At 41.1% G+C, this 121896-nt stretch overlaps 1 protein-coding gene and 2 pseudogenes across 5 annotated transcripts; 1 reads left to right on the top strand and 2 right to left on the bottom strand.

Annotated features, from left to right (window-relative positions):
• Positions 1–776: 776 nt before the first annotated feature.
• On the bottom strand, positions 777–117521 carry LOC147054823 (unconventional myosin-XVIIIa-like). Of its 5 annotated transcripts, XM_085915550.1 has the most exons (44): positions 116650–117521; positions 115281–116420; positions 109669–109734; positions 108991–109078; positions 106788–106894; positions 106206–106382; positions 105221–105431; positions 103880–104022; positions 103679–103779; positions 94545–94608; positions 94287–94431; positions 92514–92681; positions 91377–91467; positions 87370–87562; positions 87050–87136; positions 81167–81308; positions 80072–80231; positions 79375–79561; positions 77983–78190; positions 76227–76336; positions 74935–75000; positions 64966–65094; positions 60730–60873; positions 60447–60536; positions 52673–52792; positions 52412–52523; positions 44790–44917; positions 41835–41989; positions 41556–41679; positions 37790–37897; positions 36789–36881; positions 33809–33919; positions 30860–30964; positions 30049–30195; positions 29852–29965; positions 28860–28976; positions 25133–25216; positions 20890–21027; positions 15874–16059; positions 15614–15753; positions 14196–14240; positions 7566–7691; positions 4716–6176; positions 1776–1875 (listed from the first exon to the last, which is right to left on the bottom strand). In XM_085915550.1, the coding sequence occupies exons 2-43, from the start codon at positions 116403–116405 to the stop codon at positions 4724–4726; spliced, it is 7608 nt and encodes a 2535-aa protein (XP_085771676.1). In that variant the 5' UTR covers positions 116406–116420; positions 116650–117521; the 3' UTR covers positions 1776–1875; positions 4716–4723. The 5 variants fall into 5 exon arrangements, with proteins under 5 accessions (XP_085771678.1, XP_085771679.1, XP_085771680.1 ...); XM_085915552.1 differs by lacking the exon at positions 4716–6176 and having other exon boundaries at positions 777–1875; positions 115281–117510; XM_085915553.1 differs by lacking the exon at positions 4716–6176 and having other exon boundaries at positions 777–1875; positions 7566–7688; positions 115281–117510.
• On the top strand, positions 46503–48289 carry LOC147054825 (general transcription factor II-I repeat domain-containing protein 2-like; annotated as a pseudogene).
• On the bottom strand, positions 65152–74928 carry LOC147054824 (general transcription factor II-I repeat domain-containing protein 2A-like; annotated as a pseudogene).
• Positions 117522–121896: the final 4375 nt, after the last annotated feature.

Genomic DNA, 121896 nt, shown 5'->3' with positions numbered 1-121896 from the left:
GTCTTATAGTCCGAAAATTACGGTACTTATGTATCAGTTTATTTTGTAGCCTATACTGTATATAATATGAGACGTTTATACATTTATTTGGGTTGAAAGTCACAATGGTCCTCCGAAGGAAACTGATAGGATGCGGCCCGAGACAAAGATTAGTTTGATACCCCTGGTCTACAAGAAGGACAATCTGTCATAAACACCAAAGTTGTAACTTGGGGAGTTTATCAACATTAAATTCACATTATTTTTTTAAATAAATTAAATCACTAACATTACTGACAAAAATAATTCGTTTTTGCATCAAATAGTCTAATGAAATCAGATTCGTGCAGCAGGTGGAACATTCTCACTAATTGATCGTGATGGGTCATTTAGCAACTCCCATGGTCATCAGCATCACAATGACAGCTTTAAGGTTAAGTATACTAGAAAGCACTTCAGAAACACCATAAACAATGAATACATATGGGTGCACATGCTTCATTGAGCATCGATAGCACAAACATATCTCCTAATTTTCTTGCCTGCTTTAACTGAAGCGATGTCAGCACGGCCTCTTGATCTTACATCCTTGCAGTATTGCCAAAATTATTAGCAGATATGTCATATGACAGGCACAAGAGTCAGAAGAATATATGGTTTTGGTATTACAAATACTAATACTCTTTTTAACAACTTTGACATTTTATCAAATGCATTTGCCTTAAAGAAAATGTCAAAATCTGTTAAAAAGAAATTATGTTAAAAATGTTAAACCCATCAATTTTAACTGTGTTGAATGACATTGGTTTCATATTTAATAATTACAATAATAATAATAAAATGATGAATGGATGAATAATAATAATAATAATAATAATAATAATGGGTTACAATAAGAAACCAACAACTAAATGCCCTTTGCTTAGGAAAACCAAATCATATTGAAAATGAAAAAAAAAAAACTGATGAAGCTATCATGGGTCTCCCACTCACAAGAAATTATGTGAGTTAAAAAGCATATAGGATGTAATTTTGTTTGTCCGCTTTGTGAAAAAACAAAAGATCATGAATTCAATTGCTTCCCCTTAAGAATTCATGATGCAATTACTTTCACTTTCAAAGACTAAATTAGCCAGCAAAATTCATACAAAGTAGGAAGGTGAAAGCGTCTTCAGTGTGCAATGTAACAACAGCCCATGAAAACGCACAACTGCACACATGCCAAGTGTAGAAAGAACCCACTTCTATCAAATGGCCCCAGCCCTGAAAAGAGTAAAGAAGAAAAAAGTATGTGGCAGGCATTTCAGGAATCAGTATCATTTGGCAACAACAGAACTGTCTACATGAAACGAAAGCTCTTAGGCAATACACAGAGCTATGGCAAAACATCTTACAAAAATACAAAGAGACAAAGAGATTAAGAAACAATATATTATCATGACAATCCTAAACGCTTTGGCTCAATTACATCCAAGATGGGAGCTGAACGACAATGACAAGAAGCCAGTCTGGTGATAACAAAGCCACTGTGTGGACAGAACATTAAGTTTAAAAACTAAGCAAATCCTGAGAGGATATGCCGCAAAGTTGTGACACCACAAACGTATTACAATGTTTTCACCTACGTTTGCTGCTGTTCTGTGTCTGTGTGCAATAGCAACAACAAATGAGGTCAACTTTGCATGCAAGACGAGTGGGTAAAGCTGTATTACATAAAGTGGTGCTTAACACAGCACAAACAAAGATGCTGGCTCTTAAAGTTCATCATCATCACCATCCTTTAGTTGATTGCTATATCTGTATCTAGAAGTGTACACAGAACCCTGGGCAGCGTCTTCTTTTTCATCTGCCTCCTCTTCGTCTGATCTGACACAGTACCGCCTTCTGCCGGGGGGGCTGGAGGGGGTCAAAATTATAGAAGTTAATTTAATGAAAGCAATATGACAAACAATATTGTATACACTGCTCAATTTAAAAGACAACAAAAAAAGTTAAGTTGGAGGATTCTTAGTTTCCAAAATAATAGTATATTCCTTGTCAGGGTATTGAATCGATCTCAACTGGAGTGTTCTGGCTGCTTTAAAAGACGTTGTTTCTCTCATTTGAGCAGGCCGGTGCAGTAACTTGCAAGAACTGACGATGAATGTTTTGTAAGACAGCCAGAGCAGTCCAGTTCCCATCGATTCAATGCCTTAAGAATGAATTGACCTGAATGATAAAGACTATTGACAGGCATATATCCACTTGGGTAGAGAAAAATGAATCAGTGCCTAAACCTTTTCGGAAAAAAGCTCCTTTCACATTAGTCGCTGAGGCTGGCTTTCTCTGTGCTGTTTTTGTTCTGGTTCACCGTCATGTAAAGCTTCCTATTTAAACGCAATCCTTGCTATTTCAGACACTTGATTTGGCATCCCCACGTATCTAATCATCTTAACGAACGAAGCCTTCACGGCTGCGCACTCTGCAAGATAGATGTAAATAAGTACAGTCTACGACTAGACATTTGAGGAGCCAATTTGTATGAGACGCAGTGTGAAAAGGGGGTTGTTGAGTATTCAAAATCACATTGGAGAAACTGAATCCTCCACCATACTGTAAAGGTCTAGGTCTTCAGGTTTCAAATCTGCACTCCAAGACGCCAAAAACCCATGCAATGTGTTAAACCTGGAAACACCACCATACCTTGTAGAATGGTTAAAAAAAAATTGATATACGGATAAACAATAACCCTTTTCATATACAGTAATCCCTCGCTACATCGCGGTTCGATTATCGCAGTTTCAGTATATTGCGGATTGAAATTTTTTTTTTTTTTAAATCACAATTTCAAAATAAACCATCTAAATTGAGGAATTATGGCTCCAAAGTTGCCCACACACCAGCAGAAGGCAGGGAGTGTCCACACAATTGCAGTATGTACACTTGTACCTTTTTATAAAAAAAAGTTGTTATAATAATAAGAGTTCTAAAAACATATTTAGAGTATTGTACCTTGTTATAAAAAATGGTAAAATAATAAGAGTTCTAAAAACATATTTACAGAATGTACACTTCTACCTTGTTATAAAAAAAGTTGTTATAATAAGAGTTCTAAAAACACATTTACAGTACCTATACTTGAGCTACATATTCATGTCACACACACACACACACACACACACACACACACACACACACACACACACACACACACACACACACACACACGCACACACACGCGCGCACACACGTGCACACACACACACACACGCGCACACACACCATATTTATATTATTTATACGCTATTTTTTGTATGTCATTTATACTACGTACTAATATAGTATTTACCGTATTTTCACGATTATAAGGCGCGGATAAAAGCCGCTCCTACTGCAGCAAACGCATTGCCGACAAACACATCCAGCCCAGCCACATCTGTGACTCTATGTGACTCTATCTCACAGCCGATGTGAAAAAACAAGTGAAGCAAATGAACTCTGAGCTTGCTGTCATTCCGGGAGGCACGACAAAGGAACTCCAACCGCTGGACATTGGTGTGATCCGGCCATTCAAAATAAAGCTGTGAGCAGTGTGAGAGCGATGGATGACCGATGGAGATCATAGTTTCACTAACAGTGGAAGGCGAGTTACGCCACAATTTGCGAATGGATTGTGGATGCTTGGGCTAACATGTCTGCTGGCACTGTTGTTTGAGCTTTTGTAAAATCATATAATCATATCCGGAAAGTGACTCTTGATAGTGAAGAAAGTGAACCTGGCATGTCTGCTGGAGATTTAGCACTGCTGTTCAATTCGGAAACAGAGGACGAGGACTTCGATGGGTTTAACTGATGACCATTACCGGTAATACAAACGTGAATACCAAACTCAGTTTTGCTCCCCCTTCATTTTTAAATTCGCACACTTGTATGCGTGCGTGTGTGTTGTTGCCATGAGAACGTTAAAGGGGGAAGTGTGGGCGTGGATTTGCAGTACGCCCCGCCCTGTGTGTGTGTTATTGTAAGGCGGATGTAGTTGAGAGCATCATGAGAACGTTAAAGGGGCAAGTGTGGGCGTGGATTGTATGGATTGTATATAAAAATTCCGCGCCCTTTGATGCGGTGCGCCCTATGTGTCTGTTAAACACAGTCATGGCACACATTAACAGACTGCGCCTTTTATTACGGTGCGCCTTTTAATCGTGAAAATACGGTACGTGATTAAAACAATTATTTAATGTTCTAATGATAACATATGCACTTACATGGTTTAATATACACTTATTGATACACAAACAATGTATGTATGTTAAAAAAAAGGGTGAAACTACTTCGCAGATTTTCACATATCGCGGATGGTCTTGGAAACAATTATTCGCGATAAATGAGAGATTACTGTATAACAGCTAAATTAGTACAAAGTGTGGTTTATTTTTGTCAGTTGTGCAGTCTCTGATTGTAGTGCTGGAAGAGTGAAAGCTGTTTTATTTGACCTTTTCTAGTGAGCATTAGCAAATTGCAGGAGGAATTAAATGCTGAGCATAATGAGCAGTAACTTGCTCTCAGACAACTTCTCAACTTCTATTCAGCAACTGAGAGGTAGATTTGGAAAAATAAATCGTGCAAACATGCTATGTGACTCTCAACTCAAACGAGAAGTGCAAAATGCAATGCCCTGCTTTATATGTGCCGACGTTTGGATCACACCATGCTGTCAATTGTTTTTTCAGAAGTGTTGATACCAGGCAAACACCTACTGCAGACTTCAATCGCTATCCGGCCGATACAAGTACTTCATCATCAGGCTGTCCACCTTCTTCTTCCTCTTTTTGTCATTCTTTTTGTTGAAGGTTTGGGACTCATTTTGAGGCCCACCATCTACTTCCTCTTCTGGGTTGACAGCCTTCTGAGATGGGGCTTTCTTCACACTGCTTGAGCTGCGGTAGGAGATGGTTGAAGCACTGGAGCTTGACTGAGATCCTGAGTCAGATTCTGATGATGATGGTGATTTTTCCTTCTTTCTAGACTTTTCCTTGGTCTTCTTGGACTTCCGCGAAGAGCTGCTTCTGTGACTACGATTGTCACTTGAACTTTCAGACTCCGAACTACGGCTTCGCTTCTTCTTCTTTTGGTCTTTACCCTTGCTCTTACTGCGGCGACTACTACAGCTGCTGGTGCTGCGAGATGGTCTTATGCAGCTCAGAGCTGATGCAGAGCGTTGAAGATTATTGCCAAGATGAGTAACTTTACTGTCTGCATTGTCTTTAGATTTCCCTTCCTTAGCCTCAGACTCTTCTAAGCTCCGACGCTTGAATTGAATTGGTTTGAAACGTAATACTTCATTGATGGCTTTTTCCAGGTCTGGGTCAAGGTAGTTCCGATGGCTTACAGGTTTGATATCCGCGTTATCTGTGAGATCATCACCTACAGCTGATCGAGCTTGTGGCGGCGGCATGGAAATGCTGCGTCCAGAGGAAGCGTGGCTGTAAGATGCCCTCTCAGTGAAGGCCACCACACTTCTGCTATTATCCATATCAAGGTCAAACTCACTCAGACGGCAGCTACGTGCAAGTGACATATGGGAATCGGCTTGACTGACACTACCAGGACTGCGACCGCCAGACCGTTTGCTTAAACAAGGGCTGCTAGGGTCACTGCCATAAAGTGATCGCCTTCCGCCACACTCATCTAAGCGTGACATGCTTTGATGACGTCCGAGTGTGTTTGAGAAACTCAATCTTAGGGTAGACTTTGCATCATCCTCTGGGCTTGACCCAAGGCAAGTCGAGGCCCGCCTTGGTGGAATAAATGAAATGATTGAGTCTTTGTCAATGTCACTCCAACGGCTTTCCATGCCTTTCCTGGACCAGTTGGCATCTGAATAGGCCTGGGAGATAACAGATTCTCTGTCAACCATGTCATTTGCTGCCAATGATTTCTTTCTGGAGCTGGTTGAGTGGGTATCATCTTGAAGAGCAGTGCTTTTAGATTCAGACTTTTGTAAAGTCAAATTATCCTCCAACTCAGCATTTTCCTTCAGGACACTAAGCAGCTTGTCCCCTTTAGAATTGAGGTTGGAACGTTTTCTGTAACTGAGGGAGCTCATACCGGATAATGGCCGGCTTGTCTCTACATCTTTGCACTTTTTATTTGCCTCTTTCCATTCCTTATCATCCGACCAGTCTTTGCCTTCTTTTGCATCTACGTTTACAGCAAATCTTGAGACCACAGTGATAAGTCCATAAGGAAAGACAATGGGAGAAAATGGAAAAAAAAATTTAGGTGAGTAGAAAATAGATATAGTTTTGTAGGGGTTTGTGCACAAACAAACAGGCAGACAGACAGACAGACAGCACACATTAAACCCCCTTCAAAAGTGTTGGAACAGTGAAGTCATTTTTATTTTTTTTTATTTTGCAGAGGACAAAACCACAGATAAAGCATACGGGATCATACAGTTTCACGTTGGTGCAATTCTTCTCGTATTTAACAAAATGAAACCCACAGTAAACACAACTTAACATTCATCCTACCATTTTACAGTGATGCTGTGTCGCAGGTGACATTTATGCATCTCTTTGTCAGTGTCATTGAGTTTTAATGGTTTAAATTCTGCTATTTGTTATCTGTTTGACCATGATGTTGAAATGCTGGTTTGGCTGGGCCACAGTTCAGTGCAGCAGCTGTTTATGTTCACTGAATAAGTAAGTAAAGTACTTTGCTTTTTCTAAACCTGTAAAAATACAACACTCCTTATGGGTGAAATCAATACAATACTATAAATTGTATTTTTCCATTTTTTTAAATATCAGGCTGCCACAACACTGTTTGGTTTCTGGATACGTATGTATGTGAATCTGATTCTGTCAGTGCCTCACTAGCTACGTATGAATTTCACTGCAAAAGACAGGCTACCCAATGGATTTGTCACACAAAAGACACGCATCACCTGATTAAATCCTTCCCATGTAAATTCACAGAAAGTTTGACGATTTATATTTGCATTAAAGTACAGTGTTTGCACATTATAGGCAATTTGCTTGATTACCCGCAGTCACTGAATGCTTGCGCTATACTGTACATACCCGCTCTGTGCATTTTGGCAATGGAGTGGGCGCTTATCCATTTCATCCACAGGAATTCTAAATAGTGTTTATTACAGTTGTGAAACAATACATTAGGGCAGTTGTTGTTTCGCTGTTGATTTAAAATTTTGCTGTGGTAGTGTTTCAAACGGGTATCGAGGAATTTTCTCCAGGTATAATATCAAAGTCAAAATTTGTGTATGGACAGTCGTCTGTTGATCTTTGCCCGGAGGAACCAATTATTTTCATGGAAAATACGTATGCTGAAAGATAAACTCACTTGAGTCTTTCTTCCATTTACTTTAGGCTGCTACAACGTAAGAGGTTTTTGAAGTTTACCTATTTATACAACGTGAAGTGAAAGTCACGGTTTGGTGACAAATTTAGAAAAAGGTGTCAGATGACAGACAGGCATTAATCCGATACTCTGGTGAACATCTCAAGTCCAAAGCAGTCTGTGTGGACTGCTAAGAAAGCGCTATTGCTCAGACAGTAATGCCGCATGTTTGTTTTTCCACTGACCTTGAGCTCTTCAGGCTGCCATCATCTGAAAAAATCTTGGTGGATCCTTTACTTTTGGACAACCAGGATTTCACCCCATCCACACGACCCTCCACCTCAGAGTCAGTGTCTGAATCCCCTTGACTACTAACAAGTCAGAGACAGGAAAAAAAAGTCAGAGACGGCAAAGGGGAGACGATTGCAAAGAGGGTTAGAATATCAGTTCAAAGAAATTGTTAGTGTGGAAGACAGTCAAAAGTGGTAGAAATCCGTTAAGCCCCTGCAGGCTTTTGCAGTTTGTTTTTCATCGGTAAACAAACAAGATGAAACACAAGGCTGGTTGCCAATGTCAGTGTAGCATTAAAAGCATTGTGTTATTTCTGCAGGATAAAAGACAACACAATCAGCTCAAAAAAGACCTTTTTTAACATAACACACAAGCCACAGACAAACGCGTCATTGCAGATTTTCACTTATGACATTACTGCAATATTTGTAAGGTGGCAGTGATGATACACAGTCTTCCTAAGCTTTCCAAAAGCCTGCTCTATATAATGGTGTAATAAACCTCCCCTGAAATTTGAATTTCAAGTTATTGAACATGATATAAAAACTGATATATTGACCACATTAATTTCAGATTTTTTCCCACTATCTCTAATACTCTACCAGCAATTAAGTATTAGTTGGGTCCCATTTTGAGATAATCTGTTTTAAACAAAACCAAACCAGGTCTTGTGGGAAAAAAAACATTCTAGCACAGCACATGTTCCACCTATATATTAAGCTCACTAGTAGGTTACTTGCTTCCTTCTTTCTTATGGAACATGATAACGTTGAACAATAAAGCTCTGTCTGCATTCATGCTAAAACAGATGGGGGCAGAAATATGTCGAAAGACCCCTAAGCTGTTAGTTATGAGCTTTACAGAGGCTATAAGGTAATGCTGCTACCTGATGCGGTCCTGCAGGATGTACAGTGATCCCTTGTCAATTCACGATTCACCTTTCGTGAATGCGCTACTTCGTGGTTTTATAAGCGCCGTTTGAATACACGCTGATACCGCGGGGCGTCCCTCTGAGGAATGTGCGTTACTGCGGACAGTGCGGCGGCCAACCTGTCACGAATGAGGGAGGACAACCGTGTGCAACAATGCGATAGAGGAAAAGGGGAAAAGGGAGGCTAGAACACCAGCAGAGCGGGTGCACAGCGGAGGCAGGATAACCATGTGCAACACGGACTCTTTGTTTAGGGAATGCAAAAAGAGGAAAAGGCGAAAAGGGAGGCTGGAATGCCAGCAGAGCAGGTACACGAGGTGACTGAGGAGCCGGTCAGCGAGCTCGCATCATGCGTGGAGGCATCTTGTTACACAGCGGATCAGGCAAACGGAGAATCAGGTGGAAGGCGTGCAAGTGTTAAGGCAGACAACCAGCCAGGTGTACAGCTACACAGCGCATCAGGCAAACGAGAATCAGGTGGCAGGCATGCACGTGTCAAACCATACAAAACGGCGACGTCTGACCGATGTACGGCGTCTATGCACACGCCCTAATCAGAGGGTAACACGGGACAGGTGGGAGCGATTAGCGCCAATTAGCATACGCAGTTCCGTATTGGCAACGTACGCCCGTGAGGTCTAGCGCAGAGAGCCTGTCAGACGGTCAAGCAGGGCGAGAGCTGAGACATGACAGCCGTGCACTAAGGAAAAATGCACCGCTGTGGAAAAAGAGTCGGACAGCGGCCGGCAATAAGCGCTCATAGCGTGGGGCGTGCCTCTGAACAATGTCCTTCATTGAGGATGAGCCCGGGGTGCGTGGCTGGCTGCCGCGCATGTAGTAAAAAAAGGACTGCCAACAAGAAATACTATGTGTTGGAAATTTCAAAACATAAAATTTCTAAATAATGCATATACTGTTTCTACTTCGCAGATTGGTGTTTTTCATAGGTGGTTCTGGAACACTTCTCCCGCAAAAAACGAGGGATCACTGTAATTGGAAAACTTTGTAAACAGTATATTACCACTTCTGCCCATTAGTCAGCTAATAATGGTATTTAGTATGGCACCTGTATTTCCCATTTATTTACATTTGAGAGTTTAGGAAGATGACACAGCCATATTCATTTGCTTTTGGCAAAGTATGAAAAGGGGTTTTATCTGGTATGAGCACAGACACTGAGCACAGACATTGATGTGCAAGGCTGGTGGCAGCGTCTTGTTCATACGCTTAAATCAATGAGAGTAATGAATTATTGATAGTCAAACTGCCAAACTGTTTTTTTATGAAATTTCAAGGTACCGCATTATAAAGCAAGGTCAGGTCAAAGACTGATGCAAAAGACACCCTCTTTCTCTCCTGGGGGAAAGTTGTCATAAGTAAAGTTAGAAAACAGTCAAATGTTATAACTTGAATTTATATATTAGTTGTGACGAGAAAATAAGTAAATATATTCCATTTGTATTTTTAAAATTCATCGGTCAAATAATCAGTAATCGTTTCTTTTGTATCGGCATTAACCTAAAAAAGTCACATTTGTCGGCCCTAGAACAAGCCTCACTACAACCTGCAGTTGATTCAAAAGAAATGACTGTCGAACGCGACTCACTGAAACCACAAGAGTGTCACAAAACCTTCTGCAACACATTCACTTCTGAAATGTGTTTTAAAAAATGTGCAGAATCTGAGGAGGAAAGTGTGTTGCATGCTGGGGATACAACACGTCGTCAATGGCATTCATGCATCTCAGCATGTGAGGGCATGCAATCAGTAGCGTTGTGCACCAGGGTTATGAGTCTTTTGAGCACTGTTGATGATGCATTATCCATTAAAGGAAACCCTCTTCAGATGTATTATTCATCTCATTCTAAAATTACTATAGGCCCCTTTCCGCCAGACGTTGCCAAAAGCTTGGCGCACATTACTGAAACACAAAGACTGCAGACTTACGTTGTGTGGATGGGACATTTTGTTGTTTTTAGTGTGGCGGTGTTACAATTTTGGAATAGTTTCAAACAATATCAACATTCTTATCTGGTGTGTGTGTACCTGTGTACAAATCTAACTGGTCAGGGATTGTGAAATAATAGCAAGGTGTTTGCGACTAGTGTTAGTGAGGGCACAGTAACTCAAATGTGGCCCTAAAGTGCGGTCCCACCGAGATTGCCATCACAACAATTTGACATGATTCTCAGTTCCCTTTGTTGTAACATAACAAGCAAGAAAACAAACAAGCAGTCAAGTTGGCTACGCTAATTCAAGTAGAGTTGCTGTGAGGACGTACTTTTTTGATTATTTTTGTCATCCTTTACAGTTAGTCGGGTGTGTACTGTATTATGAACAAACCCCGCTGTCCTGTCTGCATCGACAGACGAAATGATTCGTCATCATTTGTTGTGTACAAACATGGAAAGGGGTCTATAAGGCTTTTTCTTTTGTTTGAATTGGTTACTTTGCAATCAGCTGTCCAAACTTGTGGACATTGCTCCTTCCACCAAACAGTACAGTTCATTTTAGCTCATAACAATACGTTCGAACAGTAAATAAATTCCATCATAAGATGCTGCAAGACGGCCTCTGTTCCTCAATGGTCAAGACAGTTATGAACTTTAAACTGCAGTGTGTAACTTTCCTGACTTTTCATTTTCAGTTGTTCTGTTTTTTTGCTCCATGTCTTGTCTTAGGTTTATCTGTACTAAGCGGTGTGGAAAATAAAAACTAATTTATTACGACTACAGTACTTCAGGGGTGAGTTGGAGCCAGACCCGTCAACATATATATATATATATATATATATATATATATATATATATATATATATATATATATATATATATATATATATATATATATATCGTAATTTTCGGACTATAAGTCGCGTGTTTTTTCTTAGTTTGGGGCGGCGACTTATTCTGAGGAACGACTTATATGTGAATTTTTTTCACAAATTTTCAGAATTTAAAAAAGGGGGGGAACCCGCGAGAAACGAACCGCAATGTAGCAAGGAATTGCTGTAATTTGAATTTCAAGTGACGTCAGTGGCGCGGCAGTTGTTTACATAAAGGACAAAGATTCGATCACGGGATGACGAAGATGACAAAAGGCCCCACGTACTACCGGCATCATGAGCAGCTTTGTTTGTAAGTGACACGGAGGACGAAGAGTTTGAAGGATTTAATGATTTGGAGTGACACAGAAGGTTTGAAAAACTATTATGGCTTTGACGCACGCCCGGTCCTTCTCGACGGGAGCTCTCTTTTACCTCCGTGGATGGAAGTCAGGGGCCGGCGCTCGGCCAGGTGGCTGTCCGGGGACGGTGGATGGGAATTGGACATGGCTTTTACGCACGCCCGGTCATACTCTACGGAGCTTTCTTTCACCTCCGTGGATGAAAGTCGGGGGCCGGCGCTCGGCCGGGTGGCTGTCCGGGGACGGTGGATGACGCTCGGACATGGTTTTTACGCATGCCCGGTCCTATTCTATGGAGCTCTATTCCACCTCCGTGGCTGGAAGTTCAGTAGTTGTTGCCTCGTTGAACTCTTGTTTTGTTAAATAAACAGCCGTTTACCAAACCCACGCCTTTGCTTGTACTTTGTTAACGCTACAATATAGTTATATACTAGATCTGTGGAATAACGATGAGGCTGACGTCAGGGCGCACGCGCGGCTTTGTTGACAAAGGACGAGGAATTTGATCGATGGATTTAATGATTTGGAGTGGCACAGATGGTTTGATAATATTGTTGTAATATGATAGTTATTTGAAATATACTTTATATATCGTTATATGGGTCTGTGGAATAATTAGAAATGCAAATCACGACGTGTTTGACGGCACGCGTATGCGGCATTGTACGATCGATTGATTTAATGAATTGGAGTGACACAGATGGTTTTATAAACATGTTATTTTGTAATAGTTATTAGAATAACTCTGAATGTTACGTCAGGCTCGTTCTCAGCTCTTCGTTTGTGTTTATGTCACGTTAGCATACCTATCGTTTAGCCCGTTGTTGCTCGTTCATGTCTGTTCTTGGTGTTGGATTTTGACAAATAAATATGCCTCAAAAGTGCGACTTATACTCCGGTGCGACTTATGGGTTTTTTCACTTTATTGTGCATTTTATGGCTGGTGCGACTTATACTCCGGAGCGACTTATAGTCTGAAAATTACGGTATACACACATACCGTATTTTTCGGAGTATAAGTCGCGTTTTTTTTCATAGTTTGAGTGGGGGGGGGGGCAATACTCAGGAGCAACTTATGTGTGAAATTATTCACGAATTTTCAAAATTCGTTTTACTCACTAATTTGAACTGCAACTGATGACGTCAGTGGCGCGGCGCACACGTGACGTTATTTACATAAAGGACGAATAATTATATCGATGATTTAATGATTTGGAGTGACACAGATGATTTGATAAAATTGTTGTTATTATAACTATTTGATACATAGTTTAAATATATCGTTATATGGGCCTGTGAAATAATTTGAACTGCAACTGACGACGAGTCCGACGTCAGCGGTGCGGCGCACATGCGGCGTTCTTTACATAAAGGACGAAGAATTCGATCGATGGATTTAATGATTTGGAGTGACACCGATGGTTTGATAAAATTATTGTTTATATTATAGCTATTTGATATATAGTTTATATATTGTTATATAGGCCTGTGGAATAATTTGAACTGCAACTGACGACGAGTCCGACGTCAGCGGCGCAGCGCACACGCGGCGTTTACATAAAGGACGAAGAATTCGATGGATTTAATGATTTGGAGTGACACAGATGGTTTGATGAAGAAGTTATTCATGTTATAGTTTTTTGGATAACTGTTACATCAGGCCCATTCTCAGATCCTCGCTTGTGTTTATGTCACGTTAGCATACCTGTCTGTTCTTGGTGTTGGATTTTGTCAAGTAAATTTCCTCCAAAATGCGACTTGAACTCCGGTGCTACTTATATATGTTTTTTCCCCTTCATGGTGCATCTTATGGCTGATTTGGGGGGATTTTGTTTGAGGGGGCCAGGCTCCCTTTTGCCTCTGCCTAGGCTCTGGCTGGAGCCAATCTCAACTTGCAGGCGGGGTACACCATGGACTGCTCATTAGTCATTAATCATAAAATAAGACATCTAGACAGGACAGGGTTCACCAATTCCGGTCTCCAAGGGCACCTATCTGTAATGTTTTAGTTGTATTACTCATCCAAAATATAGCTGATTTAAATAATCAGCTCAACAGCAATCTTTGTACAAGCATGAACATTTCATTTATTTCAATCAGGTCTATTGTAGGATAGACATATCTAAACCATGGTGGATAGGTGCCCTGAAGTTGGTGATCCCCGAGATAGGACATTCTTCTGTTCTAGTGCAGAATGCCTCCAGTCACTAATTGTGTCCTAGATCAATGTAAACTGAACTATACTGCAAGGTGGAAATGTTGGTTGAAAAGTTAAAAACGTTTCAAATATTAAGACAAAAAAAGTTGCATTTAGAGACAAAATGGTTTTGAATCCAGGGGCATTTCTATATAGTTATCTTTTAAATGGGTATCCTTTAAGCACAGCTTCTCTGTGATCAAAGACTCTTGAATGCTACATCATTCCCAGTGGTAAAAAGAAAAAAAATGACAAGCTCAAGCTCCTCACGTTCTGTTCTTTCTTTTCTGATACTTTGTCACCATGTCTTGTAAACTGGTGGAAATGATGGGTGGACAAACAACAAAGAAGACATCAAAAACAAACAAAAAAACAAAGGAAAATATTCAATGGTAATGATGCTTAAAGTTCTTGATCGTGGTGGTTTGATGACCCTTTTAAGATTCAAGATTCGAGTTTTTATCCGTCATGTTTGAGCGTGCCAAACAAGGAATTTGACTTCGGTACATCACAGCCTCTGTTCAACATTTAGGCGACTAACAACACTCAGGACGTGAAAAATGACAAATATTCTCAAACATCCCCTGATCTTAAACAAACAATCTCAACTGGAAAGATGTGATTTTATGGAGATGGACCCATCATGGTACCTTATCTATGTTTTGTAACCTGAGTGAAGAAAAAGCCTTTCAGAGTGAGAAATGAGTGATTTTAACTGTCAGCAGGCTTCACAGTGGAAGTGCATTTTTAGGCATGTAATTAACCACACAGAATCAATGCAAGTCATTTATCATCCATCCATCCATTTTCTGTACCGCTTTGTCCCCACAGGGGTTGCGGGCATGCTGGAGCATATCCCAGCCGTCATCGGGCAGTAGGCGGGGGACACCCTGAACTGGTTGCCAACCAATCGCAGGGCATACAGAGACGAACAACCATCCGCATTCGCACTAACACCTAGGGGCAATTTGGAGTGCTCAATCAGCCTACCAAGCATGTTTTTGGCGATGTGGGAGGAAACCAGAGTGCCCAGAGAAAACCCACGCGGACACGGGGAGAACATGCAAACTCCACACAGGGAGAGCCGGAGGTGGAATCGAACTTGCACCCTCCTATATGTGAGGCGGACGTGCTAGCCAGTGCACCACCGAGCCGCCATCATTTAACATTGATGGTAAAATTAGCATATACTTCATTTGGATAACTGCTATATAAACGGCTTCACTAGATCCATGTAGCATGATGGAGCATGATTAGTCTAAAAACTTATAAATTTAAATACACTTTATAGTCCTGTCACACATTGGAGAATATCAAAATACATTTTTGACATCAAACTTAAACGCACACATCTTGCTAAAATATGAACTATATTTAAAATAAACAATAATTTCATAATTGTGTCAGAGCAGAGAGAAATCACAGGTAAAAACAAGAAGGCTGAATTGTTACAAATTAGAGTCTTGATGGCCTTTGAAAGAATAATGTGTGGACACTCATACAAAACTGCCGTATGGCCTTTTACGGTTTGGGATCTTAGCAACATAATGATTGAATAAAGATGGTTAGCGACCGATTCATTGGAAATATTTCTCATTTAAAAATATTTTACTCTCAACCCTAGTTCTTTTTTCATTTTGTTTGCAAACAACCGTGTGTCACTGTGCATCAATGTATTTGTTTTTTACCTATTAATAAGGTCTTCATTATCATCACTCTCCATCTCATCCTCAATGGCAGCTTGAAGGTCTCCTATCCTTTTGAAGGCTAATTTAAGGTCGGCCTGTAAGCTCTGGTTTGCAGCCTCCAAGCTCTCAATGTCCATTTCCTAGTAATGATGAAAGTAGTTTGTTAATTATTTGGATTTATAGTTGAACATGATTGATTTCAAGTTCCAAGTCTTTTCACTTGCTCATTGATGAGACGGTAATATCTATTGCATACTTACCAGCTCATGCTTTTTGCGGCTGGCCTCTCCTTCCTTTTTGGATAGCTCATTCATCTCTTCTTTCATGTCACGAATCTGTCTCTGTAATCGTTTGCTATGTTCTTTCTCCCGGATCTCACTGCTGCTGCGTTGGTCTCGCTCCTCTGTCAGCTTTTCTACATTTTCCTTGAGACGGATTACAAGACTCTGAAAAAGGAAATGAGATTAGACTCTACAACACTGTCAAATATAGCCTCAAATTCACACAGAGGTTATGATAGAATTTTGTTATTGTGTACAATTTGTACATTCAGTATGTACAGTAATGCAAGGGACTCACAGACTGTATGTAAACAGAAAGTTACTCATTAAATTTACCCATTTACATTACATTTCCTATTAATTTGGGTATGACTATAGTACCGTATTTTTTGGACTAAAAGTCGCTCCGGAGGATAAGTCGGACCAGCCATAAAATGCACAATAAAGTGAAAAAAAAAAACATATATAAGTCGCTCCGGAGTACAAGTCGCAGTTTTGGGGCAAATTTATTTGTCAAAATCTAACACCAAGAACAGACATGAACCAGCAACGACAGGCTAAACGATACGTTATGCTAACATGACATATACACAAACGAGGAGCTGAGAACGGGCCTCACGTAACATTCAGAGGTATTCAAATAACTATTACATAAATAACACGTTTATCAAACCATGTGTGTCACTCCAATTCATTAAATCCATCGATCATCTTTTATGTAAACAATGGCGCGTATGCGCCACACTGCTGACGTCGGATTCGTCGTGAGTTGCATTTCTAATTACAGTCATCCCTCCTACTTCGCGGCTTCAACTATCGCGGCTTCGCTGTATCGCGGGTTTTCAAAAATAAATTAATGATTTTATCGCAGAAATTTCATCATTTCACGAGGTTTCGCGGCCACTTGAGTTTCTTCATTTTCCTTTAATAATGATAGCTTATGTTTAAAAGTCGTTTTCTTGTTTTGAAATGAATAAATTAAAGAGTCAGTACAGTATACTTTATCGTCACATGTGACTTCAGGGCGTTCTCTCCACCGGCGGTGGCCTTCATCTGGACATAGCAATACACTGTTAGTCTCGTCGCTAAGGCATGAATGCGGAGCGCACAGTCCATTGATATGAAAGTCCCCTAGCAGCGAGCTGGTTGATGTCAGCGATAAAAATAGAATATCTTATGGCTAAATTATGGCTCATACTTCAAAAAAATCTAGTTTCTATTTCGCAGAAATTCCCATTTCGCGGGTGGGTCTGGAACGTAACCCCCGCGAAGTAGGAGGGATTACTGTATTCCACAGTCCCATATAATGATATATAAAGTATATATCAAATAACTATCATATTACAACAATATTATCAAACCATCTGTGTCACTCCAAATCATTAAATCCATCAATCAAATTCCTCGTCCTTTATGTCAACAACACCCCGAGTGCGCCACACAGATCTAGTATATAACTATATTGTAGCATTAACAAAGTACCAGGAAAGACGTGGGTTTATATAACAACAATATTATCAAACCATCTGTGTCACTCATAATCATTAAATCCATTGATCAAATTCCTCCTCCTTCATGTCAACAATGCCTATATTGTAGCGTTAACAAAGTACCAGGAAAGACGTGGGTTTGGTAAACGGCTCTTTATTTAACAAAACAAGAGTTCAATGAGCCAACAACTACTGAACTTCCAGCCACGGAGGTGGAAGAGAGCTCCATAAATAGGACCGGGCGTGCGTAAAAGCCATGTTCGAGCCCCATCCACCGTCCCAAGACAGCCACCCCGGCTGAGCGCCGGCCCCCGACTGCCATCCACGGAGGTGAAAGAATAAGCTCCGTAGAGTATGACCGGGCGTGCGTAAAAGCCATGTCCGAGCCCCATCCACTGTTATTTAACAAAACAAGAGTTCAACGAGCCAACGCCAACAACTACTGAACTGTAACGATAAAAACATATAGAAGTTGCTACACGAAATAAAATATATCAAATAACTATAACATAAATAAGTTTTTCAAACCTTGTGTCACTCCAAATCATTAAATCCTTCAAACGTGGGGCCCTTCGTCATCCCGTGATCGAATCCTTTGTCCTTTATGTAAGCGCCGCGCCGATGACGTCACTTGCGGTTCAAATGACAGTAATCCCTTGCTACATCGCGGTTCATTTATCGTGGTTTCACTACATCGCGGATTTTTGAATTTTGAAAATTTGTGAAAAAATTCACATGTAAGTCGCTCCTGAGTATAAGTCGACACCCCACCCAAACCATGAAAAAAAAAACGCGACTTGAAGTCCGAAAAATACGGTATGTTTTTTTGTAACTGGATTAGCTGAATCCTGCTTTTTACTATGGTTGTCAATATATGAAAGCAGGATTCTCTGATTGCATATTGTTTTTGGTAGTGAGTCATCAAAAATAAAATGAGACAGAACAATTATTTTCTTTAGAAATCATGTTGGTATGAAAAAAGGGTTGAATAAATCAAGTTCAGCCTCCAAACATATCTTTCTTCCCTTTGAACACTCAGCCTGTCAGCGTATAAAGAAAACAAGTGTGAGGATGATGACCGTTTCCCAATTATGCTTTTTGTGTCAGGCACAAAATAAAAGTAAGAGATTGTCGCAAACTAAAGGCAAAACAGGGAAAATAGCCAACAATGTGTTTAAATCAAATGGAAATATGTTGTATTGGTATTTACCAGGGCCGTGCGGTCAGAGGAGGCAAGGGAGGTTGTGCCTCCCCTGCCATCATGAAAAGGGGGAAAAAAAATTCAATTGCTTTTATTATAAAGTCATTTTCCCTTTAATCTCAATATTTTTTTATCATTTTGAACCAAAATCGCTGAATTTTTATACTTCTTTTAAAACCGAAGACGATTCGCTCGGAGGAGCCAACGTCCTGTCTAGCCTCCTCCGAGTATTGCGTAATCACACGGCTGCCTATGTTGACAGGCTATACAGTTAGAATGAACTGCTGTCTGTCTCTATGTTGCTGTTTAAGTGTTCAAACACTGTGGCTATATCAACTAATTTCCGTAGTTAAGCTGATGTATATAATATCTAGTATTAAAATCTTGGCGCTTTTCAGGGCACACAATCTCCACAGCCTTCAGCATGCATGTTTTCACAAATTCACCCTCACTAAATGGTTTTGAAACCATTGCAATTTCATTGGCAATAAGGTAGCTGGCTTTCACTGCAGCATCACTGATTTCTCTGCTATGAGTAAACAGACTGCTGTTTCTTCAGACCCGCCAATAATTCATTCACCTTCTCTCTTCTTTGTTGTCCTTGAAACTTGTTGTATTTGTCGGCATGAAGAGTCTCTTGGTGGCAACGAATGTGATATTCTTTCAGCAATGAAACATGCTGTGAGCACACCAAACACACAGCTTTGCCATTCACCTCCGTGAATAAGTAGGAGGATGACCATTTTACTTGGAATATTCTGCACTCTGCGTCCACTTTTCTTTTTTTTTTTGACAGAGACATTTTGCAGTAATAAGGGTGCCTAAGCAAGTAATGTTCAAAGTAGAAGATGTAATAACGCAGGGAGAACGACAAGGTAGCTCCGGAAGCTGTAGGCTACTTGCTTGGTCACTTGCTCAGCCCGGGAATAAACTGTTTGCTTGCTTAACAGAATTGCTATTGCGACATTCAGTGGACGCATTTAGAACAGCAGTTTCTTTCAATGATTTTTTTTTATATTTTGCAAAATCATCTCGTGGGCTGGACTAAACCCGTTCGCGGGCCTGATCCGGCCCGGAGGCCGTACGTTTGACACCACTGCCCTATAGAGTCCTCAGGCTCCCCAAAAATAGCGGTAGCAGTTTGCATTATTTTATTGCAATGTTTTTCCTTATTCAGATTTGTTTCAAGACTACAGTTAGACTTCACTTTGATGGTTAATGCAATTTTGTTGTTTTATCACAGTAGATTGGTTTATTTACATTTCAAAAACCAGCCAGAAGCCATTCATTTACAAATGTGATTGCACTTTAGTTTACATATTTAAATGTTCAGATGTCAAGATGTGATACACAGCTTTTGAATGATTTGAATGAGGCAAAATGGTTGGCGACCAGTTCAGGGTGTCCCCCGCCTACTGCCCGATGACGGCTGGGATAGGCTCCAGCACGCCCGCGACCCCCGTGGGGACTAAGCAGTGCAGAAAATGAATGAATGAATGAGGCAAAATGTCATGCTTTTTTGATCGAATATATTGTTATAATCATTTGTTTCAGATGTATTGTAATTATCTTCTGTATAAAAATTTAATTTGGTGTTTAAAAAGTCTTATTTCAAACTTGAGTCGAAAAGTCTTTTTTCAAACTTGAGTCTTGAAAAAGAGGGGGTCGTCTTGTAATGGGGGTCGTCTTATATTCGGGCCAATACGGTAAAATAGTTCAAATTAAATAATGAATAAGCTACTCTAGAGCAGTGTTCCCCAACTTTTTTTGTGACACGGTTAGGTGTCAGAAAAACATTACCGGGGGGGTGATGGGTGGGGCTGGGGTGACGGCAGTGCATCCCCAGTCATGAACCTCACCGCACGTCACTGGTATTTACAATATACTGTATGTCCATGACCAAATTTCGTAGGTCATGCTAGTAGGCCAATAGCACGTTTCACTTATCCAAATGAGTCTCTCCCATTCCAAGAAGATGGGGTCAAGTTAGGAACGTTCTCGTCGTGACCCTGTCATAAGGAGACCAATCCTAACATTACACGCCAAAAACAGTCCAACCAATTGCGATCTTGTGGGAGGTAAAAGGATAAACCCTCGGCCCACTGATATGAATATCTGTCGTGTGAGTGTGGGGAGGGCGCCCAGATATCATGCAGCCTGAACAACGCTGACTTGCAGAACACCCTAGAATGGTTGGCCATTTGGCGTGATAGCTATGATGATGATTCCAAGAAGATACTGTGTAACCTCTTCTCTACCTGCACCAGCAATGCAAACACAACTACACCTGTCTTTTGGGCTCACCTCTAAGCGTTTGACCTGGGTCTTCTCAAACTCCAGCTTAGTTTCAAGTTCACGGATCTTGGCCTCCTGTCGGCTCACGAGGGATTTCTCCACCATGGACTGCTCTTGGAAGTCCAGTTGACTCTGGAGGGCTTGCATCTACAGCAACATAGACATGTTTATTACAACTCTCACAACTTCTTTTCATTAACTCACTAATATGCACACTTTTTAATTAATGACTTAACAAGGGGTTCTCCATGAATCTCATTCTTTGGCCAAGCAAGACATTGTATGTAGAAATATTGCACGGTTGATGACTGGTCTACTCACAGGTTTGATAAACGCTAGTCACTGGATTTCCTAAATTTCAATGAAAAGAAAATAGAATTTATGGTTTTCTGTGTACATGCCAACCAACAGTCTCTAACTTGAGTTTTAAATTGGACAGTGAATTTAAATTGGGCCGCCAAATTTGAATGCACTGGAAAAACAATACACTGCTATGCTGTTGTAAGTAGAAGTCAAGAGGTCAATCGGTCCATTCACATCCTTGTACTGCATAACCTTGACTTGGGAGTGCATGAACTATCAAGTTTTCTCAGATTTACAATATATGTATACCGTATTATTCGGACTAAAAGTCTCTCCGGAGTACGTCGCATCAGCCGTAAAATGCACCATAAAGGGGGAAAAAAACATAGAGAAGTCGCACCAGAGTTTAAGTCGCATTTTAAGGGAAATTTATTTGACAAAATCCAACACCAAGAACAGACATGAACCAGCAACGATAGGCTAACGTGACATAAACAAACACAAACGAGGAGCTGAGAACGGGCTTGACGTAACATTAACAGTGATTTAAATACCTATAACATAAAGAACACGTTCATCAAACCATCACTGTCACTCCAAATCATTAAATCCATCGAATTCTTTGTCTTTTGTGTGCACAATGCCGCGTGTGCGGCGCGCCGCTGACGTCAGACTCGTTGTGAGTTGCAGTTCAAATTATTCCACAGGCCCATATAACGATATATTTAAACTATATATCAAATAGTTATAATATTAACAACAATTTTATCAAATCATCTGGGTCACTCCAAATCATTAAATCCATAGGAATCTTTGTCCTTTGTGACGGAAGTGTGTGCCATGCCTCCCCTGCAGTTCATGAAAAGGGAAATTCAATTGTTTTTATTATAAAGTCATTTTCCTTTTAATTTCAGTAGTTTTGTATCATTTTGAACCAAAATCGCTGAATTTTTATAGTTATTTTAAAACCGAAGACGATTTGCTCGGAGGAGCCAACTTCCTGCCTTGCCTCCTCTAAGGATTGTGTAATCACACGGCAGCCTTTGCTGACAGGCTATATGCAGTTAGACTGAACTGCTGTCTGTCTCTGTCGCTGTTTAAGTGTTCAAACACTGTGACTATATTAACTAATTTCTGTAGTTAAGATGATGAATATAATATGTAGTGTTTTTTGTCATCTGTCTGTAATGTCGTGTTTCTTTAGATGAACAAAAGGGCTTTGAAACGAGACCTTACGGAGGCAACGAAAAAAAGGTTCTCCAGCCTTATGGCAGGGGGTGCTAATGATCTCGGGATGCTTCATGCGCCCACCTGTAGGATAAGTGATCTCCAGTTCAAATTTGCAGTGAACAACTGAGGAGCAGTCGTCGATTTATTTCATTTTACATTTGTCTTTTTTTTTCGTTTTTACATTTCATTTTACAATGGAGGATTATATATCCAAATGATTTTCAACTATGGATTTTCGGTCGAACAAGGTCAGTAGTAAAGGAAGACCAATTCCGGAGTTATAAGGTTTGATTCGGACAACAGGACTTCGGAGCATGTCTTTTAAAGCGGAGTTGTACGCACGATCAAAAATGTGCTTTATTGAGTGTTTTTATGTGTGAAGACTGATGATATGGGATTTCACTTACAATAGTTCAAATTAAATAATGAATAAGCTACTCTAGAGCAGCGTTCCCCAACCTTTTTTGTGACACGGTTAGGTGTCGGACAAATTTTACCTGCGGGGGGAATGACGTCAGTGCCTGTCCAGTCATGAACCTCACCGCACATCACTGATATAAATTATATATCAAACTATAATATAAACAACAATTTTATTGAACCACCCGTGTCACTCCAAATCATTAAATCCATTGAAATCTTCGTCCTCTGTGTCACTTAAAAAAAAAAAAAAAACTGCAGTTGACTCCAAAACTCCATGCGCCGCTGACGTCAGCCTCGTCGTCAGCCTCTTCGTCAGCCTCGTCGTCAGCCTTGTCGTCAGCCTTGTCGTCAGTTGCGGTTCCAATTATTCCACAGATCTACGTATATTCTAAAGTCACTCCTCATATGCCGCCGATTGCGGCTGGGACTACCCGTATGCCGCCGATTGCGGCGGGGACTCCCCGAATGCCGCCGATTGCGGCTGGGACTCCACATATGCTGTCGATTGCGGTTGGGACTCCCCGTATGCTGCCGATTGTGGCGTGGACTCCCCGAATGCCGCCGATTGTGGCGCGGACTCCCCAAATGCCGCCGATTGCAGCTTGGACTCCCTGAATGCCGTCAATTGCAGTGCTGACTCCCTGTATGCTGCCGATTGCGGCTGGGAAACCCCGTATGCTGCCGATTGCGGTGGGGACTCTCCGAATGCTGCCGATTACGGCGCTGACTCCCGGAATTCCGCTGATTGCGGCGCAGACTCCCAGAATGCCGTCGATTGCGGCGCGGATTCCCCAAATGCCGCCGATTGCAGCGCAGACTCCCCGAATGCCACCAATTGCGGCTGGGACTTCCCGAATGCCGTTGATTGCGGTGCCGACCCCTTGTATGCTGCCAATTGGGGCTTGGAAACCCCTTATGCCACCAATTGCGGCGGGGACTCTCCGAATGCCACCGATTGCGGCCCGGAGTTCCGCCGATTGCGGCGCGGACTCCCAGAATGCCATCGATTGCGGCGCGGACTCCTCGAATGCCACCGATTGCGGTGCAAACTCCCTGAATGCCGCCAGTTGCAGCGCGGACTCCCCGAATGCTGTCAATTGCGGCGCGGACTCCCCTGTATATCAAATAACTATAACATAAATAAAAAGTTTATCAAACCATCTGTGTCACTCAAAATCATTAAATCTCCTGACTCCAGAAGTCAATGAATGGAACTCATTGTCAGTGAGGCTCCAATTATTCCACAGCCATAGTGCGCCCTCATCCGTTTTAAAGTGAAAATAACGTAAAGTGATCAAATATACTAGTAAGTAAGTAATGTGTGAATGATCAAGTAACAATTTGTGAATAATTACACATATATGTCGCTCCTGAGTATCCCGCACCACCAGACTCAGACACAGCTTCGTGCTCCAAGCTGTCCGGATCCTGAATTCCCTCCCCCCTCCACCCTCTGCTACATGACGTCCTGTTCTTTTGCGCTATGATCTGGCTGTCTGCTATTAGCGCGCTTGCTCCATTTTGCTGACTTATTTGTCTATTTATTTATTTATTGTTTATTTATTTGGGTTATTTGCTTATTACTTCGTTGCTCTTGTCTGTTCGTTTTTACTCTTTGTGCTATTTGATGTGAGGGTTGTGTACTGTGTCTAGTCACCGTGGGACGGTGGGAAACGTAATTTTGATCTCCTTGTGTGCCTGGCATGTGAAGAAATTGACAATAAAGCGGAATTTGACTTTGAAGTAACTCCCTCACCCAAACTATGAAAAAAAACGCGATTCATAGTCTGAAAAATACGATATATGCAATACATCTTTATTGATATCGGGCTTTCACAACCGCTGTAGCTGTAACAAAGCGCCTGAAGAAACACGTATAATAAAATAATACTACAGAAGGCACAACACGGGAATTCACTTCAGTGTGTGTGCAGACCTTTGACTTGTTTTTGTAACATTATCCTACATTTTATTATTTTTCAAAAACATTCTGGTACTTTTCTTCACTAAATAATAAAATGTTTTTCTTGTAATGGATTTTTATTCATTAAAACAGGCAGAGTTGATTCGAGATATAAAGCGTTATGGGCATAGTCAGGGAACAAATTAAATCAAGGCACCACTGTAATGTCCAGGATACAGTTTATCCGGAAAACATTTGTTTGATTTCTGTTCATTCACAATTAAGTAAGGCGTTCAGGAAGAAATATTTACAATGAATTTACGTTCTACGTATTCACTGGCAATCTCTTTGAAAGTCAATGCTATACCTGAAGCAGAAAAATACTGGACGTACCGTCTCGTGCACTTCCTGCTTCTCTTTGAGGGCCTCTTCCAACTGTGCTTGAAGGTCACTAATCTGAGCCAAGTTCTGGGCAGACTGAAACCACAAAAACAGAGTATGATTATAAAAGGGTTAACAAAACCATATAACAAATTATTGTAAGAACATGAGGACCCTACTACTAGTCTGGAGAAAATATTTTAAAATAAATATATTTCAACGTGACTGGGATGTGAAATATGCATCTCTGGGTGCTGGATTTGAGAAATCACATGATCTGATAACTTGCTGACTTGCATAAATGTGACACTGAATTTACTTTTTGATTGAGTTACATATTGAATTGCGGAATGGTCTTGCATCGGGAAATTCTATTTTTGGTCAATGCAGTGATTGGACGTTATCAAGAGAGTCAGAGTAAGAAGGCTATCATGGCTGTGCCCAACAGCAGCAAGCATGATGTCCATTTTAACAACACTTTGCAAAATCAACTTATTCCACTTACTGTCATTTAATGCATGATTAAAATTATTTATTAATTTATTCACTTTCTGAACCGTTTATCCTAATCAACCAAGAATATTACATTTCACCAGTGATGGTTCTACACTGAATTACTCCCTGGCCATGGAGGTGTAGGAGTTCTCTGAATTTTGAATTGCTGTATTGAGTCAGCTTTATATTTTATTTCAATGTTTTTGAATAAGCCATCTGGCCTAATTAGTTTGCTGATATGCTTGACCTTTTGAATTTCATTTACCAATAAAAATGCAGATATAAAATCTTGTCTTCTTAGTGTATTAAACTGATTACAATGTTGTATTGTCCTCGCATTTAAAATCTTTATTTGGAGAGCTTTATCAGATATGAGATTAAAATATGAATTTTTTTCATCGCCTGACAACACTAATGTCAATATTTGTCGTGGTAACGTGCTACTTCATGCAATTATAATATCGAGGTCAAATTGTGACAACAATAATACACTACAGTTTCAAAGAAACTTCCTGTTAACTGACGAGACGGAAGAGCGTGCAAGTTCGGAAAAGCGCAGCACATTCCTATTTGCAAACAATTTTTCCTCTCAAACAAGGTCCCAGTAGAACTTTGAACGTGGAGGAGTTCAAGAAGATCTTTTTTTGTCACTTTTTTTCTGCCACAGACGATCCATTCCTGTGCAGTTTGTTTGTTGTAACTTTGTTGCCACAGACTGTCCATTCCTGTGCAGTTTCTGTTGTTAATTTGTTGCCACAGACGAACCATCCCTGTGCTGTTTAGTGAAAGGAAATACAAGAAAACGTAACCGATCTAAGCAGATCGTGAACCCGCGAGTTTGTTAGCAGACTGCTAACAGCTGATTTACTCGGGAACAGCTGATTGAGCTGTCAAAGAGATAGCTGCGACTAACGTGACCAACATGGGGCGAAAAAAAACCCTAACCATGTCCACGAAGGAGGTCGAGGACATAAAAAGGTCACTTTGACTTCCTTTCGGAAGAAGTTTCTGCTGTAAGGATGCAGCATAAAAACATCTTGGCACTGGTGGAAGAGGTAAAGACGCTCCGTATGCTCAATGCTGAGAAGGACAAGCGGCTTGCCTACCTTGAAAGTCGGGTAGCGGACATTGAGCAATATACAAGAATAAGTGACATTGTCATCACGGGAATAGCAATTAAACCTATATCTTATGTGAGGGCAGTGATGGCAGGTAACGATGGCTGTGAGCAAGATGCAAGCTCAGCCGAGCAACAGGTAGCTGCGTTTCTGCAAACTAAAGGAATAACTATGGACTCCAACCAGGTTGAAGCATGTCATCCACTGCGCAGAAGAAACAGTAATGACAAGCCAGCAGTCATTCTGAAATTTGTCAACAGGAAGCACAAAGTTGCACTTCTCAAGCAGGGTAAGTTGCTTAAAGGCACAGACATCTACATTTGACAAAGACCAATGCGGATATTGCAAAGAAAGCACGTCACTTGAGAAGAATGGGAAAAACACAGAGTACATGGACCAGAAATTCCAAGATATACATCAAACTAAATGGATCACCAGAAGAGGCCAAGATACTGATGGTGAGGAGTATTGAAGAACTGGAAAAGCTTAAATAAGTATCCTCAATAGAAAATCAACTGGCGTGGACTTGGAACTGAATGGAGGTAACAACACAAAACACAAACATAATGCTCAGGGACACTACTCAACCTACATCAAGCAACAATGGACATGTAACACAGTGGATACAAGAACATGAACAACTCCAACTAATGTTTGATTACAGTGAAAGCAGCACTCTGGAAATAGATCAGGACATCAACCCAGACAATAATTTCTTCTCCACCACAAACAACACATTATTACAGCAATGATCAGTACAATACGGACATCTTAACAAAAGATAAGGTATCTATAATCCATTTCAATAGCCGGAGTCTAAAAATTTTTGGGGTAGCATTCAGGATTACTTAAACACATTCAAACAACCATTTAATATAATTACTATTTCTGAGACCTGGATTACGACTGAGAAGGGAATGCACTTTGAGATGGAAGGCTATGAACATGATTATCATTCACTTCGTACACTTTATTGTTCTCTTGTCTTGCCCTATTTGCATTACTGTGCTGAGGTTTGGGGGAATACTTATAAAACTTCACTACAGCCACTTATCATTCTGCAGATAAGAGCAATAAGGACCCTTCATAAAGTCAACTAACACACAAATCCACTTTTCATACAATCCAAACTATTGAAATTCACTGACATAGTATCTTATCAAACAGCAATCGTCATGTATAGGGCAAAAGCAAAACAACTACCAGAAAAGATCCAAAACTTATTTAGGAATCGGGAGGGAGGTTATAAGTTAAGGGGGAATCACAATTTCAAAATCTTAAACATAAGAACAACCATAAAATGTTTCTGTATAACTATAACCGGGGTCAAACTATGGAGCAATCTAAGTGAGGAACTCAAACAAAGTCCAAATATCCACCAGTTTAAAGGAATGTACAAAGATTTGTTGTTTAGCGGGTACAAAGGCTAAAAGTGCCAAAGGGCTACATACAAGTAAAAATTAAACAGAAAAAGAAGTGTGAAAAAGTGTCTCCTTATGTTCTGTTGTAGAATTACAGTGTATGTTGAATCATTCCTTTAATGGATAAAGTGACAAAGAAGTGTTGAATCATTGGTTTAATGGATAAAGTGAGAAAGGGGTAGGAATCTAAAAAGCTATGCTTCCTCCTACTCCTTTTCGAGCATTCTTTATTGATCTTTTTATTTCTGTATTATTATTATTATTTATTTATTCAATTATTTTTTTCTGATTGTTGGTTTATTTTTTGTTTGTTGTATTGACTTATATATGGCACTTTAAAGTGTTACATGTTTTGTTTATTTTTCTTTTTTGTTTTGGATGTTTGAAATAAAGATATCAATCAATCAATCAATCAATCAATCAATCAATCAATCAATCAATCAATCAATCAATCAATCATACATTTTCAAAGTAATTTGCCCAACGCTCCCCCTCCTTCCCACACGCAGGCAGGCAGGCAGGCGGGCGGGCCGGGCGGGTCGGGCGGGTCGGGCGGGTCGGTCGCTCGCTCGCTCGCTCGCTCGCTCGCTCGCTCGCTCGCTCGCTCGCTCACTCACTCACTCACTCACTCACTCACTCACTCACTCACTCTGACCCTTTCTATCCATCCATGGTAACTGTAATACAGGCAAAAATAAGACAGACCTGAGCCACAGCAGCCTTGTGCTTCTTCATTAGCTCATTCAAATCTTCTTGGTCTTCCTCCATTTTTGTCTGCAAGTCATTCTTCTCCCGTTGCAGACGACTCAGCTGTTCTTCCAGCTGGAGTACAAGAACAAAGAAAAATAATACACTTATCATAAGTACGTCAGAAAATAGTGAAAGCTTCATCTATGCCAGACGTCACCAACGTGGTATGCTTACATGTAGTTTTGCTGGAAAGCTGGGAAATTACATCATATATCTCGAAAGGTTCGTAAGTATAGGCATTCGTAAGTAGAGGTATCACTGCATGGTGTATTCCTGATTAGTTTAAAGTCCTCATTAAAAATAGCTATTTTATCTTAAAAACAAGGACATTTCTTAGTGACCCCAAACTTTTGAATGGTAGTGTATAATTTTTGGTTCTATTTCAAAATGCAGTACACATTTACAGTGATCGCGTGTTTTTTGCAGGAGATTCGTAAAGTCGTCTGACGTTAAAGTCAAAGTGGAGTTCTTATTCAGTCTAACAAGGAATTCAAAGAAGCATAAGAAGATTGAAGTTCCAACGAACCTCATGCAGGATAGCTACTTTGTATAGAATTTGCACTACCTTGCCCAGTCAAGTGATACAACATTTAAAAAAACGCAATCCCTGGAAATTTGAATAATTCCCAACATTTTAAGACAATCATATCTGCAGGCTCAGTGAGAACTTAAATCAGACAGATGTAAACACACAAAACAGAAATGATAAGAGTTTTTTAACCTCTTATTTCTAACTTAAAAAAGGGAATTATCTAATGCTGTCCAGATGGAGCAGCCATATAAAAGCCTTACTGCAACCTCCACGAGATCATTCATCTCAAATGCCGTGACAGCATTGCTTTTTCCAGTGATGAATGACATACCACGGTTCTGTCAAACTGTCAACTGTGGTGAGATTTAGTAAAGATACTTAAAAAGATGAGGGAACAAAAAAGAATAATACTGACTGCCTGTTTTGTTTTGGAGCTGTCTTCCATTTGGACATGTAGGTCTTCAATCTCCTCCTCCATGGATTTACGGGATTTAACTGCTGCAGCACAAGTGAATTCAGATTCCTCCAGCTAAACACAGAATAGAAGAGAATAAGAAGGTACAATTTAATAAACAAAGTCTTCAGTTCTACTGCAAATGAATAGCAGATCACCTGGTTCTTTAGTTGAGCGATCTCACGCTTGCTGGGTGCATTGTTCTTTATGTGGTCTAACATGATCTGAGCATCAGCCAGTAAAGTCTTGGTCCTCTTTAGGTCTTTCCTCAGACGTTTCTCAGTCTCACTGTCACCACTTCTCACCTGAGGGTGGAAATAAGACTGGACTTATAAAATTGAAGGTTATACGTAAATATGCAAAGGCTACCTTTGTATTGTATCACGAATTGTGGTGTGTTTTTAAATAGCATCAGTGCAAATTAATATAAAACTGGTATAATGTAAAAGTTCATTTCTGCTGTAGGCGAGCGAGCCTGTAGTATGTGTCTGTCAGATGGTATGTTTCCCTTGTCTTTACAGTAAATTTAATGGGACATATTTTGGACAAGTAGGATTTTAATTGCTTGTCTCCTAAGATTGCAGTCTCGTGAGAGGCTGTCCACCCATCAAGTTTAAAATTAGACAACTACAGGTACATCTTCTTCTGATCTCCCTGGTTCCAAACAGGTGTCAATGAACATATGATTAAGCTGGCCAAAGATCTTTTATTTTAAATTTTTAGGTACTATATGGTATTGATAAGGGATTCAGTAGATGAATGAATGGAAACAAGCTTGTCAAAGCCAATAACCAAACCAAGCTGCAGTTATAGTCCGATTTAGATGTTCAGTAGAGACAGACAGTCATATCTCTCCCAAATATAAACATTATTTTGTTTAAATGTTTAATTTCAGTATGCAATATCAAAAGACGGAGTTTTACCCACTGCACATTTAATGAGACCCAATAATCATACATCAACTCATACCTTGTCCTGGGCTGACAGAAACTTTGACTCCATCTCTCTTTTCTCTTTGAGAACCTTCTGCTTCTCGTCATACTCCTCTTCAAGCTGGACTTCCATTTGTTTTAACTAGCAAAACACAAAAACCACAAAAATATTTACAGTACACAAAAGTAAATCAAGTTTTGTGTCATCAATATGTAAGTTCAAATTGGAATTTTGCAATTTTATCAAGTTTCATAAAAAAACATGGTACAACTTTTCACGCAAGCGCACGCACACAACCACACAAAAGCAAAAAGGACCTGTAGCGATAATCGCCAGTTGCCATTGCACACAACCCATGATTCTTTAAGGAACTGACATGAGTTCCTATGTTAGTGACTTGAGGACCCCATCCTGGACACGAAGAGTCCAACGCGCAACCAGACATTGCAGTCAGATAGCAGGAATTCCTCAAGTCATACTGAACAATCATTAAGAAAACTGAAGAACCACATGTATATATAATTCCAAGAAGAACTTTGAGATAGTATTGCACATGTGTTACATATTGTGTTTAATTTCTGATTATGTTCTGCACAGCTCCTTACCTAGATTAATCTATTTGAAGTAGAGTTATAATTTAGAATTACAATGTGCTATGTCCTTCAGATTTACTCTGATATTACTTGAACACTGATTAGATTTCAAAGCTAGTATAGTTATTATATGCAAAGTATAATTGCAAATTACCAAAAATATGACGGAGTCATCTAAAATCCGTTCTGTTCAAATTACAGTTATTTGAATAAGGGCTGGTATTGGGTTACAAAGCCTCTCCCAGCCTTGACTTGAGCTGGAGGCGGGGTCTGGGGTCTGTATGAAGCTGATGCCACTTCCTGTCTCTCATGCTCTTCAACCGCTGTTCAAAATCTTTTCAACGCTCTGTGGGCGTACCACCCTTTTATGACCCTCCAGGAGCCTGGGGCCTTGTTCCTTTGTTTCACTGTTAGCAAGTGGGTGGCGGTGGCCTTACCCTGTGTCCCAGCTGCCACGTGTCCTTGCTATTTTTGCTATGAGAACTATACTATAACCACGTGCAGTGCAAAAGCAGCCTTTTCTCTGTTCTTCTATTTTTAATTTTTCCATCAACTGTTCCCACCAACTACTTATCTTCCACTCCAAAACCGCTTTCAGCTCATCCATCCAAGGCAATCAGTGAGGGCAACTTAGTAGGGTATTGGTGCCTAAATTGAGTTCCAGGAGTTAAATTGATTCATGGTCATCCTTTTGAACGTTAACACAGTTTATTTTGAGTTGTTTTTATTGTTTATCTCGTCTATCCGATGACATTCTCATTCTTTGCTATCCTTTCACTGGAGTTGGTTTCTCATCTGCATGCATGAGAATGAAATTAAAAAAGATTAGCTACCAAACAAATGAGAAGTCATTGACATTTTGCATAATAGTCCAAAATCCTAACTTTTAAGCTTTAAGTGACATACCACAGGTGCACTTTGTGCCATGTTTAACTGGAAAGTTAAACTCCAGCTGGTCAGGAAAGACGTGGGTTTGGTAAACGGCTCTTTATTTAACAAAACAAGAGTTAAACGAGCCAACAACTACTGAACTTCCAACTGCCGGAAATGCGGACCAAACTCTAGCATCGATGATACAGGGACTGAACCGCCCTTATCAGTTGGTTCGGCACCCTGTACTCCTGAAGCACCCTCCACCAAACTTCCCGAGGGACATGGTCGAACGCCTTCTCCACAAAACACATGTGGACTGGTTGAGGGAACTCCCATGCTCCCTTGAGGATCCCGCCGAAAGTATAGAGCTGGTCCACTGTTCCACGGTTAGGACAAAAACCACACTGCTCCTCCTGAATCCGAGGTGTGATTCCTCTGTAGTTGGAACACACCCTCTGGTCCCCCTTCTTAAAAAGGGGAACCACCACCCCAGTCTGCCAATACAGAGGCACCGTCCCCGATGTCCACGCATTGTTGCAGAGGCGTGTCAGCCAAGACAGCCCCACAACATCCAGAGCCTTTAAGAACTCCGGGCGGATCTCATCCACCCCTGGGGCCTTGCCTCCGAGGAGTTTTTCAACTGCCTCAGTGACTTCGACTTCAGAGATTGGAGAGTCCACCTCAGAGTCTCCAGGCCCTGCTTCCACAATGGAAGGGATGTCGGTGGAATTGAGGAGGTCTTCGAAGTATTCTCCCTACCGACTCACGACGTCCCGAGTCGAGGTCAGCAGCACGCCATCTCTACTGTAACAGTATTGACGGTGCACTGCTTCCCCCTCCTGAGATGCCGGATGGTGGACCAGAATTTCCTCGAAGCCGTCCGGAAGTCATTCTCCATGGCCTCGCCATACTCCTCCCACGCCCACGTTTTTGCCTCAGCAACCTCCGAAGCCGCGTTTCGCTTGGCCATCCGGTACCTGTTGGCTGCCTCCGGAGTCCCACAGGCCAAAACGGCCCGATAGGACTCCGTCTTCACCTTGACGGCATCCCTTACCGCCGGTATCCACCAGCGGGTTCAGGAATTTCCACCACGACAGGCACCAACCACCTTACGGCCACAGCTCTGGTCGACTGCCTCAACAATGGAGCAAGGAAAAACTAGGTTCATATATTTTTTTCATCATAAGAGGTCTTCTGAGCCGTGCTTTTTCTGGCCCCTTATGACTTCTATGACCCTTTTGCCATGGGTGACCCTACCAGGGGCATGAAACCCCAGACGTGGCTCCTAGGATCATAAGGGCACGCAAACCCCTCCACCACTCACGGAAGGGCATTTTTAACTTTTTTTCTTCTACACTGCGGTACACAAATGAAGTCCATAACGTTACAAAATATAAATTAATAGGCGTAAAAAAATAAACAATCAGCATTTAGACAACTTGTTTATAGTCATGATTCTCTCACTCGCTGACAAATGATGAAAATAATGTATTATGATTTATTTAATGAACCACTTTACCTTTTTGCTGCATGACTGTCTGATTTCTTCGACCTCATCATCTTTGCTCTCAATATCCTTGGAATGGGTTTGACGCAGACGCTCCATCTCCATCTCAAGACGTAATTTAGCCTAGAAAAAAAAAGATTTTAAAAAAAGATTTAACACATGCATACAGTATCTGCATTTACAAGAAAGCAGGAATCAGACGTTTGACAAGGAAGAATTGACATTTTCATTTGTATTTCAAGGTACTATTCATCTTGAATTTACAGAAGATACAAAAATCTGCACACTACTGGTCAAATGCCAGGTTTTTGTGGCATGAAAAAGGACTCAAGACAAAGAATGTAAAATCCTTTTTCATTATCCTGGTAAACTACAACATCTATCAACTCCAAATTGGTCACCCAGGCAGTCACAGGGCACATATGGAGATGAACAACCATTCACACACATTTTCACACTGTCACTGAGTGGGAACTGAACTCATGCTGTCTACACACGTCTGGCAAATGCTCCATTGCACCATCTGTGACCAACCTATAACATGAACAAATCAATTGAATTTTTTTTGAGAGAGAGCGATAATGTGATTAAAAAAGTTTAACTGGAAATGTGGATTTGAGGAGAATTAACCAATGCCATTCAAACCAAAGTTTGCCACCCTGACAGTTTTAGCTAAAGAAAACAGCCAATAAGCACTATACTAACAGCACCATGCTTTACAGTAGCTGTGGCGTTCTTTTGGTGATAAGCAGTGTTGCACCAAACATTTGGGAATCAGGGTTACGTTCCACCTCGGCTTCATTTCAGCATTACACAGTTTTCCACATACAGTTGAATGGATTGGAGATTTTAAGTGTTTGATTTTCTTTGTGTCGAAAAAAAGCTTGCCATCCTGAAACAATAGCCTAAACATATACGTAATTCAGGTGGGACATTGTTGTCACATGTAAATAACAGCCATGACAGTACATTTTGTCTCTACAAGCGGCACTTGTCTTTGTCCTTGTCTGTTATTTATGCTTTTTTGAAATTTTGGCACTTGTATTCTTGCACTCGTATGCGCTGCTGTGACAAGTAAATTTCCCCGTGAAGGGATGAATAAAGTTCTATCATCATCACATGGCATAATTTCCGACAGCTCATGTTGCCGTCAACCTCTCAGCAGTCTCCATGACCAGTTTACTCCTTGGCTTTCCATCAATTTTGCAGGAACATCTTGTTAAGAAGGCCACATTTTCTCTTTCTTTTTCTTTTTTCTGTGTCGCATTATATAATTAATGTCTTGGAAATTCTTTTAAGCCCTTCTTCCAAATGATACATATTTTTTTCTATTTCTCACCTTGGGAAAAAAATGTTATTAGTGGAATTTTTTCATCCGGGAATTCTTTTGTTTTAAACAATTTATCTTGGTCTCATTCTTTCACATACAAAATATGGGAGAGGGTGTGCAGATTTCTTCATGCCCACTGTTAGTCCAGAGGACTTGGTTCTTTGTGACATTACGATGAAAATAGTGGAAAAACAAATAGGATGGATGGCTAGACTGCTGATATGTCATTTTACTCGAAAGTATTGGAATGTGAGCTTAAATCAATGGCATTTTTGTGCAGAATTTGCTGGGTAGGTTCCCTTCTGGATACGCTAGCCCTAACCCTAACCCACGGTGCAAAAATATGTACCGTAATTTTCAGACTAAAAGTCGCGGTTTTTGTCATAGTTTGGGTGGGGGGGCGACTTATACTCAGGAGCGACTTATATGTGATTTTTTTCACAAATTTTCAAAATTCAAAAATCCGCGATGTAGTGAAACCGCGATTAACAAACCGCGATGTGGCAAAGGATTACTGTCATTTGAACTGCAAGTGACATCACCCGTGCCGCGTGGCGGTTGTTTACATAAAGGTCAAAGGATTTGATCACGGGATGACGAAGATGACAAAGGGCCCTATGTACTACCGGCATCATTAGCGGCTTTGTTTGTAAGTGACACAGAGGACGAAGAGTTTGAAGGATTTAATGATTTGGAGTGACACAGAAGGTTTGAAAAACTATTATGGCGGCGCTCGGCTGGGTGGCTGTCCGGGGACGGTGGATGGGGCTCGGACATGGCTTTTACGCACGCCCGGTCATTCGCCCGGTAGTTGTTGGCTCGTTGAACTCTTGTTTTGTTAAATAAAGAGCCGTTTACCAAACCCACGTCTTTCCTGGTACTTTGTTAACGCTACAATATAGTTATATACTAGATCTCTGCAGCGCATGCACTGCGTTGTTGACGTAAAGGAGGAATTTGATCGATGGATTTAATGATTTGGAGTGACACAGATGGTTTGATAATATTGTTGTAATATGATAGTTATTTGAAATATACTTTATATATCGTTATATGGGTCTGTGGAATAATTAGAAATGTTTGACAATGTTTGATGGTTTGCGACTTATATATGGGTTTTTTCATTTTATTGTGCATTTTATGGCTGGTGCGACTTATACTCCGAGCGACTTATAGTCCGAAAATTACGGTATGTTAGATGAATATGAGTGGCTGTTTGCGTCTATGCATCAGTCCTGCCATCAACCCGTGATCACGCTTGGATGTGCTTGGCACTCCAATCAACATTTTATTGAGAACTTTACTAAAAATATATATTCTAATGTATTAAATTAGTTTTAGGTTCTAAGACAATTTCATACAGTGGACACCTGCATACTTTTAGGCACACATGGGTTTGCATGAAAGCAGATCCCACTCCCCTCTGTATATAGCAGGGGTCCACTGTAATTCAACTGTGTGTCAATTTGGTGGGCTTCTATTTGGGCATTAATTTATTAGGTTGTGTGTTTTCATACAAATACCTCTGAAATGTCATCAGAGAATTGAGATGAGTCTACATATGAGCTTTTGTTTTTTTTTTTGTTCTTTTTGTCTGTTTGTGCCCACCTTTTTCATATGCCAAATTACAAATGGAAATTGCTTTGTTGGTCTGTACTGTACCTGTTCCAACATCTGTATGGTTCCTGCTTGCTCGTCAAGCTCCTCCTCCTGGTCCTTTACCTTTGCCTCCATATCACGAAGCTGCTTCCTCACCTGAACAATTACAAAAATATCAAACATTTACTATTTTTTTTTTATTTTGTAATGTGATTGTATTAATTAAGTCCGTTTCATTTTTGTATTTCTGATAGAACCATACGATAAAATGTATGCAATAATTAATGATATGATGTAGTGTTGTCACAATAAAATGTTCACTTCAATACTATACCTGCATGAAATACCTCAATACCGGTACTGAAATGTTACCACGGTAAAAACTTAAAACAGCAGTAAAAAATAAATGAAACTGTTGGAATAATCTCAGGGAAGCCTTGGCCTGCCAGACCTGGGGTCCTCATCTTTTACGAGTTGACACCTTTGCGTTAACTAAGTTCTTCCTATTTAGCTCCAGGGATGTCTTTTGATCCCCGTCAGTTTGATGTATCCTTCCTGTCCTTATCTTATCTTTGTGTATTGTTCCTGTAAGAGGCCTTCACTAACAAGGAGCAGAGCTTCTTTGCATAGGTCCAAAGGAACTTCATTCCTTTTAGTTAACTGTAGCTTTGATTCATAGATTGTTGTTGATCAAAACTGTTTTTCGGTACAATGTCAAATCAACAAAGAATGAACTGTGGCCACTGGGAGCACCTTTAATTGCTATTCATTTGGATTTATTCGGCTAATGCTTGTCACAGATGGACTTCCGCCTTCGTTCAACGGTAGACACACTGCGCACCGTCCCCGTCCGTGTTGGAACACTTTGGCTGATTGTTGCTTCATTTTTAAGTACCGATATTTGGGGATTACGGTACCATGTAATATTTGCCAGCCAAAATTAGTAATGATGTTTGGTGCAATACTAATATAATATGATATATTCATTGATGATATGAAAGATGTATGATAAGACACACCCTTGTATTGTCGTAAATTTATGCTACAGTCAGAGCAAAAAAAACCTTAGCCAGTGATGCTTCATCCTTGGACTCTTGAGAGTTGAGATCCTGCAGCTCAGCTTCTAACTGGTCCAATTTAAGATTGACTGCACACACCTCCAAGTCCTTGTCCTGTAGAACCAAACGGAGCAGAGGCCAAGCAGGTCAGCATGACCATACAATACAAAAGAAAGGAAGAACCAGAAACAAATCACAGTGGACAAGACTCCTACACAGTTTTCATTGTCAAATTCAAGTCCCGTAATTTTCGGACTATAAGTCGCGTTTTTTGTCATAGTTTGGGGGGGGGGCGACTTATACTCAGGAGTGACTTATATGTGATTTTTTTCACAAATTTTCAAAATTCAAAAATCTGCGATGTAGTGAAACCGCGATAAACGAACCGCGATGTAGTAAGGGATTACTGTCATTTGAACTGCAAGTGACGTCACCTGTGCCGCGCGGCGGTTGTTTACATAAAGGGCAAAGGATTCGATCACGGAATGACGAAGATGACGAAGGGCTCCACGTACTAGCCGCATCATTAGCGGCTTTGTTTGTAAGTGACACGGAGGACGAAGAGTTTGAAGGATTTAATGATTTGGAGTGACACAGAAGATTTAAAAAACTATTATGGCTATTACGCACACCCGGTCCTTCTCGACGGGAGCTCTCTTTCACCTCCGTGGATGGAAGTTCAGTAGTTGTTGGCTCGTTGAACTCTTGTTTTGTGAAATAAAGAACCGTTTACCAAACCCACGTCTTTCCTGGTACTTTGTTAATGCTACAATATAGTTATAGTTGTTGAAATAAAGAACGAGGAATTTGATCGATGGATTTAATGATTTGGAGTGACACAGATGGTTTGATAATATTGTTTTAATATGATAGTTATTTGAAATATACTTTATATATCGTTATATGGGTCTGTGGAATAATTAGAAATGCAACTTACAACGGGTCCGACGTGAGCATATGCGGCGCATACGCGGCATTGTTTACATAAAGCACGATGGATGGATTTAATGAATTGGAGTGACACAGATGGTTTGATAAACGTGTTATTTATGTAATACTTGAATAACTCTGAATGTTACGTCAGGCCCGTTCTCAGCTCCTCGTTTGTGTATATGTCACGTTAGCATACCGTATCGTTTAGCCTGTTGTTGCTGGTTCATGACTGTTTTTGGTGTTGGATTTTGACAAATAAATTTGCTCCAAAACTGCGACTTGTACTCCGGAGCGACTTATATATGTTTTTTTTTTCACTTTATTGTGCATTTTAAGGCTGGTGCGACTCTGGAGTGACTTATAGTCAGAAAATTACGGAACATACATTTAAAAGGGAAGTCAACCCCAAAATATTCTTTGTAATAATATATTCGGTGTAATCTAACTCTTCGAAACATTATGTTTTTAGTGAGTTACAACAGACTGAATTAAAACGGCAAAATTCACCTGTACCCATTTCAGGAGTTGGCCATTTTGATAATTACCAATCATGGTTCTGAAGCCGAGCCGTGATTGGTTGAACATCATCCAAGGCCAGTGATTCCATCATTTTTGCCAGGGGTTGTATATACACATTTATATTTATAAAGGAAAAAAAATGTGAATTGAGCCGTTCAAAAATGGCTGCCCTGTGCGATGGATGAAAACAGGTGGATTTTGCTGGTTTGATTCATATTGTACTAATGAAACAATTCCAACACTGTTTAGACAAGGTTGGCTGCACAGAACATATTATTACCGTATTTTCCGGACTATAAGGCGCACCGGATGATAAGGCGCACCTTCAATGAATGGCCCATTTTAAAATATTGTCCATATATAAGGCGCACCGGATTATAAATCGCGTAAAATAGAAGCTATACTGCAACAAACTGAGGTTGACTCAGGTTGTGGTATGCATCCACCAGCCAATAACCAATGAGCCCCCTGTAAACAATCGCGTTTCTCAAATTATCTCCAATAAAATGATCAGAACTGACTAAAGTTTGATCTAATGCATTGGTACTGCTTACCTATGTTTCTCTTCCATATCGATGCGCAAATTTACTCGAAACATTTACGGAGCAGCCTATTTTGACATGAAATACCCTCGTGCGTATAGCAGCTATCACTATAGCATTAGCCACCCGCAAACTCCCATGAGTCTCAGCTTGCAGACTCCCATGAGCCTCAGCAAAGTGTAAACAATCGCGTTTCTCAAATGAGCACCTATAAAATCATCGGAACCGACTAAAGTTTGATCTAACACCTTGGTACCGCTTACGTATGTTTCCCTTCCATATCGATCCGTAGATTTACTCGAAACATTAACAGAACAGCCTATTTTGACATGAAATGGCCTCACGGGTACAACAGCTATTCAATGACGCCCCTTGACCACGGTTGCCGTAATGCTGGGAAGCGATGCGACCTTGTAATTTACTAGTCGTACTAAAACGTACTGAAACATTTTGGCACAGCACTGTGTACAACCAGTATGGATCAACAAATTTATCAATTGATCCATATATAAGGCACACCGGACTATAAGGCGCACTGTCGGCTTTTGAGAACATTCTAGGTTTTTAGGTGCGCCTTATCGTCCGGAAATACGGTACAAAGAAAATTTCTGCGTTTATTTTCCCTTTAAGCCTGCACCAAGCAAGCAAACATGGTAAATCTACCAAATAACTACATGGTTTATGCGAATGGTCCTGGTTTGTGGGCCACAATGAATCAGGCTGCAGAAATGAAAGAAAAAAAAACCCTACCAGTACTTCCAGTTTATTTATTAGCCGACGACAAAAGGTTGTTGTCGTTGGGAAAAGGCACAGTGAGCATTCAACGCAAGAGCCTATGGCCAAGAAGAAAAATAAAATCTATTTCACAGACAATACCAGAAGACCCATTTGAAATATGAATTAACGGTGACAGGTGATTCCCACGCACAAAGCCCAATACACAGCAAGCGGCCATTAAGTCAATGCCGCCTTCAAAAATGATTTGTCAAAAGAATGTAAGTGCCTTGATAGTGTCACACTTGGTGACTAGCTGCATTGTTCTTCAATATTGGTCAAAGAGCAGTGTATTCGTGTTTATTGTTGTACCATTACGCCCCCCCCCCCCCCCCCCCCCCCCCCCGAGATGTTTGATTAAGGTATGTACATAATACAGAAAATAAAACACAAAGATAATTTCAAACATATCAATTAAGAACCCGTTAAAGTCATAGGCTGAAGGACTAGGCTTATTATTGCCGAATCAATACTGTTACAATATATAGAGCAGAATAGCTACACAGTTTCAGATGTGATGTTGTGTTGTTTGAACTAAACCTAACTACATTCAGTTAGTTACAGGTGTAACTAATATTAAAACTACGTAGAGCTGTCCATTTGAGGAAAAACAAGTGATTGTGAAGATGATAAAACATTTAATGGGCAATGGGAACTCAATCAGAAGTAGAACAGAAGAATGCAAAGAATGCAAAGGTTTGGTGAGGACTAATATGTGAGCATGACGCAGTTATTTTAAGCAAAGGATTTGCAACTACATAAAGGGTCTTTCACTTCAATCTATCTAAGTCTGAAACATTTTCTTACGAACCCAAAAAGTGTTATCTTACAAATAATTATCTTCTAAATTATGTACTGTATCAGATCAGGGTGGGGTCAGGGCATTAAAATGAAGATCTCCTGTCTCGTAATCATCTTTTAACCAACCTAATATCCCCAATACAAAATATACTATTAAAACAAGACATGCAGATTGAGCAAGTATATACTTGTCCATACAGTACCTCAACCTGCTGTCTGAGACTGAAGGCCTCTCCAGTCAGCATATCTTTCTCTCGTGCCAGTTTCTCTCTGAAGGTCTTTTCCCTCTGCACCTCGTCCTGGGCTGCACTGAGCTCACTGTCGAACCTGCACAGAAACACAAACAACACAGATTTCTAACATGAAAAAACTAAGAAACAGAGTATGTTTCTGCTCTGTTGACATTTACAGTATGTGACTTGATTGAGAGACTGAGATTAGACAGTGGGAGTGCATTTTTCTGTGCTTGGGCATATACTGACTTCCTCTGCTTCTTCTCCAGATCATGGTTGCGGCTCTGTTGGCCCTCCAGGTGAAGTTTGGTGTCCTGCAGTTCAGCTGTGAGTCTCTGTGTTTTTTTCTTTAGCTGCTGGATATTTCGTTGTGATTCTTCATGATCAGCCTGTAGGTCACCAATCTATACAGACCCAATGGAAATAAATGCGTTTTACATTTGGCATAGTTGTATATTCCAATATTAGTCTCTGTGCTCTTTTCTTTAGCTGATTCTTGATTATCAGCCTGTAGGTTACCGATCTACACAAACCCAATGGGGAAAAAAATGAGGTTTACATCTGGCATAGTTGTATATTCAAATATTAGTACGAGTCATTTTATCAGGAGCACAACCATGCTTGGTCACTCCAAATTGCCCCGAGGTGTGAGTGCGAGTGCGGATGGTTGTGTGCCCTGCGATTGGCAGGCAACCGGTTCAGGGTGTCCCCGCCTACTGCCTGATGATTGCTAGGATAGGCTCCAGCGTGCCTGTGACGCCAGTGGGGACGAGTGGTATAGAAAATGGATGGATGGACTATTCCTGCTTTATCCATTTTTCATCAACCTCAGGTGTACATTAGAAGTTACATTAAGACAGCTAGTACCGTAATTTTCAGACTATAAGTTGCTCCGGAGTATAAATCGCACCAGCAATAAAATGCACAATAAAGTCAAAAAAACATATATAAGTCGCACCAGAGTATAAGTCCCACTTTTGGGGCAAATTTATTTGTCAAAATCCAACACCAAAAACAGACATGAACCAGCAACAACAGCCTAAACGATACGGTATGCTAACGTGATATATACACAAACGAGGAGCTGAGAACGGGCCTGACGTAACATTCTGAGTTATTCAAGTAAGTATTACATAAATAACACGTTTATCAAACCATCCGTGTCACTCCAATTCATTAAATCCATCGATCGTGCTTTATGCAAACAATGCCGCGTATGCGCCGCATATGCGCCGCTGACGTCAAACTTGTAAAGCATTTCTAATTATTCCACAGACCCATATAACGATATATAAAGTATATTTCAAATAACTATCATATTACAACAATATTATCAAACCATTTGTGTCACTCCAAATCATTAAATCCATTGATCAAATTCCTCGTTCTTTATGTCAACAACGCCACGCGTGCGCTGCAGAGATCTAGTATATAACTATATTGTAGCGTTAACAAAGTACCAGGAAAGACGTGGGTTTGGTAAACGGCTCTTTATTTAACAAAACAAGAGTTCAACGAGCCAACAACTACCGGGCGTATGACCGGGCGTGCGTAAAAGCCATGTCCGAGCCCCATCCACTGTCCCCGGACAGCCACCCGGCCGAGCGCCGGCCCCCGACTTCCATCCACGGAGGGGAAAGAGAGCTCCTGTCGAGAAGGACCGGGCGTGCGTAAAAGTCATAATAGTTTTTCAAACCTTCTGTGTCACTCAAAATCATTAAATCCTTCAAACTCTTCGTCCTCCGTGTCACTTACAAACAAAGTCGCTAATGATGCCGGTAGTACGTGGGGCCCTTCGTCATCTCGTGATCGAATCCTTTGCCCTTTATGTAAACAACCACGGATGACGTGACTTGCAGTTGAAATGACAGTAATCCCTTGCTACATCGCGTTTCGTTTATCGCGGTTTCACTACATCGTGGATTTTTTAATTTTGAAAATTTGTGAAAAAAAATCACATATAAGTCGCCCCCCCACCCAAACTATGACAAAAACTGTGACTTATAGTCCGAAAATTACGGTAATTATTGTTAATAAGTTGCATATAAGGCACTGAGGTTGCGCAAAACAAATTCTTCCTATTTATTCACATTGTGCAATTTCTAAAAACAGCAGTAAAATCCACAGCAAAACAGCGGCAGTTGCGGCAACAGTTTGATTCAATGTGTCCTCTTTACTCTTCCAAACAGAGTTTTGTCAGGTTAGAAGGTCACCAGGAATGAAAGCTTCGTAGTTATTATCAGGCAACTAATTTTTAACTGACTTGTGCATCAGTGATTCCTGAATTGAACATCTCAACTAATTTACTTTCGATTGAATGTGATTTAGCAGTTGTTTTTTTTTTAACAAATTGAATACATTGAATGCCTTAATTATATGCAAGGGCAAATTCAATTGAGATCCGTGGGAATGGGAATGTGGCCAGTTTGGAGGGCCACATAATTGTCGTTAACATTAGGTACAGAACCTTACAGATTTTTTTCTGAATGGTTAAACTGTGATAGAGACTCTTGTAGTACAATTTTTAACACTATTAATATTTATTGAAATAATTTATTGAAAAAACACTCACAGTTTGCGAAACTCTAAGCGCCATCACTGCTTAGCACTGAGTTTGTAATTCTGTAACACACACTGAGTGCTCAGCACTCGAGTTGCAAACGTGTAAAATCAACTCATTACTTAGACTCAATTTTCAAAAGATCAACACATTCCTTGCAAAACCATACATGTTTAGCTATTTTTACACTATTCTGCAACATTTTACAGGAGAAAATTATTTTAGATAGTTCACTGCAATCAGCCTGACCAGTAGAAATAAGCCACAGGGTAAGCTGTTCATGTGGACGACAACGGAGGGAAGCCAGAGTAAGATTTGAAGGGGACTGAGGAAGGACACGTGGAGGTGATCGACCACCGCCATCCACCACAACCAATTGAACCCTGGGTTGACTGACTCCTGGCTCCGCAGTCCTTAGCCTTGGGGTCCAATTAACTTTTACATCCGACACTGTTGTTATTTTAAGCAGACTGTCTTTGTTGATTGCTATGACTTAGATGAAGTTTGAATTTTACGACTGATTTAAGGTAAACCCAAAGGGTTCACTTTTTCTTGCAATGTAAATCAGTCAAAACAACTGCCATTGTTAGAATAGACGATGCCATTGGTGTGCCATTGTGTGCATGGTGCCATTATGTTCTTACCCTTCTCTCCAGCTGCCGTTTGTTCTGCTGCTCTACTTCCAGCTTGTCGTCAAACTCCTGCTGCAGTCGCTTCTTGGTAAATTCAATTTCTCTGATGGCTCTTTCATACTTCAGTCGCCATTCTCCCCCTGCCACATTACCACATTTGGAGTACACACTTCAGAACTGAAGTTTAATTGTTTTGCTCCCAATTGTAATTTTAAAAAGGACCCAAAGACAACATTTCTGAGTGTGCATTCTGCATACTGCTTGTCAAGATTAGGATTCAGGGGTTTAGGAAATGTTAACTAGACCATTTCACCGAATATGTGTGATTTGTTTTTGGTAACGTTTTGAAAACAACATTATATTGCTGTCTCACTTGCAAATCGGAATAATACTGAATAAAAACATTTTTTTTTTTTTTTTTAAAACAGGGTTCATAACCCGGGCGGCTGGGTGGCGCACTGGGTAGCACGCCCACCTCATAGTTAGGAGGGTGTGGGTTTGATTCCACCTCCGGCCCTCCCTGTGTGGAGTTTGCATGTTCTCCCCGTGTCCGCGTGGGCTTTCTCCGGGCACTCCGGTTTCCTCCCACATCCCAAAAACATGCTTGGTAGGCCGATTGAAGACTCTAAATTGTCCCTAGGTATGAGTGCGAGTGCGGATGGTTGTTTGGCCTGCGATTGGCTGGCAACCGGTTCAGGGTGTCCCCCGCCTACTGCATGATGACGGCTGGGATAGGCTCCAGCACGCCCGCGACCCCTGTGGGGACAAAGCGGTTCAGAAAATGGATGGATGGTTCATAACCCAAAAGGTCATTCCATGACATCACAGTTCCCAGGTCTCAAGTCTTAACCAATTGCGGCTCACCGTCAACTAGAGGCGCAGGCCCCTGAGCCAACCAGACCACCCAAGTCGGCCTGGCACCTTCACCAGTTTCGGGGTTTGCGTTTTTATGTTTTTTTAATATTGAACATTATTTCAAAGGGATTATCTATTGATATTGATTATGTCTCAATCGCAAAACAAATTGACACTGAATTATGTCTGGCCCCTATGTCAAAGGAAATAATCCAAACAGTCGAATGATGGCCCATCAAATATTGGGTTGATTTAACACGCCCACTTTGGGGTTCCATGCCCACTTTTGGGATTCAGGAGTCGCACACTGAATTTTGGACCAGGGTGTTTGTGTACTATATTAAAAAATCTGATTTAAATAACACTGAATCTATTGGTGACTTTAAACCTTCACACAGTAGTTTTTAAATATCTACATTGGTTCATCTTCAGGGGGCCAAGACCCCCTTGCACCCACCCCTATTAGTGACACACTTGGCTCATAGTGAAGGAGTTGGATAATCAGTTTTTATTGGCTCAAAATGCTGATGAAATGTGACTGTTGATGGGGTAAAAAGCTCATTCTCATCATCATGTTCCCACATTGCCAACTAATGGCCTAAAGTAGGGGGTCCTTAAAGGTAAATTTGTTCTGTAGCCTGGTTTGGAGCCTTCTGTACACCCCCCAGAGGCCTGAGTGACTTGAAACTCTAAATACAGTACATAACAGAGTTCCCTAATAACATAGGTGTCAAACTCACGGCCCGCGGGCCACATCCGGCCCGCCATGTAATCATATCCGGCCCGCAAGATAATTTTACATTACATCAATTAAGTCTAGCGATAACAAGATATAATGAAGATAGCCGTTAGCCATAGATACCTCTCATGATGCCGAAGAGAAAAGTTGATTCTGAAAAGAGAGCCCTTAATAATCGATGGGAGGCTGAGTATATGTTTATTGACATTGCCGGTAAACCCGTGTGTCTCATTTGTGGAGCCAATGTGGCTGTAATTAAAGAATTCAATCTAAGACGGCACTTTGAGACAAAACATAAGGATAACCTGAAAGACCTGCATGCAGAGCAGAAGAAACAGAAAGCAGAAGAGTTAAAGAAGACTCTGACATTCCAGCAAACGTTTTTACCCGTGCAAAATCACAAAGTGAAGCTGCTGTGAAAGCAAGTTTCGTCGTGGCAGAGGAGATCGCCAAATCAGCCCTGCCATTTATGGGGGGAGAATTTCTGAAGAGCTGCATGATCAAGGTGTTTGACATCTTATGTACAGACAAAAAGCAGTTGCTGGCAAATATAAGCCTGAGTAGAAATACAGTTACTGATTGAATTTGTGAAATGGGCACTGACTTCAGAGTACAGTTGAGTGAAAGAAGCAAAGACTTTATTGCCTACTCTCTTGCTGTGGATGAAAGTACTGACATGACTGATACTGCACAACTGGCCATCTTCATCCATGGAGTGGACTCCAATTTGCTCATAACAGAGGAAGTAATAGACATTAAATCGATGCACGGAACAACGACAGGAAAATACATTTTTGAAAAAGTATATCAAAGTGTAACCGTAAAACTGCCCTAGGACAAACTTATTGGACTTACAACTGATGGAGCACCTATGTGCGGTGAAAAAAGTGGACAAGTGGGAAGGATGTGAGTGAAGATGCAGGAGGAGAACGGTACTGGTGAGTTAACAGCATATTACTGCATCATACACCAGGAGGCACAATGTGGCAAAGTCCTGAAGATGGACCATGTAATGAGCACTGTAACACAAACCGTAAACTTTATCTGAGCTAAAGGGTTAAATCACCGGCAGTTTTGGTCCTTTATGCAGGAGATAGATTCAGAGTTTGCCGACATTCCTTATCATACAGAGGTGCGTTGGCTAAATCGGGGGAAAGTTCTCGACAGAGTTTTTGACCTCAGCAATGAAATCTGTCAGTTCATAGACAGTAAAGGAAAAGACTCCACCGTTTTGAGGGATGAAAAATGGAAGTACGAGTTGGCATTTCTGGCTGACATAACAGCTCATCTTAACGCCTTAAATCTGCAGCTCCAGGGACGTGACCACATGATCACTGACGTATGACGCAGTGAAGGCATTTCAAGTGAAGCTGCTTTTATGGGAGACACAAATGCAACATTGCAACTTGCCTCACTTTGCCCGTAGCCAAGTAATGTTGAACCAAGTCAGCACAACTGTGTTCCCCAAAACATACTTTGCCGACAAACTGAGCACACTACGCGCTGAAATCGCACGGCGCTTTAGTGACTTTGAAGCACAAAAAAATTTTTGTGTTGCTTCGCAACCCATTTGTTGTCGATGTTGAAACTGCACCTGTGCAGATTCAGATTGAGCTAGAGTGAAATGGGACACTGAAGGCAAAGTACGACACTTCAGTTCATTCACTCCATCCCTGCAACAATGCCCCAGCTCCATCTTCATGCGGCTCGAACCTTGTGCATGTTTAGGAGCACATATCTGTGTGAGAAGCTCTTCTTAGTGATGAAGATTAACAAAACAGCACACAGAAGTCGTCTCACTGATGACCACCTGCAGTCCATCCTGAGAATCTCCACAACACAGGACTTCACACCAAACATAAACCAACTTGTTGCCAAAAAAAGATGCCAGTTGTCTGGCTGCGATCAGAGCATATGATCAGATCAGAGTCATAAGAGCAAAGAAAATGAAAAAATTTGAATTGTTATTGCTGAAAAGCACACATTTTATTTATATTTCCAGGTTTTGTAGCATGTTCATATTTCTAACTTGTATAATTTTGACAGGAGACATTTTTAAGGAGAGCAAAATCTTTTGGGATATTTAAGTTTATTTTTTTTATATACGCTGTTCAAAGAAATTAAAGAAACACTTTGAAAACACATCAGATTTCAATAGTGAAAAAAAAAGTTGGATATCTATACTGATATGGACAGTTTAATGATAAGACATCTTTTGATGGAAATAAAAGTTTTCAGCCTACAGAGGGCTCAGTATATAGACACCCCAAAAATCAAAGTGAAAAAATGATGTGGCAGCAGAGTCCATTTTGCCTAAATTCAATTTCTGCAACTTAAAATTATTTTCAATATCTTGTGTGGCCCCCACGTGCTTGTATGCATGCTTGACAACGTCGCGGCATGCTCCTAATGAGACGACGGATGGTGTCTTGTGGCATGTCCTCCTAGATCTGTCGAAGGGCATCAGTGAGCTCCTGTAAAGTCTGAGGAGCAACCTGGCGGCGTCTGATGGACCGAAACATGTCCCAGAAGTGTTCTATTGGGTTTAGATCAGATGATCGTGAGGGCCATTCAATTGTGTAAATTCCTTCATCCTCCAGATACAGTCTGCATACTCTTGCCACATGAGGCCAGGCATTGTCGTGGATCAGGAGGAACCCAGGACCTACTGCACCAGCGTAGGGTCTGACCATGGGTGCAAGGATTTCATCCCAATATTTAATGGCAGTCAGACTGCCGTTCTCAAGCCTGTAAAGGTCTGTTCGTCCCTCCATGGAAATGCCTCCCCAGACCATCACTGACCCACCACAGAACCAATCATGCTGAATGATGTTGCAGGCAGCATAGAGCTCTTCTTGGCTTCTCCAGACTCTTTCACGTCTATCACAGGTGCTCAGGGTAAACCTGCTCTCATCTGTGAAAAGCCCAGGGCGCCAGTGGCGGACTTGCCAATTCTGGTGTTCTATGGCAAATGCCAATCGAGCTCCACGGTGCTGAGCAGTGAGCACAGGGCATGCTACAGGCCGTCGTGCCCTGAGGCCACCCTCGTAAAGTCTGTTTCTGACTGTTTGGGCAAAAACTTTCACACCAGTAGCCTGCTGAAGGTCATTTTGTAGGGCTCGGGCAGTGCTCAACCTGTTCCTCCTTGCACAAAGCAGCGGATATCGGCCCTGCTGATGGGATGAGGACCGTCTACGGCCCTGTGCAGCTCTCCGAGAGTAACTGCCTGCCTCCTAGAATCTCCTCCATGCTCTGGAGATTGTACTGGGAGACACATCAAATCTTCTTGCAACAGCACGCATGGATGTGCCATCCTGGAGGAGTTGGACAATCTGTGCAACTTCAGTCGGGTTAAAAAATCGCCTCATGCTCCCAGTCATGATAATGACTCTAGCTAAAGCCAACACTTGTGGAAAAACAGTCAAAAAAGATCAAGAGGGAGGAATTTGAAATGGCCTCCACCTGCAAAACCAGTCCTGTTTTGGGGACCATCTCGTTGCCCCTCTAGTGCACCTGTTGTTAATTCCATCAACACCAATGCAGCTGAAAGTGATTAACAACCCCCTCTGCCACGTACCTGACCAAAACCTTATCAGAAAAGTGTAATTGAATTCATGCCATACCCTGATAAAAAAAAAAAACTGTTTCTTTAATTTTTTTGAGCAGTGTACATTGACATAGGAGCAAAGGAATTTGAATGTTATTTTTTATTTTACCAGCTCAGTGGTCTAGTGGTAGAGTGTCTGCCCTGAGACTGGAAGATTGTGGGTTCAAACCCCAGCTGGGTCATACCAAAGACTATAAAAATTGGACCCCTGCTTGGCACTCAGCATTAAGGGTTGGAATTGGGGGGTTAGATCACCAAATGATTCCCGAGCGCGGCACCACTGCTGCTCACTGCTCCCCTCTCCCCCAGGGGATGGATCAAAATCACATGGTGATGGGTTAAATGCAGAGGACAAATTTCACCACACCCAAATGTGTGTGTGACGATGATCATTGGGGACTTATTTTAATGTTAAGTTGTTTCAGTTAAGTTCCAAGTTGTAAAATTTAACAAGATATTTTCATGGTGAGCAAAATATTAAATATAAGTTATTTAAGGTTTAAGTTTGTTTCAGAATAATATTCCTGTCTGTTTTCAATTCATATTTATGTTCCAAAAACATTTAGTTTGTGTGTTCAATAAATGTTTATCATGTTTGGCCCGTGACCTAAAGTGTGTTTTGAATTTTGGCCCCTAGTGCAATTGAGTTTGACACCTCTGCCTAATAAGATGCTAAATCAGTTGAAACCCCAGCAACTCAAAACATTTCCAAGATATGGGCCCCCAAAATGTACACAAAATGTAATATATAATTTTAAAAAATGTACTTTTACAAGGTTAACTGCTCTAAAAATATTACAGCTATGCTATTTTTAAGCACATAATCTGATAGACGGGGCCAGAATACACGGATACAGTGATTCCTCGCCACTTCATGCTTCACCTTTTGCGAATGCACTACTTCGCGGGTTTATAAGTGATGGGAGAACGGTGTTTAAATACGTGCTATCAGTGTGTATTTAAATGCCGGGGCGTGCCTTTGAGCAATGTGCGTCACTGCGGACAAGCGTGGGAAGCATGGCAGCCAGCCTCTCACGAACGAGGCAGGACAACCATGTGCAGCACGGACTGTTTATTGAGGGAATGTAAAAAGAGGGAAAGGGTAAAAGGGAGGCTGGAATGCCAGCAGAGCAGGTAGATGAGGCGACTGATGAGCCTGTCAGCGAGCTCGCGTCATGCGTTGTAGTGGCACACAGAGGATCAGGCAAACGGGAATCAGATGGTAGGCGTGTGTGTTTCAAAGCAGACAAAACAGCCAGGACTGACCGGTGGACGGCGTCTATCTACACGCCCTAATCAGCGGTTAACACAGGAAGGTGGTGGCAATCAGCACCGATCCGCACGAGCAGTTCTGTACTGGTGACACGCGACCCCAAGGTGTAGCGCGGAGGGCGCGTCAGCCACCCAGCAGGGCGATAGCGGTGACGTGACACAGCCGTGCACGCAGGAAAAATGCACCGCCATGCAGAAAGAATCGGGACAGCGACCAGCAATAAGCGCTCATAGTGCAGGGCATGCTTCACAGAGGACAAGCGCACTGCGCTTATTCCAAGACCCTCCACAATAGGCGAAAATCTGCAATGTGGGGTCAATAGTTTCACGATATCCGCACAAGACTTTTATAATTTAATTTTTAAACACTTTATTGTATCTTTAAACACATTTGAAACATTTTAAAGTTAAACTGACTTTTAGAAAAAAAATGTAGGGCTTCACTAAAACTCAAAGTAACAAAAAACTACCGTAAACATTTCACGGCTCCGCTCTGCTCTTGCCTTGCTGGCCGGCTGACGCGCTCTCACATTGGTCCACGGGGGGCTTATATCCAAGGCGAAGCTACACGCGCTAATCAGTGCTGATGGCTGCCACCTGTGCCTTTGCTAATTAGGGTGTGTAATTAAACCCGCAAGTCCGTCAATCTGCGTTGCTTTGTCTCCCTCAATACACATATGCCTGCCAAGTGGTTCTGCTATGCCACCTGATTCCCATTAGCCTGATCCGCTGTAAAGTGCAATGCCTATTTCCTGATTCACTGTTGAGCAAAAGTCTGTTTTTATCTGTCTGTTTTTTTTTTTTAGCCTGTTATCCTAATTAAAGTGACATTTGAAAAGCATGTTTAGAAGCTGGACAAGCAAATTGTATTCGAGCAAAGAATCTTGAAACGTTTGATTAATTATAATTTTACTGAAAAGTACCATTCAGCTTTATATTTTCTTTTTTTGCAGCTATTTTAGGGTATTTTATTTTAAATAATTAAAATCATACTCATGTCCAAAAATGATTAAACAAAGAAAGTTTAGCCAATGTTTGTTGATTAGCATAAAGGATTTGGCAAATACATGCCCATACAATGCGAACTAGCATCAGTTCAACACAAACATGAGTCTGAGTCTCAACTCTTGCATTTTGTGCTTGTCTAGGAAAAAGTCTTACCTGATTCATCATCATCCAACACTCCATTGAGTTCAGAGGCCCTGATTAGACGAGCCTCCATCACTTCCATCTCCATGAATTCCATTTGTTTCTTCATGTCGTCAAACTGGACCTAATAACGTACGTGAAAGCAAAAGATTGCTCTGAGCACAAGCTTAACAAGCGAAAGTAACAAAATCTTAACGCGAAAGTAACGAAATACCAACATGTGCGTGCATGCGTGTGCATGCTATGTGCGTGCGTGTGCATATGCGTATCTACCTGCAGGTCCTTCATGTCCTTCTCAAGACGGAGTCTCTCAGATGTTTCAGTTTCCAGTAGCTGAGAGGCAGACTCCCCTGTATTCCGTTCATCAGTCAACTCTGATGATAGCTCAGTGATCTGATAATATCAACACACACACACACACACACACACACACACACACACACACACACACACTTTTTTCCACAAATCTACCAAATATGATCATAAATCTTGGTTATCACATATCCACAGTTTGTTATATTACATTATTTTGTATGTCGTAGCTCCAGTGGCTATAACCCCTGTTGAAATGCCAGGTTTTTGTTATCCCAACAAAAATTAAACCAAGATAAATTATTGAACAAAAAAATCCACCATTATATTCAACTGGATGACTCAACTGAGAATACAAAATGAAAGACTTCAGAGACTTTGGCAATGTGGGTGGAGGCACGTGTGCTCATTAGCGATTTGCAAATCTCATCTGCATGCATGAGAATGAAATTAAAAAAGATTAGCTACCAAACAAATGAGAAGTCATTGACATTTTGCATAATAGTCCAAAATCCTAACTTTTAAGCTTTAAGTGACATACCACAGGTGCACTTTGTGCCATGTTTAACTGTTCGAAATTGTATTTATAGGCTTGAACGTTGGTGTAAAAAACACCACTAGAACTGGGTAATGCTAACAACCTTCCGATCTAATGCGCATAACAATAGATGCATATACTGTAATTTTTGGACTATAAGTCGCACCAGCCATAAAATGCACAATAAAGTGAAAAAAAACCAACAATATACCGTAATTTTCGGAGTATAAGTCGCTCAGAAGTACAAGTCGCACCAGCCATAAAATGCACAATGAAGTGAAAAATAAAAACATATATAAGTCGCACCGGAGTATAAGTCGCACTTTTGGAGAAAATTTATTTGTCAAAATCCAACACCAAAAACAGATATGAACCAGCAACAACAGGCTAAACGATACGGTATGCTAACGTGACATATACACAAACGAGGAGCTGAGAACGGGCCTGACGTAACATTCAGAGTTATACAAGTAAGTATTACATAAATAACACGTTTATAAAACCATCTGTGTCACTCCAATTCATTAAATCCATCCATCATGCTTTATGTAAACAATGCCGCGTATGCGCCGCGCCGCTGACATCGGACTCGTTGTGATTTGCATTTCTAATTATTCCACAGACCCATATAACGATATATAATGTATATTTCAAACACCTATCATATAACAACAATATTATCAAACCATCTGTGTCACTCCTAATCATTAAATCCATCAATCAAATTCCTCGTCCTTTATGTCAACAACGCCGCGCACGCGCCGCACAGATCTAGTATACAACTAGATTGTAGCATTAACAAAGTCGAGGAAAGACGTGGGTATGGTAAACGGCTCTTTATTTAACAAAACAAGAGTTCAACGAGCCAACAACTACTGAACTGTAACGATAAAAACATATACAAGTTGCTACACAAAATAAAATATATCAAATAACTATAACATAAATACGTTTTTCAAACCTTGTGTCACTCCAAATCATTAAATCCTTCAAACGTGGGGCCCTTCGTCATCTTCGGCCTCCCGTGGTCGAATCCTTTGTCCTTTATGTAAACAACCGCGGCACGGCACCGGTGGCGTCACTTGCCGTTCAAATGACAGTAATCCCTTGCTACATCGCGGTTCGTTTATCGCGGTTTCACTACATCGCGGATTTTTGAATTTTGAAAATTTGTGAAAAAAATCACATATAAGTGGCTCCTGAGTGTAAATTGCCCCCCCACCCAAACTATTAAAAAACCCACGACTTATAGTCCGAAAATTACGGTAGATGGCGGCGCGTGCACAAGCAGCAACCTCCCTCTGTCCCAACCGAACGGTGTTTTGTTCGTCTAAGAAGTGTTTGTCCGACAGTTTTACGTGTTCGTCTCGTCTTACTACGTCGTGCCACCAGTACGGCAGGCAGGATTTACTCGACATCGGCAAAAGCGAGTTTTGAAGCGTTCTGGACTTTGATACGGAGACATTAAAGGAACTCTGATTACTCCGGCCTGAAACTACGCCGGGCTCGCCTGCTACTCCTCCCCCGGATAGGAAGCGTCGGAAGCGGTGTGCGAGGAGGCAGAAGAGGGGCAAGCGCGGAGGTTAACCCGACTCGCCCGGCCATACTTTCCATTCTTCTGGTGAATGTTCGATCGCTGGACAACAAAATGGATTACGTTCGACTGCTGCGATCTACAAAACAGACAGTGAGTAACTGCTGTGTGCTCGTGTTCACTGACACTTGGTTGACTGTCAACATTCCAGACTCTGCTGTACATCTGGAGCGGCTAACATGCTATCGTGCGGACCGCGCCATTGTGGAGGGTAAAAAATCGCGTGGGGGTGGAATCTGTGTCTACATACGTGACGAATGGTGCCGGGACGCTGTAGTTGTATGCAGGCACTGCTTGGCACTGGTGGAGTTTGTAATCATTAAGTGCCGTCCTTTTTACCTGCCAAGGGAAATTACAGCGATTCTGCTGGTCGTGGTATACATCCCGCCTTCCAACATTGAAAGCGACAGGATCACTGTGACAGGTGAACTGTACCAGGCTGTCAGTGAACAACAGACGGCGCACCCTGACGGTTTCACCATCTTCGCTGGGGATTTTAATCATGCAGACCTAAAGTCTGTTTTTCTAAAGCGACACCAGCATGTTAATTTTCCAACACGTGGTCTTCCTGGACCTGGTCTACACTACACATAAAGGAGCTTTCAAAGCCACCCCCGGCCCCCACATTGGACTTTATGACCATATATCACTGTTATGCTTCTGCCCGGTTGCGGACAAAGGGTGAAAGCATCCAGGCCGGTTCGCAAGCGGGTGAGGGTGTGGCCTGAGGGAGCCTCTGATGCTCTTTGTGACTGCTTTGACACAACGGACTGGGAAATGTTTAAACAGGCAGCCACTTGCAACAATCAGATGGACTTGGAGGAGTATACTGACTCTGTTACCTCTTACATCTTGAAGTGCATTGATGATGTGACCCACACAAAATACATCGTCACTCGGGCTAAGTGGAAGCCTTGGCTGACAGGGGCTATCCTCAGGCTGGTGAGGGCCAGAGACAAAGCCTACAGGGCTGGGGATGAAGCTGGCTTGAGGACAGCGAGGGCCAACCTGTCCCAGGGCATCAAGGAAGCGAAAAAGGCATTGTCTTGCAGGATTACCACCCACTTCCAAGACAGCAGGAACGCGCGGAGCCTATGGCAAGGCATTCCGACCATTACGGACTATAAGCCCGCGCCGCAGAGCTGTGAGGGCGACGTCCCTCTGCTCAATGATCTGAAACGCTTCTTTGCTCGCTTTGACGCTCAGAACAGGACTTGCCCGCAGAAGACCCCTCCCCCTCCACACAAGCAGCCCCTGTGCCTCTCTGCCGATAGCGTGAGGAGGACGCTTGCTGCTATCGACACCCATAAGGCGGCAGGCCCAGACAACATCCCAGGTCGAGCGCTGAAGGACTGCACTGAGGAGCTTATGGGTGACTTCACGGACATCTTTAATATTTCCCTGCAGCAGGCCATCGTCCCATCATGTTTCAAGGCTGCCACCATCATACCTGTGCCGAAGAAACCTGCTCCATCCTGCTTCAATGACTACCGCCCCGTGGCGCTGACTCCCATTGTCATGACGCACATCAGGTCCGTTCTCCCCCCCACCCTTGACAGTTTGCGTACCGAGCCAAACGGTCCTCTGAAGATGCTATCTGCTATGCCCTCCACTCATCCCTCACCCACTTGGAAAAACGAGACTCGTATGTGAGATTGCTGTTTGTGGACTTCAGTTCCGCATTCAACACCATTGTACCACAGCGTCTCATCTGCAAACTCGACAAACTGGGTCTCAGTACCTTCCTCTGCAACTGGCTTCTGGACTTCCTCTGTCAGAGGCCTCAGGTGGTTCGTGTTGGCGACACTATCTCCGGCAGCATCACGCTGAGCACGAGGGCCCCCCAAGGCTGCGTGCACGGTCCGCTGCTCTTCACCCTGCTGACGCATGACTGCACTGCAACCTACAGCGGCAACCGCATGCTGAGGTTTGCTGACGACACGACTGTGATGAGTCTCATCACCAAGGGTGACAAGACTCAATACAGGTCGGAGGTCGACCTTCTGGCCAAGTGGTGCAGGGACAACAACCTCCAGCTGAACATCAGCAAGACCAAGGAGATTGTTGTTGACTTACGGAAGGGTCACGCCAACACCTGCCACTGACCATCGACGGTGCTGTGGTGGAGAGAGTGAGCAGGACCAGATTTCTGGGGGTGCACATCAGTGATGACCTCTCCTAGACCACCAACACTGCATCACTGGCGAAGAAAGCTCAGCGCCGCCTGAACTTCCTGCAGAAACTTAGGCGAGCAGGTGCTCCACCAGCCATAATGACCACATTCTACCGTGGCACCGTTGAGAGCGTCCTCTCCATTTTTATCGCTGTGTGGGGTGGTAGCTGCACTGAACACAACATGAAGGCCCTGCAGCGCATAGTGAACACGGCCGGAAGGATTATTGGTGCTTCACTCCCCTCTTTGAAGGACATTTACACCTCCCATCTCACCCGCAAGGCGACCACGATTGTATGTGATGTGAGTCACCTTGCTCACACTTTGTTTGATTTGCTGCCCTCTGGGAAGAGGTACAGGAGCCTGCGCTCCCGCATCATCAGACTCCAACAGCTTCATACTCCAGGCTGTTAGGATCCTGAACTCTCTCCCCCCTCTGCCCTCGGCTGCATAACGTCCTGCGTTGGCTGCCTTGCACTAGTCTCGCGCTATATTCTGACTGTCTGCTGTATGCACACTTGCTCCGTTTTTGCTCCTCTTATTTGTTTATTTATTTATATTTATTCATCGCTCTTGTTTAATCATTGTATGTGCCTTCTTGATTTTACTTTTTGTGTTGTTGTTTTGGATGTTTTGTTATATGTCTTGTCACCGTGGGATAGTGGGTAACGCAATTTTGATCTCTTTGTGTGTCTTAGCATGTGAAGTGATTGACAATAATGCTGACTTTGACTTTGATATACATGTGTATCCTGATGCATGGCTTTCAAAACAATACGTATCACAATATTATACGTACATTACATAATTTTTTTAAAGAAAACAAATAGACACTGATAATATTTTTATTAGTGCTGTCAGGCGATAAAAAAATCTTGTTGGCTCATGTTAATTTCAAACTGCACTCTGGTGAATGACGCCTTCCTCCTACTACCACGATGTGAAACAATGTTTAATCATAATTACATACGTATTTGTGACCAGGCATTATCAACAACTATGGGGTGACGAGAAGAGAGTGCACACTTGAGGTAAGTGGTACAAATTTAAACGTGAGACTCTGGGAAGAGAAGAGCAATGCAGTGCAACAAAGAAATGATAAGTTGCCTCACCCTACGCATAGCTCAATGGGCCAAATTTGACTTGACATTCATGATTAGTTACGTTAATTTTTATAGTGTGTTAATTTGCTGCGTAATTAATAAATCTAATTAGTGTGTCGGTGACAGACTTAATTTTTATCATATTGGATGGCATTTTTTTTTCTTCATATTTTACTGTTAGCGGTGGCCCAATTTACCATCAGCAGCATGCCTGGTAGAAAGGTGTGCACATTGCACGACAACAGGGGTGGCCAACCGGCAGCTCGCAAGCGGCTCTTTGCCTGGTTTCATGCGGCTCTTTTCCATTCATATCAACATTTGTGTTTGTGATTTGTTTTTTTTTTTGCGTGATGCTTCGCAGGAGTTCAATATGGTATTTCCGTCAAACGCGTATGCACATGAGGTGAAATCCCGCAAAGGAGGAGGGGCAAACCCATTCGAGGAAACAAATAGTGTCAATTTGGCTCTCAAAATGGCAGCGAGAAAATACACAGCTACACGAAAATATGAAGATGAACACAGGACATTTTTAACAAAGTGGGAAAGTTTATATTTTTTTGTTCAACGCAATAGCAAGCCATTCTGCCTGATATGTCAGACGTCATTAGCGCATTTCAAAGCTTCAAATCTTCAGCGCCACTTTAGCTTACTTCATGCTAATATCGATAAGAACTTTCCAAAAGGGACTGAATTTCGCAAGCGCAAGTTGGACACTTTGAAAAGTTGGGCATAAAGAGGTACAGTTTTTCCCAAAAATTACGAAGCATTCAGAGATAGTCACGCTTGCATTGCATCAACTGGCTTGGAATATTGCACGGTCTAAAAAGCGATACAATGAAGGGGACTTTGTGAAAAAATGCCTCAGTGACGGTGTTGAAATGTTGACTCCTGAAAACGTCAAACTAAAACGAATGGTATCAGACATCCAACAAAAAGAATTGCATTGAGTAGCAACAACGGAATACAAGCCAGATTTGAAGACGATTGTTCGAGGCAAAGAAGTCACTAAGCAACATGCATAGTAAGTGAAAAAACGGTATTGAAAATTATTATGTTTTTGTTTGTAGACTTTGTTGAACTGCGAGTTTGTGTATGTGAGACAGTGCACACAATGTTCATTGTTGAAAATGACAGGCCTGCGGTCCTAGTACTATAGGAGTAAATTTCTGTCATTATCATGTTGGTGCGTGACATGATAATGTCACCAATGAATTTGGCTGAGCAGAGGTGTGTGTGTGTGCGTGCGACTGTGTGAGTGTGTGTGTGTGTGTGTGTGGGGGGGGGGGAGTGATGTTCATGTGTGCTCGTGTATGATGTGGCACTTTGCTGTAACACAGTAAAAAATGTGGCTCTTAGTCTCTGACTGGTTGGCCACCCCTGCACTACAAGGAGCAGCTTTCAGAGACGCACCAGGAAACTTTATAAACTAATGTGCAATATTGATTCTGATGCCTCCGTATTAATACGTGTACAGTAATCCCTCCTACTTCGCGGGGGTTACGTTCCAGACCCAACCGCGAAATGGGAATTTCCGCGAAATAGAAACTAGATTTTTTTGAGCTATTCTTGGAAGATATTCTATTTTTATCGCTGACATCAACCAGCTCGCTGCTAGGGGACTTTCATATCAATGGACTGTGCGCTCCGCATTCATGCCTTAGCGACGAGACTAACAGTGTATTGCTATGTCCAGATGAAGGCCACCGCCGGTGGAGAGTGTTATATCTTTACTATTTTCCAGGTTCTGATGTAGCAAGCATGGTTCGGACAACGACGTGATGGGTACTGCTTTATTCCTTTCATCACAGTCAGTTCACTGGCCGTACATCGCGACACTGAACGTCCCCGAAGCTCCCCCTCCCACATCCGGGGTTTTCCCACTACGGAACATGAGTTAGTCCAAAATATACAACAGCGAGAACGCCCTGAAGTCACATGTGACGATAAAGTATACTGTACTGACTCTTTAATTTATTCATTTCACTTTTAAACGTAAGCTATCATTATTAAAGGAAAATGAAGAAACTCAAGTGGCCGCGAAACCTCGTGAAATGATGAAATTTCTGCGATAAAATAATTCATTTCCGCATTTTTGAAAACCCGCGATATAGCGAAGCCGCGATAGTTGAAGCCGCGAAGTAGGAGGGATTACTGTATTGCAAAATAAGAACCACAACGATATGGATTTTTTTGAGTACACCCCAAAAAAACATTGCAAAACATTTTTTTTAGTTTGTTACCTTGGTATGCTTCACTGTCAAACATTTCTTGTTTGTTCAAAACATTTGTAATTGAGACTTGTTTATTTTTGTGTTTTTGCAATTTACCCTGCTCTCAAGACGGTCATTGTTGAGTCTCAGTTCATTCCTTTCTTTCTCGACTTTCTCCAGTTTCTGTTTCAGCTGAAGGATCTCTTCCTAGAATGCGGCATAAGATGTATGATAGAAAATTAATCTGTGTTGTCAATGATTCAATGACTCAATAATTACTCGTTTAAAATTTGAATACTTTATAACTTTGAGAACTTTAGTATCAATTAGTTATTCATGTCAATGCAAAATTAAATCACAAACGAGACGAAACCACATGATTGTATATTTTTATGCTTACATCCTTGCCACGGATCTGTTCTTCAGTGAGTTGCACCTCAATCAGAGGTCTGACATTCGTGAAAAGCTTCCACCATGGCCAATCTTTAACCCCACGATTCTTCTTTATGTTTTTCTGGATACAACGGATTGCTAAATCCTGGATCTGTCAGACAGAAAGCATACAGAATTGTTTTCATCGGAAGACAAGAACAATACAAGACTGAATCGAAAAACATGAATGCGTGCACACGTTTTTTGGTTGCCTTCAGGTAATATCCAGCGGATTAAATCGGCCAATTATGGCCCAAACATCAGCCAAAATAATCAGCCAAATGCCGATATTTGCAGATTGTTTTTACCTTTATGTAGTGAAGAAATGGGGTTGAGAAACACAAAAAGTCCTACCTAGCTACAAAAACAGATATGCTCAAACCTCATTGAATAAAGTACATAAGCAGACAAGTACCGTATTTTTCGGACTAAAAATCGCTCCGGAATATACGTAGGTCGCATTACCCATAAAATGCACAATAACGTGAAAAAAAACATAAATAAGTCGCTCCGGAGTATAGGTCGCATTTTGGGCGAAATTTCTTCGACAAAATCCAACACCAAGAACAAACATGAACGAGCAACAACAGGCTAAACGATAGGTATGCTTACGTGACATAAACGCAAACAAAGAGCTGAGAACGGGCCTGATGTAACATTCAGAGTTATTCTAATATCTATTACATAAATAACGTTTATAAAACCATCTGTGTCACTCCAATTTATTAAATCCATCGATCGTCCTTTATGTAAACAATGCCGCGTATGCGCCGCATATGCGCCGCGCCGCTGACATCGGACTCGTAAGTTGCATTTCTAGTTATTCCACAGACCCATATAACGATATATAAAGTATATTTCAAATAACTATCATATTACAACAATATTATCAAACCATCTATGTCACTCCAAATCATTAAATCCATCGATCAAATTCCTCGTCCTTTGTTAACAACGCCGCGTGTGCGCCCTGACGTCAGTCTCGTCGTTCCACAGATCTAGTATATAACTATATTGTAGCGTTAACAAAGTCGACTTCCAGGCGTGCAGCGGCGTGGACTTCCATCCCTGGAGGTGGCATTTCCAGCCACAGAGGTGGAAGAGAGCTCCATAGAATAGGACCGCGTGTGCGTAAAAGCCATGTCCGAGCCCCATCAACCGTCGCCGGACAGCCACCCGGCCGAGCGCCGGCCCCCGACTTCCATCCATGGATTTGAAAGAGAGCTCCGTACAGTAGGACCGGGCGTGCGTAAAAGCCATGTCCGAGCCCCATCCATCGTCCTCGGACAGCCACCCGGCCGTCTTTCTCCTTTATGTAAACAACCGCCGCGCTGCTGACGTCACTTGAAATTCAAATTACAGCATTCCCTTGTTACATCGCGGTTCGTTTTTTTTTTTAATTTTGAAAACTTGTCAAAAAATTCACATATAAGTCGCTCCTCAGTATAAGTCGCCCACCCAAACTAAGAAAAAAAACGCGACTTATAGTCTGAAAATTACGGTATACAGTAATCCCTCCTACTTCGCGGGGGTTACGTTCCAGACCCACCCGCGAAATGGGAATTTCCGCGAAATAGAAACTAGATTTTTTTGAGCTATTCTTGGAAGATATTCTATTTTTATCGCTGACATCAACCAGCTCGCTGCTAGGGGACTTTCATATCAATGGACTGTGCGCTCCGCATTCATGCCTTAGCGACGAGACTAACAGTGTATTGCTATGTCCAGATGAAGGCCACCGCCGGTGGAGAGTGTTATATCTTTACTATTTTCCAGGTTCTGATGTAGCAAGCATGGTTCGGACAACGACGTGATGGATACTGCTTTATTCCTTTCATCACAGTCAGTTCACTGGCCGTACATCACAACACTGAACGTCCCCGAAGCTCCCCCTCCCACATCCGGGGTTTTCCCACTACGGAACATGAGTTAGTCCAAAATATACAACATCTAAATATACAACAGAGAGAACGCCCTGAAGTCACATGTGACGATAAAGTATACTGTACTGACTCTTTAATTTATTCATTTCAAAACAAGAAAACGACTTTTAAACATAAGCTATCATTATTAAAGGAAAATGAAGAAACTCAAGTGGCCGCGAAACCTCGTGAAATGATGAAATTTCTGCGATAAAATCATTAATTTATTTTTGAAAACCCGCGATACAGCGAAGCCGCGATAGTTGAAGCCGCGAAGTAGGAGGGATGACTGTATTCACACATTAAATCAATAAAAAACGTTTTAAGCATGTAATTACACCTACACACCAAATCAATAAAGAAGACATAACTAGACATTTTTGATATGTGGTAATGACAAAGGTTTTTATAAGGTTCTTTATGGTCGCATATATATTTCTGTGCACTTTGAAATAATAAATGTTTTTTGATATATTGCCTGAATAGCTTAATGACCCTTAAAGAACTGTTCAATGCATGCCTGATGTTTTTCTAAATCAAGGACACTGCCAAAGTTGTCTAAAAATGTTCTGTACTTGATTATATCTTATGTTTTGATTACTGCTTGATGTGACGTCATATGTTGCCTAACGCTGGACGCCAGCTTCGGATGACGACTGAACGTTCTGGACAGAGGGAAATGTTTTGCCTAATAATGAAAAGATATGTTTGGAAGCATGATTTAACTAAGAATGTGATGAAGTAAGCGAGTACATGGAGTGTCAGAAGAACAAACAAACAAACAAACAAACGAACAAACAAACAAACAAACAAAAAAACAAAAAAACAAACAAACAAACGCATGTTAAGTAGTGAGTAAGAACTTTGCATAGCCAGGGAACATTAACAAATTGATGATATCACACCCAAAAGTTCACATAATTCTGTACAAAATGACAAAATTGAAAGGATGATGAATGGACGGAGTGCGACAGTGGGCGAAGTGGATGTATGTGCAAGAATGATTTATAGGAAGGACACTTGGAGATAAAACCGGTAGAGGTGCCAAAGGGAAAGCGGCAGGAGGAAAACAACCAAGAACCCAGCCAAAGGTGATCGCCAAGGCCGAAAGACGGGATGGAAAACAACTGAATATAAGCTGACCAAAGAACCTTGAACGTTGCCTTTTCTGAATGGAGACTTTCTGCTCTTGAGCACGGTCGCGTAAAAGGTCCAGTGCTGTATTGTATTTTTTCTGAAAACAGAGCTTTCTTAACAAGAATTGCGATTGAACTCAACCAACCTGTGTAAGTCTAAATTTTGTTTCGGTGTCTTAGCTTTTTCCTAAAACTGAAGAAATAAAACGAGCACTCAGTAAGTAAATTGGATAACAGGTGATTGGCTATGGCTTTTGCCGTGAGGCACGGATAGCGTGGTTCCCAAATTGTGGACCAAATCCAACAGTACTCTTACCATTCTCAGCAATTTGAGCTTACACAAGTAATTCTCTTTTTTATTTATTTTTTCTCACATAAATCTATTTCCTTTGAGTTGTACGATGTAGTTTTGTCTTCATTTTACAATTACTCAGAGGTGGCCATTCAGTCTCAGATATGGAATGGTCTCCTCGATGACTCATGCATACCCATTTTGCGGAAACTAAAACTGTGGATGCCCATTTTGCGAAAACCTGAAACTTAAACTTAAGTTTGATCCTGAATACACTAGTTCAGACCAAATGTGAATGTTAATCCAGAAGTGGGTGCCAATAAATTAAGTAGATGTGTAAATTAGAAAGTAATGAGATTTAAATGTTTGCCATAAGGCTTCCTCTCACGCTGTCACACAGGCAAAAAATGAAAGCTGTTTGCCTCAAAGAGAATGCCCGCTCTGCTTTAGGATGCCCGCCGGATAATATTTTGTATGACATCAAAATAACTGACTTGGATTTGAGAGTCACCACTGAGGAGCGGCGCTTTGCTGCAGGTGTGAGGCTTGGCAGTGGCATATGTGTTATGTGAGAATGTGGTCAAAGAAGCCTACAACAGGTACATAACCCCTACGCTGCCTGTCCTTTGTTCTGGCAGGCACATTATCCATCGTTGTAGCTGTTTAAATCGTGTTCGACAAAGTTAAAACAGTGACTGGAATTGGCCATAAAATGCAGAAGAAACTCCACCCTGTGGTGTCCTGGCCAATATCTACTGTAGCGACACCATTCGACTCGGAGTGAAACTGCAGTAAACCTTGCCGCAGTGACTCCAACGTGGGCAGTGACCGGCTGAGTATAGTCGCCTTCTCACCTTTCTCTTTTTGAAAGCTTGTCTGGCCAAATATCCTCTGCATGCACCCTGGAACAGAGAGATATTTCTTCTGGTCTGAACAACCCGCTGCTCCTCAAGCCTTGACAGAGTCCCGGCTCTGAAGAAAACCTGAGCGAGGACAGCAGAAAAATCCAGTTATTACTATATTACAATACTAACTGGAACACATTATAACATTGATTTTGAGAAAGCAATTCTCAAGATTTCTCATTTTAAAAAAAAAATTCTCCACCACATTATGAAATTGATTTTGCGATTTTGGTCACCACTCAAGCATATTATATTATTTCTCATCATTTAAATGTATTTGTCTACTACCGTATTTTCTGCACCAAAAGGCGCACCGGATTATAAGGCGTCTAGACCCTCATTGAATTTTTTATTTTAGAAATTATTTCATATGTAGGGCGCACCAGAGCAAAAGGCGCATAAAATAGAAGCTTTACTGCAACAAACTGAGGTTGACTAGGGTTGCGGTATGCATCCACTAGCCAATAACCAATGAGCCCTCTGTAAACAATCGCATTTCTCAAAGTATCTCCTGTAAAATGATCAGAACTGACTAAAGTTCGATCTAACGCATTGGTACTGCTTACCTATGTTTCCCTTCCATATCAATCCGTAATTTATTCAAAACATTAACAGAGCAGCCTATTTTGACATGAAATGGCCTCGTCCGTATAGCAGTTATCACTATAGCATTAGCCACCCGCAAACTCCCATGAGCCTCAGCTCGCAGATTCCCATGAGCCTCAGCTCGCAGACTCCCATGAGCCCCAGGAAAGTATAAACAAACTGCTGTGATTCTTCGAGAGGCCAGGGGTTCACCCCCTCCTTGGCCACTCTCACCCCCACCCTGCTTTCTCTCAATAAATACTCTCTTGCAAGAATCCAAAGTCAGACTTTGTTCGAACAACGCTGTATTCACAGCGACGAACGACCTCTTCATTTGCAAGTGTTCAAAAGGCATACTGTCTCCCATGTGGTTCTTGCAAATAAGTTAGAGTGAGCACCACTCTAACGGAGTGAATGAACTGAGTGGTGGGCCCTGCAGTGTCGTACTTTGCCTTCAGTGTCCCATTACACTGTAGCTCATCAGTTTCATCTGAATCTGCACAGGTGCAGTTTCAACATCGACAGAAAATGGGTTGCGAAGCAACTCAAAACTCTTTTTTTGTGCTTCAAAGAAACTAAAGTGCTGTGCGAACTCAGCGCATAGTGTGCTCAGTTTGTCTGCAAATTCCGTTTTGGGGAAAACAGTTGTGCTGACTTGGTTCAACATTACTTGGCAATAGGGAAAGTGAAGCAAGTTGCACTGTTGCATTTGTGTCTCCCATAAAAGCAGCTTCACTTGAAATGCCTTCACTGAGTCATACATGTCAGTGATCATGTGGTCACGTCCCTGGAGCTGCAGATTTAAGGCGTTAAGATGAGCTGTTATCTTGGCAGAAACGCCAACTCGCACTTCCATTTTTCATCCCTCAAAACGGTGGAGTCTTTTCCTTTACTGTCTATCAACTGACAGATTTCGTTGCTGAGCTCAAAAACTCTGTTGAGAACTTTTCCCCAACTTAGCCAACGCACCTCTGTATGACAAGGTATGTCAGCAAATTCTGAATCTATCTCCTGCATAAAGGACCGAAACTGCCGGTGATTTAACCCTTTAGCTCGGATAAAGTTTACGGTTTTCATTACAGTGCTCATTACATGGTCCATCTTCAGGACTTTGCCACATAGTGCTACCTGGTGTATGCACTGCAACGGACAATCAGGACTGCAGAAAAGATAATTGGAATCAACCTCCCATCTTTCCAAGACTTGTACCTGTCCAGGACCAGGAAACGTGCAGGTAACATCTCTCCAGACCCTTCTCACCCAGGTTGCAGTCTGTTTGAACTACTGCCATCCGCACGGCGTTATAGAGCTCTGTACGCCAAAACCAGCAGCCACAAAGACAGCTTCTTCCCCCAGGCTGTTGCTCTGATGAACTCACACCACTCTTAGAGTCTCAGAGTAACTGCTGTGCAATAACATCCTGCTCTCCAGACCTTTTGTGAATTGTCTACACTGTTTGTACTGTGTATACTCTGCATCCATTGCAGCCTGGTCATCCTGGAAGAGGGACCCTCCCATCTCTGGTCTCTTCTCAAGGTTTCTCATTTCCCCTAGTTGGAGCTTTGAGTTTTTTGAGTTTAAGATCAGGGGATGTTCGAGAATATTTGTCATTTTTCACATCCTGAGTGTTAGTCACCTAAATGTTGAACAGAGGCTGTAATGTACCGAAGTCAAATTCCTTGTTTGGCATGCTCAAACATGGCGAATAAAAACTCTTGAATCTTGAATGATGCAGTGATATGCTGTTAACTCACCAGTACAGTTCTCCTCCTGCATCTTCACTCGCATCCTTCCCACTAGTCCACTTTTTTCACTGCACATAGCTGGTGCTCCATCAGTTGTAAGTCTAATAAGTTTGTCCCAGGGCAGTTTCATGTCGGTTATACTTTGACATACGTTTTAAAAAATGTCTTTCCAGTGGTTGTCCCGTGAATCGATTTAATGTCCATTACTTTTGTTACGCGCAAAATTGGAGTCCATTCCACAAATGAAGATGGCCAATTGTGCAGTATCAGTTATGTCAGTACTACTTCTTTCACTCAACTGTACTCTTAAATAAGATGTCGAACACCTTGATCATGCAGCTCTTCAGAAATTCTCCCTCCGAAAATGGCCGGGCTGATTTGGCGATCTCCTCTGCCACGATAAAACTTGCTTTCACAGTAGCTCCACTTTGTGATTTTGCACGGGTAAAATACGTCTGCTGGAATGTCAGATTCTTCTTTAACTCTTCTGCTTTCTGTTTCTTCTGCTCTGCACCCAGGTCTTTCAGGTTATCCTTATGTTTTGTCTCAAAGTGCTGTCTCAGATTGAATTCTTTAATTCCAGTCACATTAGCTCCACAAATGACACACGGGTTTACCGGCAATGTCAGTACGTAAATATATACTCAGCTTCCCATTGGTTTTTAAAGGCTCTGTTTTGAGAATCCACTTTTCTCTTTGGCATCGTGACGGGTATCTTCGGCTAACGGCTATCTTCGTAATATCTTGTAATAGCTAGAGTTAATTGACGCGGGAAGTGCGCGGCAAGGCAGCCAAAGCGTTGCATTTTTGGGATCTATAATTTTGTGCAGTATTGTGTTATCAGCGCTTCATATCGATGGGCCATGAATAACAATAATGTAAAATGATCTTGCGGGCCACATATGATTACACAGCGGGCCCGCGGGCCGCTAGTTTGACACTTGTGCCCTAAGGCATTAGCTCGCCATTGCTGTAGGCACAAAGCTCAAAAGAGCACGTCATAGCCCCTTATTAGTGTGAAGGCACTATTAATAACTATTGTTATTAGTGTGAAGGTGAAGACCTTCACACTATTGTTATTCCTGTCCTTTATTATTAGTGTGAAGGCGAAGGCCTTCACACTATTGTTATTCTACTTTATTTTTCTTATTATTATTATTAAACAATTTATTCCTCCCACTTTTTTGACACCTAACTACTCCCACATGCTTTAACCGATTCACTCCATTCCAACTTTCACACGTTCCAAAAATTCACGGCATGACTGCTAGTATTTTATTTGTTCATAACATTTACCGTTTTTGCATAATTAGCAAATTTGTGCCTTAAAATCCCCCATTCATTCTTAATGGCGCATTAGACACGAGCGACGTTCAGGAGTGAGTTCAAATTTTGACATCTGACAACTTTTTTCACGATTTCTTTCCTTAACTCGTTTATTTAACTCTTTTATTTTTTATTTATTTATTTTCCGTTCATTCATTTAGTTATTCATTTAATTTTAAGTTAAAAACATCATTTTACCGTTTTTATTTCTTGTTTAATATCATCATTCCACCGCAGCAACACTAAGCAGCTGTTTAGCTCAGTAAGAAGACAATGGTCCATTGAACACGAGCCACGTCCGCGAGCGAGTTCGAGTCCCGCTTGGCCATAATTTTTTTATTCATTAATTTTTCATTCATTCAATTTTAACACATTTTAATAATTATTTTCATCATTCATTTAGTTATTCATTTAATTTTAAGTTAAAAACATCATTTTACCGTTTTTACCGATTTCTTGTTTAATATCATCATTCCACCATAGCAACACTAAGCCGCTGTTTAGCTCAGTAAGAATACAATGGCGTTTGGAACACGAGCCACTCCCGCGAGGGAGTTCGATCCCGATTGGCGATAATTTTTTTATTCATTAATTTTTCATTCATTCAATTTTAACACATTTTAATAATTATTTTCATCATCATTAATTTATTATTTTTATTTTATTTAATCATTAATTTACCATTTTTATTTCATTTAATCATCATTTCGAGTCCCACAATAGTGTGAAGTGCCTTCGCCTTCACACGCAATTTCTCCAGAAATTGCCAATTCTAGTTATTTTACTTATTCTGCCTGTTTTTTCGGCGCTTAACTACTTCCACATACTTCAACCAATTCACTCCGTTCCACTTTTCACTTATTCCAAATATTCAGGAATCGCGCGCTCACATTTTATACATTCAAAAAATTTTCCGTTTTCACAAAATTCACAAATTTCCGGCAATTTTTTCCCCATTCATTCTTAATGGCAGATTCAACATTTCACATTTACGTTGTTCCAGTTTGAAATTCACATCATTCAACCCATTCAAATCACATTGGGGACATTCCCAAACTTGGCAAATTCAAAATTTTCACATATTCACGTTTCAAAATTTCACAAAATTTCACAAAATTCCACAAAATTTCCTTTTTCACTTCTAATTTCTACATACTTCAACCGATTCAACTCGTTCCAACTTTCAACTGTTCATCTTTTCCCTACCTATTCCACACCTTCCCATTCAGCAAAAATTTCACATTTTTCAAATTTGAAATTCAACCAAATTCTGCAAAATTTCCTTTTTCCACTCTAATTTCCACATTTTTCAACCGATTCAACCCATTCCACTTTTCAACTCTTCATATTCTTCCTACCTATTCCCCAAATTCCCACTTAACAAAAATTCCACATTTTTCAAATTTGAAATTCAACCAAAATTTCCTTTTTCCACTCTAATTTCAACATTCTTCAACCGATTCAACCCATTCCAATTGTATTCACTTTGTTCAACTTATGCATTTTCGCTAACTTTTTAAATTTTTGTCCGATTCAACCCGTTTCAACATTTAACTCCGAAAGTGACAACTAGAAAGCCGTATATTTCGTTTCGTTCCAAATTTCAAAACTTTTTGGCGCAATTTTTTTTTAAAATTCCCATTCATTCTCAATGGGGATTTATGATTTGCTCTAACTTCTACATTTTTCAACCGATTCAACCCATTCCAACTTTCAACTCTTCATATTCTTCCTGCCTATTCCCCAAATTCAAACTTACCATAAATTCCACATTTTGAAATTTGAAATTCAACCAAAATTTTCTTTTTCCACCCTAATTTCTACATTTTTCAACCGATTGAACCCATTCCAACTTTCAACTCTTCATATTCTTCCTCCCTATTCCCCAAATTTACACTTACCATAAATTCCACATTTTCAAATTTGAAATTCAACCAAATTTTCCAAAATTTCCTTTTTCCACTCTAATTTCTACATTTTTCAACCGATTCAACTCGTTTCAACTTTCAACTCTTCATATTCTTCCTCCCTATTCCACAAATTCACACTTACCATAAATTCCAAATTTTCAAATTTGAAATTCAACCAAATTTTCCGAAATTTCCTTTTTCCACTCTAATTTCGACATTTTTCAACCGATTCGACTCGTTTCAACATCATTCTTCGGCATTCCCCGAGTATTTATTCAACTTCTTCACCTTCACACGCAATTTCCTCAGGAATTGCAAATTCTAGTTCTACTTTATTTTTCTTATTAGTGTGAAGGCGAAGGCTACTTTATTTTTCTTCTTCTTATTATTATTAAACAATTTATTCCTCCCACTTTTTTGACACCTAACTACTCCCACATGCTTTAACCGATTCACCCCATTCCAACTTTCACACGTTCCAAAAATTCACGGCATAATTGCTAGTATTTTATTTGTTCATAACATTTACCGTTTTTGCATAATTAGCAAATTTGTGCCTTAAAATCCCCCATTCATTCTTAATGGCGCATTAGACACGAGCGACGTTCAGGAGTGAGTTCAAATTTTGACATCTGACAACTTTTTTCATGATTTCTTTCCTTAACTCGTTTATTTAACTCTTTTATTTTTTATTTATTTATTTTCCATTCATTCATTTAGTTAGTTATTCATTTAATTTTAAGTTAAAAACATCATTTTACCGTTTTAACGGCATTTACCGTTTTTATTTCTTGTTTAATATCATCATTCCACCGCAGCAACACTAAGCTGCTGTTTAGCTCAGTAAGAAGACAATGGTCCTTTGAATACGAGCCACGTGCGCGAGCGAGTTCGAGTCCCGCTTGGCCATAATTTTTTTATTCATTAATTTTTCATTCATTCAATTTTAACACATTTTAATAATTATTTTCATCATTCATTTAGTTATTCATTTAATTTTAAGTTAAAAACATCATTTTACCGTTTTAACGCCATGTACCATTTTTATTTCTCGTTTAATAGCATCATTCCACCAGTGCAGCACTAAGTCGCTGTTTAGCTCAGTAAGAAGACAATGGCGCTTTGAACACGAGCCACTTCCGCGAGCGAGTTCGATCCCGGTTGGCGATAATTTTTTTATTCATTAATTTTTCATTCATTCAATTTTAACACATTTTAATAATTATTTTCATCATCATCATCAATGCCGTGCCATTTTTATTTTATTTAATCATCAATTTACCATTTGTATGTCATTTAATCATCATTTTGAGTCCCACAATAGTGTGAAGTGCCTTCGCCTTCACACGCAATTTCTCCAGAAATTGCCAATTCTAGTTATTAGTGTGAAGGCGAAGGCCTTCACACTATTGTTATTCTACTTTATTTTTCTTCTTATTATTATCCTACTTTATTCCTCCCACTTTTTTGACACTTAACTACTCCCACATGCTTTAACCGATTCACCCCATTCCAACTTTCACACGTTCCAAAAATTCACGGCATGACTGCTAGTATTTCCTTTGTTCATAACATTTACCGTTTTTGCATAATTAGCAAATTTGTGCCTTAAAATCCCCCATTCATTCTTAATGGCGCATTAGACACGAGCGACGTTCAGGAGTGAGTTCAAATTTTGACATCTGACAACTTTTTTCACGATTTCTTTCCTTAACTCGTTTATTTAACTCTTTTATTTTTTATTTATTTATTTTCCGTTCATTCATTTAGTTATTCATTTAATTTTAAGTTAAAAACATCATTTTACCGTTTTTATTTCTTGTTTAATATCATCATTCCACCGTAGTAACACTAAGTCGCTGTTTAGCTCAGTAAGAAGACAATGGTCCATTGAACACGAGCCGCGTCCGCGAGCGAGTTCGAGTCCCGCTTGGCCATAATTTTTTTATTCATTAATTTTTCATTCATTCAATTTTAACACATTTTAATAATTATTTTCATCATTCATTTAGTTATTCATTTAATTTTAAGTTAAAAACATCATTTTACCGTTTTTACCGATTTTTTGTTTAATATCATCATTCCACCACAGCAACACTAAGCCGCTGTTTAGCTCAGTAAGAATACAATGGCGTTTGGAACACGAGCCACTTCCGCGAGGGAGTTCGATCCCGGTGGGCGATAATTTTTTTATTCATTAATTTTTCATTCATTCAATTTTAACACATTTTAATAATTATTTTCATCATCATTAATTTATTATTTTTATTTTATTTAATCATCATTAATTTACCATTTTTATTTCATTTAATCATCATTTCGAGTCCCACAATAGTGTGAAGTGCCTTCGCCTTCACACGCAATTTCTCCAGAAATTGCCAATTCTAGTTATTATTAAACAATTTATTCCTCCCACTTTTTTGACACCTAACTACTCCCACATGCTTTAACCGATTCACCCCATTCCAACTTTCACACGTTCCAAAAATTCACGGCATAATTGCTAGTATTTTATTTGTTCATAACATTTACCGTTTTTGCATAATTAGCAAATTTGTGCCTTAAAATCCCCCATTCATTCTTAATGGCGCATTCAGCACGAGCCAAAATCCCGAGCGAGTTCGAATTTTGACATCTGACAACTTTTTTCATGATTTCTTTCCTTAACTCATTTATTTAAACCATTTATTTTTTATTTATTTATTTTTCATTCATTCATTTAGTTATTGATTTAATTTTAAGTTAAAAACATCATTTTACCGTTTTAACGGCATTTACCATTTTTATTCCTTGTTTAATAACATCATTCCACCACAGCTACCCTAAGCCGCTGTTTAGCTCAGTAAGAAGACAATGGAGCTGTAAACACGAGCGCTTTTCCCGTGCGAGTTCGAATCATGCTTGGCCAATATTTTTTTTTCATTCATTCAATTTTAACACATCACTTTAATAATTATTTTCATCATTTTTTATTTATTTATTTTTCATTCATTCATTTAGTTATTGATTTAATTTTAAGTTAAAAACATCATTTTACCGTTTTTATTCCTCGTTTAATAGCATCATTCCACCACAGCTACACTAAGTCGCTGTTTAGCTCAGTAAGAAGAGAATGGAGCTTTGAACACGAGCGCTGTTCCCGTGCGAGTTCGAATCCCGCTTGGCCATAATTTTTTTTCATTCATTCAATTTTAACACATCACTTTAATAATTATTTTCATCATCATCATTAATTTACCATTTTTATTTTATTTAATCATCATTATTAATTTACCATTTTTATTTCATTTAATCATTATTTCGAGTCCCACAATAGTGTGAAGTGCCTTCGCCTTCACACGCAATTTCTCCAGAAATTGCCAATTCTAGTTCATATCTATGATTGCTCTTCAATTGCATGAGTTCTGTCATGCAGTAGTGCACGCATCTTTCAAACACGCTCAGTACAGTATGCAATAGTTTGTTTATTTGTTTATTTTGGGGGGAATCATGCAATCGCAACAGAGGTGAAAAAAGGAATCCACCTCACTTCCAATCAACCAATTTTGGATAAACTTTAACAGTTTCAAGATTTTTTATATTTATTCAAAATAATGTAAATAAATTTGTACTGGTATGGGTGTTTGTAGACCATAGAAATCGTAGTTCAATCATTTAGACACTGGACTTTGATGAATGAACCCTATCCCCAATTAGTTAAATAAAAACGTCAGGGTCCATCTCGCGCAACTCATAGCAGGCATGAATTGAGTGGACATAACCAGTCATATATATATATATATATGTATATATACACACAAACTGGATTCGGTTGAAGTTGGGAAATTGTGTAAAATGTAAATGAAAACAAACTATTCAAAATAGTCCTTGCTTGTGAATGACTGAGCATGTTTGGGGAGGCTCCATTTATACCCAATCATGGTACCCATCTGTTCCCAATTAGCCTGATCACATGTGGAATGTTCCAAATAGGTGTTTGATGAGCTTTTCTCAGCTTTCTCAGTATTTTTTGCCACCTTTCCCAACTTCTACAGGACGTGTTGCAGCAATGACATTCTAAGTTAATTATTATTGAAAAAATAAAATAAAGTTTACAAGAAATATGTTGTCTTTGTAGTGTATTCGATTGAATATAGGTTGAAAAGGATTTTCAAATCATTGTATTTTGTTTTTATTTACATTTCACACAATTTCAACTTCAACCGAATCCGGTTTGTATATATGTATATGTGTGTGTGTGTGTGTGTGTGTGTGTGTGTGTGTGTGTGTGTGTGTGTGTGTGTGTGTGTGTGTGTGTGTGTGTGTGTGTATATATATATATATATATTTTTATAAATAAAACCTACACTCACCCGACTTAGTCCCATGTGGTAGTTGCTTTTCTCCAAATCCAAGGACTCTAGCAATTCCTCCACTGCCTGGAAATCAAAAAATACAATCAGAAAATACAATTTGCATGACATGGCCACACCAACAAGTCTAAACTAGTCCAGTCTAGTCTACAACTAGTCCAACATTATTAATTATAGTACAGTGGAGCCTCGGTTTTCGAACGTCCCAGTTCTCAAACAAATCGGTATTCGAACAAAAAAATTCAAGATTTTTTTGCTTCGGATGTCGGACAAAATTTCGGTTGTCGAACCTCGCGAGATGAGCCAAGAAGACCCGCATGCCAACTGACTCCGTTCGTTATTACATTTTCGTTACTTTGAGGATTGCATGAACTCCAATCATGCCTCCAAAGGAAGCAAGTGGGAGCAATAAAGCCATCCTAAAACACAAAGACGCTCTTAAAGCAAGGTGACAGTGAGGGCCTGGCGTGCTGCGGTTGCGTGATCGGACCAAATTGAGCTCCCTGCGCACTATGGTCCACTTAAATTTTGGAAAGTGCATCAGGACATAAAAATATTTTCCAAATTTCAGCGACGGCTCTGTCACAATAATGCGACCAGCGTGGTGTAGTTGCGCGGTTGGCGACGCGCTACGGTTGCGCATTCGGTGGTGCGCCGCAGTTGCGTGATCGGACAAAATTAAGCTCCCTGCACACTGAGGGCCACTTAAATTTTGGAAAGAAAACAGGACTTTAAAAATATTTTCTAAATTTCAGCGACGGCTCTGTCACAATAATGCGACCAGCGCGGTGCAGTTGCGCGGTGCAGTTGCGCGGTCAGCGACGCGCTACGGTTGCGCATTCGGCGGTGCGGTGCGCTGCAGATGCGCGATCGGACAAAAATGCACAAATGAAAAAATGCTTAAAAAAGGCGATTTTTTTTTTTTGGGCTAGGAACGGATTCATTTTTTTTTACCATTATTTGTAATCGGAAAACATGAATCGGAATTCGAACAATTCACTTCTCGAACAGCCTTCCGGAACAGATTGTGGTCGAAAACCGAGGCTCCACTGTATGTCTATTTGCCATGAAACCGGACTGCATTTCCTCAATAATTGAATCCAGGACACTCTTCAGTCTCTCAGCTACTATCATGGCCAATACTTTGTAGTCGTTATTAAGCATGAAAATACGTCCCCAGTTATCAATAAGGTGTCTTGCAGTAAAGTTTCAGAGTGAAAAATAAATGGATGCATGTTTAGTATTTCACCCATCACGCCAGATTTATAGAGCCTGAAAAACATCACTTTCACCCTCTTCTCATCTGTCACAATGTAGGGACGCCCATGCTTCTTGGTCAAATGTGGTGCCAGGACATCAAAACGCCTTCGGAACTCAGAGAATACCATGTGGTCTGGGTATCCTGGAAGTAAGTTTAAAGAATGACAAAAAAAAAAAGAAAACAGAATGTCAAGATAGAAGGGCCCTTTGCATCTTGAGAACAAATTTCAAGCTTTTCGAGATGACTAGAGAAAATTCTGGAAAAAAGATATGACAATATTTAACATGTACACTATTACAATACGAAAATTACAGAATGGTTGGTTAAATTGAGATAAGAACAAAATAATAGAACTGGGTGAAATATTGACAAGGTGAATCTAACAAATGGCTAAAATGTACAGCACAAACGACGTCAATTGTACAATGAATGCGGATGATTATCAAATTTGATTATCTAAACTTGGATTACAAACGTTCAAATAGTCCATTTTTGTCATTCACAAACGATGAAGAAAAAGGCCAAAGTACACACTGTTAGGATAACATAAAAATAATTACCGTAATTTTCGGACTATAAGTCGCTCCGGAGTATATGTCGCACCAGCCATAAAATGCACAATAAAGTGAAAAAAAACATATATAAGTCGCTCCGGAGTATAGGTCGCACTTTTGGGGCAAATTTATTTGTCAAAATCCAACACCAAAAACAGACATGAACCAGCAACAACAGGCTAAATGATACGGTATGCTAACGTGACATATACACAAACGAGGAGCTGAGAATGGGGCTGAGTAACATTCAGAGTTATTCAAATAAGTATTACATAAATAACACGTTTATCAAACCATCTGTGTCACTCCAATTCATTAAATCCATCCATCGTCCTTTGTGTAAACAATGCCGCGTATGCGCCGCATATGCTGACGTCGGACCCGTTGTAAGTTGCATTTCCAATTATTCCACAGACCCATATAACAATATATAAAGTATATTTCAAATAATCATATAACAACAATATTATCAAACCATCTGTGTCACTCCAAATCATTAAATCTATGGATCAAATTTCCTCGTCTTTTGTGTCAACAACGCGCGCGTGCGCCGCAGAGATCTAGTATATAACTATATTGTAGCGTTAACAAAGTACCAGGAAAGACGTGGATTTATATAACAACAATATTATCATACCATCTGTGTCACTGCTAATCATTAAATCCATCGATCAAATTCCTCCTCCTTCATGTCAACAACGCCGCGCACGCGCGCCGCACAGATCTAGTATATATATAATATAACTATATTGTAGCGTTATCAAAGTACCAGGAAAGACGTGGGTTTGGTAGACGGCTCTTTATTTAACAAAACAAGAGTTCAACGAGCCAAAAACTACTGAACTGTAACGATAAAAACATATACAAGTTGCTACATGAATTAAAATATATCAAATAACTATAACATAAATACGTTTTTCAAACCTTGTGTCACTCCAAATCATTAAATCCTTCAAACATGGGGCCCTTCGTCATCTTCGTCATCCCGTGATCGAATCCTTTGTCCTTTATGTAAACAACCACCGCGCGGCACCGGTGACGTCACTTGCAGTTCAAATGACAGTAATCCCTTGCTACATCGCGGTTCCTTTATCGTCGTTTCACTACACTGCGGATTTTTGAATTTTGAAAATTCCGCGACATAGTCCGAAAATTACGGTAATACTAAATATAAATAATACCATTGTATCATTCAAACAGTATATTGAAATTATGATTACTTATTTTAAATACCTTGTCTGTAAATGCGCAATGCATCCAGCAGTTTCGATCCTCGTAGCTGAGCTCTTAGGAGACCAACATCCAAAGTCATGAGGCCTGAATCTGCACTCTCTCCATGTGCAACACGCAGCTCGCTTCCTCCCCCTACTGCCTCCGCTTTGGGCAGCAGACAATGGACAAAATGGACTTTGGAGCGACGCAACATGTCAATCAGGGCATCCTAAAAGAAATAATTTATTCAATTCCGAATTGCTTCTCCGCAATATGGTTAGATTCCACCATTTTACATGTCCTGTTACAGCCATAGTTGTGAAAGTGCTATATAAATAATAATGCATGTACTGTATGTGGTCTTTATTTTGTAAATAGTACACAATAGTACAATAGTGAAATATAATTTCGGTCAGTAAAATGCTCAAGTAAATAAACTCTCATTTAACGCTATTACTATCTATTTTTTGTGAGTCTGAGTCTCTCAGACGTTTCTACATGATTTTAAGTGGTACTGTAATTGTGATGTGATAATATGACTTTAGTAATAACAATAAGAAGAAGAACAACAATTGTAATGACAACAATAATACTACAAATAACAAATCAGGTTTTTCAGCAATCTTAGGTATGAAACGTTCCCTTTCTCAATATTAGTCAAAGCCCAGTCAGCAGGGGCCAATGTTTTATATGCTTGTGTCCGTCTGGTGCTAGGATATGGACGGACACACACGTCCCCTCGTGTAATGTATTTGCAAATCACACATTTATGTATCTTCCGTGGCATGACTGACGTAAGAGTCACTTTTAAGATCACATCCAATCTAGAGGCAGGTAAAACATTCATAGACCCAGTGTACACGTTTGCAAATTCATTTTACAGATTTGTGAATCTGGCTGTGCATTTGTGAATCCGATAATGCACATTTGTGACACATTTATGACACAAATTTGTAAATAGTTTTACATGTATCATTGACTCTGATTACAAACTTGTGACTCTTGTTTCATTTTTTTACTTTGGTTTGCCTCAACGGTTTTGCCACAATAACAGATCCTTCCGTTTTCCCACTCAAAGCACAATTTGACATTTTATGTTTTGAAATAGAGGGGACGTAAATTAACTGAGAAGAGCTAGAACTGACGTGTTCTCAAACAGATAATATATCGCAACTATCAAGCAACTATTGTTGGTCTTTTTCAAACTGTTTGCAAGCAATTTGACTCATGGTTTTTTTCATTTTGGGGACATCGAGTGGTATGGCTGTCACTGAACTGTGAGGTGAACGTGCTAACCAGTACCCCGCCGTGAACGACTCATCAACTTCAATTAATAAACAATCAACGTCGTCGTGATTAGTCGACTAATCTTGGCAGCCCCAATACACATACACACTGGCTTTTATTACTTACCACTTGAAGTTTGACCTGGATACACAAACTCTTCTTCTTGACAGCAGCGACACCTGTAGTGAAGGTCTTCCTCATGCTAGTGGCCCGTCGCAGGGCTAGTTGTGAGCTTCCTTCCAGACCAGCAATGGAGCCTGATAACACTGTTGCCCCACTCGCTCGGCCCATAAATAACCCGCTGATGTTTTTCCTTTGGTGTGACACAAAATACTATGTTGCGTTATGGATGTAGTTTGAATAGAGGGCACACTTGGCTTTTTAAAGTTAAAGTCCCAATGATCGTCTTCACACACACATCTGGGTGTGGTGAAATTTTTCCTCTGCATTTAACCCATCCCCGTGTGATTTTGATCCATCCCGTGGGGGAGAGGGGACCAGTGAGCAGCAGCGGTGCCACGCTCGGGAATCATTTGGTGATCTAACCCCCCAATTCCAACCCTTGATGCTGAGTGCCAAGCAGGGAGGCAATGGGTCCCATTTTTATAGTCTTTGGTAAGACCCAGCCAGGGATTGAACACACAACCTTCCAGTCTCAGGGCTGACACTCTACTACTAGGCCACTGAGCTGGTTAAAATAACATGAAACACAGTCTGCACAGTTTCCACAATCCTATTTTCTCAATGTTGGGGCTAATTGGTAAAAAATTTGCATCAATATGTGACTGATCCCTGTGAAGAGGTCTTACACAGTAGGTCTTACTTTTGAGAGTCTTGCAGCAGAGCGGCAGCATTCTGGGAAGCAGGGTTATGCTTGGCATGGCTAAGCCAGCCTTGTGTGTTGTACTCCACCCAGTCCGTTCCATGACTGTGGCCCAACAAAAAGAGATTGGGCTTTTGTCCTCGTAGCAGTAGATTGGCTTCTGAAATACAAAGTACGTTTATTCATTATACAATGATAGGGTAATTGCCTGCAAGCTGGTATCTCGTGATATTTTTGAATTTACAAAACCCCAAGAATCCATCTTGTCTGGAGCCTGCTTATTTTCTCCCGAGCCGAACCACTTGTGGTGCAGACCAATCACAAAACAACGTGTTTAGGGGTGGGTTATGCGGCTGTGTGCTTTGTTCATTTCTACCTCGTACAGATGTGGTGACAATATTACCATTCATTTTCATTATTGGATGAAACAAACAGTTAGGTAGCGTGCAATCAGCTCCAAGTACTGTGTGTCCCTTATTTCTCGAGCAGATCACAGTCGAGCAGTCCGAGATAGATGCTGTGGAGAACTGCGTTGAGTGATTCACATATTCATCTGGCTCTTGCTGGGTTAATTGCAGGGCCCAACAGGATGGATTTCTTTTTGGATGATGCCAATTTTTGGCAGGAAAAAAAAGATTAATCGGTTGATCAAAAAAAAAAAAGTACAATGAATAAAATAACATTGTCTCCTCCCCCACCCCAAGCTTTTATTGCAATGGCAATTTTACAGTACTGTCGTTGATGTCGACCAATATCAGCTGTTAGTCGGAGTTGGAGCCCACCTGCCCAGCAAAACTCAAGCAGGGAAGAGAAGCCTCCGTTACGAGCAGGTTACAATGGAGCAAAACACTGAGGGTGGCTGTGACAAATTAACAACTGTGCAGCAAGGAGGAGCTGTGTCCTGTCACATTCCCCATGAAATCAAGATATCAGGGGGAAAAATGGCCAGTCGGGAGCCTCGTGGAAGAGTGATGAAAATGGTGAGTCCCCACCTAAATTGGAAAATTTGGCAACTGTGGCCATAGCTTTAATTTTATGGACCTTTTATGATGATCTGTAGTGAATTGTATGCTTCAGTTGACAGTTACACTTAACCTTTCCGTTTTCCTTGTGCTGATCCATAGTAGCTGAAGAGCCTTTCCAGCATGGTCTCTTCTGAACCGCAGGGATTAAGTGCCTCTTCTTCCATCAGCCAGAGAAGGCCACGGGCTTCATCGGTCCTGGCGAGAGTACGAACCTGAAATATTGAGCAAACACAAATCAGATTTGACCAAACCACAGGACAAATCTGCTACTCACAATAGGACTAGTTTCCTTTCTAAACATGAAGTGCATTAACTATGAATTTTCTGAATCTAAAGCCTTGAATGTTGATTCAACAAATACCTAATTGAATTTAACTATTATAAATAATTCAACCTCATATATGTAGTATGTGAAAGAAGCGTTGAGTTAAACTTAAAGAGTCAGTGTATCATAATGTTTTAAGACACATGTTGCATTGGTGCAGCTAAGTATTGACAAGATGAAAATGTAATACAGTGGAGCCTCGGTTTTTGACCACAATCTGTTCCAGAAGGCTGTTCCAGAAGTGAATCATTCGAATTCTGTATCATGTTTTCCCATTACAAATAATGGAAAAAAATTAATTTTTCATTTGCGCAACTGCAGCGCACCGCCGAAGCGCAACCGTAGCGCGTCGCCGAGCGCGCAACTGCACGGCGCTGGTCGCATTATTGTGACAGAGCCGTCGCTGAAATTTAGAAAATATTTTTAAAGTCCTGATGTACTTTCCAAAATTTAAGTGGACCTCTGCGGATTGCTAATTTGGTCCGATCGCGCAACCACAGCGTGCCGGGCGCTCACTGTCGCATTGCTTTAGGAGCGTCTTTGTGTTTTAGGATGGCTTTACTGCTCCCACTTGCTTCATTTGGAGGCATGATTAGAGTTGATGCAATCCTCAGAGTAACGAGAACGCAATAACGAACGGAGTCAGTTGGCATGCAGGTCCTCTCGGCTCATCTCGCGAGGTTCGACAACCGAATTTCGTCCGACATCCGAAAGAAAAAAATCTCAAATTTTTTGTTCAAATACCGATTTGTTCGAGAACCGGGACGTTCGAAAACCGAGGCTCCACTGTATTGGTGGAATATGATCAGTTTTAATCAAAGTAAAACGGATACTTAATGTATTTCTGTAGAAATCTAAGCATCAGAAAAAGATGATGGAGAACATTTTTTACGCCAAACAAAAATCTAGCTTGTTGTCATAATATCACTATCGTGATATCGCCCTAAGTGAACTGTATCAGGCTGTCAGTGATCAGCAGATGGCGCACCCTGACGGTTTCATCGTCTTCGCTGGTGATTTTAATCATGCTGACCTGAAGTCTGTCTTTCCAAAGCTTCACCAGCATGTTAATTTTCCAACACGTGGTGACAGCTTCCTGGACCTGGTCTACACTGCACATAAAGGCGCTTTCAAGGCCACCCCCCTCCCCCACATCAGACTTTCTGACCACGTCACCGTTCTGCTTACGCCCGCGTACAGACAGAGAGTGAGAACTTCCAGGCCGGTTCGCAAACGAGTTAGAGTGTGGCCTGAGGGGGCCTCTGATGCTCTTCGAGACTGCTTTGGCACTACAGACTGGGAAATGTTTAAGCGGGCAGCCACTTACAACAATCGGACAGACATTGAGGAGTATGCTGACTCTGTGACCTCGTACATCGCTAAGTGCATTGATGATGTGACCCTCACAAAGTACGTCGTCACTCGGGCTAACTGGAAGCCATGGCTGACCGGGGCTGAATATTGATGCTCCAGAAATAAATGAATAACTCTGCTGCCCACTGACAGAGTCCATGCCGGGGACATCTCATGTTGAATGAGGAAGCAGGCAACAGCACCAAACCTGCCTTGCAGGTAGTGGATTCCCCCCCCCCCCCAACAGTGACTTATCAAAGAAAGAGAGGATGGTTCATTTTTCACTAACGAGCCAGTTCATGTATTTTTTTAATCAAGGAAATGAAAAAGTTAGCATAATAAAAAAATATATAAAATAGAAATATTTTTTCCAATAATTTTGGAGAGATAATGAAACAACAAATGACATTAAAAACAGCCATTTTTAATGAGGAATTGGGCCACACATCCCTCCCATCCAAGTCTTGGTTGATGATGTAACTGAAGAAACCGATCACAATTTCACCATTAGAAAGCATCAATCTAAAAACAGCTATCAATTGGCACCAAAATGTACATTGACATCTCTATTTATGACTCGTCTAAGATGTCACAAGGATTAGCCTTTCCATGGCTGATTTAAAAGCAAGAAATGAGCAGCCTCTCTGCAGTTAAAGTGCCCTGTTACGTGCATCTATTTCCTTTCATCGATCACAAACAATCACAAACACAACGCGTTCCGAGAGGCTATATGTAAGATGAATTGTTCATACGTAGTTAGGTCCATCCATCCATTTTCTGAACCGATTTGTCCCCACGGGGGACGAGGGCGTGCTGGAGCCTATCCCAGCCGTCATCGGGCAGCAGGCGGGGGACACCCTGAACTGGATGCCGGCCAATCGCAGGGCACACAGAGACGAACAACAATCCACACTCGCACTCACACCTAGGGGCAATTTGGAGTGCTGAATCGGCCTATCAAGCATGTTTTGGGGATGTAGGAGGAAACCGGAGTGCCCGGAGAAAACCCACACGGGCTCAGGGAGAACATACAAACTCCACACAGGGAGGACCAGAGATGCAATCGAACCCGCACCCTCCTATCTGTGAGGCGGACGTGCTACCCACTGCGCCACCGAGCCGCCACGTAGTTATGTATTCAATTGAAATTGGTAAGGGTTCATGGACTATTTTTTTTTATTTCATGTGATGCACTTTTAAGTGGTTGCATTGTGCTTGGTGCACAACACATTTGTTGCACTCATTTTATATAGTATTACCCTCTCTTTTACATACCTGCTCTGAGAAATGGATACTTCTGAACTCTGAGGCAGACGTGCTAACCAGTGCGCCACCCTGCCTTTATATTGTGTGTGTGTGTGTTGTGTATATGTTTGCTGTTCAAAGTTGGTTACTCTCCACTATAATGTGGTTCCAGCCAGCGTCACTTGTTTCTGAACTCTTAACTGTGAGGCGGACATGCTAACCAGTGCCCCACTGTGGTTCCAGACAGACCCATAGTATGTGACAACTGACAAGTGTCACTTATTTTCAGTATTTCACGTCCACGTCTGTCACAAACAGTGACGTGCGGTCAGAGGAGGCAAGGGAGGCCGTGCCTTCCCTGCCATCATGAAAAGGGGAAAAAAAACAAATTCAATTGTTTTTATTATAAAGTCACTTTCCTATTAATTTCAGCAGTTTTGTACCATTTTGAACCAATATCGCTGAATTCTTTGTACCGTAATTTTCTGACTATAAGTCGCAACGGAGTATAAGTCGCAACTTTTGGGGCAAATGTGTTTGTCGAAATCCAACACGAAAAACAGACATGAACCAGCAACAACAGGCTAAACGATACGGGATGCTAACGTGACATAAACACAAACGAGGAGCTGAGAACGGGCCTCACGTAACATTTAGAGTTATTCAAGTAAGTATTACATAAATAACACGTTTATCAATCCATCTGTATCACTCCAATTCATTAAATCCATCGGTCGTGCTTTCTGTAAACAATGCCGCGTATGCGCCGCATATGCTGACGTCGGACCCGTTGTAAGTTGCATTTCTAATTATTCCACAGACCCATATAACGATATATAAAGTATATTTCAAATAACTATCATATTACAACAATATTTCAAACCATCTGTGTCACTCCAAATCATTAAATCCATCGATCAAATTCCTCGTTCTTTATGTCAACAACGCCGCTCGTACGCTGCAGAGATCTAGTATACAACTATATTGTAGCGTTAAAAAAGTACCAGGAAAGACGTGGGTTTGGTAAACGGCTCTTTATTTAACAAAACAAGAGTTCAACGAGCCAACAACTACTGAACTTCCAGCCAGGGAGGTGGAAGAGAGCTCCATAGAATATAGACCGGGCGTGCGTAAAAGCCATGTCCGAGCCCCATCCACTGTCCCTGGACAGCCACCCAGCCGAGCGCCGGCCCCCGACTTCCATCCACGGATTTGAAAGAGAGCTCCCGTCGAATAGGACCGGGCGTGCGTAAAAGCCAAAATAGTTTTTCAAACCTTCTGTGTCACTCCAAATCATTAAATCCTTCAAACTCTTCGTCCTCCGTATCACTTACAAACAAAGCCACTAATGATGCCGGTAGTTTGTCTGGCCCTTCGTCATCTTCGTCATCCCGTGATCGAATTGTCTTTTATGTAAACAACCGGCGCGCCACTGACATCACTTGAAATTCAAATTACAGCAACCCCTTGTTACATCGCGGTTTCCCTTTTTTTTTTTGGTGGGGGGGGGTTGAAAATTTGTGCAAAAATTCACATAAGTCGCTCCTCAGTATAAGTCGCCCCCCCCGACCCAAACTAAGAAAAAAACACGACTTATAGTCCGAAAATTACGGTGTGTGTGTGTGTGTGTGTGTATGTGTGTGTGTATGTGTATATATATATATATATATATATATATATATGAAAAAAGCCAGTTATTCAAACTGTTATATATATTATATATATATAATTATATATATATATATATATAATTATATATATTATATATATAATATATATATTACATATATATATAATATATATATTATATATATATATATATATATATAAATGGCAATGGCATGTTGACTCTACTCCGAGGTAATTTAATAATGTTATAATGTGATAATGTGTCGTTGCAATAGATTGCTATTGCGACGACACATTATCAGTAGGGTAAAACTAACCGTTTAGAAGACCGTCGTGAGACAGGTTAGTGGGAACGTGAGCTGGGTCTTCCTATCATTGTGAAGCAGAATTCACCAAGCGTTGGATTGTTCACCCGCTAATAGGGAACGTGAGCTGGGATTAGACCGTCGTGAGACAGGTTAGTTTTGTGTGTGTGTGTGTGTGTGTGTGTGTGTATGTATGTATGTATGTATGTATGTATGTATGTATGTATATATATATATATATATATATATATATATATATACAGTAATCCCTCCTACTTCGCGGCTTCAACTATCGCGGCTTCGCTATATCGCGGGTTTTCAAAAATGCGGAAATGAATTATTTTATCGCAGAAATTTCATCATTTCACGAGGTTTCGCGGCCACTTGAGTTTCTTCATTTTCCTTTAATAATGATAGCTTACGTTTAAAAGTGAAATGAATAAATTAAAGAGTCAGTACAGTATACTTTATCGTCACATGTGACTTCAGGGCGTTCTCGCTGTTGTATATTTTGGACTAACTCATGTTCCGTAGTGGGAAAACCCCGGATGTGGGAGGGGGAGCTTCGGGGACGTTCAGTGTCGCGATGTACGGCCAGTGAACTGACTGTGATGAAAGGAATAAAGCAGTACCCATCACGTCGTTGTCCGAACCATGCTTGCTACATCAGAACCTGGAAAATAGTAAAGATATAACACTCTCCACCGGCGGTGGCCTTCATCTGGACATAGCAATACACTGTTAGTCTCGTCGCTAAGGCATGAATGCGGAGCGCACAGTCCATTGATATGAAAGTCCCCTAGCAGCGAGCTGGTTGATGTCAGCGATAAAAATAGAATATCTTCCAAGAATAGCTCAAAAAAATCTAGTTTCTATTTCGCGGAAATTCCCATTTCGCGGTTGGGTCTGGAACGTAACCCCCGCGAAGTAGGAGGGATCACTGTATATATATATATATATATATATATATATATATATATATATAGACATCTGAGAGAGTCTTTCATTCAGACAAATGGACAGGGAGGATAACAACCTTCATGATTTGACAAATGGAGATTGCAGAAACAGGCACGGAGTAGAGGATTCTGCTTACCAAAGCTTGAGCTGTCGCTTGGTCAATAGCTGCTACAGACACTGAAGGACTGGACTCTATGTCATCTAAAGCAAGTTCTATGTTTTCCTAAATGCAGGAGGGGATAAAGTGAAGGGTTAGTCATCTACACTGTAAGCAATAACTCAGGAAAATAATCAGTTATAGTGTATACTTGATTGAGTTGAAAGAATCGTATTATTGCAAGTGCAATATAATGATCATTGGATGAGTACATATTCATGTGTTCCCTTGCATGACCGCATACATCCGATTTACTGCCACTGTTCAGTTTTGTACAGTATCTAATGGCACAACAGCACCTCTTTGTATCGCTCCATCTCTTGGACAAAAGTTCGTTCATGGAACAAGGTTTGCAGCCTCTCCTGGGTGTAGTTATGACAAAGCTCCTCAAACGTAGCTCCTCGCTGCTGCTGAGCAAGATGAGGGTTCTGGAAACCTGGAGTGTCCACGATCAGAATGGAGTATAGAGAATGTTGACTAGACTTGAGAGCTCTGAAAACAGATTGAACATGGCACCTTCAGGGTTTGAAGTGAGTCTTAATTGTCTCCCTGGACATTTTAGAATTAAATTTAAGATTCTTTTACATGTCTTTAAATTGTCCGTCATCTTACCCTTCTGAGTTCCTCCACATATACCTAAATGTACCTCCTGGGGCCCCTGGTCAGAGGACCAGATGCTACTGGAGGTACAGAGAACTAAGCAGAGCCTCATAGGGGAATTACGCTTTTTCTGTGACTGGTCCTTCCCATTGGGATTACCTTTCATTAAACGTAGGACAAACCCCTTCTATATTTATCCTTAAAACCCCTTAAAGGTTTTAGGGAGGGTACTTTTTAACAGTGTGGTACTTTTTAAGGGTGTGTTTTAACTTAAAACCCTAACCCTTAAAAAGCACCCTTCAAACGCAAGACAACAAGAGCAATTTGTTCATGAAGAGTGGACAAAAACTGAAAGGTGCAGAATTCCCAGTGAATCCTTTAATTGCAGTTGTGCAACAAAATATTAAGGGTACCATCATTTTTCTACGTGCCAGTTAATTTTTTTTTTTTTGGGTCACCTCTCTGGCTGGAAAGGAGCCCGAGCTGGTGTGTGAGGCAGAAAAGTTCCGACATAGTCGTACTTGCCTCCACACAGTTTGGGTTCTGGTACAAGCCTTCTTGAGAGGGGTTGGACTGTCTTTGTTAGAGATGTTCCGACTCTAACTTATTTTGCAAGAACCACACGGGAGACAGTATGCCCTTTGAACACTTGCAAGTGGAGAATTTGTTCGTTACTGTAGATACAGCAATGTCCGAACAAAGTCTGCATTGCATTGCAATTGCGTTGCATTCATGCAAGACAGTATTTATTGAGAGAAGAAGGGTGGGGGTGAGAGTGGCCAAGGTGGGGGTGAAACCCCTGGCCTCTGATCACATAACAGCAGGGGTTGTTTTACGATGTTGAGTAGACAGAACAACTTTGATTGCGTCTTCTACAGTTGGTCAATCAGTGCAAAGGATCTTCGCACTTTGTTCTACTACTTTGTTAAGACAAGACAAGGTTAGGTCAATTATTACTGATTACATTCCAACATAATATGATCAACCTAATCTATTCAACCCTAACAGTCTTCCACTCTGGAGTTGCCCACGGTGAGAGGCGTCGAGCAGGTGTGGGCCTACTTATTGCCTGCTGGCTAGGCGCCTGCACATTGGGGTTCACCCCGGTGAACGAAAGGGTAGCCTCCCTCCGCCTTTGGGTGAGGAGGATGGGTTCTGACTGTTGTTTGTGCCGATGCGCCGAACAGCATCTCAGAGTACCCACCCTTTTTGGCGCTCGCTCTGGGGATTCCATTGTTCTACTGAGTGACTTCAATGCTCATGTGGGTAATGACAGTGAGACCTGGAAGGGCGTGACTGGGAGGAACGCCCCCCTCCCGATCAAGACCTAATCAGTGTTCTATTGTTGGACTGCTGTGCTCGACACAGATTGTCAATAATGAACACCATGTTCAAACATAAGGTTGTCCATGTGTGCACTTGGCACCAGGACACCCTAGGCCGCAGTTCAATGATCGACTTAGTAATCGTGTCATCGGCTTTGCCGCCGCATGATTTGGACACTCGGGTGAAGAGAGGGGCGGAGCTGTCAACTGATCACCACCTGGTGGTGGGTTGGCTTCGATGGTGGAAGAAGACCAGGCAGACTCATACGCTCTGTGAGGGTCTGCTGGGAACGTCTGGCAGAATCTCCTGTCAGCTTCAACTCCCACCTCTGGGAGAGCTTTTCCCACGTCCCGGAGGAGGCGGGGGACATTGAGTCCGAGTGGACCATGTTCCGTGCTTCCATTGTTGAGGGAGCCGACCGGAGCTGTGGCCGTAAGGTGGTCGGTGCCTGTCGTGGCGGCAATCCCTGAATCCGCTGGTGGACACCGGCGGTAAGGGTTGCCGTCAAGCTGAAGAAGGGGTCCTATCGTGCCGTTTTGGCCTGTGGGACTCCGGAGGCAGCCGACAGCGGAACACGGCTTTGACCGTTGCTGAGGAAAAAACCCAGGCGTGGGAGGAGTTTGGCGAGGCCATGGAGAATGACTTCCGGGCGGCTTTGAGGAAATTCTGGTCCACCCTCCGGCATCTCAGGAGGGGGAAGCAGTGCTGCTGCAACTCGGGACATTGTGAGTCGGTGGGGAGTATACTTCGAAGACCTCCTCAATTCCACTGACACGCCTTCCATTGTGGAAGCAGGGCCTGGAGACTCTGAGGTGAACTCTCCAATTGCTGGGGTCAAACTCACTGAGGCAGTTAAAAAAAGAAGTGGATGAGATCCACCCAGAGTTTTTAAAGGCTCTGGATGTTGTGGGGATGTCCTGGCTGACACGCCTCTGCAACATTGCGTGGACATCGGGGACGGTGCCTCTGAATTGGCAGACTGGGGTGGTGGTTCCCTCTTTAAGAAGGGGGACCGGAGGGTGTGTTCCAACTACAGAGGAATCACACTCCTCAGCCTTCCTGGTAAGGTCTATATAGGGGTGCTAGAGAGGAAGGTCCGTCGGGAGGTCGAACTTCGGATTCAGGAGGAGCAGTGTGGCTTTCGTCCTGGCCGTGGAACAGTGGACCAGCTCTATACCCTCAGCAGGATTCTCGAGGGGGCATGGGAGTTTGCTCAACCAGTCCACATGTGTTTTGTGGACTTGAAGAAGGCATTTGACCGTGTCCCTCGGGATGTTCTGTGGGGGGTGCTTCGGGAGTACGGAGTCAGATTCGTCCCCAGTGAGGGTTGGACTCCGCCAAGGCTGTCCTTTGTCACTGGTTCTTTTCGTAACTTTTACGGACAGAATTTCTAGGCGCAGCCGAGGCATTGAGGGTGTCAGGTTTGGGGACCTCAGCATTGCGTCTCTGCTTTTTGCAGACGACGTGGTGCTATTGGCTTCTTCAAGCCGTGATCTCCAGCTCTCACTGGAGCGGTTCGCAGCCGAGTGTGAAGCGGTTGGGATGAGGGTCAGCACCTCCAAATCTGAGTCCATGGTTCTCGGTCGGAAAAGGGTGGAATGCCCTCTCCGGATCAGGGATGAGATCCTGCCCCAAGTGGAGGAGTTCAAGTATCTCGGGGTCTTGTTCACGAGTGAGGGTAGGATGGAGCGCGAGATCGACAGGCGGATCGGTGCAGCGTCAGCTGTAATGCGGACTCTGTATTGGTCTGTTAGGTGAAGAGAGAGCTGAGCCAAAAGGCAAAGCTCTCATTTTACCGGTCGATCTCCATGCCGACCCTCACCTATGGTCACGAGCTATGGGTCGTGACCGAACAAATGAGATCCCGGATACAAGCGGCCGAAATGAGTTTTCTCTGCAGGGTGTCCGCTTTCCCTTAGAGATAAGGTAAGAACCTCAGTCATCCGGTAGAGACTCGGAGTAGAGCCGCTGCTCCTCCACGTTGAGAGGAGCCAGATGAGGTGGCTCGGGCATCTCATCAGGATGCCTCCTGGACGCCTCCCTTGGGAGGTGTTACGGGGCTGGGGAGAGGGAAGTCTGGGAGTCCCTGCCCCCACCACACGACCCCGGATAAGCGGAAGAAGATGGATGGATGGATAATTTTTTTTGAAATCCAATTAAAAAACTGTATTCTTTTTCACTGTTGAAATTTCACTGTGGGTTTTTCTTTCATTCACAGAGGGGTACCAACAGTTCTGTCCATGTGTGTGTATGAGCTCAAGACACAAGGAAACTGTGTACAAACTCTGTTTAAGTAGTTCTCAAATGTAGTTAAACTGAACTGTTTTCCAACATTTTTACAAATAATTTTTAAAACAAATTTAAAGACCCTAACCCAAACCTGTTTATGAGGGATATCACCAAAGTGAAGAGCTCTGAATAGAGTCCTGATGCCATGGCCTCCAAACACTCCCGAGCTGTGAGCTTTGAGGCTGATACAAGAGACAGACAAGAGAAAATCATGAAATACATTATCCCACTTCCTACAGACTTCCTTTAAACTGGCAAATGCTTATTTTTTAACAAACAAAAATTAAAATGCATTATGTTCTATGTTCTTGGCAACAAATCTTTCATCTCAATATATGCATCTACAAAAGAAGTTCAGTCTCATAGGACATAAGGGCAAGTGTAAACTATGGGCTACGTGTCAGCGACATGGACATCCTCGCTATTTTTTTTTTTTTTTAACCTTTATTTACCCAGGCAAACAATTAAGAACAAGTTCTTATTTACAACTGTGGCCTGACCCAAAGAACAATGGCACTTTGAGGGTGATGGGGGATAGAGTGCTAAAAAATAAATACATAAAACAAGGTTATATAAATACACAATCCAAAATAAAAACAACAACCAAGAATAAAACTATACAATATAACAACATATCTCAACTAACAGCTGCAACTTGTTAAAACTTGTTGCAATTTTTGTTTGAAAACTGTAAATGATGCGATGACAGTAAATTTAAGGGTATTTTGCATAGTATTCCAGTCATAAACTGCAGAGAAATAGAAGGAGTTTCGACCGAAAACTGTACGTACTTTGGGTATGGTGAATTTAACAAGATTACTGGACCTTAGAATGCGGGAACAATGATGACGGTGCAGGAGGGAGGAGAGATAGGGAAATTGTCTATTCAATTGTAATTTGAAGTTGAAGTGTTATCTCCACAAGCGCAAATTCAATCAACGTTTAAAATGGCAGAAGATACTGGTATGTTGCTAACTGCTGATCCTTGGGGTATTTCACCAAAGGATATCACATACTACACGTTATCAAGACATTTGGAAACAGTTTTAATTGTTTGTCCTGCATTTAGGATGGTACAATACCCATAATCCAAGCTAGTAAATAATTATCATCTGTGATCTCATAACCCACAAAGTTAAGTGCACTGAAATTTTCTCCACAGGTCGACAAGAAAAACTAAATAAAAAACTAAAATACTAATATAACTGATGGCATTTTGAATTTATACCTGAGTCAACTTGGCTCATTTCATCTGGTCCTCCTCTGAATGAGGTGGCGTGCTTCATGCCTTTGGCCTGATTCTTAAAGATAGAAGAAGACAGCTCCTCTAAGGTGCATCCTAGAAGGTAAGCTGCCTTCTGGGCCCATTCATGACGAGCAAACTGTTTGCGTCCCGCTATAATCAAGGGGGGAAAAAACAGTATTTGTAAATGAGCATAAAAACAAATATGAAAAAGGAACAAGAGAAAATAAAAAAACACACTGATCAAACAATGAAAAAGGATGAGAAAATCCGATTACATTTATTGAACAAACAGCATAATTATTTTCTATCCCACTGAATACTTTTCGTGAAAGAATCTTTTTGTGCCAAGTAGCACAGTTGAGTATTTTAAGGGTTCCAAAATATTATATTTGTTCCTATTTTCCAGCACACTATCTTGGATTACCTGTCACAGTGATACGATATTCAGTCTGCATATGATGAACATAGACATACAGTATCGCAATCAATTGGTCTGATTCCTTGTTATAAAGTAAATAGGATAGGAAAAACAAAAGGGAATTTAAATATGAAGCAGTATAAGTGTAATGCAGAGTTTCTCAAACGTTTTACACATAGTGCCGACTCAAAAAAGTCTTGCCGTTCCAAGAATCATGATCATGACCAACATTACAATAAAGTAGCACAGCGTTAACTTGTCTAACCCTAAAAATATTGCATAACTATGTAAAATTTCAACATTTAATGAAGTGATTCTTGTATATCACGAATCGTACTCGTGCCACACTTTGAGACTCACAGGTGTAATGTGTGCTGCTTAGGAATGTGACCATATGAGTACTGCGTTGTGTATATATGGTCTTTGTTTTAATTCTATGGCAGGTACTTGCTGTTGCGTTCCCTTTTACACATTAATATATAGCTGTGGCAGAAAAGGTCCTCCACAGAAAATGAGAACATTTTACAAATTAATAACTGTTACACAATCTGTATAACAAGCCAGTAAGAAATATTTCAGTCCAAGCTGTTGAACTGTGAAATACTTAACTTTCAAACAATGGAAAGTTATATCAACAGGAATGAGTTGAACAAAAAATGGCCATGGAACGGGTCAGAGCTTTTGTCTCAAAGAAGAGAAAAAAAGAAACAAAGGAGGGGGGGGGTATATCAAAAGGCAAACAAGGTGGGGGTGAGGGGAAGGGCCACAAGATGAAGACAAAAAAAGGGGTGAGCATAAGTAATAATTATGAAAATGACTCAAGGCCTGGAAGGCATGACAAAGGAAATAAGAATAGAAACGCAAATGAAAAAGGTTTTGAAGTAAAACAGTAAAAGCGTGTGTGTTGTTTTCACCCATTACCTTCATCTCCATCTGCATTTGATATGGTGGAGCATGCAACATGCAAGTAAAGAGACTAGGTTAGAGAGACAACATAATTGATGTATTCATCAATCCAGTCACAAAAAAAACATGGATTAGTAGTCAAGACTCTCAATAACCCACCACCACGCTTTTCCATAGGTTTTAGAAAAACACTACCCGACAGTCCTGCTTTTTTGTTATATTAAAGAAAAAAAAGATTGAGCAGATAAAAGTATAAATTGTATGGTCTTGTTGGTTTACTATGGAATCCAACCAACAGCAGGTTAATAACACATCAACGGTGTCTTCCTTGAGGATGAATACCTTTACACTCAGCCAAAAGCTTTGAGCTCAGTGCCAAGCGACATGTAACAACATAAACAATAAGACAACAAAAATAAGAAATTATTAACCTTTTGTTGCTCCCGCAGCCCCCAAGTGGTAAATGGCTGCCAAGACAAGCCAGAGAGCTTTCTGCTCTTCACTCAAAATCCCCAGCACCTTCATAGCTGCCTGCAGCTTAGTAAACTGCTGGGATGCTCGCTGTTTATCCTCAGGCTGCAGAAGGTAAGATCAGATCAAACCATATCATATTTCATAGCATATTCATGCATATATTCATGTATGGTTTTAAAATCTGATTCTTTCAGGGAGAAGTTTGATATAATTACCTTTGACTGTGGAATGATGCCAAAAGTACTGTTCTCAGCCAAATGGTTGAAGTGTAGCTCAGTTCTGTAAAAGAAAGCAAAGGAACTTGTAGAGGAAAAAGTATGCCATATCTTTTGTGAGTTAAATTTTCACATAGGTTCCTGAAAGAATGTGGACTGCAGGAAACCGTACACATTGGTGGCCCTTCGAGCACAACATCTGACACATAATTGTGAAGTGGACTGAAAATGATACACGGTTTTAAAAATTTTAAATAAAACAGAATCTGAAAAGTGTGGTATGCATTAATTCCCCACTACTTAGATCAGGGGTGTCCAAACTTTTTGCAAGGAGGGCCAGATTTGATAAAGTGAAGGGGCCCGGGGGCCAGTAGTTTTTTCGGACATTTTTTTAACTACAATTTCATCCAAATAAACACTGTTATAAAACAAATTTCATTCTCCCAATTGTCTTTATTTTTTAAATGACAAAATAACCAAATATAAGCCACTCAGACAGATGTGAACAACTCTAAAAACACAAATTCTGCCTTTCATTCATATCTGAAGAGTCCGATAACATTGAACAAATTGTATGAAATACCTTAAATTTACATGAGTTTAAAATTATTTTCGCCTCATGAACATTTTAAACAGGAGTTATAAGTAATACATAAAATACGATAACATTGAACAAACTGTATGAAATACCTTAAATTTACATGAGTTTAAAATTATTTTCGCCTCATGAACATTTCACACAGGGTTCACGCAGCCGGTTCGCGCGTACCCTTTTTACAACGGGTTTATTTCCGCATTTGACTTGCGCATGCTCCGCATAGCAGGACAGCTGGAGTCATGTTCTCGCTGTGAAATCACGCCGGGTCGCGCGAGATTACATTTCTGCGGCATAAATATAAAATAGCTTTGGTACGTGTGTATTAAAGCGCTGGTCAACAATGGCGGCGGGCCACATACTAAAGATTTTATCACAGAGGCTGCGGGCCTGATGAAATTTGACCACGGGCCGCAATTGGCCCGCGGGCCGGACTTTGAACATGCCTGACCTAAAAGAACTGGAATTCCCATCACTACCCGTCACAGATCTATGTTAATGGACCAACACCTCGGCTCTATCCTAAGAATTACCACAACAAATTTTACTCCAGACTATGATGCACTAGCAAAAAGCGAGACCAACAATACTATTCCCACTGAAAATTAAGGGGAGTTTCTCTAGTTTGTTGTAAAAAAAAAATATACATTTTGAAAATAATTTGTACAAATAGCAGGGATTGAAACAATGCAGGATGCTCAAGGACAGGCTCAATGCCTGTTTGCGACTAATGTTAACTTTTAAAGTTCTCAAGGCCGACTTTAAGGAAGTGTTTCCCGTTTCCTCACCTCTGTCACCATGTTTGTGAGTTAAAGCTCTGCTCTGTTTTTCAGATATCTGTCACTGTGTTGCCGTTTTGATTTCTTTATTACTTTATTTAGATGTATTCTTTCACTGATCCTTCAAGATGATGTATTTGGCCAGAATGTTTGCTGTTTGATGTGATTTCGCCTCATTAGATAAACATCTTTCATAAATCTGACCTACAGGCGCTGAAGTGATGGAAACGTATTTAATGAGAATCACTGATAGTTGTTTTTTGGTGAAATATTTTTTTTCATGCTGTTAATAAATGCATTTGTTTTCAAAAAGCTTTTTTTGAATATCCATGCTTTGCTACCTACTAAAGGCCAAAACCTTTTATGCAATGACCTTTACATGTCCTTTATATTACTTCACACAAACACGATATCCATTTGCTCCTGGTTTAGAATTAGAAATTAGAAATTTAGAACCCAATTCGGCCCACAAATCAGTTTGCCCACCCCTGTCCTAGAGCATCTGTGGCAAGATCTGAAAATGACTGTTCCCAGATTGAGCTTGAATTTCTTTGCATAAAAGAATGGGCAACAAGTTAACAAAGCTGGTAGACAACCTAAGGATTTGCACCTGTAGTTGCAAGGAAAGGTGGCTCAACAAAGTGCTCGAAGCGAAGTGGGGGTAAATAAAATTTGGACTACTGTAACGCAGTCCTGAGCGGGATCCCTGGCAGGAGCATTCAAAAGTGCCAGTATGTCTAAAACAGAGCTGCCAGGGTCTTGATGAGGGTGCGGAATCACAAGCACATCACCCCCATTCTTCACACCCTACAGTGCCTCCTTGTTCACCTCCGTATAGTATACAAGATTCTCCTGCACACCCATCACTGTCTCCACGGTGATGTCCCCATCTACCTCACTGACCTCCTCACACCACAAAGGCCAAACCCGATCAGGCCAACAGCACCGGCCACTCCTGGCCAGGACGCGACTCAAGACCATGGGGGACAGGGCCTTCGAGGCCACTGCTTCCCGTCTGTGGAACGCCCTCCTAGACCATCTTACTGGGAAAGCATACGCTTGCTCTTTTTTAAGGGTATTCTATCTGTTTTATTACTATTATTTTACTGCTGAAATTTTACCTTTCCTGTTTTCTGTAGCACTTTGAGATTTACCCGCAAATGTAAAGTGAATTATAAATAAAGTTAATTATTATTATATTTACAATTGCATACCACATTTTTAGATTTTTTTTGACAAAAATTTTGAAAATTCAACATTTTCAACTGTTCTGCTTGACAACTACGCTGTGTGGGTCAATCATGTAAAATCTCATTCAGAACAGCGAGGTTTGTGGATGTGAGGTGGCAAAATGTGAAATGATGTCAAAATGTTCAGAGTATGAATACTTTTTCAAGGTCCTGTATGTTCATGGTATCAGATTTTGAAACTTTTTTTTTTGAAGTGCCTATCAGAGCACCTCATGAAAAAACTGAGACTGAACTTGACAAGTGCATGTTGAAGAATTAATTACCGTGATTTTTGGACTATAAGTCGCTCTGGAGTAAAAGTCGCACCAGCCATGAAATGCACAATCAAGTGGAAAAAAACATATTTAAGTCACACCAGAGTATAAGTCGCAACTTTTGGGGCAAATGTGACATGAACCAGCAACAACAGGCTAAACGATACGGGATGCTAACGTGACATAAACACAAACGAGGAGCTGAGAACGGGCCTCACGTGACATTCAGAGTTATTCAAGTAAGTATTACATAAATAACACGTTTATCAAACCATCTGTGTCACTCCAATTCATTGAATCCATCGGTCGAGCTTTATGTGAACAATGCCGCGTATGCGCCGCGTATGCGCCGCATATGCTGACGTCGGACCCGTTGTAAGTTGCATTTCTAATTATTCTACAGACCCATATAACGATATATAAAGTATATTTCAAATAACTATCATATTACAACAATATTATCAAACCATCTGTGTCACTCCAAATCATTAAATCCATCGATCAAATTCCTCGTTCTTTATGTCAACAACGCCGCTCGTGCGCTGCAGAGATCTAGTATATAAGTATATTGTGGCGTTAACAAAGTACCAGGAAAGACGTGGGTTTGGTAAACGGATCTTTATTTAACAAAACAAAAGTTCAACGAGCCAACAAATACTGAACTTCCAGCCACAGAGGTGGAAGAGAGCTCCATAAATAGGACCGGGCTTGCGTAAAAGCCATGTCCGAGCCCCATCCACCGTCCCCGGACAGCCACCCGGCAGAGCGCTGGCCCCGGATTTCCATTCACAGAAGTGAAAGAGAGCTCCCGTCGAGAAGGACCGGGCGTGCGTAAAAGCCATAATAGTTTTTCAAACCTTCTGTGTCACTCCAAATCATTAAATCCTTCAAAGTCTTCGTCCTCTGTGTCACTTACTGTTGGAGTAACCTCGGGAAAGCCTTGGCCTGCCAGACCAGGGGGGCTTATGTTTTACGAGTTTACGACTCTCCTTTAAACTAAATACTTTGTATTTAGTTTGAAGAAAGTCTATTGATCCCCGTCAGCTTTATGGTTCCTTCCTGTCCTTTTGTGTTTGTTTTGTAAGAGGCCTTCAATGACAATGAGCAGGTCTTCTTTGCTTGCGAGATGTTCTTTGTTTAGGGACTTCATTCCTTTTAGTTAACTGTAGCTTTGATTCATAGATTGTAGATGATCAAAATTGGTTATATACAGTTTGAAGAAGTCACATTAAAGTTATCCCATATTTACTCAATGTTCGTTTAAGGAACTGTATACCAGTTACCTTACATTTACTTAATATGTGTTGAAATGTTTAAGTAGGGCTAGATATTATTATTATTATGTGTTGTGTTAGTTTACTAAGAAGATAAACTTAGCAAGGGTTTAGTTGCATTGTTCCACAGGTAAGCGACATTCAACGTGCCTCAAGTTATCTGATCACAGTCGAGGAGGAGTCGGCCACTCATGGAGAGGACAACTGGTTGGGGGAAGAAAGCAGACTCTGCAGTCCCAATGCGGGGGTCGAGGGCCGACGAGTGCTAGATCACACTACACTACATTCCTTAGCTAATCAGCGTTGCTACAGCCACTATCTCCCCTCCCTTTAGTGTAGCAACGTCTCTGTAACCAGGGCAACCAAGACATTAAAAAGAGGAGCACGTGGAGGAGGAACTCAGAACTGGTGGAGATTGTAACTGAGCTTCCTTTCTCTATCGTTCTCCTCGCGAGTAAACTCATCCTGGTTGTCTTCTCCTCTTCGTTCCAGCATGTGATTTAATGTCTGATCATATTCAGACCCAACACTTACAAACAAAGCCGCTAATGATGCCGGTAGACATCTTCGTCATCCCGTGATCGAATCCTTTGCCTTTATGTAAACAACCGGCACGGGTGACGTCACTTGCGGTTCAAATGAAAGTAATCCCTTGCTACATTGCGGTCCGTTTATCGCGGTTTCACTACATCGCGGATTTTTGAATTTTGAAAATTTGTGAAAAAAATCACATATAAGTCGCTCCTGAGTATAAGTCACCCCCCCCCCCCCCACACCCAAACTATGACAAAAACCACGACTTATAGTCCGAAAATTACGGTACTTGGATTTGTTCTTTAAGAAAAAATGGAACAAAAGAAACAAAAAAAACAAAGATGTAGACCAAAGCAACTGTAAAGTCCTAATGTTAAGTCTTAATGACCTGTATCAGGATGTCAGTGATCAGCAGACGGCGCACCCTGACGGTCTCATCATCTTCGCTGGTGATTTTAATCATGCTGACCTGAAGTCTGTCTTTCCAAAGCTTCACCAGCATGTAACTTTTCCAACGCGTGGTGGCAGCTTCCTGGACTTGGTCTACACTGCACATAAAGGAGCTTTCAAGGCCACCCCCCTCCCCAACATCGGACTTTCTGACCACGTCACCGTTCTGCTTACCCCCGCGTACAGACAGAGACTGACAACTTCAACGTCCTCGGGCTGCTGAGGGCCAGAGACAAAGCCTACAGGGCTGGGGATGAAGCGGGCGTGAGATCAGCTAGGGCGAAACTTTCCCGGGGCATTAAAGACGCGAAAAAGGCGTTCTCTTCCAAGATTACTGCCCACTTCAAGGACAGCGGGGATGCTCGGGGCCTGTGCCGAGGCATTCAGACCATCACGGACTACAAGCCGTAGCTGCAGAGATGTGAGGGCGACGTCCCTCTGCTCAACGAACTGAACCGCTTCTTTGCTCGCTTCGACGCACAGAACGACACTTGCCCGCTGAAGACCCCTCCCCGTCCGGACGAGCAGCCCCTGTGCCTCTCTGCCGTAAGCATGAGGAGGACGCTTGCTGCTATCAACACCCGTAAGGCGGCGGGCCCGGACAACATCCGGAAGGACTGCGCTGAGGAGCTCATGGATGTCTTCACAGACATCTTTAACATTTCCCTGCAGCAGGCCGTCGTCCCGTCATGCTTCAAGGCAGCCACCATCATACCTGTGCCGAAAAATCCTGCTCCTTCCTGCATCAATGACTACCGCCCTGTGGAACTGACCCCCATCGTCATGAAGTGCTTTGAGAGGCTTGTCTTGGCGCACGTCAGATCTGTTCTTCTCCCCACCGTGGACCCCTTCCAGTTTGCCTTCCGACCCAATCGGTCCTCTGAGGATGCCATCTGCTCTGCCCTCACCCACCTGGAGAACAGGGACTCGCATGTGAGATTGGTGTTTGTGGACTTCAGTTCTGCATTCAACACCATTGTTCCAGAGCGTCTCATTTGCAAACTCGACAAGCTGGGCCTCAGTACCTCCCTTTGCAACTGGCTACTGGACTTCCTCTGTCAGAGGCCTCAAGTAGTGCGTGTGGGCGACAATGTCTCCGGCAGCATCACGCTGAGCACGGGGGCCCCTCAAGTCCGCTGCTCTTCACCCTGCTGACGCATGACTGCACTGCGACCTACAGCAGCAACCGCGTGCTGAAATATGCCGACGACACGACTGTGGTGGGTCTGCTCACTGGTGGCGATGAGACTCACTACAGATCGGAGGTCGACCTTTTGGCCGCATGGTGCAGGGACAACAACCTTCTGCTGAACGTCAATAAGACCAAGGAGATTATCATTGACTTCCGGAAGGGTCACACCCACCACCTGCTGCTGACCGTCGACGGTGTTGTGGTGGAGAGAGTGAGCAGCACCAGATTCCTGGAGGTGCACATCAGTGAGGACCTCTCCTGGACCACCAACGCTGCGTCGCTGGCGAAGAAAGCTCAGCGCCGCCTGTACTTTCTGGGGAAACTCAGGCGAGCAAGTGCTCCTCCCGCAGTCATGACCACACAGGACGGACGAGAAGAGCGATCCAGCGCGCATGCGTGTGTTGGCTCATATGTTGAGCTCTTGATTCGTGAAATAAACAGCCGGTTACCAAACTCACGTCTTGCCTGGTACTTTGGTAAAGCTACAATATAGTTATATACGAGATCTGTGGAATAATTGGGACCGCAACTGACGACGAGGCTGACGACGAGGCTGACGACGAGGCTGACGTCAGCAGCGCACGTAGGTCCAGAATTGACAGCTGTTGTTTTTTGGGACACAGAGAATGAATATTCCGATGGATTTTGGCGGACTTTGACTAATGATCATCGTCACACACAAATCTGGGTGTGGTGAAATTTGTCCTTTGCATTTAACCCATCCCCATGTGATTTTTATCCATCCCCTGGGGGAGAGGGAAGCAGTGAGCAGCAGCGGTGTCGCGCTCGGGAATCATTTGGTGATCTAACCCCCCAATTCCAACCCTTAATGCTGAGTGCCAAGCAGGGAGGCAATGGGTTCCATTTTTATAGTCTTTGGTATGACCCGACCCGGCCGGGGTTTGAACCCACTACCTTCCAGTCTCAGGGCGGACACTGAGTAACAGTATTAAGTTATCACAGTTTGACTAATTGCACTATAAAAACCACAATTGCAATTTGTATTTGAGAGGCTGTTTCAATGTCACTGGTAACATCCTGAGTAAAACATTTCTGACACATGCTTGTCTAATAACGGCTGTAATTTAAAAAGTCTGCCATGATATGTACATTAACTGTTTCAATGATCCATGAGAGAAACAAAGTAACTTTGTACGCACGTCGGAATGAGCCATAATCTTTTACTAACCTACAGTAATTACTGTAAGTAAGAATAAAATACATTATTTGTATTAATTGGTATTACACTCCCAGGCCATATAGAACATAAAATTAAAAACAATTACAATGATGAAAAGCCATGGACTTCTTATGGTCACTCAACCCACTCAAGAGAACTGGAAGTACCGTATTTTTCGGACTAGAAGTCCCTCCGGAGAACAAGTCGCATCAGCCATAAAACGCACAATAAAGGGGAAAAAAATATATATGAGTCGCACCGGAGTTTAAGTTGCCTTTTGGGGGAAATTTATTCGACAAAATCCAACACCAAGTACAGACATTAACCACCAAAAACAGGCTAAACAATACAGTATGCTAACGTGACAAACACAAACGAGGAGCTGAGAACGGGCCTGATGTAACATTAACAGTTATTCAAATCACTATTACATAAATAAACCATCAAACCATCTGTGTCACTCCAAATCATTGAATCCATCGATCGAATTCTTCATCCTTTCTGTAAACAACGCTGCGTGTGCGGCGCGCCGCTGACGTCAGACTTGTCGTCAGTTGCAGTTCAAATTATTCCACAGGCCCATATAACGATATATAAACTATATATCAAATAACTATAATATAAACAACAATTTTATCAAACCATCTGTGTCACTCCAAATCAATGAATCTATCGATCGAATTCTTCGTCCTTTATGTAAACAACGGCGCATGTGCGGTGCGCTGCTGACATCTGACTCGTCCTCAGTTGCAATTCAAATTATTCTACAGGCCCATATAGCGATATCTAAACTATATATATCAAATAACTATAATACAGACCACAATTTTATCAAACCATCTGTATCACTTCAAATCATTAAATCCATCAATCGAATTGTTCATCCTTTATGTAGACAACGGCGCTGACAATTTTATCAAACCAGCCGTGTCACTCCAAATCATTAAATCCATCGGAATCTTCATCTTGTGTCACTTAAAAAAAAAAAAAACACAGCTGTTGACGTCAGACTAGATATATCAAATAAATGTAATATGAACAAAAATTTTAACAGACCATCCGTGTCACTCCAAATCATTAAATCCATCGGAATCTTCATCCGCTGTGTCAATTAAAAAAAAACGTTGTTGACGTCAGCCTTGTCGTCAGTTGCGGCTCCAATTATTCCACAGATCTATCAACACAGTGCTATAAACAAGCGCCCCCCCCTGCTGCCTTCATAGCCATACTAGACAATTGGAAACTACTGAAATCTAACAGACATTGCTACTCTAAATAAACCATATATCGAATAACTATAACATAAATAAGTTTATCGAACCATCTGTGTCACTCCAAATCATAAAATCTCCTGACTCCGGAAGTCAGTGAATGGAACTCATTGTCAGTGAGGCTCCAATTATTCCACAGCCATAGTGCGCCCTCATGCGGTGATCAACTATACTAGTAAGTCAGTAATGTGTTAATGATCAAGTAAAAATTTGTGAATAATTACACATATAAGTCGCTCCTGAGTATAAGTCCCCTGCCACCAAAACTATGGGGAAAAAAATGCGACTTATAGTCCGTAAAATACGGTATATAGTCCCGAATATATTTTGACAACTAAGATACTAGTACAGTCACCTCAGGGTGCTGTCAGCCCCAGCCATCATATAATAGAAAACGTTGAAGGTTGACTCATTGTCCGGTCGTCTGCTCACCCTCATTTTCTCCAGCAACATTGTCTAAGCAGAATTAGAAAACAGGAGAAGCCACTGTTCTTTAACAGATTTTGCAAAATTAAACAGCACAGTAGATCAGAGTGTAATGAGTATTCTGTGTTACCTGAATAGATGCAGATGCCACCAGTCCAGCTTGATCAAAGTCAAGTGACACTACATGTGAGAAACGACTGGCATTGGCGTTCATTGAAGTGTAAGTGTTACCGAAAGCCTCAAGGATTGTGTAGACTGCTTGCCACTTCTCCGCTGAGTGATATGGAGAGAAATGTACATTTTTAACATCAATAAAATACAATACAGCTTCACTTACTGTATATAGCACAACAGCTACAGCTGGAACAAAACACTATACATACAGCAATGGGACAACAACAAAGAGTGAAAACAAAAAATTGATACACAAATTAATATACAGCAGCATAACAGTAACACTCGAAAGTTAGTCAAAATCCAAAGATTCAAAGAATAAAAATGGGTCTTCAAAAGAGTTTTAAAAATGGCCGGGGGGGGGGGGGTTGTTGTCGAACATGTATGTGGAGGTCATTCCATAAGCAAGGACAGGCAACAGAAAAGGCTCAATTGACTGCTGCAATAACATCGCGACCTGCGGCTAATGAAGCAAAATGGCCATTGTATGTACAGTAGAACCCCAGACCTCGATCGCCTTGGTGCCTGATATATTCGGAGTTTGAACCAAAATGTCGAAATGACCCAAAAATGTTTGCCTCTGCTTTCGAACGAGGCTTGGGAATCAGTCCTGACTCACGCGACTTTTGTAAACAAAATATGTATTGTCTTTTAAATGTCCAATGTGTCAAGCCCCACATATGGATTATGTAAGACTGTGCTCCAAGCTTTAGCTATATTGTATTTTCATTGTTTTATTTAGGTTTTAAGTACTGTTTTTGACAAAATTGCTACTTGCTTCGGAACTCGACTGCTTCACGTCTCAAGGCTTCTTCTGGAATGAATTAGCGTCAAGTTCCAGGGTTCTACTATACATGTATTTCTACAGCTGAATCTAACTGTTGTATCTTTAAATTAGGTGCACTTTGTAGTCCGGAAATTCCAGGAATTGTGCTTTGTGCTCTTGAAAATATGACTATAGTTTTCATTACAGGGGAAGTCAACCCCCAAATTTTCTTCACAATAATATGTTGTAGGTGCCCCCACTAGTCTAAAAATGGCATTCTGATTAATATTACATTTGTGGAATATGAGTTCACGGCTCAGCTTCACAAAATCGATGAACCGTAACCTGTGAACTGAGACCTGACAACTGTGATTACAGCAAGTGGCAAAATGGCCACCCCTTGAGATGGGTAAAAACAGGTGGATTTTGCCTGTTTAATTCATATTCTAGAAACGAAACAGACAATGTCATTACAAAAAAAAAAAAAAATCTGAGTTGACTACCACTTTAAAAAGTACAATTAATACTTACCAGAGATGATTTTGCCTGTGCTGCCAGCAATAGAGACCAAATACTGGACAAGGTGCTGGCAGTTGGTGGTTTTGCCACTGCCAGACTTTCCAAGTAGTACAATCGACTGGTCCTGCCTTGTGGTGAGAAGATTACGGTAGGCCGACTGGGCCACAGAGTAGATATGAGGAGCCGAGTCCTCACGCCGACACCCTTTAAACATGTGCATCACCTGATGGAGGAGGAGATAGTATCAGTACTATATGACATTTTACAGTTGCCTAAATTTGACAGCACTGAGTAAATCTCTGAGGCCATGTAACTGATTTACTGCCTTAAACAGCTCATATATTGCAGTATAAATATTAAATTTCTGCGGGAATTTTGAATGGTATTGCTGACTCCTGCAAGTCTGAAACCCCCATTTATAAAGGATTTGTGGGAATTTGGGTTTGCCCTGTAGTACTTTAAAATTTGTTGTCAATGAAAAGTAAAATCTACCAATAGTCAAATTACAAATCATTAAAAACATCTAGAAACTATTAATTTGAGAATTTTATTTTGAAAATTAGATTTTTTTCTTGAGTAGGTATGAGCTGAACAGTTTTAAGTTGTAATGAACGAAAAACAAGAGTAAAATGGACTACCCACAGGTATACAACTACCTACAGGTATCGTCCTTTGCGCAAGTGACTCCTCTAAGTTTGACTGCAAACACGAGCAATGGTTATAGGTTGCCACAGAAAGTAAATCTAACCATGTTAAATGAGTTACATTTTTTCAGGGCTTTGAAATTTTGTAATTAATCTCCGACTTTTTGTTTTTTAACTTTGACAGCCCATAACATTTGACATTTATAACGTGTCATTTTTTAAACGGCGGCCTTGTTTATTAATTAATTTAATAGCCCTGCATTTTGAAAAAAACGAAACAAATGCAGCCCATTCACCTCTTAATTTCTTTGGTGATTACTGTAGTCTATGTTTGAGATATATTTGCCAGTTACCTTTTCTGAATACATGGAGGCTGTACTGATAGGGTTAATGACCACCATGTTGGGTCCAGCATAGGAGTGGATGAGGTTTCCTCCATAGCGTTGCCGCAAGCAATGCATCACACTGGATTCATTGAGATAGAGCAGCAAAGCCAGATCCTCGGACCGATCGTATGATGGAGGGTTGGCCTGAAACAAGCAGGTTAAGTCAGAAAATAAATATCTCGATCCATGGCTGTGCAACAAGCTACACAAAAAAATATCATTTTGGAAAAGTTTACATTTCGTCCAGAAATGCGTGTACAATTTTTTGTTACACCACCTTTGCGATTATGTTGAGTACCATAGTTTCCGTTTCCGTGGGGCACTAGTTCGGAAGTCGAAATTTGGTTTGTCAGTGGATGCAAAGAAATCGTGAAATCATTCTCCACATACTTCTGAAGTACTTACCCCAAACATAAATATTTTATAGAGTATGGGTGGGTGCTTTAAGAGTAAGTGCATGATTGAAGCATATCTCCCTTCAAACAAAGTCATGTCAAAACATGTCTGTTTAATGAGTCATTTATTTTTCTCCTTGATTCTTTCACTCACCTTTTCAATATCATCCTCATCCACATCAAGTATTGTCCCATCATGCTCGAGTTTGATTTTCACCTTGCCTTCTTGCAGGGACCCTGGCTCAGTTTTTACCACCATTGCTGCGCATAGAGCAAAGACGACAATAGTTTCACATGAGCCAGCATACATTTGTTTCAGTCATATATACACTTGAGATTTTACCAACAGGCAGGGAACTACATGATAATGAAATGAAAAGAAATTGGGGAAGGAGAAGAAAAAGAAGAGGAGAAGGAGGAGCAGTAGAAGCATCATAAGGAGAAGCAGGAGAAGGAGAAGTTATTAACCGTAACCAGGTAATACTGAGATTGTTTTCACCAGAAAATATGACTGTGGCAGAACCGTATAAGACTGCATATTTAAAATTAATCCAAGAGAATTGGACTGTACACAGACAACAAAGGGGGGCAAAAAAAAGCCATTAAGCAAGGCATGGTGTAAGTACAATTCAGTTTATCACACATGATCATTTATTTTTATTGCTGCTGTTTACATGACTAATATGCAAAGATTGTAGACCAATGCTAAATACAGCTTCGACATACTGTACATTATAAATGCATGTAACTAGTATATGCACCTAAAATGTATTACACAATAATGTGATAATATTGATGACTGTAATAAGCTTTGTTCATACCCTTTCATCTCTAAGAGCCTTAAAACAATCATTAAATCATATCAACATTTTATCATTTTTTTTCCATATTGGATTTTTCAGTAGTAACATTTGATCACTTCATGAGGCACCCCTAAATACATAATCATAACCTTAAACACCCAGAAATACTTTTGTCCAAACAATGCTGTACACATCTAGTTACATCGTAGACTTCCAAAAATTAATTGAGCATTATCTTTACCGTCCTCCTCCTGTGCACTAAACCCATCAGTATCTACTGGCGAAACGTCAGCCACATAGACTCCGTCCGGAAGAAGGCCCAGCAAAAGCTGTACTGTCTGAGACAGCTAAGGAAGTTTAACCTGCCACAGGAGATGCTGAAGACCTTCTACACTGCCATCATCCAGTCTATCCTGTGCACCTCCACACTGTCTGGTTTGGATCGGCCACCAAACAGGACAAGCACAGACTGCAACGGACAATAAGGACTGCAGAAAAGATAATTGGAATCAACCTCCCATCTATCCAGGACTTGTACCTGTCCAGGACCAGGAAACATGCAATGAATCTCGCAACAGACCCTTCTCACCCAGGTTGCAGTCTGTTTGAACTACTCCCCTCCGGAAGGCGTTAAAGAGCAGTGTACGCCAAAACAAGCAGACACAGAGACAGCTTCTTCCCCCAGGCTGTCGCTCTGAACTCACACCACTCCTAGAGTCTCAGAGACATTGCTGTGCAATAGCATCCTGCTCTTGATGCTTTATTTTGAATTGTCTGTATAATGTGTACTATGTGTCCACTCTGCATCCATTGCAGCCTGGTCATCCTGGAAGAGGGATCCTCCCATCTTGTGGTCTCTTCTCAAGGTTTCTCATTTCCCCTAGTAGGAGTTTTGAGTTTTTCCCTTGCCCTCCTGGGAGTTTAAGATCAGGGGATGTTTGAGAATATTTGTCAATTTTCGCACATGTCCTGAGTGTTGTTAGTCGCCTAAATTTTGAACAGAGGCTGAGATGTACCAAAGTCAAATTCCTTGTTTGGCATGTTCAAACATGGCCAATAAAAATTCTTGAATCTCCTTGACTCCAGAATCTTGAAAGTTCCCGTTTGCTCACATGAAGACAGTTTTTCTAAAAGATTTCCCGCCACTCATCATCCAAGATGCCCACTGACCCACACAACCACTGATAAGACGAGCACCACCTCAGACAGATTCATTGGTTTCCTGTGACATTTTCGGTCATTTCAGTGGTCGGATGTGACGAGACTATCAGTAAATGTGTGACATGAAGCTTGTTAATAAAAATCCATAATCACGTCACATTCAAAGCCGTGGGTTCAAGGGTGAGGGGAAAAAAATGGCGTCTTGTAGTTCAGACATTATGGCGATGTCTCAATAATCCAAGTCTTTCACAAAGGCTTGTGGAAAATGACTGTTATTTCATAGTACCACATGGAGCCCAGCTGCTTACGCGCCGTCATTGCGACCCACGAGTAGGAGGATGTCATGAATCAGGATTATCTTGTAATGGTTCAAACCAAGACATGCAAACTCACCCAGGGAAAAGCCCTCCTTATGGACCAGCCAGACCTTCTCAGAGCCATACCAAGCCTTCTCTGCTGCTATCTGCTCCTCCGTCTTTACCTAAGTGACAAAGAGACAATAAGTGACCAAGGCATCATGGAGATGACAAAGTCAGCCTGGTGTCTTTCCAGTTCCACACCAGCCCGAACAGAAGGTGGATCATGCAGTGGAAAATAGACTGAAGAAAGTCCATTGAGCAATACATGCTCCTTCAAAGTCATATCTATAAGTGTGGAAAGCACATCAACACACCTCCATCCATCAATTATCAATGGGCAAAAACACAATGAAAAAATAAGCAAAGATCTTTCAGAAGGAGACACATCATTACGAATGATTTTCACAGTGTAAAATAAAATAAAATGTTCAACATTCTTCTGTCAAAATGCAAAAAAAAAAAAAAAAGTGTTGTTTGTTTCAAATTTCATGAGTGAGGAGGCACGTCAGAAGCAGTGCTGTTTGTTAGTAAGAAATTGAAATGCAAATTTTCCACAATATGTCCCCTATTACCTAGGCATGATTATTGACAACAAAAAGGTGACTCGGAAAAATTACACCCAGCAGGCAAAACGGGTGACTGTAACACAGCACTGAACAGTGATTGTGATTTTTGTATGGAGCTATCAACTCAGGTATCGTGCAGATCAGACCTGGGACTGCTTAGAAGCAGCATGAGATGACTGAAGTAGTGCTACAAAGTCCTCTTCCACTGATTCCTTTTGGCCAGCACAAAGGAGGTTAGACTTCACATATGAGCAAAGAAAACATGGGAACATGTGAAATAGAAACAATACAGAGTAGTTTTTAAATATTTAAAATATCGTTACCAAATTACATTGGACATAGTAATTTGAACTAAGAGCCACTAACTGGTCTAATATCTATCCCCTTTTGAAGTAATATTTGTGTATTCAAATACAGCACGATATTGTAGAGTAGGATAATTACAGTCACAACTGAGAGACGAATATAGTATATGCATCATATGTGAGTATTATTCATCTATTTTTCATAGATACAAGATGCAAGTATCTCCTGTCAGCTAATCAGTTGACTGGGAGCAGACACCACGTTATCACAAAAAGAAAGCTCATGCCAAAGGATCATTATAGAAAATCGTGACTATTTTGACGACCCATTAGGGGATTTTTCTTTATCTGCTTAATAAATGGACCACTAAAATATGCATTAAAAAAATTGGGCCACAATATCCAATCCAATGTCCAATCAGCCCATAAATAAAGAGCGTAAAAATACACTAATCCCTTGCTATATAATATATTAATTTATCGCAGCTTCAGTACATCCCGGATCTTTAAAAAGTTTTTTTTAATACAATATTCAAGAATACCAAATAAAAATTCTAAATTGAGGAATTATGGCACGAAAGTTGCCCGCACGTCAGCAGAAGGCAGGGAGTGCCCACACAATTGCAGTACGTACACTTGTACCTTGTTATAATAAGATTTCTAAAAACATATTTACAGTGTTGTACCTTGTTATATAAAAAATTATAATAATAAGAGTTCTAAAAATATATTTAAAGCATGTACCTTGTACCTTGTTATAAAAACGTTGTTATAATAATAAGAGTTCTAAAAACATATTTACAGTCTGTATAGTTTAGCTACATCTACATAGGTTTTACAAACACACACACACACACGCACACGCACACACACACACACACACACACACACACGTATATTCATATTCATATTTATACTATTCATTCATTCATTCATTCATTCATTTTCTGAACCGCTTTGTCCCCACGGGGGTCGCGGGCGTGCTGGAGCCTATCCCAGCCGTCATCGGGCTTTTTTATATTATTTGTACATTATTTTCTGTATGTCATTTATACTAGTATTTACATGTTTGAAACTATTATTTAATGTTTTGATGATAACATATGCACTTATACGGTTTAATATACATTTATTGATACACAAAAAATGCATGCACAGTGGAGCCTCGGTTTTCGAACGTCCCGGTTCTCGAACAAATCGGTATTCGAACAAAAATATTCAAGACTTTTTTGCTTCGGATGTCAGACAAAATTTCGGCTGTCGAACCTCGCGAGATGAGCCGAGAGGACCTGCATGCCAACTGACTCCGTTCGTTATTATATTCTCGTTACTCTGAGAATTGCATCAACTCTAATCATGGCTCCAAAGGAAGCAAGTGGGAGCAGTAAAGCCATCCTAAAACACAAAGACGCTCCTAAAGCAATGCGACAGGTTGAGTGATCAGACCAAATTGAGGTCCCTGCGCAGAGGTCCACTTAAATTTTGGAAAGTACATCAGGACTTTAAAAACATTTTCTAAATTTTAGCGACCGCTCTGTCACAATAATGCACCAGCGTGGTGCAGTTGCGTGGTCGGCGGCGCGCAAAGGTTGCGCGTTCGGCGGTGCGCTGCAGTTGCGCGATCGGACAAAATTAAGCTCCCTGCGTACTGAGGTCCACTTAAATTGTGGAAAGTACATCAGGACGTTATTTAATTGAAATATTTTCAAAATTTTAGCGACCGCTCTGTCACAATAATGCGACCAGCGCGGTGCAGTTGTGCGTTCGGCGGTGCGCTGCCGTTGCAAGATCGAACAAAATTGAGCTCCCTGCACACTAAGGTCTACTTAAATTTTGGAAAGTACATCAGGACTTTTAAAATATTTTCTAAATTTCAGAGACCGGTCTGTCACAATAATGCGACCAGCGCGGTGCAGTTGCGCAGTCGGCGACGCGCTACGGTTGCATGTTCGGCGGTGCGCTGCAGTTGCACGATCAGATAAAAATGCGCAAATTAATTCTTTTTTTTGTTGTTAGTTGGAACGGATTCATTTTTTTTTTCCATTATTTGTAATGGGAAAACATGATTCGGAATTCGAACGATTCACTTCTGGAACAGCTTTCTGGAACGGATTGTGGTTGAAAACCGAGGCTCCACTCAATGTTAAAAATGAGAGGGTGACAGATTTTCACCTATCGCGGGTGGGCTTGGAACCAATGATTCGCGATAAACGAGGGATTACCGCATATTTCTCTCATACAATAAAGACCAAATAACAGTAAATCTTAAACCATCAACAAGCACACAGAACAAAATGTAGTTTTGTAGTTTAATATGATGGGCTGAGTATATTAATTTATGCTTTGAAATATGAATCAGTGACACACCAAATTAAAATGGTATCCTTCAAATGTGAAATGGACCAAATATAGAAATTAAACGTGAGGAAAGAGGGAATGGAGCAAGGAATCTTGGCCTTACACTCTGACTTATCATTCGAGTACAAATTCCTTTAAGGTGAACCAGAGGAAAATTGAACAGTTCTGATACCTGGAGGGGTTTATGGGGCTGTGAGGCTACAAGGGCAGTAGATTGGACAGTAGACGCAACATTGACTGGCGGCTCCACCTTAACCGCAGCAGCCACAGAGAGAAAATTGCAGTCAATGTGAGCAATGTGTGTAATACATTAAGATGGAGAAAGAAAGAGAAGAGGAAAAAAAAATACTAGGTCACCAAGAACATTAAATGAAGACAATGCAAAAAGAAAACTAGTGAAAATTGTGCAAATGACAAGTCTTAAATGATCGTAAAGAATTGTCACTGTGTAGTGACTATTCTTTACGGTCATAAAAACTAACTAGCACTTGTCAAATTGGGATGTGTAATTGAATAATATAAGAGTTCAGAGAATAGTTGCTGAAAACAAACTGCTGAAATTTGGCCCAACCCTTAGCATTCACTACTAGTATACAGTGGATATAAAATGTCAACACAACCTTATTCAAATGCTTTGTGATGTAAGAAAACTACAATAGATATGACGAGGTGTTTTTCGACAAAATGCCACTACAAACTACACCCGCAAAATAACTCATTTTAAAGCCAGAAATGGATGATCATACAATGTGTAGACTTTGTACATCCACTGTCAAAAATCTTTGCGTGACCACCTGTCATAATTGGCGTTATTCTTAATAGGTACAAATGTAATGCCATTGACAGTTTATATTCTTCCTTAAGCGTTTCAACTTTGAGAAGACAAGCAAAAGTGAGAATTTTGTAATTAACTGAACTATAAGGCAACAGGACATATGGACAGGGGTGCTGAAGTAAAGACTGAGTGATATAGTCAAAGGGGATCGACCACATCACACTGCAACGACGGACGGGAGAGTGACAGGCGCTCTGCCTTCACTTTCCTTTGCTGTGTTTCTTTTTAAATACAATAGTAATAAGCATATGAGGAATGGCAACCACGGGTTAATTTGCAGTGCAAGTTAAGTCGCCATATTCATTGATGATGTTAGATCACAGACCAGCAATACCTTCGCTATGACAACCAAGGGAGTTTATGTTGGTTATTTAGTTTGTTTTTTCTTCTTTTACGAGAACGATGAATACAACACAATAAAACAACTCCCCAGAAAGCAAGATGCACACTTCACACAATGCAAACGGACAGTGTGGACATTTACAGGTGCACTGAAGATCCTCATGAGCCGTTTTTGAGCCTCCTCAGTGGGACTGATCTGTGTTACCTATAGGCCAAACGGAATTACGTTCACTCCAAAGGCACTAATGCAGAAATTACAAAAAGTATAGAATGGCAAACAACTCAGGGCAAGTAATTACCAGCTTATGTGTCAATCAGCTGGTAGGAACAAAGACCACGTTGATTTTATACAGATGAAAGTGTCTCCAAAATCATCACCAAATATATTAAGTTGTAAGTGAATCTTTAAACTTTGTCAAGAATTTGGATTTAGTTGCGTGTTTGCATCCATCCATCCATTTTCTGTACCGCTTTGTCCCCACAGGGGTCGCGGGCGTGCTGGAGCCTATCCCAGCGGTCATCGGGCAGTAGAAATGTGTCATTTTTTATTTTATTGACTTGCGCTTTTCCATCTTCTTTGATTTGTTGTTTTGCTTTTGTTTAGCACAAAATATTTTTATGAAAAGTGCAAGACAAATAAAATGTGCTATTCTTATTATTATCATTATTACTCATGAAATGTGATCTGTTCTAATTTAAGTCCCAACAACAAACACTGTCTCCTTAAATTAATGCCACAAAACATTTACGGTAGGTTTTCAAATTTTTATCAAACACACGATGTAAAAAGTCACAGTCCGCGGTGGAAAACAAACATGAACTGCAAATTGGTCCAGAATTCCTTCTGACCACTGTCTAATGCAACAATTATTTCGCTTTAGTCATGTGAGGTTTACATAGGAATAAATGGGCTAAAAACAGGGATAGTTTCCTAAAAAAAAAAAAAAAAAATCATTCAAAATGGATATAGACTAGGAGTGCTTGCACAAAATAGCTATAACGGACCGGCATCTACTCTGTACCAGATCAAAAAAGGAATTGGTGGTATCAAGCATTAGTAATTGAAACCGTACCTCTATTAATCAGACCTAGAATGTCATCCATGCTTATATTTTATCCAGGTTCGATTACTGCAATTCACTGTACACTGATAAGAGAGCAAGAAATCTGCACATAGATGTTTAACGTCAACAATTCACACAAGCTCATTACATCAGTACTTGCTGTTCTTTAAAGGCTACCTGTGAGTTTCAGGAATTGATTTGATACTTAAAACAAGCACCAAGTTACAAGTGAAGCTGACTGCATCTGAGGCCTGGCAAAGTATCTTCAAGGAGCTCAGATTATTGACTGCAAATGTTCCAAGTTTTAAAGAATTACGCGGGTTTTAGAAATTCAGGAGTTATCACTGCAAGAGAAACCCCAGATTTTTCTTTGTAATATGTTCTGTGCACCCCAACGTGTCAAAACAGTGTTCTGATTAATTTTTCGATTGTAGAATATGAACTGAACAGGGAAAATCCACCAGTTTTTATCCATCTCAGGGGGTGGCCATTTTGCTATTTGCTGTCGACTGAAAATGTCATCACAGTAGCCAGGTCTCAGGTCACACCCAATCGAGACTCAGCGTCAGAAATCCGGTGAGCTGTGATGGGTTGTGACCAGAGCCTGGTAACCATGATGTCATTTTCAGTCAATAGCAAGTGGCAAAATGGCCGCCCCTGAGATGGATAAAAATGGGTGTATTTTGCCACTTACCTCATTCTACAAACACAATATAAATCAGAAGGCCGTATTTACTAGACAAGAGGTTGCACATCAACATATTGTAAAAGGTTTATGGGGTTTACTTTCCCTTTAAAATTGTAATTTTCTATTTTTATTTTCTATTCTGAAGATCATTGTAATAAAACAATACCTCTTGTTTTCCGACAGCTGGCTGATGAGTGGGACTGACTTCTGGTGCAGAAGGCAGAGGGCTAGAGCTGACACTTTGATGAGGATGGTTCACTTCAGGGCGTTGATTGCTTGAGACATGACGACATGGAGGAAGTAAGGTCTTTTTGGGAACTGCTGCAATGTCTGCATTCGTAGGGATGGATTTTTTAGAAGCTGTTGGTCTAGTAATAGGTATAAAGCCTGGAGGTGGACGCAAAGACGTGGGCTTGGGTGTTGGGATGAAGCCAAAGACCTGTGGCAAAGATGTCGGTCTGGAATGGGAGGACTTGGTAAAATGTGGCGATGGAATTGATTTATTTGAAGGTGCGCCTTTTTCAGTCACAGGGATTACTGGCGATTGTAGAGGAGGACATAAATTGTCCTCTTGAGACTTTTGGGAGACTGTATCCTCTTTCATCTCTTTGTTGGGCTCAACTTGCTTTTTCTCATTATCAATTTTATTATCCAGTTCTTTTGTTTCTGCATGGTCACCTTTACGTATTCTCGATCGAGGTTCTCTTGTCCTGCCTCTCACCATCAAGTTGGTCAATCCTCGAGAAATGTCTTCTTTGTCTTCTGTTTTGATTGTTTCGTGTTTAAAAGAGAATGCAGACATCAGTGGGCCCTTAGACACAGAAGTTGGAGCAGTACCATTTCTGGTTACTTCTGGAATTTCTGATGCATGTGTTGGTGCAGTTGTTTCTTCTACAGCCAAGGGCAGGACTTTCCTTACAACACGACGAACTACTTTCACTACTTTCTTGCGAGTCAGACCTTGATCATCTGTAGAATCCGGCAAGCTCACACAACATGGTGCAACCCCATTTTGTTCTTGTTTACCATTTGTAATCAGGTTTGGGGACACAGAATTATGTCTTGCTTCAGGACTCCTGAACCGCTCTGCTATCTTTGATGATGGTGACGATGATGGCTCAGGGCTTTTGAAACGTTCTGGCACTTTAACAGGTGTTCTGACTCTTGGTGGCGAGGGACTCCTGACTCGACCAACCACTTCTGAAGATGCAACGGCCGGGGGGCTCAATGCCTGGTATATCCCCCTTCCAGGGTCAAGAGCAGGAACAGACTTGGCTCGGTTGGACAGCATATCACTAGTATCTGACTACTCACAGAGACGAACAAGGGGAGAAGGAAGAAGGAAGATCCAGTATAATGTAGTAATCATACAATGTCAATCATCCATTTTATTTTAAAAGAGAAAATTGACTGCTAAATTATTATTATTATTATTATTATTATTATTGTTACTGGTGATCAATCTTAAATCATAAACCTAACACACACCTTGCTTGACTACTAATGTATCTTACTATCAAAAGAAAATCACTCACATTTCTGCTGTCTGGCTTGTTTTCCTCTTTGACCTAAATATTTTAATACAAATCACAGCATATAAAAGTGTTTCTACTTGACATAAAGCATTGTCCACCAACTCATGCAAACCACAAAACGTACATCATCTTGATTGTTCTTCAAGAGAATTGAGGCAATTTTTATCGCCCAAACTTATTGATGCACTACTGAAACACAGTTAACTATAAATAAATGAATAAAATAAGCATAGACTCTACAGATCTCTGACTGTCTGACACACAGTGGTGAAATGTGACAGTGTGTTAATTCAAAACGCCATGCTAGGTTAGGTTCATTTGCAAAATTTCCAAGCGAGACTTCCCTTTTGCTCCCAGAAGGAAAAACGAGATGAGAATGCCATCTTGGCTGATCTGCTGTCATGGGCTGTGGGGTTAGGAAGAATGTGAGAATTAAACTAAATGAGTGTCTCTGCAACACATAGTTGATAGATTTTATTTCTGACAACAAAAAAAAATCAGCGCACAATTACTGAACACCTCGACCTTCCCAAAGTGAGTGATACCTTTAGAATGGGTGGCACTGCAATGCTGGCAATTGAAATTAAACAATACTCACCAATTGTTGTTGACTGAATCTAACTATTTAACTACCTAACTTCCTAACTAGACAAATAAATGGTGCAAGCAATGACCACTCACACAGAAGGACATCTCAACCATCCATCAAAATATTCATTCAATGTACCAAACAGCAATGTTCTGATGAAAAAAGTTTGCATTTAAAAATAGAATGATCTATTTATGCTGCACTTTGTGCTAGAATTTTAAGAGGACTAGCTCTTAAATATCAATGCTGTTTTTTTACATTTTGGAAACAGTGAAGCTGAACTTGATTAAAAATAAATTCCAATAAAAATATATAATTTAGAGTTACTTTTAATCACTATATATTTATTTCTAGAAAAGCCATTGTTACTATTTCAAAATATTAAAATATCGTATAGAAATTGCTTTTACCGTATCAAATCGTATAAAAAAAAAGCCATACTTATCATGCTCTGTGTCGTTAGGCCCTGATATTGATGCATATGTTATCGGTCAAAAACGGTATCGTACACCCCTGATGGAAAGTAAATACTATTTTTGTCTTAATAATTGGGTAATTTCCCTCAGCACACTGATCCCTCACAGCAAACTAATTGGGAATCACTGCTGTAACATACAAGCAGCTGCTTCTTGTTGACTCAATGTTGGCATGCCTAATGTCTATCGGTGGTTAACAAGAAATATCTGCCTCAAATGACTGATCATGACCAGTTGAAGCTTGGCAGCGCACATAAATAAAATAATGACATCATATATCCAAGGTGTAAGAACCAATAAGAGACAGATTTTTACATAAATCATTGGGACAAGAATTCATAACTAACATTAAATATGTCATAATATCAATACTGGGCCATACTATAGTGCACCCCAATATCAACGTCAAGATAATATATAGCTGACAAAAAATAGTAATAGTAAAGATAGGTCCCCAACTTGTACTTCAACTGTGCACCTACCCAAACAAAAAGTCTGATCAATCCATTGTTATTTCAAAAAGCTATAGCATAGTATTAATTATTTGAACTAAAATTCATCAGAAACTGAAAAAAAAATCCTTAAAATGCACATTTTACAATAATAAAATTACTATTGGAAAGGGTTGTAAAAATAAATAATTTCAATCTCACAGAAACAAATCACTACCAGATTTCTCAATCCAATTCGCAGCACATTATCTATAGAAACTTGTGAATTTTATGGTAGCAGAAAAAGCAACTTGGTGTACGATATAGTCTTATGCTTTAACATACAAATGGAAAGAGAAAAATGTCTGTTGGTGTCAAACGCTTCTTTCAGAATGAAAAGCCATATGAGCAGACTACAACTAAATATTCTAAAAATTGTGTTACCAGAGTTGACGTTCTTTTCTGGAGACCTGTCCTTTTTAAACAAATTTCCCAAAACGTTACCGGCTTTTGAAGTAATTCCTTAAATCCAGTTTTGTCAGATTGAAAACTAGTTAAACTTTAGAAACTGGGAGCAAGCAACTTGTCGGAGCACAGAGAGAGCATGCATGACCGGAGAAGGTAAGAGCGTTGATAGGCCGGCTATTCCTGAACCCGGACAGACAGGAGATTTCGGGACAGCTGTTGTGATATGAGGGTGCTGTGAAGGGGTAAAAATAGGATCCTCTTCTCTTCAGTCAGAGCGGGTCTGCTATGAGCCACCCAACACCCACACAGTCCACTTGGCAGTTGGACACGCCACACATGCTACTACAACTGATGTCAACTCAACTGCTTGTGAGCATGCAAGTGTGGTTAGGTAAAATACTCTCTTATTAGAATGATGAAGTCAGTGGGTTAATTGCCGTCATGGAGGCTCAGTTGAGGCCAAGCTCAGTATTTCTAACTCAACGAAACCCAAGTCCAAAAACGCAGTAGTTTGGAGTGTCTTTTCTTTTATTGTCTGTCAAATAGGCATTTTGATATGCCACACCTGTGAGGTGGAATTGATTATCTTGACAAAGTAGAAATGCTCACCAACACAAATCTGAGATTTGAGAACCAGATTTGAGGGAAATGGCCTTTTGTGTTTGGAGAAAAAGATTTAGATCTTTCAGTCGAGCTCACACAAAATGGGAGAAAAAAAAAAAGTCGTGTGTTTACTGTGAAAACAAAATTGGTGACCTATAAAATACCGTATTGGCCGGAATATAAGACAGGGTTTTTAGCATTGAAACAAGACTGAAAATGTGGGGGTCATCTTACAGTCAGGGTCTAGACATCGGGTCTAGACATTCATTTGCAAAACTAGATGGCGCCAGATTAAAGCGAATGCTGAACTTAACGCCCCAGGTCAATGCGAACCCATGTCACGAAGAAGAAAAATGAAAATAGCGGTAGCACTACAAAGAAAAATAAAAAATAGTGGTAAGAAAGAAAAGAGAAGAAAATAAGAGAAGAGATAACAGAACATGGAGAAACGTAGTGACAATCTGGAGAAAAGTGGGTCGAAGATCGACCAGGTTAACCGGCGTCTGAGGAGAAGTTAGGATGCAAACTTCAAGATGATGGTGATAAATGAGGCAGAGTCTTCAAACAATTGCAAAGCGGCTGTGAAATATGGTGTCACAGAGTGTAATGTACAAAGACTCAAACAGATCGCCTAAAAAATGCTCACAATCAGAGAAAAGCTTTCCGTGGTCCTCAGAGCGCCCGCTTTCAAGAGCTCTACAGGAGGGTGTGCGCGTACGTGGACAAGAAACGAAAGGACGGGATGCCCATCAGCATAGCTGTCATTCACTTCAAGGCCGTGGAAATAGCCAAAGAGCTAGACATACCCACTGCTGACTTCAAAGCAAGCCTTGGCTGGTGTAAAAGAATGGTGCGGCGTAATGGACTAACAAGTCTAGCCTAGCGCCTGCCCTCTGACTTTGCAGATCAACTTAAGGAAAAAGCACTCTTGCCCACTTCATCAGATTGGCAATGCTGATTAGACACCTGTCACTGTGCACAAGAAAGGTGAGAAATCTGTTATTATAAAATCCGCTGGAAATGAGATGAGCCGCGTTACCACCATGTTAGCTTGCCTTGCAGACGGAACCAAACTCCCTCTGTATGTGGTTTTAAAACGTAAAACAGTACCTAAGGAGGCAATGCCACCTGGCGTTATTGTACATGCCCAGGAAAAGGGCTGGATGGAGACCGAGCTTGTAGTGGACTGGCTCAAGGTTGTCTGGGGCAGACGGCGTGGGGGACTCAGAAAAAAGAGGAACATGCTGATTTTGGATGTATTTCGTGGACACTTGTCTGATCCAGTCAAAAAACAAGTGAAGACGATGAACGGCAACTTAGCGATTATTCCGGAGGGAATGACAAGTCAGCTGCAGGTGTTGGATGTTGTGGTCTACAAACCCTTCAAAGACAATCTGCGAAAGAAATACATAGAGTGGCTCCTGTCTGGTGATCACGCACTTACACCGACAGGAAAGATTCAGAAGCCTCCGGTATATGTTTGCTGTGTGAGTGGATCCTCCATGCATGGAATGCAGTTTCCCCAGAGAGCATCATCCACTGGTTTAAAAAATGTTGCATATCAAAAGCCCTGGACAGCAGTGAGGATGACGTGCTATGGGAGGAGCCAGCGGAGCCAGAGGATGGGAGTGACGACAGTGACACTGAGTACAGCGAGGCAGCGGATGTTTATGAGGAGTAATGTTCTGACATGACAGATCTCAGCTACTCTCAAGTTTAAACTAGTTTGCATTATTTTATTGCAATGTTTTTTCTTATTCAGATTTGTTTCAAGACTACAGTTAGAGTTCACTTTGATGGAAGAGGATGTTTGTGAGGAGTAATGTTCTGACATGACAGATCTCAGCTACTCTCAAGTTTAAACCAGTTTGCATTATTTTATTGCAATGTTTTTCTTTATTCAGATTTGTTTCAGACTACAGTTACAGTTAGACTTCACTTTGATGGTTAATGCAGTTATTGCAATTTTGTTGTTTAATCACAGTAGATTGGTTTATTTACATTTAAAAAACCAGAAGCCATTCATTTACAAAAGTGATTGCACTTTAGTTTACAAATTTAAATGTTCAGACATTAAGATGTGATGGACAGGTTTTGCATGATTTGTATAAAAATTAAAATTGGTGTCTTTTTTCAAACTTGAGTTTGCTGAGGAGGCTGAGGTCCTTCGGTGCATGTGGGGCTCTCCTCCGGACCTTCTATGACTCTGTGGTAGCCTCAGCCATCCTCTACGCTGTGGTCTGCTGGGGTGGGGGCAGTACTGACCGGGACTGGGGGAGACTGAAGAAGATGGTCAGTAGAGCGAGCTCTGTCCTGGGCTGTCCCCTGGACTCCATTGAGGTTGAGGGTGAGAGGAAGATGTTGATTAAGCTTAAATCCATCATGGATAACACCTCTCACCCCCTCCATGAGATTGTGTGGTCTCTGAGCAGCTCCTTTAGCGGCAGACTTTTGCCCCCTCGGTGTAGGAAGGAAAGGTTCCGCAGGTCCTTCATTCCCTCTGCTGTCAGACTTTACAACATGTGTGGCACCTGATAAAATTCATGTGATTTGTCTCTACTAGCGACTCTTGTGTTTGTCCTTGTCTATTATTTACCCTTTTTGGGAATTTTGGCACTTGTTTTATTCTTGCACTCGTATCATTCTTGCACTCATATGCGCTGCTGTGACAAGTGAATTT

This window comes from Syngnathus leptorhynchus, chromosome 7, assembly GCF_054491065.1.
Source record: "Syngnathus leptorhynchus isolate UIUO chromosome 7, UIUO_Slep, whole genome shotgun sequence".
Lineage (NCBI taxonomy): Eukaryota > Metazoa > Chordata > Actinopteri > Syngnathiformes > Syngnathidae > Syngnathus > Syngnathus leptorhynchus.
This window is presented reverse-complemented; position numbering and strand designations above follow the sequence as displayed.

What these genes read in the sequence shown, in the direction of transcription:
- LOC147054823 (XM_085915550.1), bottom strand. Translation starts at nt 116,405, where the DNA reads ATGCTGTCCAACCGAGCCAAGTCTGTTCCTGCTCTTGACCCTGGAAGG. An exon ending in GGCTGCGGGAGCAACAAAAG is followed by an intron (nt 92,682 to 94,286) that starts GTTAATAATTTC and finishes CCTTGATTATAG; the next exon opens with CGGGACGCAAACAGTTTGCT. An exon ending in GACAGTCATGCAGCAAAAAG is followed by an intron (nt 30,965 to 33,808) that starts GTAAAGTGGTTC and finishes GTGTTTTGCTAG; the next exon opens with TTAAAACAAATGGAAGTCCA.